A 117,532-nucleotide genomic window follows, 5' to 3' on the forward strand; every position below is an offset into this window, starting at 1 on the left:
GCCCTCAAAATAAACCATAATAAGCAATGATCAGTTTCAATGTATATTTTTGTGCGTAAGCTACACATTAGACCTCTAGACCTCCTTGAATGCAGGAAGTTGTCTTGCCAGCCCGTTGATCTCCGTTAATCTGATAAAGCTTCGTTCAGTAAGTAAATCAAGCCACTAGACCAGTAGGTCAGCAAAGATAACGCCAGGAATTAGGTTATGGCCAGCCTCAGCATACCAATACTGATAAAAATATTTCGAAAGGATTTTAATTCTTCTCTGGTACTAATTATTGGTTGCTCATGCAGAAGAAGAAACAAGATTCATTTTGTAATCTTTAGCTAACACGCCCTGCGTCTGAAATCGCATACTGTGACAGTACTTACTGAATTTGAATAAGTACCTACCTATCGACCATTAAAACAGTACATTTTATATAGTATGAGTAGTATGAATACATTTCGGACATATTGCAGCCGCCATGTTTTATGGTCAGGAGACCCGTATGAAAACATAATTCAGCAATGAGAAATTAATTTATTGGCACTTAAATTTAAAATGGACATGCGCTGTAATGATTTCCCACCGTTACTCAGCTCCTGTGGCATCATGGGATAGAGAAGTGTCCATCGGATCCACACTCACGAAACTCGGCGGATACAATATAAATTTTACGTTTTAAAAACATTTCTGTTCATTGAAATCAAATAAAATGATGTAAGTTTAGAGCACTAAAATTAAAATAAAAAAAATAATTAAAAAAAATCGTATTAGCAACATAAAAAATCAACAAATAAATTATAAAATGACAATAGCATACAGCAAAATTGTTAAAAATTAACTTAATAAAATAAAAATTGAATCTGATTTAAAATATTATTAGAACTAAATTAAACTAAAATCCGAACTATAATAACAATATAGTATTGAAAGTAGGCGATTTCGGACGCAGGGACAGTTTCGTAGCAGGCGAGATGCGATGTGATACTATCTACCCAACCCCAACTCAACAACCATTCGTAACATCTTTAATAACAGACCACCCACAATTTCATTTATAATTCTTTTGATACAGATTTCTTTTCAACAAAGAGCTTTTTGTGTTGAACCAACCAACTCTTGAGATGACGCCACTGAAAACTCAAACCATCCTTCTCTATATGAGAAAAGGGGTAAAAACATTCGGAAAGGTGATTGTACTTTACATTTGAATTCACGATTGCATTGCGACCATATAACGTCAATCGGTGATTCCACTATGGCTATTTCAAAGTTTCTTTCCATTTGATATTAGTCCGGTCAGGTTTCGCAACAATGCAATCCCCAGAGAGGTGTAATCCACACATAAACAAACTCATAAACTGTGACCTGGTCCGGCCCAGCGTCCAGACGTGGACGTGTAGCTATATCCATCAGGGGCGGGGTGTATGCGGGTTGGTCGGTCCCGTCATAAGAGCAACAGGCTGCCTCTCTTTAATGGGCCAATTGTGTAACCTGATAAAGGGCAATCCATCTGCAGTCCCCGAGTCAACTCTGACATGGTTTCCAGGGAAACGGCACCCACGGGAGTGGGCGGGAGATCTTGAAGGGGGAAATATTCTTCTACTGCGATGTCTGAAAATAACCGGAGGAGAGGGAGGGGTGGAGAAGGAGATGGAGGAGACGCAGAGAGGAGGAGTGACACATGAACCCGCCACCATCTGAGGGGTTAAGTCTTATCAGACGTGACAAAAGCCTTGCCCGGGACTGAGTAACATTGCCATGGCGAAATGGCACGTGTGACCGCAATCCACACGGAGAGAAAACGAAATAACAAAAACTGTGTACAATAAAAGGCTCATGAAATATCTCTGCACACTACATTGCACCAAAATAACTTGAGACAAAACACATAAGGTGATTACAATACCTTAAAGGAACAGTTCACAAAAAAATTCAATTTTTGTCATTATTTACGAGTGTCATGTCCTAGAACCAGATAGAGATCTCATATGGTGAGAGTTTATCTTAAAGCAATTTAGCTGCAACGTCATGGTCACTATAAACCGCAGATAAAGAATGACCTGAGTAAATATTCACTGAATTAATTTGAGTTTAAATAATAACAAAACCCGATTTTATCAAGTTGTGAGCGTCACTTCCCTCAAATACGCCCAACAGGTGCATTTATTTAATAAGCACCTCTAGCGGCTGCGTGCAAATGATACAAGAGTTCACTTTACGCAGCTATAGTCGAATATCGGGTTAGCAGTGCAAATATCAGGGGTTCGATAAAATATTGTGAAAAATGGTAAGTTCCTATGTTTAAACACACAAAATAAACACATTACAAACCTGAATTTTCATCGTAATTGATGGTCGAACATTATTTTATGACGACATCATGATGAAACCATGAAACCCCCCCGTATATACATAATTCATTAGACTTTTTATTTAAGTACCTTTGTCTCTCTGACAATAAAACAGATATAGTACTGGCAGAAAATTACAAGTACTTTTACCAACAATTACCAGTACTTTTTACGGACATTTCCATTAATGCTTGTATGCAATTTATTGCAGTGTAAAATGTAAAATACAGGTAAAACAACTACAACAATGAATAAGGAATTTCCTGTAATATTAATACAGTACAGTTTATTGTGCCCTATTTTTACAGATTTTTTTAATGGCGTAACTATTATAGCTTTGGTTTTAGATTTATATTAAAGTATTAATATTTTGGACTAGCTTTTGTTTTTTATACACTTAAATCAATCATCATTTTTTGTTAATTTTGCTATATGCTTTTGTCATTTTATAAATTATTTGTTGATTTGTTATGTTGACATACAAGAATAATTAATTCTTATTTTAGTGCTTTAGACTTATTTTTGAGGCAACGTTTACATTTGTCATTTAGTTAAAGTTTTTCCAATAATTTTAGGTCAATATTTTATTTAATTTTAATGAACAGATACGTTTCGTGGATGGTATAGATCAGATGGTAATAATATCTTTTTTATAATATTTTTATTTCTTTATTATAATGTAAATCTTTCCTTTACATTTTCTTTCCCTTTACAGTGTGTATCAATCATGCATGCAGAATCTGTGTCTTGACAGGCATTGTGTATACACATGCAGACAGACACAAGCTGATTTTTTATCAACAAAACTTGAAATAATATCTCAATAGTAAGAAACTAAACATGAGCGCATAAAACCACCTATGTCTGAATATTACTTATAATATTACTTATTATTACTTATATTACTTATTTATAATTTAATTTCAAACATACCGATCAAGTACGAAACATAAAGCATATGATATGCTAAATACAGACATGTGCGAGAATCCATGGTTGTGCTAATTGCTTTACTAAATACTTTAAAACTAGACATTTTTCCATGGAATGATATTCTGAAACACTGTTACAGCATTGTATGCAAAGTATGTACTGCAGAATACACAATGCATTGTTCACATGACATTTACATGTTGATCTGTATTTAGTATCGGTATTTAACAGCTTCGAAAAATGTCATTTTCTGTCTTATGTGTCAGAACACAACACAAGGGGCTGAATGCTGAGGATGGTCGGCACAGACGCAGCGCCGGTGATGGAGAGTGGCCTGTTCACTGCAGTAGTCCTGCTCAGCTGGAGCATAGCAACAGACCTGCCCTCCCTGTAAAAATAGGATGGGTCTCAGCGAGACCGCTCAAACACAGAGGTTACAGCACACACTTCTCTCCATTGATTATGCGCCTCAGCCCTGGAGTGAGCAGCTTACAAGACACATCTCCACATCGCTCTCTCTTTCTCTCTCAACGCACATCGTGTTTCCTAGCATTTCCCCCTTTAGCCCGTGTCTCTATTTGGGCCATTTTCTTTCAACGCCCAGATAAATATTTCACGATGGATTGTCTTCCTTCGCCATTTTTACATTATTCCTCCATTACTTTTTCAATTAAATGTTAATATTGTGCAGGGGACGGAAGAGACTGGGGAAAAAATGACAGAGGAGAAATATCTGCAAAAGGTATAAATCTAAACTACATGTATTCTCTCCGTCTATAATGAAGGTGTAATATGATGTAGAAAAATCCGATCTGTAGTTTCACAGAATCAAGGCTTATGGTCTTCTGAGCATGAGATGTAAAGGAAAGAAATGGAGGGGTGTTCTAATCTTACAGCGACCAATCATAACATGAAATGTAAGACCCTCCCTTCCAAGTGTTACTAAGACACTTTCAAATGATTCAGTGTTTTATGAAAAATGTAAACATAAGATCCCGTCCAAAGCAAAGAAATATCACGAATAACACATTAAAGGGATGGGCTCGGGGAATTTCACTTTTTTAACTTTAGCAAGAAAATCGCTTTATAAGACTGCAAGAAGCCTCTTCCCGGCTTAGTGACATCACAAACTTCCAAAATTTACATGAACCCTGCCCTCTGGAACATGGATAGGGTAATGAAAATATACCATCTGTAATGGGCGGGGCATCTCCAACACACGCTCTAAGCAAAAGACCAATCACAACAAACTGGGTCAGTTTGACCAAACAGGGTTGTGTTTCCCAAAATCAACATCAGCCAGCGATGGTCGCAAGTTCCGTCGTCCCATCATAGCTCCATGATTTAAGCGTTTGCCGAAACAATCGTTCCAACAATCTATCGCGAGCAACATCGCAAAGTAAGAAATACAGGTCTAGAAGAGTTGTTAGAAGCATAGTTCCTTTTTATTGTGACACATAGACTTCCATGCATCATGCCTTTGTGCAAACTAACCAAGCAACATGCAGTGCATTCTAGATCCATCATCCGAAATATACATTTTATTTGACAACTTTTCGTTTGTTAAAGGTAGAGTTTGTAAGAATCTGCTGTCCGTTCAAAATAACTTTTACTGTGATTGATTTGAACACTTAAAACTGCGTAGTGTTATCACACCATCGAATTGGACAATTACAGTATTCATGACTAACAATTTAGTATTAAACCCTACATTACTCGGGTCTAATTCATTATAATGAAATGAAATGGTTTCATCAAATGCAAAGTTTATTAAACTTTATTACTTTTCCTCTTCCACTAACATGATTTCTCGTTCCCGTCTGATTGACGTATCAGCAGTACCATCAGCGGTGTATTTGAAGACAACATATCCCATCATTCCACACTTCTACACAGCGTCATCAAACTATGCGATTGTTGTGGTTTTGATCGCGCGCCCTCTAGCAGCGATTTCTACAAACTGTATCTTAGAAAATACAAGCACTGTTATTTTAAAAGTGCACATATATTTGTGCACTAGGACCCTTGGGAATCCCTGGGCAGACTGACATAGGATGAAACTTATGAATGAATTAAATATTGTGAAATAAAACAATAGATAACAAAAAAGGATAGCAAAAGTTGCAGATAAATGTAATGTATTATTTATTATTTGTAATGTGTTATTTACAGCAAAAATTAGACATTAATGCGATCTGAACGTTTTTAATAGTATATGTCGTAACTCCATCACCTGTTAGGTGTCATCAACTACTGTAGATTGCTGAACTAACTTTGTTCGAAAGATTGAACTCCGACAGTCGTAACTACATCGTTACTTTCCCCAATGATGCAATGATGTTTGCCTATGCATAACACACTGCCAGTATGAGTGTTGACAAGTGGTTACTCGGTTGTTGTCTAAGATAAGAAAAGCTCACTCCAATATGATATTGTATGTTGGTAAACAAAACATATTCAGTAATGTCACGTGTCTTTTATAACAACAGTGTGTCAAAACAAGTCTGATTTTCAGACCACTTATCATATTTTGATCCAAATTTTACTACACACATTGTATGTCTGCAATACAAAAATAATTTAAAAGCTCAAACTTAATTTTATGCCACTTGCTACTTTAATACTTTCATATTAAAATGTCAGAAGAAAATAATCCAAGATGTTTTGGAGAGATATCTGGGTTGAAATGAAACCCTGCAACCCATTAATCACCCGAGTTAGGAAAGCACAAACACTGAGCAATGAAACGTTCCTCTATGCATGTATCATTCCTGATTTTATTGCTCCTGTAATTGCTCCATCATCATTGTGGGTCAAAGGATTGCCCGTGTCTACAACCACTATGCCGTTTTCTCATCCTTCATATTTAGTTTTTTTTACTCTACGCACCTATTGATGGGTTTTATATTTTGGTGATATTTTCTAAAGATTCAGATTCTGGATTAGGCAGGATTATGCAAAGGAGTCCGCACACGCATGCTTATCATACTCATTTCTTTGTCCTCTCAATGATATTCATCCAAATTCCCACAGTGCCATATCTTTGCTCACAGCTGGCAACTGGAACTAAAGGATTATGCAAGCAGCTTCAACAAGCAAATAGATTTCACCCACTTCAGAAGAATCACTAGTTATGCGCTTCACAATCTGTCTGCAAGGCATTTACAAAATACTTTTTTTGTTAAGTTTGCTTTTGCATGTTTTAATAGAGTACTTTACAAAAGTATGTATGTGCTATAGGGGTGCTGTAGTAAAATGGATGCAGTGGTAACACTGTTTTAATAATGCATGGAATAGCTACAATCTCACAGTCACATTATTATTATTAATATTATTACTAACAATAATGACAACAATAACAATAACAATGAGGATGATGATAATATTAATAATAACAATAATAATGATGATAATAATATTCATATGAATACAAATTTTAATATTAATATAAATAATAACAATAACTATGATAATAATAATATTGAATAATCATGTGTGAGATAAAATGACAAAATATTGTATTCCTTTTTTTTACAATTACATTTCAAAAACAAATCTTTTGCACCGTTACGATAATGGAGATGCAGAACAGAAGCGGAAGTGACATTAGCATGCAGGCAGACTGGTTTGCAATAGATTTGACCTAATAACCCGGCAATTATCAGGAATTAGCCCTAATAGCTACCAGCACCGAGCTAAGAAGAGAAGAGGACACTTGGACGCTGACAGTGTGACTTGACAAGAGTTATAATTTTCTGCACTTACCATTTTTATGTTTTTAAGCATTTAAATGCATCAGTGAGTGGTAACTGGTTTTAAATCATTGGAGAAAAAATGACAAAAAGATACCAGAACACATGTGTTGAGTGCTATTAGAATAGAAATTTGAACAACATTATCGAGACTTGAAGGAAATACGGTGGCACTTCACAATGTGGTTGCATTCATTATTATTTAATACATTAACTGACATGAACTAACAATTATAAATCATTTTGTTTGCATGTTTTAATCCGTGTTAATGATATGTCCAAACAATTAGTCATGTGAGTTCATAGTGCATTAACTAATGTTTTGAGTGATTTTAATAATTAAATAACTTATATGACTTAATGCTCCTATAGTTAATGCATTAACTTATTGTTAACAAACATTCATTTATTTTAAAGTATTACCTGTGTTTAATGAAGCACCATTTATCTATTGTGTATCTTTGTTAATGTTAAAACTATATTTCTGATCCAACACACAGAGTGTTTGTCCTTAACAGAACACATCTATGTTATTTTTGGGACGACATGTTTTGTTTCAGAATGTTGTGTTGATGTCCATAATGATGTAAACACACATGATGATAGTGATTTTTATACTTTGTAGATTTTCTCTTCATGTTCTTACATTGTAAAACCAGTTATTAGATGTAAATAACCAAAGTAATTTAACTGTTAACTGTTGCATTTATTGACCACAAAAGGACACACAATGTGTCAAATAGCATAATAATTGACATATTATTTTTGAGAATGTAGGATTTGTTCATTGTGCATAAATTAATGTTGACAGTTATTGCATGTCCATCAGATTTCATAACTCTACTGTATGGCCGTTCTGCTTAATAAAAAACAACATAAAATGACATTTTCTTGAAATCTTAAAGAAGACAATCAGGTTAACGTAGAAATCAGCCTTCCCAAGGTAAAGTCCTTGTAGGATAGCTTTAGCTAAAAATGATTTATATTGAATCAACAGCCATCTATAAAACCCGTGGGGATGCTTTTATGTCCCCGATGAATAAATATTAATTAGTGATTCAGAAAAAGGAGGTGCAGAGGCAGAATCATCACGAGACATCTCCATATGGGACACGCTCATCATCCAGAGAACTGTTTATTTCAGATGCTGGTTTACTCCCGAGCAGTCGACATGCTACAGTTTCATTAAATTACTCCTGAAGGAAAACAGACAGATCTCGTCCTCCCCACTACTCATTAATAAAATCATTTTGATGAAGATTTTTTGCTAACACTTTACATTAAGCTACCCTTTATAAAGCATTTATAAATGTGTTCATTAATAATTAATAAGTCATTTACAAATGCATTATGAAGCAGTTATAACTATAAAGAGGGATTCTAACGAAATACCTGCAAAATAGCCAGACATTTTCAACTCGCATGTTATAAATGCTTATTAAATAGATTTATTCAATATTTATTTGACTCGAAAACAGATTCATTATTTTCTTTATGTTGTTTGCAATATAGGCTGTCAGACGGGACACTTTGGGGTGTTGTGTTGTTTTCTTGTACTTGCTCACTATTTGGCAGGTATTTCGATAGAATCCCGCTTATTATTCATGCAGTTGTAATGCATTTATAAATGAGTTAACAATCATTAATGAACACATTTATAAATGATTCATAAAGGGCACCTTAATGTAAATTGTTACTCATCTTTTATATCAGGAAAAGCTTATTTGACTTATTTTGTATATGCAAACTAATTTACATCTAATCAATGTTTACACCTAAACTCACATCAATGTTTTTAAGTAACAGACAAGATAAAATCTAGTATAAACGTATAAAATCAGTATTTGGTGTGAATACATAAATATTATCATGGACATCAAGACAACATACAAGTAAATTATTGATGTGAAAAAATTGACGTCTTATACCATTATTCAACAGATTTACATTGAATCACAAACAATTACATCAAAGCGAAAACAGGAGAATCGTAATGGGCACCGATAAAGCGTGAAATATCGAAAGTCTCACCATTAATACTCAGTACGTGGCTTGTTTAATGTACAATATGTGTGATTTTGATGCGCCGTGAGAGTGTGAGATACTGAATGTTGACTCTAGCTTTGAGAAACAGACAACAATTACATTTGCCCTGGGAGGATGGTGAAACCTGACCATGTTGCCATGGCAACACAAGTACAGCAGAAAGTAACAGGAAAATCGATTCCACATTTTTTCTCTCTCCGTCTTCCGTTTCGCAGACGCAGGAGTGTTCCCCCTCGCTCTCGAGCATGCGGGGTACGATAACCGATCATTTAAATACGACGTAAACATATCAAATTCCCAACAGCATCTACAGAGCCTTTTACCGCTAATGCAGTGACTGGATCTCTCTTTCTCTCGCTGAAAAACAGAAAGCACAGCTGGATTCGGGCGATAAGCTTCAGAAGGCATGTGATTGGCTGGCATGACACCCATGACGTTGAAAGGGAGGCAAAGCATAAGGAGTCAAAGGTCACTCTGCCATCTCATGATGTGATATTTTGTCCCGAAAAAAAGTTATTTTATATTTGTAGTAATACAGCATATTGTACTAGTTACGATACTTTTATGCCAATATTGTATTATAGGTTATTAGTACAATATTAAATAGGGGTTTGTGTGGCAGATTATCTATTTTTTTGGCAGCTTGTTGTTGTTTTCTATAAAAATGTTATTTAATATGACTGAATGAATATTAATCGCACCCACGTTTAAAAGACCCAGGAGCACCATATTAGTACCATTTTAGTAAGAGATTTGGTAAACATGTAACACCATACTGTGTACTAAACTACTACGGTATTAGAGAGCTTTACTTCTGTAATATCAAAGGACAAAGTCTTTCGGCTTGATGGTTACCATGGTAATTAAGAAAGAGGATGAAAGGATCACAGAAAACAGATTGTACTTTGCATTAAAACTTTATATACGTATGAAGAGTTTGGTTTCAAAATGAGATAACTTATTTAAAAAAATCATAAATCATGTTTATTATTATGTTATCATGTTTTATAGTGTTAGTTATTATAGTGGCATTTTATTGTTAGTTAACTGTATTTATTGTGTTATTATGGCTTAAGTCAAAACAAACCATTACATTTACATTTACATTTAGGCATTTGGCAGACGCTTTTATCCAAAGCGACTTACATTGCTTTATCCTATACATTTTACATAGGTGTTTGCAATCCCCTGGGATCAAACCCACAACCTTGCGTTGTTCTCTTACCACTGAGCTACAGGAAAGCTGCAGTTCCCAACTGCAGTTCGATTGATATTAATTGGAAAAAAAAATCTCTTTATATATACAGTATATATACATAATTATGCGCGTGTGTGCGTGAATTTACATCAACTATAATAATGTACACTCTTCACATAGAGAGATAATCAAAAGAGCGAACACATGAACATTATTGGCTGGACAAAGATTTCTGCTAGTATTTCTACTTTACTATAACATACTAAAATTGACTTTAGTAAATTTACTCATTAAGAATTTTTGGCAAGTGTCAATGTGTCTGCTGTTTTAAATGGAGAAATAACATATAACTCTACATAACACAACAGACACTCTGTACACCTTAAATTTGACAATGAAGAAGGTGTAAATGTTCCTTTGATTGGCTCTGACAAAGCTTTGATCTCCACGATACAAAAATAAATCATAAACAAACTACCACCACATCCGCGAGATATGGCAGCGACATTCAGCACAAACAACTCCTTTGTCCGTGATCGCTTTGTTCTTCCGAGTGGCTTTTTGAACGCCGTGCTTTCTGAACGTCTGTTCAAAGATGCGATTGAAGCATCACTCTATCTCTCAGAGCCACTAAACGCACCTTTACATCTGAACATATGGAAGACCTCAAACACAGCCCAAAACACCTGCCGCCGGCCTCCTCTCGCCGCGGGGGAGACAGACCCCGTTCGAGGGCACCTGGGGTAGAAACCTGGCCAAATCTACAGGCGTTTATAAACTGAAATTAATTGGTTGTTCCGCCCGTAATTAGCTCGCGCCACACTTATTACTAATCTGCCATTTGGAGCGCTGCCATTTTATGCCCTGGCCGCGGTCCAGTGTGTCAGCGTGCCGTAATCCATAAGCTCGGGGAAGGCCCCGTTCTGGGGAGCCGAGCCAAACGGCTGCATAGCATCAGATGCTAACAAAGCCATCAGCGCTTATTAAAGATTAAGTCTCGCTCGGTCCCCGGCGGCCTAGGCAGACCATTCGGTAATCATACTCATCCTAAACAGCCTAATCGCTACCATATTGCACTTATTTATCGCTAACCGCGCTGTAAGAGGGTTTAATGCTCCGTGATCTCATTCATATGCTCAGGTTTTAGTGTGTGACAAGTATGCTTTCGTAGATTTGGATAGACACTAAAACATACAATATCATCATCATATACACACTTTAAACACAACCTTCTAGTTTCTACAATTTCTTCCAAAGTTCTTCTCACTAGATGATGCACAAACATATAAGTTCAGATGCACTTTTTTTATTGCTGTAAAATTTGTAAACTGTAAATCCCTTTTGAATCTAGACACATTTGCACGGCTTTATTCAAATCAATGAATGGGAAGAGACGATTTTAATGGCAGATGTATTGTTTTAAATAATGTACAGATGGGACTTGTTACAGTTTAGTCGTTCACTGCTTTGAAACGTTGTGTATTGTGAAAAGGGATGTACAACTAAGCTTGTCATTAAATTGCCTTTAATTGTCTTTAAATATATGTGATAAAAGATGTTGAATTGTTCTTGTTTCTTATTAAATAAACCAACTCATGCATCCCATTAACCTCCCAGTTAACCTCAATGGATTCGTAAATATTTCAATAAAAAAAATATTTTGTTTTATGACGCTGTTGTGCACTTCAGGGTCTATCCAAACACACACACATGCAAATATATAATATAAAAAAATAAAGAAATGCAGAAGAACTGCCATTGGGTCAACAGTGCAAAATTGATGGGCTCGAAAATATATGTCGCTTTGGACAAACATGTCTGCCGAATGCATGAATGCAGAAGTATATTAGGCTGGTCAGGATGAGTTAAAGTGGTGTGTGCATTATCCTACACCAATATTACCAATATACACAATACCAACAACATATCTGGTCACTTTGGGTCTTTTTTGATAGTATATTTTTTCCAGTTACTTTGATTTTACTGTAAAAGTTGATCTGGCAGTTTATACAAAACTGTCTGTTACTGCAGCAAAACATGAAGCTTCAAAATCTCATGCAAATTGTTATTTTTTAACTTTCAGGATTTTACAATGAATTCATTTCTGACGTAAAGCACGTTTACATCCGTTTACACTTTTGGGTGAGAAAAATGCTACAAATATTTTACTTGTCGTCGCCTCTGCTTGATGAGAGAAAATAAATAAACACATGACGTGCTTCACCTTTCATCTCTCTTTCTAGCTTAGATTCTCTTGACATCACTCGTTGTTCTGCGTATGTGGGAGATGAAAGGAGAGTGACGTCCACTGTTCACGTAAACATCCAGCCACCCGACCATTTTCATATCCACCACACCCTTAAAGGAGACATCAGAAAACCAATACCCCTCTCTCTCTCTCTCTCTCTCTCTCTCTCTCTCTCTCTCTGTATTCCCTAAACGTTCACCAGCACTCATGCTGCAAATGCACAAATGCATCCTTCAGCTTATGCTCCCATAATTCTCAGTGGCAGCCGTGTGATTAATGTACATAGCTATTGATTTTTCTGGTCCTTTTCCCCCTCTACACTATATCCTTTTTTCCTTCTCTCTCTTTCTCTCTATCTGTTTGTGTGATGAAAGCAGGTGTCTGTAATGGCATATGCTGTAGCACATCACTTTTAAAGCATGATACCACAGTCCACATCATAATGATGATGAATAAATAAAAAAAAGAATGACACCACATATTAGAATACAGATTTTTCCTTTGTGTACTTTTGATAAAACTTGGTCTTGAATCTAGTCTGCCAGCAGTTATGGGTGTGATGCTGTAGAGATGGTGATTATGTTTTACCAAAACTTACTATATAAACTGTATATATACATATACATACACATGTACAAACATATACTGTATACTGTACATACACTGCAAGCATTATTTATCAAATATTTTAAACAAAACAGTTCATAATTTGTGTTCATATGTTTGTTTAATATTAATCATGTAGATGTTTTATTTAAAATAGCGAAACAATTAAAGTGTGTATTTTTTAGGGCTGTCAAACGATTCATCGTGATTAATCGCATCCAGAATAAAGGTTTTTGTTTACATTATATATATATCGGTGTACTATGCATATTAATTTTGTACTTAGAAAAATGAAACATACACATACTTGTCTATATGTTTAGGAAATATTTAAATGTATTCATTTATGTTTACCAACAATTGAAATTCTAAATAAAAGTTTATCGATTGTCATATTTTATATTTTTCTTAAATATATATATTTATGTGTATGTGTTCACAAATACAAAATTAATATGCACACCACACTGACATATATTATGTAAACACAAACTTTTATTCACGATTAATCTTTTGACAGTCCTAGTATTTTTCAACCTCACTAGATATGTCACGAAAAAATATTTCATATGGTTAAAAAATAGCCTTTTTCTGACATGCACATCTTCTTGATATATAATATTGTATGGCATAAACCTTAACAGGTTGAATAAACTCAAAGAATCGGAGTTCATCTGTTGCATTAACTAATTAAGACTTTCATTCATAACATTGGTGTAATGAAGTTTATATTTGAGTGCGTTCAGCATGCAGTACCTAGATTTTACATCAAATGTTAGTACTTCTTTCCCTTTATGATTTTAACTAAACATGTTTTTATGCTCTAAACATCCGGCAATGAAACATGGTGTTTTTGACTTTGGCCGAATAACCAAAACAGAAACACCTTTGTGCCTTTTTTATATACCAAACCAACATTGTTGAGGTTAGATTTCCAGCCGCAGAGCACATAAAATACAGTGAAAATGTAAATCTAACCAGACGAAAAAAAACGTCTCTTTCTCTCAACAGGTAGTGGTTCAGCTTTTGTTGAAATCATTAACTTTGTATTGGCACCTACTGTATAATTGCTCCTATATGACACTTTGGATAAAAGCAATAAATGACTTAATGTAAATGTAAATGTTTATTGCAAGCGTCAAGATTTTTACACACTACAATTATGAAATAAAATTGGCAAAAATAATTGTGTTGCATTAAACAAGATCCCCAAAACACCCAATGCATTATTAATGTCATGTTTGGCATTGTGTGCTCCGAATCCCTCTAAAGCTCTCTATTATTTTTTGATGTTTTCGATGCCTGTTTATCTTAAGATCATTTTTATGGTATAAGCAAAGCATAAAAGTAATCAAACGTAATTGGAAAGAAACATTATTTTTGCATTTCCCCTATGCTAGTTTATTTCTACGCAGCAATGACACGCTTAATCTATGACAAAGCATGTAGGTTCACTGTTCATTCGTCCAACATATCTACAATTATAAATCACAGGCATTTTATCAAGCTGTGAGGTTATAAAATAAATGGGACTTGTTATCCAGCGAGGAATGGCGTGAGGAGGATTAAAGCAGGACGTTCCTTTCATTCAGGAGAGAGAAGAGACATTCACACCGCACACTGCATAGAACATGCTGTACACACAAAGAGAAAAGACAGAGCGAGAGAGAGAGAGAGAGAGAGAGAGAGAGACTACATTTATCTCTCTCCTCTAGCTTCAGCCTGGGAGCTTGACACTTCACCATCACCAACTTAATCTGCAGGTTTGGGAGAGAAGAAAGGTGTGTGGGTTTGTTCTTATGAGAATGCATCTGTAGGCTCGCAGCAGGTCCAGTCTCACTCACTCAAACATGGCGCTGGCTTTTCAACATGTCTGACCGCCCCTCGGCTCTTGATATTGTCTATATGGTCTACGGCTCAATGCAACAATATTACGCATTTTATTTTGGACCACACGTTTCAATCTCTGACGTTGATATAATAGGGATGTATCATGATCAAAATCTCGCTCTATGGTAATACCTAGGCATCCTCTTTTCTTTATTCTCTAATCATAACTCGTTGCTCAGAGGTATGAGTTATAGTATGAGATGGGTCAAATGACCTAAAATCCCTTTTATAAAATAAAATGCCGAAGGTCACATCTATAATTTTTTCTTACATTCTCTATGTTAGGCCCGGTTGACCTTTCGTTTCAAACTGTCATGTGACCACCATAATATTGACATATCGATAATATTGTTACATCCATATAACTATGTTCATATGAATATAGTTAAGCAAGCATCACTCTTGCTATTTATGGAGTTTAGGGCTTGACCTTTAAACAAACGTTATTAAAGTTATTAAAAATAATACATCAGATTCAAATATCCATGTGAAATCTCTCTTCAAATTTGTAAAGCATTCGTTTTATTTTTAGTGCATGATTTTTCATAGTCAGATAAGTGCCATTTTCAGGATTGTCACATCCATAACGCTACATATTCCTCATAAATGGACACATGAAAATTAATATAAAGTAATTATTTTATCTTCTATAAAGAGACATCCCTTCTTCATTCATTGGGTATTATTGCTTCAGGATTGGTCATTTTATTTTACAGAAATCCTACAAAGTTTATCGTCTCCCAAAAAACACGTCCTTTTTTGTCACACGTTTATTTCCCTTTTTTAAAATATATATTTTTTTCAAGACTGACATTTTTTGATGTTTAGACTATCAACAAGGGTTCAGTAAACTATAAAAAGATGGTTCAATATAATCGTAACATTTTAATTCTTTGAGAGTCACGCTGGAATTGCTCAGATGTAAAAAAACTATTGCACTCTTTTAACTATGCAAACAGTTCCTGACCAATAAAATCTCAAACGTTTGAACGTTTTTCATTTGGTATATTGCTGTGGCCAAAATGATCATCAGCCATCCCGAAAGATCCACTTACAGCGCTGATGCATTTTTAAATGTAAACCTTCAATATTTACAGCAAAGTCCCATTAGAATCGCACCATTAAATAAGTAATGTGCATGTGGTTGAGATTCTCCCTCTAACTGTGCTGGGAGGGAAAGTGAATTGAGCTTAATGGTTTGACAAATGTCAGTGAATGTCAGCCATAAGAGAGACACTTTTCCAGCTATGAAGCAAAATGTAATGAGAGAAGCCACAGGCAAAGCACGGTGAAAAATGACACAGCGACCGAAGTTTAACACAAAAGCAACAAGCGGGTTACTGAGCTCTCGCTTTCTGATCAACCTATTCAAATAGCCAGATTGAAACAAAGGGTAATACCTTATTTTACAGTGCCCTCCTTACACATATTACATGCATTTACTATAGTATTTAGTGTCAATTTAGCATATTTCATGTGATTAACCCCAAACCACACCCACAGTAAGTACATGTTGTTAAATATTATTACTCAGTACTTCGATTTATACATACACTGTAACACAAGACACTCAAAATAAAGTGTAACCAAAAGCTGTAAAGGGATGTTCACATTATAAGGATAAAAAAGTTTTTAAATATTGTAAAAAAAAGGTTATAAAATTGTTCGATAAACGATAAAGGTAAAGAGAACAATTTTCTTGGAATAACTTTCAGAAAAAAAATTCGGCTGATGAACAATAAAACATATTGTCAAACAGTTTCTGGCGGATAACACACGACTATTGGTGATCGCAACTCAGGTTTCATGTCTGAATTAAAACCTGTAGTGGTCGGAAAGCGGAATGTAGATGAGCAGGTCATCTACATTCATTTTAGTCTTTGGGAACACTGCAGCGCGCAGACTTAAAGGGGTCATAGGACACGGGTTAAACGAATATTATCGTTTGTTTTACATGTAATGTAATGTGTATATACGATTTGAAGTAAAAAAACGTCGTATTTTCCACATGTCGTGCATGTTTGTATCTCCTATTTGCAGATTTTTTTACAAAGCTCATGGCCCTGAAAAGCGAGGTGTGCTTAGTGATTGGTCGAATACTGCAAACGTGTGACGGAAATGTAACACCTCTTACCATATTTGACACATTAGGATCCTAAGCAATTGTACTGAGAGGTACACTTTCATTTTTGCAATTTCACATGTCTAATACATGCATGGGCAACTAATGACCCACCAAAGAAAAACACATATTCACGTCATATGACCCCTTTAAAATAAACATAACCTTATATTTATCATATAAATGGTGTGGACACAAATATAGTTACAGTTAGTTATTGTTACAGTTATCATTATAATGTGATGTATTCATCGTCATATACACCAGAACACGCGTATTATTGAATTAAATAGACAATTTTGATTTCATGTCTGTAGCATCCACATGCCTGATCGTATCTAAAACTAGATCAAATGGGTGAGCAAACAGACAAAAGGCCCGTTCATTGACCAGGAGACAAAAGAAAAGCGTCCTTTTCCCTTTCCAGCATCAATATTCAGCAGCCAAGCCACTGAAATGCACACAAGGTGCATTAGGACCTGTTCCGTGCCCGGAACGTTCAAAGAAGACACGCTCACAAACACACACACACGTGGCCCTTTCACCTGCGTTGCCTTTCATCTCTTTATTAGAGCTGTCAATTGTATATCAAAAGGCAGGAGGGGACGGATGCGCGGCCATGCATTTGAAAGCGCACGCAGAAAGGTCCGTTTTAAAATGCATGACAGGTTAATGGTAAGTTAGAGTATCATTAGTCCCCGTTCATTCACATTTAAAACAGGCCCTCGCTTCAAATGACTAGGGAGCAGTTTTTATTTTGAGAGGTAATTCATATTGTAATTATATTTTCAATCACAGTTCATTAATTAAGACGAGTCCCGCTCTGTAATCATGCATTTCATCTTCTCTGTGATTTGCGGGACAATCTCTAGCGTCAGGGAGAATTATAGGGTCGCGTGTCCACTTTCAACACGGATTTGGACGAGGGACAAAAGATCCATATGTCAGTAATTCCTGATCTGCCATTTTTACAGAAACGATTGCTAAGGGGTTTTGATCCTAACAGTTGTCATGACGAAGAACATCAATTTTATAGTCTTACGTGCAACTGGCCGTCTCAAACAAATATTTAGCCTAATGTTAGTGATTTTAAAGTCAAAACGACTTGTACTTTTTGGTTGACTCCAAAAGGTACAAGCAGTTTTACTGAAATATTAAAAAGATTTATTAATGATACAATGATTATCATATGAAGGTCACTTTGGAAACAGGACAAATAAAGGTTCAGAATTCTTAGAAAGTTCAATTCCAGTGACACTTTGTGTGCATTTGTGGTCAAGTTAAACAGGGTTTCACTGAAATATAACGGTATGATTTCAACATATATACAGTAAATGCAACATTTTCACCACAGAATTATTAATAATTTGAGATGTGGCGATTCTCCATTCGTTCGGAGATAAACAAGTGCGAAAGTCCTGTTGTGATGCATGTACGCCGTAGGATAATGTCAAATTAAATAAACTTGTGAGTGTGAAAGGGCCGTAAGTGCTCATAATTGAAGAAACATCCAATTACACATCTGCAGCCCAAAATCAGGGAAATGGCGTGAAAAAGGCTGCTGGGACCAATGACTCAGATGGCTCAAAAGACGTTAAGCACATTTGGAGTGGTGGAGGCTTATGGTTTTAGTGAACAGTAAAATGCTTTGGTAAAACTCTTATTTAACTCTTATAATGTCACATATTTGAAATAGAAACAAGACATTTACAGTAATAAGAAAATATCGGGCAAGAACTGACTGGTGAAAATTTGGTATCTGATCGTTGTCTTAAGCCCATTGCACATAGAATCTGAAATTTGCATTCGAAATTTCTGCACGTTAAATAATAAATACGACCTCACGTTGTGTCAAACATATTGACACACTGGCTCCGATATGTTCATTGGTAAAAAAAAATGATTTCCTGCGTTTTCCGCATCCGTGGCAAGGATTTTGAAAGGTGTTTTGACAATTCTGAGAAACGGTACAAACGCATGCCAAATACGAAAAAACGCATACGAACATTTCAGACTATATGTGCAAAGACCTTTACAGTAATATGTATTTTGTCCCTGTAACAAATCTAAATATACAAAAAGACAACATTTACTTTGAAACAGAATATGTAGACTTTGTTTTTCTATGTTTACTTGTATATGGCAAAAACCTCCTTCAATTTTGTTCGTTTTGAGCTTATACCAAGAAAAATCTATTTGTCAATTTTCTACAAAATTTTACTGATATCAAATCCATTCAGTTCAAATGTATTTCTATAGATCACAATTTTGCATTGCAATTACACAAAATGCTTGGTATTATTTCAATTTTTCATATTAAATCACATTGAATTTAAGACTTCATTACATTCTTTGTCTAAAACAATGCCAAAATTTGGGTACCGTATAAGTGAACAGTATTTTCCTGCCGCGGTTTCCAAAATGGAGAAAGTTCTTACATTTTGAAGGATAGTTTTGTGTAGAAACATCTAATAATAAAGATTTAAAGATTACATGTTGACTGACAACATAACAACATATATCAACTTAGACCAGATGAGCAACAAAGAGAGAAATTACCGAAAGCCACAGCAAAGCCATCCAAACATTTCGATTTTGCAATAAGATCTCATTTTTTGGATGGTTTGAAACACATGTTAAGGTTGACCAACCATCATAACCTTCACAAAATGATTAGGGCTCTTGAAGGTCATTTTTTCTTCATTGACCATAGAAACATACAACAAAAACTCACCAAAACCTGGTGCAAAAAAAGAGAATAAGACGTAAACTGCACAGAAATCTCATTGTATATTTCATAAAGCCCACAGCAAGTCTTCAGTTTGAGCCAGTAAGCATTCAGGCGTGCTTTTGAGGTCCTTCGTCATTAAATATGTAGGGAGGGATGAGCGTAAGATAGGTCTAATGCTTCTGACATTTCGCACACGGTCCGATATTGGCATGTGCCGTGACCACATCAAAATGTATCTGTCGAAATAAGACTATTCAGACGCTAATTCTTACATAAAGGAGGAGACATAGACACAAGTATGAAGAACATCATGCATAGTACCCCATATCTCACAGCTAGCCAATTATGACTGGACGGTTACCATAGAGATGTCGTCAGAGGAAATAACTGGTGATGTACATTGATTGGTGAGAGAATGGATTTTTCAAAGCTCAGTAAAAGCATCAGAGCAAGGTGTGGCCGTCTGTCATGGTCAGATTCTTTGCTGATGCAAGGTGTACCGTATACACTACAAGACTTTTGCTCAGATTTTGCCCAGATTTTCAGTCTGGACTTGTTGTAGAAAGTATTGTGCCAGTTTGCAGATTTTGAGAGTAAGTGTGATTCTATCTGAAACTATCAGAAAGTCTGCAAGTGTGAGATGTCTTGTTCAGATTTTAAAAGTCTTGTAGTTTATTTCAGCCATTATGGCTCTCCGTCACTGTGTGAATTTATTTGTGCTAACTTTACATTAGAAGCAGGACACTTTTTGTCTACCTGAAGCAGAAGCCACGCATTAACTTGAGATAGAAACGAATCTGGCAGAGTATGTCTGCCTTTAAAGAGATTATACAAAATATTAAGAGAAGCACCCATTTGGAGGCAGTGCCAGACTTAGTGACAAAGTTCAATGCAAAGTTCAATGTAAGTTTATTAAATTATTAGGCATCCCTTACTTCCAGCCATTTTCTTTTGAAAATCTTTACCCAAGCACACCAAAAGCTTGTGGTTTCCATGCACACTTTACTGGAGTAACCGTCCATCACATCCAGATAGTGAACTTTTCTGCCAACTTGCACAAAGTATCGTCAACATTTGTTAGACATCTGAGCCCTACCTGAGACAAGTGAGACTGTGTCTTTTTCCCATGATACAACACTGACGTAGTCCTCTACTGAGGCCGGGATAATGCACTTGAAGACCGCCGTATTCCCTCGCATGACTCTCTGATCAGCCACGCGAACTGTGTACGGCTCCCGGAATACTGCAGCACAGAGGAAACCGAGTTAGAATGGCTTTACATTATCGTAAAAAAATCACAGTAATATTTATCGATATTTTGGGCTTTGAGCGCAGCCCTTAAAAAAAGACAATTCTGTCATCATTTACTCACATTCGAGTTGTTCTAAATCTGTATATATTCCTTTGTTCTGATGAACATAGAGAGATATTTGGAAGAATGTTTATAACCGGAGTTTCCACCATTGACTCACATAGTAGGAAAATTACTTTATCAGGTTTTTTTTGTTCCACCTACTATGTGAATCAATGGGGGGGAAATCTGTCTGGTTACAAGCATTCTTCCAAATATCTTTCTCTGTGTTCATCAGAACAAAACAATTGATACAGATTTGGAACAACTGGAAGGTGAGTAAATAATTTCGATCCCTTTAATGTTCAATGTAAGTTACATCACTATTTCTGTTATTTACATTTAACTAAACCTCTGGGCCATTTACTGGTTGAAGTTGATGACTGCTATGTAAAATAAAATGCTAGTCCACGTTGGCCCAGAAAAAAACTGACCCAAATTCCAGCATTGTCTTTTCCACACCTGAGTGACCTGAGCGAAAATTCATTAATATTTCAGTGTTTTTCATCTGTCTATCATAGAGCTGTCACCTCAGCACATCTCTGCGAACACTTTTAAGAACTGTGCTGTAGGTCATTTACTGTAAAACAACTGCGGCACACAGATTGTATAGTTCTTAAAGGAACGGTTCACCTGAGAATAAGTTATCTTAAATAATATCCTGGCTCTTCCAAGCTTTGTAAAGCAACCAAAAAAAAAAATTAATAAAAAAATTAATAAATGTCTTGTGATGTGAAACAATTAGTTTGCGAAAAAACGAAACAATTCATATTAATAGTTTACACTACATATTCATGTAAACTGAGACCCTGGCAAAGTGGCACCTCAAACCTCAATGGTTCATGTGTGTTTTATGACTAGTCCTAATCTGCGACAGATTTGAGCCCCCAAAGCTAGGTACATCGTAAATTGTGTGTTCATCAATAGTTGCATGTTTTGCATGAGACGACTGACCGGCCTTAATGTGGAGATCTTGACTCCTGATCTTTCCTGAAGGGTTTTCAGCTGTGCAGTAGTATGTATTGTCATTGATTAGGTTACTAAAGCTGGACGGCAGAAAGCCGTAGATCTGCAGCGTGCCGTTGGGGTGCACATGGCGGATGCCTGGGACATCGTAGATCTCCTCCCCAGTGGCGAGGTACCAGCGCAGCGTGGCGGGGGGCACAGCCGCGGCAGGACACGGCACCAGTGCCCCTGTGGTGCTGGAGAACACTACCTCTTGCAAAGATGCATTGACAAAATATAAGCTGGAACGTATATCTTCACCGAAAACTGTAAAGGAGAACATAGAACAAGAGTTAGTTAGTAAACATCTTAATAGTTTATTTTAGTCATTTTCAAGGTTGGTCACAGGATTTGGCAGTCACACCTCTCCTCTATAATATTTAAAAACAAATCCTATCTATGTGAATCATTAAACTCGCTGAATAAGACCACGTCCGAGCTATCTATGGAGTCTCCTTATATGGGTGAAACTGTTAGTGATGCTAATTAACAAGAGCTTTGCTCAACTTCATACAGTGCCCCTCAGACCGATCTGCAAGAAAGAAAAAGTCAAGTGCCGACTGTTCTGTATACTTTTGATGCTCGTGTGGTTGCATGACGTCAATGATCACTCTCAGCGGCGCCGTATGAAGTCCAACAAGCCCGAAGGTGCATGTCGTTTCAGCAAGCGTTGGACAATGAAGCATCCTCTCGAAAAGAGGGGTGCAGTGACCCATTATCATTTAAAGAGACATGTGAAACGGGTCGCTGTGAACAGAGCTGTCTTTGACAAGGGTTTTACACAACCATTGAGGAATTTTTATCAAAGTTTGTCACTGAGATTTCATGAAGACCCTAAAGAATCATAAACTGGGTTATTTTCAACCCATCGTTCGGTCCAAAAAGGACGAACCCAACCGCTGGGTACAATTGACCCAAATAATGTTGATATTTGACCCAACAATGGATTTAAAAAACTGCGTTTGGGTTGAAACAACCCAGCAAAGGTTAATTTTTAACCGATTATGAACCTGATAATGCTTTTTTAGTCATTTTCAAACTTGACAGCTGGCTTGCTTACTTTCTTTTGGTTTAAACGAAAAATGACCAAAAATACAACTTGTATTTGAAAAAGACGATCCTACAAAGTTTATTTGAATTTTATTCTCCACACTTGATCTTTTCCTGGTTAATTTTCAGACATGTGTATCTCAATAAGGTGCTATGCATTTGATCTGCTTGATGACTAATGGCAGACGATGAGGTTTGTTTGGGACAACAATATTTGTACAGTTCTGTTAAGTTAGTGGATACAAACCTACTTATGTTTATTGTATTAAGAGTGTTTAAAGAGGTTTAGTTATCACATACGAGATTTCCTAATCCCCTCCACATGACATGCCCCCTTCTGTCTCGTACCATACCTCTTAACCAAAGTATTGTTTCATTTTAGTATTACGGTCAATAGTGCAACTACAACAGCGAGGGTCTCCCAAAAACGAAAAAAAAAAAAACTTTTCTTTTTATGTAAACAGATATTTGAATCTTCCATCCCTGTTTAAGGGTATGATATCTCAAACTATTAGGCGCAGAACAACTGAACTATACAATTAAATGATAAATTTATGGTGAATTCAAATACAGACACGTAGTGGTCAACAATCTTAAGAATAATCTTAATTCCTTTGTTCATTTAACGACTCACAGGTGTCGTGCCCATGCAATGATGACACTCGTCTTATCTCTTTGCCATAGAGTCTAACTGAGCTCCGATCTCCGTTTGGCAGTAAATGGCTCACCAGTGACAGCTGGCAGCGTCTCCCCTCGGGACGAAACATTTTAGCACTTCATAAATTTCTAACAAGGTTTCAAATCGCAGCACTTTCAACCTTTTCTGAGGTTCAGTGGCTTTTACTTACAAAGCAGAAGATGCTCAAAGAAGAAACGGCATGTTCATAAACACATGTGCGCCCACATGCTCAGATATATCACTGCTGTAACTGGCACGCTCGATAAACAAACACAGACGAACAAACAAACAAAACCCACGAACAACCGCTCCTAATGGTGATAATCTTTACTGTGGCGATCTGAGGCATATGGTATCATTCATCAAGTGGCACGCTGAAGCAGCCATCTGTTAAAATATCTTGTTTTGCCAGCGAGAGGCTTGGCGAAGCGTTCGGTCTGATATTAAAGAGCGTGCAAACATTCTGCCGTTTAAGCAAGAAGGATTTTCTCGCTCGCTCTGTTGTAAAGCGAAAGCAATCATTGTCAATTTTCATTTCAAGTGGAATGACGGAGTATTTCTGCTAACTAACGCATGTGATTCAACATTAATCAGCTGGCACTTTATGAATTCATGGGGGTATGCCGGTTTAAAGACAAACATTCGGGCCTCGGGCGCTAGCATAAGGATCCGGTGATCTAGGGTCCATTTAAATTACATGCGAGTCCATGAAAAATGAATCGATTCTAATTAAGACGATCATTTTCCAAAGAGAACGCTGCGTGTTATCCAGAAAGCTGGGATTCACCTTCAAAACGAACATTCGGCCATTTAATCCCCCTCTTGTCATTTCAAAACTGTATGACTTTCTTTCATCCGAAGAACACAAAAGAAAATATTTTGAAGAATGTTGTCAAGAGCCCTCCATTCGCTCGCATTGGTTACAATAGAAGTTAATGGGGTGGCGTGCTGTTTCAAAATATCTTAATTTGCAGATTCTCAGAAGAAATAAAGTCATACAGGTTTGTAATGACATGAGGGCGTACTGTAAATGACTGTAAATGATTCTGTAAATGACGACAGAATTTTCATTTTGAAGGTAAACTACTTCTTTAAAAGCAAAAAAACTGCAATCTGAAACATTTGCCTCTCTATCACCATCTCTGTTTAAAACATGATATGTACTGGTCTTTACGAGGGTCTAAGTCTCATAAACATTTTCCACAAAATCAAACCTGACGAATAAAACCATTACGAATCAGGGTGAGGTCAATTGTGTACTTCACCAAAAATTGATTTGAGGTTTTTTTTAAACAAACAGATCGAAAACAAACCTATGCACATTTCAAACAATACCTTTCTTGAGTTGACACCAATAAATTTGAAATATAATTTTGTATTACAAAACTCTCAGTCTCAGCTAAAAGTGTTGCCCTTTTTAAGGTTTAGTCTATTTGATTGCCAGGACCAAATAAAAATTTAACGGCGAAAGCTACGTTAATTTTTTCTATGGAAAGGTTACATGTCATCATTTACAATCCAACGGCCCTTTGATACTCAACAACCCAGAGGAAAAATTCCCAATTGTCATCATTTTTCAGCAGATGAACCGCAAAGACTTAAAAGTGACACTGTTCAATAATGTACTGTGTACATTCATAATTAACTCAGCTTTTTCACTCTCTTTGCGTAAAGCGAAGAAAAACCACCCTCTATTCAATATTAAACTGCTCTCTCTCTCATCTGAAGATCAAAATGTCACATTCATCTGGTCTTTCTTTTCTTTGGAATTGGAAAGGAAGAAAGTGTGATTGGGATGGCATTTGACTCTAATGCACTGGCCTTGCTTTGCCTGTAGGTCTTTAATGCCGTGTCACCTGAGGCGTGGATTCCACCTGACAGCTGACAAGAGCGCCCAACACCAAGCCAAGGTGACCTTAGAAGGGCGTTCAAAAGAAACAAAAACACTCATGCAGCTGGCATGAAAAACATAACTACACTCACGAACATACTCGAACGGTCAAGACAAAATATAACTTTAATGTGATTGGACGTGAATTTCCAACCTGATCTCACTGGAAACTGAACTATTTCACCAAGTGACGATTTTGTATGAATTCATACGATGTGAGAAAAGCTAAACATAACTTCACTGCGGCGAAAGCAGATCATCCAAACACGGATGTATGAATAAACAATTCATACAAATCAGCCACTTCGTAAAATAGTTGGGAATTGGCATTAGATTGCGATGAAATTATGTATAATGTTACCCCAGATTGCACAGGTATATTTGGGCAGTTCCACCCTTGTTGACATTTTGCGTTATGGATGTGACATATAAACGCCCAGAGAATGTACTTGTTGCCGATAACCTGAACCGTATTTTTATATTTAACTAAACCCTTCAGGATAGAGTCTAATTATCAGAAAAACATCCGTAAACGCACAAGTTTTCGTATTTTAAAAAGGGAAATACACATGCGTAATGAATGTGACAAAAAAGGACTTTCTGTGTATTAAAACGCACAAACCTGAAGCAATAATACCCAACAAGCGGAGAAGGGATGCCTCTTTAGAGAACATAAAACATTTTATTTTATTTACATTTTTATGTGTCCGTTCATGAGGAACATGTACAGTTATGGATGTGACCATCCTGAAAATTGCACATTTTTTCATTTAGGAGACGCTTTTATCCAAAACAAGTAAACAAGCTATTGGAACAACATAAGGACAACGAAAAGCTTAAGTGCAGTAAAAAAAAATTAAGGATAGAAAGAGTTGAAAAGAGAGAGAAGTCCGAAGTAATCGGTCAGGTGCTGTGTTTTCAGCTGATTCTTGGAAAATCCTGCACCAAACAAAAGGTTTCATATTGCAGAGAAACCCAATCATTATATCAGTACTGTACAAATCTTTGAAGAAAAAAAACTATTCCAACTTTTCATATTAACCTACGGTGAGAAATTGCCTGAGTGTCCAAAAATTGTTGATTTTTTTATGATAGGGCAAATATGTTGGGAAAATATTTTTGACAGGTTTTGTGTGTTTCATCAGTACACAATGGCATTCTTTACCTCTGGTGAGCATGTTGATGTGAGGAAGAAAGCAGAATTGGTCTAAAGGAATCTATGAGTTTGGCCATAGTGACAGCATGCTAAAGAGCCTTTGAGAGCGGCAGGAGATTAACTGCACGCCACTGGCAAAGACTGCCAATCAGAATCTAGTGGTCTAAGTGAATATCTACATTTAGTTAAAGGCCAAGATTTGCTAAATGTGTCAAAACAATTTACTGTAAAATTGACTAAAAGTATACTTTACATGGACAAATTTACAGGGCTTAAGAATACAACTACAATTTCGTCTCCATCTTGTAGTAATATTTCTCCATCTTGTAGTAATATTTTAAGCTCTTTACTTAATATCATTAGGATATTAAGTAAAGAGCATGTTGCATGAAGATATTTTATAAATTTCCTACCGTAAATGTATAAAAACTTCCTTTTTTTGAGTGGATGGCCTTCTGCAGTGCCTCAGATTAACAACTTCACAGGACATTTTCTCAATATTTAGATTTTGTTGCACCCTCAGATTCCAGCTTCGTAAACAGTTGTTGTTCCACCACATGGTGTCCTATCCTAACAAACCATATATCAATAGAAAGCTTATTTCTTCAGCTTTCAGATGATGTAAAAATCTCAATATCTAAAAATTGAGCCTTAAGACTGTTTTGAAAGCTCCCTGATACCAATTTGTGTGATCATTCCTCATATATACGCTGTATAACTTTGCCGTAATTTACTGTAGATTTAATGTTGAATTTTGTTTTAAGTATAAAAAAACCTAGTCTATATATTTTTCTTTCATAAAACAAGACTTAATATCTTGGGTCACTTTTCTTGTTTTGTAGATGCATCGTAATTTGAGAAGTTTTCAATATAGAAAAATGCTTAGGAATAATGTCAATTTTTGCAGTGTTGCTGTGCCAATGCCAGTCTCTTCTTGCTCATTTTGAATCTCAAAAGTGTTTTAATTTTTATTAAAGTCATTGAAAACAGAACTAATTGGAAAGTATATTAAGCAGTAATTAAATTCTACAGTATGTTCCTGGCAAACCTGCTTCAAAAACTACAGCAATTTTTTACAGTGTATCTACTGTATTTGACTATTCATGTGTTTATATATCATTGGTTTTTTGATAATAAGCTCAATGGGGTCATTTCTTGCATGTCAACTGGTAAAGCACATGCGTTAGCATCACAAAAGGTTGTGGGTTCGGTTCCGGGAAAACACATATGAATATAAATGTAGTTTAATGAAATTGCGATTGATTTTCTTATACAGTATTTTCATTTTGGTAGTTTAAAGTAAATTTACACACGCAGTGCGTGAGTCACTTTGGGGAAATCTAGTGATGGCATACTTGATAAACGGGTTAAAAACAGTCTGAAAACACAGCGTGTCAGATGTTTTCTTCAGTTAATGCCTTTGATTTTAATTGCTCGTGTCACTTAATCAGCGAGGGTCAGATTAAGGCTATTAGCAGGCATTATGTTACCAGCCAACGTACACGTAACTCACTTTATTAACTCATCAAAGCCCTTTATTTCCATTAGGGGGTTGCTATGTTTATTTTAAGCCCTGGATATGATACAGAGACAGACTCGTGTTAACTTATTAGCATTATACAGTAATAAAGGAAAAACAATGATGCATTTCATTAAAGACATACTGTATGCTGAACAATAGTAGCTTTAGAATGACCAGTCAATCACACACAAGAGCGTTTATCATGCTGAACAGTGTAATCGGGCATCTCAAACAGCTTTCAGGACCACTGATGCATTTTATCTGTGTAAAGGTGCAATCAATGCTGAGCAGCCCAAAGCATGTACACAAATTCATCTGTTCCCACATCATTTAAACATGAAAAATAAGGTTTTCTTTATTTTAACTTGCCTTTAATGTCTTAAGAAAATAATGTGCAAAAGACACCAAGAATCGTTCCAATAACCAGAGGTGCGTTTTGTGATGCTCCAGTCGTGGGTTTGAATCCCAGGAAACACTGATTATACTTAGATTTTTAATGTGACGCTTGAATATACTTGAAGTTTGAATAAAAGCATCTACACATTCCTCGCTGAGACCGGTGAAAGTGTAATTTATGGAGGACCAATTGACAGAAATGAAATATAATATGCTAACTATGTCTTCATAGGTGAATAAAGACCTTACATAATGAAGCGTTATGTTTTTATTACCTAAGAATGAGCTCTTTCTATCTTTATACACCCTTTATATTACCCAAACGTGCACTTAGCACGAAAGCAGATCGTATTGATTTACGATACATTTTGGCAATGAATGAATCAGGTTTAGATTGTTTTCTTGCTTTGGCCACCATCTTAGATTTATACACTTAGCTTGCGTCAGTGATAGGGCAAAAATAAAACATTCATTCGTGAAGAATACAGTACATTAGAAGAAAGCCTTTGTCTCCGAGACATTTTAACGAGCATCATCAGACAGTTTCTGACCAAACCTCAAGTATACGGTCCAGAAGCGCTTCATGTTTGATCCCCTACAACCGCTTGCCATGTCTGGTGGTATAGGGGCAGTGCCCTCTCAGTGCTGAACAGGATCATGGGATATCTGCTCCACAATGACAGGCTCTGTCACGGGCCCGGGGTAATTAAAGCTGCACTCAGCCCGCGGGGCACTGACGGGACGGGACGCGACAAGGTGCCAAAGGCGGCGACTGGGGACGGAGGACAAGGTAGTGGCGAGCGGGACAGGGTTTTTGCCACTGCGAGTATGCACTTCTCTCTTACAACCCCCAAAGGCTTTAGCACTCGCAGCACTTGCCAAATGACTGTCTCCCAATTTGCTTTCATGAATATTAAGCAGGACATGACAGACGAGAAAAAGCCCGCCGTCTGCTCGCCTGTGATATGTGCAGACAGATTGGCTCTCTGATGTCGGGGAAGGGTAAAGCGCGCGGAGTGCGGCCCTGCGGTGAGCCTCTGATTCCCGTTGTCATGTTTTAAATGGGCGAACGTGAGCGGCTCATTAAGAAGCGACTTGGCAGCGGGCTGAGATCGCGGAACAGGAGTGCTGTTGACTTTAATGTCTGAATTTGCCTAGCTGATGGCACGAACAAGGCTGTTAGTCAGGCAATTTCAATCTAAGCACTGTTTAGAAAAGCCTGCGAAATCTATTAAGGCAAGTCGCTTTGCAAAAGTAAAGCAAGATGATATTTATCAAGGCTACTGTCAGCTCAGATTTACAATCCGCACAGCACGTGGACTGACATCTTTTAATTTCAGGAATAATGACCATTTATGAAATTAATTGAAGCTCTTATTCTTATTCACTCTTTGCAAACAGATGACAGGCGGTCTTTAAGTTTTTCAGTTTTAATAATCTTGATAATATGAGCTGAGTATCAAAAGCTTCAATTATTTTTAGATTGAAGCCCAATTAGCTATGCCACGTCACATTAGTTTAGGTTACAAGAACTCTCAACCTTGATGGCGCAGCTACGGACCGACAGTCTGTTGTCTTATGCATATTACGTGCAGAATTTTAAAGCAAAAATGTGCTGAAATAAGAAGCAATTTCCATGAAGCGGATTTTACAAGGAGATCCGTTTTCAGATTTATTCTGTTAAAGGTAGGGTAGGCAATTTTAGAGAGGCGGGGCACATTGCTTTTATAAAACAGTTAAACCACATGCATAGCAAGGCCAAGAAACTCACAGTGATACTGAAGTCATGTAATGCAGTCAGCAGTTACAAATCAGGTATTTTATTATGGCTTAGAAAGTCGCTTAACCAGAATCAGAATCATGAACGTTTTCAAAAAAGGTTTTTAGGTGGTGATACCATACTAGTACTAATACCATAGTACAGAATGAATAACCAGAGAATTTCCAAGGTACCATGAAATCAAAAGTTCATCAGTGCACATGAATAGTTATGTGGTAAACAAATAAATAGTGCAAGTTAACCCCCATAACAATTTTTTTTTTATCCTTTCATTTATGAATGAATATACTATTCATTCATAAATGAAAGGATAAAATCGTTTCTACGCCCTTTATATTTCTAATCCGATGTTCAGTTTTACTTTGGTGCGAGAAACTTTGGTAGTACTTTATTGATTTAGATAAACGAAGAATCAACATCCTTAACACTTTCCTTGTTTGCGATTAGACACCACTGCATATGGAGAAAGTCTTTTTATATAGAAATACAACTTCATCTTTAATGTTAGTTGCATCCATGTTAAGATGACATTACCTACATTTGTTTGCCAGGTTTAAGTGCATATTTAATCTTGGCGTTCTCTAAATAAGCGTCTGTTTGTGGACAGATGGGTAGGGGACACAAAAGCACCTCAGTTTGAAGTCAAGACACCTCTGTTACATACAGAGAAGCCTCTATCTGAGAGCTCAAAGCAAAGACTATGAGGCCGGTGTCGAGATAGGCCATCCTGCCTTGACGGTTTATAATGATGCACAGCATCTTAACAAACAAGCATCCTGTCTTCATTAGAGCCAATGAGAGCCTCAACAAGAACCCTCATTGTGGCCAGCGCAACTCCGGATAGCTGCCTCTTTCCCCTCCTTGGCATGTAAAACTGTTCTGGGTTCAGTAAAAGACTTCCTCTGTGTTGTCTTCATCATGGTGCAGGTGTCTATTTCAATGGCATCTGCACACATCCGTCTATTTGAGCTTGCAGGCTGATGCCCAGCTCGGTTGGCCAAACATCGTGGTCCGCAACTCGATACACCTGTTCATTACTGGGGCTCGTATGAAACAATATCTTAGTATCTATATGACACAGATCGATGTTGAAATTGACTTCATTACATGTGTTATACCGATGAATGTACAATGGCATCTTTGTCAACGAATTAGCATCAGTTGCAATAGATTCAAAGACAGTTAGACAGAAAAAGGTGTCCAATTGCCTTCAATTCATCAATCATTTTTGTGTGCTATTTTGGGGTGAGGGTCCTTGGGCTACGTCGACGCTAATCAGACTACGCAGTGGTTTCTCTTCGTCCCAACTATCGTTGTCAAACGTTTTCCAAATGTAAGCACTTACGTTCCTTTACTGCGCAAGAGTAAATGAAAGACGCTCTGATATGCGTCATTCATTTAGACATTTATACATATATATAAAGTATATAAAACATTATGGCTCCTTTGAAGAAACACTACTTTAAGTATATAGAAACTGAACCCTAACTTTGAAAATGAAGTGGAGTCAGCTGTGATACGACATCATCCACTATCCTGCATTGGGCTATATGGGTAGACTGAATCACGTGCAGTAACATAGATGTTGTACGCATCTAATTTCACAGTCCAGACTATAACGTAAAAATGGTGATTTCAAATTTGGAGAGCGTTTTCAACTTGTTCTTGTTGACAAAAAAGGTTGTCTCAACGTGGATGGAAGATGGAAGCGTGTTCAAATGTTCCTTATTTAACAACGATTCAGAAAATAGTTTAAAAGTCTATGTAGGCCTATAAAATAAATCATATATGGCTGCTTGACACTAAAACTAAATTGTGTGTTTAGCTCTAACATCTTGGAATATACAGTATATATATATATCTGTTTGGTTGGCCGTTTTCTATCAAACTGGCATCGAACAATGTCTATAGTGAAACATAGTGATGACCCTAAAGTCACACGGGCTAAGTGAAATCATAATAAAACATACAAATGAGATTGTAGGAATTGACACGAATGAGCCACTGTGAAAGAGGTACGAATTCCTATCAGATTGCAATGATATATTTTTGTAAATTAAAAAAATATTGCATTTGTTAGATTGAAAGTCGTGCTGGATGACATGATAAAATGTGTGCTGAGTGACACGAAAGAAAGGCGAAATTGGTGTCTATGAACACGAATCAATAGGTTACATTACTTGACATTGTCACAAATTAACCTAAGACTGTTTTGTTACCAAAAATGCTGATAAAACTGTGGAGAATATTAGACGCAAGTATTTATTAATGACGTATATATTAATATAATTAACACCCTGTTTAGTATGTTAACCAGCATTTTTAACAAGATTTTGTAATTCTATACTGAAATAATGTCTTTCAAAAGCATCTTTGTCAAAGCTAGCCAAAGGGTGACCATACGTGCCAAATTGCGATTCCCAAAAGCCTCGTTAGGTTAGGCAACTATAATCGCAAATTCCGTCATTCCAGCATAGTTCAACGATTCAAGCGTTTCCACAAATAATCGTTCCAACGATCAATTGCAAGCAGCATCGCAAAGTTGCGTGGTTGGAACTAAAGGTCTAGAAGCATAGTTCCTTTTTATTGTGACATGTAGACTTACAAGCTTCATGCCTTTGCTTTGAGGAAACTAAGCAAGCACATGGAGTGCATTCTATATCCATCATTCGAAATATATACAAATTTAATTTTACATTTTTTACTTTGTTAAGAAAAAATAGTGCTCTAGGACCCTGGGGAATCCCTGGGCAGAGTGACGTAGGAGGAAACTTAAAAATAAATGAAATAACATGAAATAAAACAACAGATAACAAAAACAGGATAATGATGTATGCTATTTACAGCAAGAAATTTAAATTAATTCGATCTGAACGTATTTATTAGTAGACGTCACCTGTGTGCCGTCATCAACTAGATTGCTGAACCAACTTGGTTCAAACGACTGATCTCAGACAGAGTTAATACAGTTTCGGGAAAAAGTCGTAACTACATCGTTCATTTCCCCAATGATGCATCATACTGTAGTGGTTGTTTAGCGATTTATTTAGTTGTTCGGGAAACTTACCCCTGGCCAGGATTTAGAGGCTGCCTTTGTCCACCGCATACGTAGTTAAAAAGACATTATAAAATTAACATAACAATGACGTATAATCATTGTAGTTTCATACGTACCTTGACATAACTGATTCTTTTCTGAATCAATACCTGAAATAATAAACCTTGAGGTATTCTGTGGACAAACGTGGCCTACGGATGACGCATGGCACGTATGGTCACCCTACCATAGCACTGCAGCAGTCCATGAGTATACTGTAGATTGTGCAGAACCCCCCCGACCATATACAAACATACACACCCTTTATCTTTCTATTTAATAAATAAAGTTAAAAAAGGTATAACTTGAATTTTAGTTTCTAAATGCAAAACGTATATCAACGCCTGAATCGTTTTAAAGCAACAACAAAAAAACAACAAGTGTATTGATAGTACATGGACTGTTTTTGTACTAAATCCACATTTATTATCCGTCTGATGTATTTCACACTGCTGTAATGTCTTCTGAAAGATGATGCTTCCACATCCCCCCTCCCTCCTTGCATACTGCATACTCTTTCCATTTGAAGTTGACACGTTTTTGTCTCTCGGTGTAGCAAGGTGACAGGAGACCGCCGCTCCACACAACCAGCCAGTCAGCCGAGCGAGCAGACACAAATATATTCAGAGCATTTAGTAGCCTGGATTAATCGAATTATAATTTAATCATCTGATCAAACAGCAATTAGCATAATCACTTGTGGGGAACAGCTGATAGAGAGAGAGAGAGAGAGAGAGAGAGAGAGCAACAGATAATAAACCTCAGGCAACTGCCGCTCTAATGAGACATTTAACTGCTAAAACACACATCAAAAAGCAACATCTTCATGTTTGCTGGAGTCGAGACAGCTGTTATGAGCTGAAGGACAGCAATGCGCTTTATATGCACCCATTTGAAGAGAAAATCTTGCTTTCAGTTCCTCGAATGATTTAAAGCAAATGATTAAAAGAAAAACAAAACATTTATGGATTACAAGAAAAATAACCACACCTCAATATTACAGTTGCCACGATCGTGGTGGTATAGTAAATTAGTATGAGCCACAGAATAAAACCATTACAATCAACATATGGCGGGTCAACCATCTGTCAAAAGCAATTAAGTGATTAACGTGTCAATGATACTACAGTTTTCATTATCTGCGGAGGATGCACCATATGAATGGTATTAAAATGAATCAATGATAATGATTAACCCTTTATGACACGGGGCAGCCAAATATACCAGGCACCTCAGTCTTACGTATTTCGGTCTATGCTATGATCAAAAATATATCTCAACATTGAGATATAGGATATATCCTCTTAGGATAAATTAGATATCGCTCAGCCAGCCTGTACTTCTGCCTCGGTCTCATTTAAAAACAAAGCAATTTCGTGGACATACACATAGACGGGTGTTTAAAGTGTGACGCATGGCATTTTCCAGAAGGTATTGATGACAGATCCGTCTGGATGAAAGATATCACATTATCATCCATTCATGCATATGCAGCCTCCAGGTATAAAGAAACGAACCACATCATCTAAAACATTTGTTTATTTATTTAATGATGTACGTATTGTTCTTTACTATTTTATTATTAAATAAGTTATATACTAAGTTATATATTTTAGAAGGTAAATAACTGAAAACGGGTAGTTGCCTAATAAATCATACATGTGTATTTAGAAAACAAATTGTTAATATTACATTGCATTATTAATATTTATCTTTATCATAGAAAACAACATTAGAGAGATTTAACTTCGTTGTTAGTTTCTTTTCTAAATTTATGCTGTCACATCATAAAACAGATTTGGATATTAGTCTGTCAACGACCTTAATATATTTACAGTTAAGCTTAACGATTTTATTCCATGTTTAAAATAAAACGTTTATTCAATATTCATTGCACCGTTAAATATCCGTTTTGAATATTAAAATTATGATTAACTGTAGACGCAAGAGAAAAAAATCTGAGTTGATAGCTAGACACATTTTCTTTCAAGGTAATGATGAATATGAGGAAACTGCATTTTACTACTACCTTTAATTGTGTTTAATAAAAATAAATATTGAATTGTTTACAAACCCTCTAATTCTCATAAATGTTGATGTGTATTCAACAAAATTAAATCTTGAACTGCCTCCAGCTAAAACATAATAAATCATGTGAAGGACACACAGTTAAAGCAATTCATATCTACTGAATGAAATGCAGAAAATCGTGTTGCCCTCAAAATGACCTCTAAACAGGTTTTCTCCCATAACACAACTTTCACAATTTCTTCTGACGATAACAAACCAAACATCTCATTTTTCAGAAAAGATATCTTTATTCCATTCCGTGATGGAGCCGTTATCGATTTTATTTTGCCGGATTCTGCTTAAAGTTTAGTATTTATTCTGCATTATGTAATATCATCCGAAGGCAACCAGAAATCGGTTGCAAACATTAAAGTCAGTGGGTGGTTTGAGTCATTCGAAGTCTCATCTTCACGACAGTCGGTAGTTATGCCATAGACATAAAGCATCATTTTTTTTTACATTACATGCATGAATTGCTTCAGAAATGGCTAAATAACAGAACAACAGTTTAGGAGGAAAAATAAAAATAAAGTGTGCATTGCAATGGTTGGATTTGAATTTTGGCGGGTGGGGGTGGTGTACACTTACTCAACGTCTTTAAATAGGTAATAGAGGATTGGAGGGCACAGGTCTACCAAGACTATCTAACAAACTTGAACAGATGGGCCCCTAATCAGCACACTGCTTTAATTGCCCCCAATAGATTAACTCCCAGCAAACACGCGCTTCTCACGGCCAAGTGGAGTCAAACCATTTCTCCAGTTCCTCCTTTAGACTTCTCAACCCATTCTAGGGATGAAGTCCTTATTGCGGATCATATTGTTTTGATTACCTCATATCATTCTTTTAGGACATCAGTTCCTGTGTAATCTCCAGTAACAACATCACATGTTTTTATACAGGATTAAAACGGCTGAGATTATAATCCGTCGTGCCAGCATGGACGACAAGTGGCAGATTAGGACCTTGTGACAGTTTGAATTTAAATCAGGGTGCAAAACTGCTTTTCTATGCCGGTTTTATTTCCACGGTACAAATGATAATTGTCTTTGGTGCGGTGTTTTTTGATATCTGTATTCAGGCAAAAAGTTGAACCAGCAGAATTAAGAAAACATAACTGCTTGAATATTATGGACAGACACGAGTAAAAATAGACAAGATGCCAAAAGAGTGCATGCTCTTCTCGATACCTATTTAATCTACACTTTTGTTATATGTCAGGGGTCATGCAATCACCCAACGGCCTTATTTGATGAAACGCGCAACTATGGCTCTCATAATAGAGGTTTCCATAGTGACAGGCCAAGCAGCATGTGATGAACCTTGTAGAGCTTGAATTTTCCAGAATGCTCTCTGAAAAGAGAATAGAAACCATTTATAAAGGGAGCTTGTTTTCCTCACGCCGTAAACCGAAATCTTACCAATGCTTGCTGATATTCCGTACCAAATAACGAACAGGCCAACATCTGATTTACAAAGCACTCTTTTTTTCTTAAAAATACTTTTCTTGATTTTGTAAAGACGCATGCAAGGTACGAAAAAAAGGCAAGGGCACGGAGACGTAAATCTTGTGAGCGTCTCATTTGACTATCTGCTCAGCTGGGCCACTGATGGTGACTGATGAGTTCTCGCTGTTCTCTTATGAGTTTCAGCTGAGGCAGGGGTGGCGCAATTTCAATTCAAAGTTATTACAAAATACATCTCAATATTTTCTTTATTTAATATCAGCCCCAGGTGAGAAATACCTCGGAGAGCTCAAAGTGTGCCGCTCAGACAACAGAAGCAGGGGCACATTTATCTCCCTCCTCTGAAGAGGAGGATTATTTTCTGTTGTTTTCCGAGGGCGAGCTTTCGCAACAACCTTGCTGCCTCAAAATGACTGCCATTCAAAGCATCACATTGAGGACTCGTGCCAGCGTTTGCTCGAAAGCCTTTCTTATTTCTCTTTCGAGTACGGGTCTGTGCTTCTTCTTTGGCGTCGTGCCGTAACCTTCCTTCAATGTTATCTGCCTGTCTGCAATATTTCGTCGAGATCAGTCAATTTTCCTGCCTGCCTTCAATCTGTTTTTCTCAATCCTCCATGGCTCCCTCCTTACGTACACACCCTTCCATGTTTTCACCTACTGACCATCTCTCTAGCACGGCTGAATCACACCTTTATACTCTTGTGAAAAGATGTACGTTAAATAAGGGTGGAAAAGCTTATATGCTCAAGCTTGATACACAATCGGCCTAAAATTTTACATAAAAATGGATTTAAATTTCTCGCTGCACACACATGCATCCACGCAGGCGCAGTCCCTTCAGCACACACACACACACGGCTATTAAGGCGTTCTGTAGTATTTTTCTGCCTTGCATATGTCTTATGGACACCTTTTTAACTGTTTTTAATTTTTACACACCATTAATTGGTGCATACAACATGTGCAGTGTACAATACATTTATTTCCTGCAAGCTATTTAAAAACACCCAAGTAAGCCATATTTGTATTAAAAATATAAAAAAAATTCATGTATGAAAATGATTCCATAAGAAAATAATTAAATTATGTAAAATAAATGACTATTTCTTTTTTTCTCTGCTATCCACCGACTGCATGGGCTCAAGTGCACAACAGGGGCATCTTAGGAAAATGACTGAACGAAATAACTTCATTTGATGTGCAGAGCTGAATTGTTTTTATTTCATAATTGCACCGGTGCCTGAAACATATTGTAATGATTTCAAACCATATTAAATCAATAAAACACTATCTTTCTGTTTTTAATTGACTAAACTAAGCGTTGCATTTTTCAATTAAACAAATTATTGCTGCCCACAATTAAATTGCATTGACATGTAGCATGACAAAAAAGGCAGGGCGGAATACAGGCTGGTCTAACTAATAGAAAATGCGTCAGTCATTGTGGATATCCGAAATGAAAAAAAATTGAAATGAAAACTACGAATTGGAAAATTAAAACAGAGAAAGCATTGACGAGATGCGTCTGATACAGTCGTGTTGATGAAGCAGAGGTCACATTCATTAACATCTCCCCATGCGTAAAACAAACGACCAGAAACCTGTGCAATACCTGCTGGCGGCCCTCGTATGCGCACAGATCATTAAATAAAGCTTTCACAGTACACGGTGATTAGTTGACATCATCAATGTCATAATGTGACTAATAAGGCGTTTTAATAAATGATTAAAAAGAGAGAAAGTCTCACAGCATAGGTGGCCACCCATGACACCATTAAAAATTAATTTGCATACAGCTCTACTCACAGGACACCTTCCACCCCCCCCCCAAATATCGTGCTGAGGGTAAATGAAGTTTGAAAAGAGTGCGAAAAGAAAATTAAGACTTACCATTCAGGATGCTCTGGAGAAAGAGAAATGCCAATATCCACATGCCCCGCTCCGTTCAATCCCCAAGCTAGATTTTCCTCTTTTCACTCCGCACACTTTGCTCACTGCTTTTTCCTGATCCCCGACTCGGAATGCCAACGGTTAGGTTAAAACAAAAAGCAGTCCAGCCGTCCTGTGCCAATGACTTGCGAGTATCTCCACCGTGCGTATTATTCGTGCGCTTTTGCGCCCGGTCGTTGCGCATGAAAAATGTGCGGCCGTTCTGGTGTGATTGTCCTGGTTAAAGCTCGGATGCTATCCGGATGCCGCTGTGCTTCAGGGGGGATGCTGGGTGCAGGTGCGATGCTGAGTCAGGAGCGTCTTTCATCAGAGCAGGTGGTGGTGCGGAGGAAAAAGAAAACTTTCGAAACCAAAAACAATGGTGCCGCACGAACGTCTCACTTGAACCAAGGGGAACCAAGTATTTTCAAAAAAAGGGAGGAAAAGGAACTAAACAGGGAAGAGTAAATCATAGATGTTTTATTAGAAGTGGGGACGGAAAGAAAGTCCGGAGAAGCTGAAGCGGCAGGAATTAAGGTGAGATCCCACAGTCAGACCATCTTCTTGAGCACCTCTCGCCGTCCAGCAGGCTGCAAGCGGGCGCATCTTCCTCCTGCGTGGCGCTTTAATCGCATTGGTTCGTGTGCTGCTAACCCTCTCTGCCTTAGAGCATTAGAGAATAACCCTCTCTCTCTCTCTCTCTCTCTCTCTCTCTCTTTCTCTCCCCTGCCTCCAAAGCCCGACTCACTGCTCACTGCCTTAAAGGAGCCGATGCGCTCCTCTGATGCCTGATGAGTAAGGACACACCTATTAGGTGCGCACTTACTAAAACAATTTTACCTTCCAAACCTTGCATTTTACAACATTAATGTGGACTTTAAAGACAATTTATGGTGTTTTGTGGCTTGTATATCTATATTAGTTTAGAACTTTAATGCTATATTAAATTATTATAAATGCTATATTGAAAATTCCAAGACACTTTTAGACACATTTGTATTTTGATTATTTTCTAACATTATAATTAAATTATAATCCACAATCATAAATATATATCAGTCTTTCGATGGACCGATAGATATTTGCCATTACTAACCCTTAACATACCCAAAACGGGCTTATATGTTATGCAAGCTATAATGTTATTGTAGAATTCAATAAATATGTAAATACATTTTTAAATAAATTGACTCTAAAAATGTTCAATCTTAAATACAAGTCTAATCAAATAAGCATGAAATACATCATGTGTTCAAAACATTTTGTGATGTCCCTTCCTTTAAATGTATGCCAAAATGTTTAAAAGGCTGAATTGCAATTTGGTGCATGTACAACGTATTTTGTATTTGTGCTGGAGTATACTTGTTTCCCAGTGAAATGATAAAAAATCTTGTGCGGCCCGACCCTTATGGATAGTCTCCTTTGAATACAGCATCATTTGTGCCCTAAATCAACATTTTACCTTTATATGAATAATACACCGGTGATGACACAAATCCAAGAGGATTGTTATTGTCAGAAAACAATTCTCGTGTACATCTGATGTGTAAGGTCTAAAAATGTTAAGACACAGTCCTGCAGCATGCTTCTTTTATGGAAACCTACAGTTTGACAAAAATCTGGATGAATTTTCTCAAAAGTTTTGTGTCTTTAATGGCATACGGTCACATTAATGACAACTGAGATACCACAGTTTGACATGGCTTTTTAGCTGGGATCAAATTTGTGTGTTGTGACAAGCAACAATTATAAAGGCTATTTACAAATCATACAATGTGTCTCCGGATCTATAAAGCCCAACAAATATACTTCGTTTATACAACAACTTTGATTTTCTTTAAAGATATCAAGTGGTGTAAAGAGTAAAACTATGGTATGATGAAACACTTTCAAGGTGTTCATATATTTTACAGATTACAGTTTCAGTGCAGCTTCAAAGGGCTATAAACGATACCAGACCATGAATAAGGGTCTTATCTACTGAAACCATCGGTCATTTCCCTCCCCCCAAAATGATATGCTTTATAAACACAAATGCTCGCCTTGCTCTGTTCTGCGATGCATGTTCATGACTTCACGTAATACGTAATTACGTTGAAAACTTGCACGTTTAACTTGTTAACACTGACTCAGTACTTCCGCCTGCGTCAAGCGTGACCTTTTCAACATTATTACGTATTATGTGAAGTCATTAACGTGCATCGCTGAACAGAGCAAGGCAAGCTTTTCTGTTTATAGAGCATATACATTTTTGTTTATTTTTTAAATGACCAATCGTTTCACTAGATAAGACCTTTTTTCATCGTCTGGTATGGTGTAAAGCCCTTTGAAGCTGCACTGAAACTGTCATTTTGACCTTCAACCATTTGGAGTCCATTGAAGTCCACTATATGGAGAAAAATCCTGGAATGTTTTCAGAAAAAGCTTCATTTCGTTCGACTAAAGAAACAAATACATAAAGCTTGTCACTGACAAGCTAACAGGCAGACTGAGATCACCCTGTACACACTGTGGGATCATCAGACTGCTGTGTATTTCGAGAATTGAAGCAGGCTAAGCACTGAACCCTGAGGTACTTCGTGCTTAGCTCAGCCGTCGCCTGCAAGACACCCCAAAAACATGAACATTTTGACATAATAACCTTAAAATGGAATAGCAGAAAAGTAACAAGACACATTTTTGCTTCTGTACAGTTTAGTATAGTAGAAGTGAAAATAAAAAATAACTTACATTGGCGTGTATATAGTATCCAAATGGCATAATGTTTCCAGGGTTCATTATAATTGTGATAAAGACACTGTCAATGACATTGATAGCACACACTATCAAGGAACTATGCTTCTAAACCACAGGCATCAAGCTGTAGTTCCAACCCTCCAAGATTCCAGATGTTCAATGTAATGATGGTTTTGGGAAACTAATCATTAACCGATGCTGGTAACAATGCCTTTGGCAAAGCACTTTATTATATTTTCCCCCAGCGGTGAGAATTGTCTCAGAAAAATAGTATCAGTGATAAATTTCAATCCGGATTTAGGCCACATTACAGCAGTGATACAGCACTTCTTAAATAATCCAATGGAGGCTGCATCTCTCTTTTAGTGTTATTGGATTTTAGTGCTGCTTTTGACATCATAAATCATGGCATTCTAGTCTGAGGTTTCAAGTTTATTCCATTTATAAAGCATATTTAAGCAATGGCCTTACCAAAGTGCTGTACAGAAATATAAAATAATAAAAAAGATAGAAACATCACAAAGCATAAATTGGCAAATATTTTAAAACCATCAGAAGTTTTTAGGCGATATTTAAAAGCATTTAATGACACAGCCAGTCTAATCTGAGCCGGCAGGCTGTTTGAGAGCAGTTACGGCAAAATATCTGTCCCTTTTGTTTTAAGAAGGGGTCTCTGTTCTCCTGGTCTCAGTGTTTGAGATTCATAAAGAACAAAACATATGGGTGGTTCAGAATCATGGAGGGAGAGGAGCAGGGCAAGAGGACACAGGAAAAAAAACAGTGACCCGCGGATCTGGACGAGCTGGTGACCATGGAGGAGCTGAGGCAGATCATAGTCGATTGAGCAGGCATGGCCCAGAGTCGTGCTAGTGTAAGAGGAAACCAGAGGATTCATCCTTGTATCGTAGGGATAGAGGCACAGAAAACACAGGGAGCTTCAACTTCCAGAGGGAGCTGAGGAAACCCTGTCCACGTCTGGGACCAACAGGGTTGGGACATCCATGGTCGGGACTGCTGGGACAGGCACCTCTGGAATCACTGGGATGGGCATTTCTTGGACAGGCACTTCTGGGATGACTGGGCACACCGGACCCCAATGTGTGAATCTCTTTCCCCTTCTCGATCATGTGGAAGGGTGAATTGGGAATGTTTACTGTTTGGGAGAGAACGGCCAAACTGTAAGAACGGCCCTTTAGCCCACCTTGGAGAAAGCGGTCATTCTGCCTGCCGCCACGTGAAAAATATATAAGTGTTTAGACACTTGTGTTTATTCTTGTTGACAGTTAATTTATACTCGTAATGAATAAACGGTTTGAATATAATTGATAGAAAGTTAGGTTTTATTTGAAATATTTTCAACAATTTTATAAAATACAATACATAATAGTAGATAAATGTAGAAGTATTGTCCGGTGACTAACATCTGTGATACTGTATATTGTATGTCTTGTGTATGTCGCTCACTCATTTTCATTCACTTCTTAGGAGAAACTATTACACCTGTAATAGTAATACAGTAGTCGTAGTCAATCGGGTTTATTCGCTGTAGGCCACTTTCACACATATCACAATATTTCACATGTTTTATATAGGTGATGGCGTAATGACATGTACTGACACGTTCATATCGAATTAATGTCAAATTCTTGCTGTAAATAACATTCATTGCATTAAACGGCGACTTTTGTTATCGTTTTTTTTTTACTTCACGATATTTCATTCATTCGTTAGTTTTCCTCTTACGTCACATCGCCCAGGGATTCCCCAGGGTCCTAGGCTCATACGCATTTACGCTTTTTAAAAAACATCGCTTGTATTTTCTTAACAAACTAAAAGATGTCAAATTAAATTTGTATATATTTCGATTGATGGATAAAGAAAGCACTGCATGTTGCTTAGCTTGCTCAAAGGCATGATGCATGTAAGTCTACATGTCACAATAGAAAGAATGCTTCTAACCACAGCTCTAGACCTGTAGTTCCAACAATGCGACTTTGAGATGCTGCTTGCGATGAAACACCTGAATCTTTGAACTATGCTGGAATGACAGAACTTATGACTATAGTTGCCTATCCATGGTTTTTGGAAACGCACCCCTGTTCAGTTCACACACACAAGTTCAGAGACAGTCAGTCAGTCATTCCTGGAGAGAGCGACCCCTTTGTTTTGATAACTCCACTGAGGCCCAGTGTTCCCTTACAACCAAACACACACCGGGCTATCAGTGGCCAAATGTCAGCCGGCTGACTCCCAGACGCCCGCAGTGGATCGGGTTCCTCTTTAACTACACTACCCATTAGCCAAGAATAGATCCGCCAAGAGGATCGGCATATGATCTTGTTTGTTACCTTAAACAATAGAGCCGATAAAGACACGAGGTGCGTGTGGCAGACCTAATGTAACAACATGTAAAGTGAAGATCTACATGTACCATCACTAATGCACCATTGCCAGAAACAATCAAGATGTATTGTACACAACACCTATAAATGTTAAGCTTAGAGATCAAAAATGAAGTTGTTATTCACTAATAACCTTGCCCTCTGGTGAAGATTCTAAAGAACACAACTAACTATAAGAAATAACACCAGTTTTGGGGGGAGGAGAAACATTTGGTTAGGCTGTGCAGAGTTTGTGGTTATAGGACAGAGATGACCTTTGAGTCAGATTGTCTGGGGCTGACAGGACATTTTTGAGTAAAAGTCAGCTCAGAGTCTCTCAAGATAAGATCACCTAATTGAGAAAGGTCTCTTAAACACTCCGTCCTTTCATTATAGAGATATTTTATTAGAATAATTAAAATTACTTTTTTCAGGCAAAGGTGTAGTGTGCAACCAGGGGCGCCAAACGGAACCGTAAAATGTAGCCCATGCAGGACTATTATAATACATAATATGTATTGATATATTCAGCTTTTATTTAAATATTTGATATTAAAAGTTGTCTATTTTCATTTAAAGTGTCACGAAACCTCCCATTTCAGCTACAACGCTGTGAGAAGAAGAGCCATTAAAAACCGGCAAAGGTTCTGGCTTGGAGACAAGAGCTCGGATCCCAAGGCGCTGTCATGAATAATTAGGAGAAATGTCTTCTCATTGGTCAGAAACACAGTTTAATGAATAATAATGAGACACTGATGCGTCATTGATGTACTATAGTACAGCGCAACGTCACATCCTTTGACGTTGGCCAGATTTTAAACCCGGAAGGCACAAAATGCGCAAAAAAGCTAGAAATTAACTAGTTTTCTCTACTGTAAAAACTTACAGTGGCTAACATAGTTTTCTATGATGTGCAACACAACCAACTTTGTTTACATCTAAATAAATGTTGTTTAGGTTTTCGTGGCTCTTTAGAAGGCTTGGCGAAACAAATGTGCACAACCCAGGAGAATGACTGCAAAATAATATTTCCACAAGAGAGGCTCAACTAATATTAGTAACAAATATAAAATAATATGATCAAATTGTAGTCAATGTTTTCAGCATATTTAAATAAAATCCATATTTTCTTATATACTTTTGCTTGCCCTTTTTGCCAAAAAAAAATACATTAAAAATAAATAAATATCAGATTGAGGAATCATATTTATCACTTCTGGCCACCACCGAAAATGATTTACTCCCTACAAATCTCACTGCCATAAGATGTTAGAATGATTCTCCATTTTTTAATATACAATGTCAGAAAATGGTAAAACAAATGTACCAAATCTCTTAATTGGGCAGTACCCTTTCAAAAAGTATACTTTTGCACCTAAAGAGTGTGTATTACTGTGGTACCTCAGTGGTACAGTATATATTGGTACAAAATAAAAGCATATCTGTACTTAAAGGGTAGTACATATTAGGATCTTTTTAAGGGATACTGTCCCAGCGTGGGTGCTTACTGGCCCACGAGCCCTCAAAAGTGCCCACACATTCTGTAATATGAAACAAGCAAAAGTATTTTCACATTGAAAATGAGACAATGTTCTTTAAAGGCATAGTTTACCCTCTTAAACACAAAAGTGGTCTTGTGTCCAAACAAGGGAAGTCAATGGGGGCCAATGTTGTTTGGCTACCAACGTTCTTAAAAATATCACCTTTGTGTTCTGCAGAAGAAGTGATGAAGGTGGGTAAAAGAAAATCTCATTCTTTGGTGAGCTATCCCTTTAAATAAGAACGCCACCAAGCTCTAAAATTACTATACAACCAAAATGACAAAATGTCATACGCGCCATAGAAATAGTCCATATGACTAATATGTTTATTTAAAGAGCGAAGTGTGTTCATTTTATTTTCTCCCACCCCAGAATCCTTTAAAGTGTAGGAGTGGGCTCATGGTGGGCACTCGGGCTAGTAAACTACCCAGCAACCAACCAGTACACGCACAAAACCATATAGCATAAAATGTAAAAATGACATCATGGTAATAAGTTTTGCATGCGTGTCACTTTCTGAGTGAAAAAAAGTGACATTTATTGATAAAGAGTTGAACGTGTCAATAAAGGAGTCGATTCAATTCCACTAATTAAGAATTGAATTACTTGTATCTACTCCAATAGTTTTGTATTAATGCATCTTACGTTATTCTTGTATATAAATCGTAGAAGCCGGACAATTTTCATAAAGTCTGCTCTTCCCACCCTTGCTTTTCAGGTTCTTTCCTGATGTGACCCACCATACTAAAAAGACACCGAACCCCCCTCCACACAACACACACACACACATCTCACGCTGACCATGCAGCGCTGCTTTATGACATGATAGCCCCACCCTTTCACTGCAACCGCTGCTCGTCTGCCATTGGCTGGCCGTAAGGCATGGAGTAGAATATATGTGGCCAACCTTGAAGTACTAAACTAGGGCACTGAGAGGGCTAGAATGAGGGTAGGAGAGAGAGGAAAATGGTGAGGGAGTGGTAAGAAGGCAGGGTGGGGCGACAAGACCAGAATAGTGCCGGGTGCGTTTCCTTTTTAGCGCAGAGCACATTTTAGCAACGTTGGAGGGTGAAAATGATTTGGAAACGTACAGTTCTACTTTTATGTAAAGTGATACCTTAAAGGATTTCATTTTGGAAATGTGCAAAAAACAAATCCAGTCATCTAATGGACAAGCAGCATTCAGTGATGTAAAGTATACATTACTAAGATGCTTTTGTGTACGTCTCTCTCCACTTATCTTGTGTCCAGACAGACCGTCTGGGAATTAGTGGAACCAAACCATCAAAAAATGCGTTCAAAACCAATTTTACTTGATATTGTTTATAATACACATGGCTGTGGTTACCTGTGCTCTCACGGCTGTGCTCATATTCCAAAAACAAATGACGTGCGATTCGATTTAAATTGATTTCTTTAGCAATTAAAAAAATGCAGACGGAAACCATAAAGAAAATAGTAAAGAATGAAGGAAAACACGAATTGCACAGCCATCATTTCGCATTACGATACTGAAGCGAGCGATAGCGCACGGTCATCTTTTAGTCCGTTTGTGTTGACAATTAAAATGTGCATCATTCTCCGTATGAACTGTGAAAAAGAAAGAGTCTAATAACGGCGGCGAATTTGACTGCTCAGCTTCACAACTCAATCCAATAGCGGGTTGCTGTGTTGCCTAGTAACGATGGCACACAACTGACCTTATCTTGTGCGGTCATAAAAATGTATGAAGTCCCCCCTATTTTCCTTCCTCGGTTCTCTATTCCCCGCTCTCCATGCACAATCACTCGTACGCAGCCAAGGGCAAAGCACACTATGCATTTTCTTATTCCCTACTACAGCATTGCTATGGCATGCGTGCGCGCTTTGCCTGGGAGCTTCCTTGTTTCATTACAGCGTTGTTATCTGAACCAGAACACTGTCTCACAACGCACACTGGGTAGGAGGGAAGCAGATCACATGGTTTAAATTTAACACACACACACACATGTATCTATACGGGAGAGAAAGCCAAATGTCTAAAAGGGAGACGGCTTGTATAGAAGAGGCTGCACCTTTATTGGATTGGCCTTGACAGTGATAATTTCAGCAGAATCCATTCTGCCTCCGAGGGGGTTGGGGGGAGGGGGTTTCAGACACCAGCGTTCAATAACACCCGACACTTTTTCCCATCATCCACCACACTGAGGCTACAATGCAATTCTCCTGCGTGTCTTGCTGCACTGTGCCAATTTCTCTGCAACATGATCGTCTCGGAAGACCAAATATATTTACAACTCTGAAAGTGAGGACGGTGGTGTTAGGGCACATCGACGGATATTTATCGGTGTTTCTACAGACAGCCGTCACTGTTGGCTGGAATGTGTTATGTATGTCGAATGAAGATTTGAACAAACTCTTGGTTTTAAACCTCTGTGCGTTACTTGGCACGTAACTTGCAAATGCGCGTCAGGCTTATATTTTAGAAACTGTGGTTGTGCGAATAAATAAGCGAAAAACGAATGAAATGTATATATGATGAAACCATATAAAATTACTTTTGGATGATAACAGTTAAAGCAATAAGTTTAAAGATAACAATAAGCAATAAGTTTAAAGTTTATTCTGAGCAAACGTGCTGAAGTTTTACATTGGGATTGGTTGTCAATATTTAATCGTATATCAGCTGAAAAGTGAATACGACAATACTGTAGAATAGCGACTTGAATATGTTCATCAAAGGTAAATAAAGAGCATGAGGAGCATGAATAAGAAAATTATTGTCTTGGAAAAAAGGGAGTCGACTCTGAATCACGCAAACAAGTCGGCCCTAGTCCGATTTCTCGAACCGCCGCGGATTTACGTCACTACATATAGTCCCCGCCTACATCTGCACACAAAAACTTCACTCTTCCCCCCCAAACGCTGAAGCTTGTGAGCCTCATTTGCTGTAGACCAATCACAGAAGACTAGACCATCTGACCAATAGCATCAGACTAGAATGCGGAAAGGAGGGGATTCGACAGATGAATTGCGGAAAGAATAATTTGAGAGTAAGTCAAGAAGAATAACTGCCTATTCTTATAAAATAATAGTGTTTTTACACCTTCTTTGTACATCAACTTGTGGTTGGACACTCCATAAACCAAAGTGGGGCCTTAAAAATCATTAGTTATGTACTCTTTAAGTAACTTGAACAACGTTCTTTTGTAGAAGCCATTTACTCAATTTAGGTACTCAAGTTTTTGTCCAAAACGTGTCAAAAAGTTAGCTCAACTTGCAAAATTGTGTCATCTTAACCAACAAAAAAGTTCCCAGCAGGCACTGTAGCATATTCAGTGTTGACGCTGAAATTTTCTTAAATTTAGAACTATTTTAAAACTTTATACAGTCAATGTTATCATTTGGTTTCTAGATGAAAATGGGCTACAACTAAGCCATGAATACATCTCAGAATAAGAATATCATACAACAAAAGGATATTTTGACTTGGGTCAGTAAGTAACCCAAGAACTACCAGTACCAACCAATAAGAACACCCTAGCAAACACATAACAAAAACACCTAAGCATTCACAATGCACTAGCATCCACACCCGCACCATCCTAGAATCAAGCTCATCCATTGCATCCTTTTTCAGAAAATGTTAAAACCCCATATTTCTAGTGCCATAAATGTTGTGAAAGATCTAAATATCCACATTATTGCCATCTGGAACTGCAAAACAACACCAACATCTTTTTTTTCTTTAAAGGCATTGCACATTAATCCAACATTAAACGAATATCATCTAGGACTTACATCCCACTAAATGCCAAAGTGGCCACTTCTTTTTTCTGAATATCATCTAGGACTTACATCCCACTAAATGCCAAAGTGGCCACTTCTTTTTTCTGATCAAATCCATTCATCCATTTTCTGAACATGCACATTCTCTGCAGGGTCACGGAACGGCTGCAGCATATTTCTGCATCATAGGCCACAGGATACACCCATACGTCTATCAAATGCCATTATTCACATATGACGGTTTCAATTAAACCAGAATCAGACATGGGTCTGAACAGTATTCATTTCGAAACCGACCAATATGGATACAACTTTCTGCCCTGACATGTAAACCAGATACTTAATATGGTCAATGCTTGTAAAACTGATGAGCGCTGGCAGCTGGTGTCATATAGCACATGGATCCATTATGAGGGTGAGGACAGGGCTAAATGTTAACAACGGCATGCTAAGGAGTCATGGCAGCAAACTCATTTGGACAAAGTGGATGGGTGCACTAAGAGTCAGGAAGGAAAGGATTGCATTGTGACAACGTTTATTGGCTTAAAGGACCACAAGAACACACCCAGTCGATCTAAAAAAGGGATAATGAAACAATTGATATGTTGTTTGCAAAAATCATGAATACACGGTCAACGGAGAATGATGCCTTTTGCCTTAAAATAATGGAGTAGTTACTGTGTGGGGCAAAATTACTGATTTAAATCACATTAAACTGATTTAAATATGGACTAAATGTACACAACTGGAAATGGGACAGACATGAGAACATCACATCAAATAACATTTGCTTTACACAGTGACACAAAAACGTTGGCCACATTCACCAGTGGTGTGAACATAGTAACGTCATCTCTATGCGGTTTAAACTTTTAATGGCTGCCCCAGCCTACGCCAACATTTCTCCTCGATGTCCTCTACTTCCTCTCAAATGAGCCTGCGATAAACACACCTCGCAGTCATATCACAGAAGGTGTTTGTGATGCCGAGCGCAGGATGGCTACGGCCCCGGGGGGCACCGGAAGGCAGCGAGGGTGGCAGCAAGACTTCACCGTTCGACCTCCCGCTGTCCTGGGAACATCTGCGGCGCAGTGTGGCGTACGAGCGTCTGTCGGGGCGCAGATGGCGGGCGAGGGTGATACCTCAGAGATGGCAAGCAGGCGATGCCCCTTAAGAGAGCAAGCTGGCGGGTACAGGGACGGTGAGCTTAACCCTGTCAGCTGAGCGGGTCATCAGCCGGAGTACGTAATGTTCAGCGATGCACGTCGTAGTACGGACGTTTAATGCACAGCGACGGACTCAAAGCTGAGCTGAACACTATGGGACGTATATAGACTGATTGGTTGTGGGTTTTGGTATTTAATCCCGGGTCCAATTTGATACATTCTTAAAATTAAACGTTAAAATGTAACAATTTACGCCGCGTTCGAGTGGAAGCCGGACGTGGCATTCCAGTTGAAATGTCCTACCTCCGAGCTTAATACGTTCCAGTCAATCACCCGTCATGGCACATTAAAGAGAGCCAAGATGATATTTATTACTTGAATTTATTAATAAAACGTAGCGAGGATTTCAGATTATTTCGTGCTGTGAAATACTTCAACATTTGTTTTTAGGTTTCACTGAGAGCATCTTGGGCGGTCGGGGTCGATCTATTTGCCCTGAATTTAGAGGTCGGGTGTCTGACGTTTCAGATGTTTATTTTGGGGATTGAGGTGTGAAATATCTGGAATCCGAGATATCTCGTGTGCAGCATAAATCCCTGTTTGGAAGAAAACAGTCTCAAACAGTCCACAGGTCTAAAAATGTTTGTGAGACAAACGTAAACAAATGAAGCAATCGTTGGCATCCAGTATTTTAATTGTATTTTATACAAATTTAGTCCCAGATTTCTTACTCATACAATAGTTTTGATAGTTCTCGAACATCAACTGGATGTTTTCCTCTGTTGCTCAAGGACTCTGCTTAACTAGTCTAAGAGTACCTTGACAAAAGACACATTTTTCAAACATGCTCTTCACAAAAATGCCGTCTGATACACATTAGGGCGGTTTTCCGGACAGGGATTATCTTAAACCAGGACTAGGCCTTAGTTAAATCAGGATAAAATGTTTTTAAAGACATACTTAACAAAGAAACATTGCCGGTGTGCATCTTGAGACAAAATAATTACATCGATATATTTGAAGGTATGCCGGTGCAAATTGTTTTTGATCAAGACACCGACTACATTTAAATTAGTCTGAGACTAGTCTTAAACCCTGTTTGGGAATCCGCCCCATTGGGTTTACAGAAAAACATAAACCAAACCATAAACATTCAGTTCGGGGCATTAAATTGACTTATTTATACATATATGTCAAAAAGGGCTAAAACAAAGGAAAGTCAAGAAGGAGAAATAAATAGTGCCGACTGGCGCCTCATACAGTACCTGCCAGACCTGGATCCCCAGAATAACATCACCTGGACATAAAACTCAAAGGATACAGGGTGGACAAGACTTGTGGAAAATAATATTTGGAGAAAAAAGAAATACCCTGTGGTCAGGTGATTACAACACACACCTCCCACTTTAATCCCAGATTGTCCAGCTTCACTTCCCTGTCTGTAATTACACAATATCCACTATCACCACCGTACAAGATACCGACAGATGCACGGTGTTTTAAGACAAGAATTATGGACTTAAAGATGCGTGAGTAATTCGGCCTGTGAGGGGTGTGGAGATTATGGCATTGAGGTCCAGGCCTTGGGTCGGTAGTCACATTATATACAACAGTGGTTTCTGGATTCACATGACACGACCACGGACTGTTTACATCAAGACACTGTGATTACTTATCATCAGATCACAAACTGTTACAGGTTGCAATGGGGTCCTACTTAAATGTGTTGTAATTGTATTTGCTTTAATATTCCTTGGAGATTGTGTCTATTGTGTATTGTGTTTAATTTCCTCACGCCTGATTGTGGTGTATGAAAAACAATCTCTGATGTGTTTGAACACGATGGGTTAACAACAGCAGTGGTTCTGTCTAAAGTGGGTGTTGTCTTAAAGTCAAAGGAGAACAGGGTGTTCAGCTCTTACTCGTCCGCCGTCTTGCCTCTCAAGTTTTCTTCCAATCGGGTTTGGGGGGAGATTAGGAAGCAATGTTCCAGCAAAGGCGATTTGGATGGTAAACTGTGAGGCTGTTCACTCAGATAATCTCCCTCATTTAATGCACCGCTTAGGAGGGATCTGATGGACTCCAGTGGTGAACTGCGCCCTCTTCTGACTATCTCTGGTACTGCAAAACCGTACTGTAAAGAGGTGGCTTTTCTTCTTGAATGACCTTGTGGGTTTTAACATTTTATTAGAGAATGAAATTCAAACAGACATAATTCTGCACATCCAGCCATGTTTGCTTATATTAAACTCTATTTGCATATATCAAATCCATAATGCTGGAGTTGCCCAAGACACAATAATAATGTTAATATGTATATTGTTAATTTAACTCCAATTAACCGTATTTCATATATTTTTAAGTGATACATTTAAGGTATTTCTCTGTGTACAAAACGAATTACAGTTTTGTATACTTTAAATTCTACGGTTAATAAATGTTTTGTGAAATACAGCATTATACAATATTTTACTGTTAAATTTATGGACATTTGTTAAAGTGCATTTTGAACTTTTATTTCTTCCACTTTATACTATTTTAAACTTCTAGACTAGGCTTTCTCGAGCCAACATCAAGTTTGTTCACAAACTTTTACATAATCTACTTTCTGTTGGCTTTTCACAATTTTTGCAAAGCAGCTTCACACACAGTGAAGTAGATGAAAGAGAAATCAATACTTTTTACTTTTACTTGTGAGGATTTGACTTGTAATTTGACTTTAATTTCATCAAAGTAATACTTGTATTTGAGTATAATATTTTGGCACTTTTCCACCTCTGTATATTATCTATTTTTATACCCTAAAATGGACACAAAAAGTTTTTGGACATGTATAACTTTGGAGCGCAGAGGGCGCTATTGTCCGGTCTTGACCGATCACAAAAAAAATCGCTTTATGATTAAACACGATTACAATTAACAGGTTAATCGGGTAATCGTAAAAGAAACTTACTTTCTTAATAATAAAAAAATCTTAAAAATAAAAGCAAGTAAAAGTAAAATAATTTACAATTTGAGATTTTGAGTTATGGTTTTGAATAAGGGCTTTGCAATTAATCGAAAATTAATCGTAATCGTCAAATATGTCCTTCATTGATTACAAAAACAAAATAACCAAGGTAAAATGTGTATTGTACAGCAGTTAACTTAGCAAGAATCGTATAACTGCGCGCACAGCTTTCCTTTATAGTGGTTCACCTGTGCTATTTCTTTACACAGATTTTCATTTGAATTCGCATTTTAAACCAATCCTATGCTGTATGAAAAGTCAGGGATCGTGTTAAATAATCCGAATCTCAATATTTTCTCAGAATCATGCAGCCGTCGTTTGAATCCCATGTAACACACAAAGGCCTACAGACAAAAAATCTGACGTCACTTTGAACGCACTGATGCTTTCGACTAAATGCATGAATGCGCTTAACAGAAGAATGCAAAACTGGAAAGATTGAAACAAAGTGAGCTCCCTACCTAGACAACATCCCGGGTGTCATAGGCTCTTGTTGTCACCTCGTCCATCTGTTCCCCACAACTGATCAATTTCAGTCTCGCCCCTCTCCGCGCGCCTCCGGCTCTCACTCACTCAGCGCCGGGATGTTTGAATAAACTCGTCACATCCGCGTTAAACTTCTTTCAGGAAGTTATCCATCCCGCACAACACACATACTTCATATTTCATGCTGGAGACCTCGTTCGCATACAGAACCCTGTTGTGAAGAGCGTCCATAACTAATTCCCATAATGGATCTCATCTGGAGTTATCCATGGCGCACTTCGGCACTGTGACGCTTGTTTAATAAAACAACGGGAAGTTTGGCGACATGCGGCTCTTTGGGATTCTGCTGCTGTCTCTGTGTTTCTGGACGTCGCAGTCAGTGTTTAAAATACCTCTGAAGATATTTGCGGGGAAGTTTAACGCGTCCGTGCAGTTGGACCTCAGGCCTTTGACGCAGAATGAAGACGCAGCTGACAGAGGACTCTCTCTGGCGTCCGATCCCGCCGGGACTGTCAACTTTCTGGACATGATCAACAATTTAAAGGGAGACTCCGGTAGGGGATATTATATGGAGATGGTCATAGGAACTCCTGGGCAGACGGTATGTCATTTCCTTAGCGTCAAAACTTTGGAGAGCTTTCATTTTACACGCGCAATGTTCTTAGGAATGGTTAAAAGTAGAAAAGGCAACGGAGTTATGAAAGTGTGTTAAAGTTTAACATTTCCTTTTTTTCTTTAACAAAATTCTGGTCTCAGGTTTTTTTTCTCATAATTGATCATTGTAGGACTTTGGACATTTAAGATGCATTTACAAATGAATAGAACAACGAGCTTTTGAGTGTGTTTTATTTTTATAAGACACGCTTTTACATTTACATTTAGTCATTTAGCAGACGCTTTTATCCGAAGTGACTTACAAAGCGTTTAGGGCGCTATAATACAATAAGTGCCAATACAACTTTCAACACGTCGGTCAGCATTTATATTTAACTTTTGTTTATTTCCTAATGTGCGTTGTTTCAAAGTAGCTTTATAATTTTATTATGATAAATATATAAAAAATATTTTAAAAAATGTTTAAATAAATAAGTCGCCAGATTTCAAGCAAAATGTGTTCACAATCGTATTTAAAATAAAATGTTCGGTTTAGATTGTAGAATTATTAGGGGCGGTTTCGTGGACAGGGATTAGAGGAGTCCAAGACTAAAATAAGAGCAGTCCAAACTGAATAAAACTTAGACGTATACTGTCTAACTTAAAACACATACCTTTGTGTTGTCTCAAAATGTACACAAGTAAGGTTTTTTAGTAAGGCATGTTTGTTCAAACTACTTAAAAATTCCTCATCAAACTAAGGCCTAGTCCTGGCTTTACCTAATCCCTGTCTGGGAAACCACCCCAGAAGTTTAACGGTTGTTAAACATTAGTGAATTATTCCCGGATGTCCTTAAACTGACTTTGTATACCGATTAAAAGCCCCCAACAAACCAAACATGACTTAGAAAAGTTCAGTTAGTTCTGAGAAATAAACGTATACTTTCCTGCAGATGTCACTTTGTTTGATATTTTGTGATTATATTTAACGTGTTTTCATGAGGTTCGCCCTTTTCATTCTTTGTCAAACTCCACTGATTTTAGATCAGCTACCGCTGCGCTTCACAGTCATCACCCTGCACAACAAAAGATGGCTTAGGCTGATCTCAGAGCAGTGTTCCAGGCTTTAAACGCATATCAGTTCAGACAGCATGTGATGTGAAAGGCTCTATGAAAATGCCTCGGGCAGAGGACGGAGACCAAAGAGCTCTTGATCTCTTTGCTGAATATGTAAGAGGCAGCTCACATGGGTTCACATGACATCGGGGCTCTTGATGAGAGCAGCTGACTCAGATTAAGGCCTAAAGGGTCGATTTGTTCTACCAGCGTTAAAACTCAGAAGGACATGCTTAGGGTGATGGATAAATATTATATGTGTTCTCCAACACCCGCCATCTGTTAGATGTGTAGATATGTACATTTTTAGAATTGAACATGAAATGCGTGATCAAGGTTTGTGTTAGTAAGATAGCTGTTGTCAGAAACTCAAGTTCTTTCTGTATTCTCTTACTTTTTATATTCCATGCCTTTTGAGAACATTGGCTTTGCTGGTCAACAGAAACATTCTGCTGTCAAATATTTGCTTAAATGAAGACATGTTCACCTGAAAATATTGAAAATTCTCACATTATTTACTCACCTGCGCATCATCCCGGATGTATGACTTCCTTTCTTCAGCTGAAATCTTCAGAGGTTTACAAAGAAAGCTGTTATTGTTGTAAGCTTATGTAGTGAGATTGAAATCGGAACAGATAAATTGAGTGCGTATTGTGACATATCTTGTTGGTTCTCTTTTGTAAAATGACAACTACATTTTTCTTCAGTGATGACATGACCATTTTTGGTCTCACTAAAGACCATTTACTGGAAGGTCCTTGATAAGAACCATTTGTTTTTTATAATTCTTTGGATTTAAAGCATTCTTCATCTAACCATTTTGCCAAAAATGGCTCTACCATGGCATCATAAAGCATTTTTTAAATTTAAAGGGACAGTTCACCCAAAAATTAAAATTCTGTCACCCTTAAGTTGTTCCAAACCTGCGCATTTCTTGTTTGTTTGGTTGAACACAAAGAAAGATTTCTGGGACATCGTTGACTACTGGGGTGGGAATTCTTATGCTCCGTTTCCTCAGCGAATGACAGTTAAATCGCGATATATATCACCCAGCCCTATTGATTACCTCAGTATAAAGAAGTATTGTATTTGTTCTGAACACAAACAAAAATATTTTGAAGATTAAGGAAAGCAAACAGTTCTGAGGCACCTTTGATAACCATTTCACTGGTGCCTCAGAACTCTCGCTGACATTCTTCCAACTTTATTGACCTAGTGGAGTCATTTGGACGTCTTAATGATGGATGGATCTGCGTATGATGTTTCTATTTATTGACGCTTATTTGATCTTTCTTACAATTACTCTCTTACATTCTGTAGACGTTTCAATCGTCCTTTACTGTCATATATTATTCTTCACACAGGAAATTCTTCTCTCTTGTTCATCTCAAATAATATTTCATTTTGATTTGTATTTATTTGGTAAGTGGTGGGAATATTTCCTGTCGTCCACGGCTTGGGTCCATACATCCCATTGCTCAATAAATGAATTGCTCTCCTCACTATGAATACAAAATAATTTGAACCAGTAATAGCAGGTACTTCTGAAAATCTCTCTTAAGATATAATTGTTGTTGTGGTGTATGAAATGCAACAGAATATCATTTGGTTCTATCGTCTCATTGTAAATAAATGACTAAGGAAAGCGGCGTCAGGCCATCATCCTCTGTGAATATGTAATTAAGGGGACTCATGTTAATTGAGGCGCACTTTCTAAATGAGCCACTAAATGTGAAATCTGTCGCGTGTGCGGAGGCGTCGGACTGGAGTGGCTCACATCTGCTAATTGGTACAAACAGGTAGCAGATGCGTTCCCGGTGACTGAGCGTCTGCCAATTAGCTAAGCCACCTCGATGGACCGATTAGAGCCCGCTTCAGCGCGAGAGGAGTCATGGGAGTGAGGAGAGGAGGGGTATGAAGAGCCGAGCACCAGGAAGGAAGATTCTTGGAAAGAAAGAGAAGATGTGTGCCAGAGTCCTGTTGTGGATTGGCGATGTAGTCGCCGGTAACATGGCTGTGTTTTTAATTTGACAGAACATTGCCAAAGTGAGCTGTAAACTTTATGTACGCTCCACATTTTTTTTTAAACACACCGGACCCGCATATTGCCTGAAAGATTGGTGAGGTTTTTTTTAACCTAATGGCAATCTGAAATCTACAGAGGTGTGTAATGTCTCCAAAAAATCATAGTATGGCTGAGTTACTAGGTTCATTTGGTTATATTTCATATATCTAGTTGTATAGCATTTCTCTGATTGGTACATTGGCTAGTGTGAACATTGAACAGGTGTTCGCTGTTTCCAGAACATTACTCCATAAGCATTTTCTTTCATTGAAGCCTACAAGGAATGCGGAAATCCGCCCAATAATATAAAAGCATGATCAAGTTCTGCTTTTCCCTGCTTTTTGAAAAGTCTCCAGTGGTAGACACAATAAAGCCTTTGGCATACTTATTTTTTAAAGTGTTTGCGTAACTTTAAAAAAGTTAAAGGGACAGTTCACTCGAAAATGGAAACATTTATGTAATATAAAACCCAAATGCATTATGATCCTTTATGAAAGAAAGGTTGTATTTCAGTCTGGTAGTATTTGTATAAAAATATCAGATGACCACCATGTGTATACTTTCATTACTGATTAACATGAAAAGACAGTGATAATTTAAGCAATTGTACGTAATTTGCACTCGAAACGTTTTAAAATGCACATATGTAGATAAAGATTGTTTTTAGGGGGGGACAAATTTCATTTTTGGACCTCGAATACGCGGGTATTAACGCATGGCCGATGCGACATATTGCAATACATCTCCGGACCTACAGAGGTCAGGTTTTCTTCAACTAACTTGAATCGCTGCTCCAAGAACACTGGTGGTTAAACTAATTACTGCAAAAAAGGGAATGCGACCTTTGTATGCAAGGTTACAAAATTCGGCGGTGCGTGTACTATTCTGACGAGGAAATATGCGTGACGCCCACTGTACGCTGTACCTTGCATATGTCCCGGAACAAGACTTCAGCCTTAAGCCTCTTGAATTACTTCCATGGCAATGCTAAATACCCAATGACAGTATCCACATGTTCAGTATGCCATACTTCTTTTTTCTGTTTCAAACAAAACTATACCAAATATTCTATGTACATTTTTGCAAACAGTAGGAGACCCAAGTGACCTACGAAACTTCAAAACCAGCAGTAGACTGAGAACTAACTGGGATGGGTACTCTACCCATAACGCACTGCTCCATATTTAACGCATTTTTTGTGAACACAATACATGCTATCAACTTCAGAAATAGCTTTTCCCGTCCTATTTTATCCGATCCTTATTTATTTTAAGTGAATATTTTTAATGACATGTGGATAGCAATCCTTGAATTAAACACATAGAGACATTTATTATTGTAAAATGTATTAGTCAGTATTGCATTGCAAACATGTCTTTCTGGTTTTCTCTTCCTCCTAAATTCGAATCATTACTTAGGAACATTTGAAGATTTGCCGTAATGTTTAATTTAAACAGAGCATTAAATGCGTTTGTGGGTTTAACTGAGTTTAAATGAAGCTGTTAGGATGAATGCGTCGGAGCAGATCTGTGTGTATATTATGATGCTGTTAACTATGAGGAATGCTCATAATGGCCTCTTTGGCAACTGGGTGAGATGGCACGGCTCTGTTATCTCATTAGTTCAGCCTCGTTGAACCAGCACTCCGACAACATTATTCCAACCGCTGCGGTCGGCTCACGCACGCCTGCCATTCAGAAACATATGTGTGGAGAGAGCTCCGCTGGGCCTGGGATATAGGTGTGGGATATAGATGTTTGGCATTCAGGAATTAATTAAATCAAATGAATAAACTATAGAATTCTCTTACTGCACATGTATTCATTCCAAAACTGTGTGATTATTTACACATGGCGCAACAGTAAAGGAAACACGTAACACTCATTTGCAGTGTTGTGATTTCAAGCTTTCGATTGGGTATGATAATCAGTGTTGGGTAAGTAACTCTGAAAAAGTAACTAGTTACTAGTTACATATTCAATAGTGTCATTAGATTACAGTACAAATGACTCTCTCCAAAATGTATTTAATTACGTATTACTAATTACTTTCTATATCCTACATCAACCTTGATTAATATCGATAGACATGAAACGGCTTATTTAAATCATTCAAATAAATATTAAATAACTACATAAATTGTTCTTATTAACCGAGCAAAGTATACAAATGTGAGAATGATGCATCTTGTTCAAAAATCGAATATGACTCTTGCTTCTGTGTAAGACAAAGTGGTTTTGTGCCCATACAACCCACTCTTAAAAATAAAGGTCACGGCGATGCCTTAGATAGAAGAACCATTCAGTCACCATCATTTTCTGTCTTTTTATAATCTGAAGAAACATTTTTCAACACAAAGAACCTTTTTGGAAACAGAAAGTTTTTTCAGAAGTTAAAGTTTCTCAATGAAACCAAAAAGTTCTTCTATGCCATCAAAGAACCTTGTGGACCAACATTCTTCAAAGTATCTGTTTTCTGCATAGTAAACAAAGTCAGGATCAGATTGACATCAAGATATTCAAATGAGTCATGGCTTTACAATGTTGTCTGCACGAGGCATCTTTGAAATATTTGTCTTTAAAAGTTGAATTAATACAACAAAATAAAAAATGACCATGTATTTACTTTTATACATGTGGCAAAGAGACTTCAACCTATAAATTGTTCAAATATACCCATATAAAGACTTTCTATCTACTAAAGAAACGTCGACTTTTAATCATCTTCATATGAATTTATCCTAAAACCCAAACACTTTCAGACAAAATTCGGCCAGTTAATATTTTCAAAATAAAAGTTGCTCCGATCAATGCATTTTCCAAAAATCTCCTTTAACTGCTCATGTATCTCTCACATACTTCAGTTATAGTTAATATGAATACATTAATATTATTAATTATTATCAAAAAGGTAATAATGATTCATTGATGTTTTTTTTGTCTTCAAAGCTCAACGTCCTTGTCGATACTGGAAGCAGCAACTTCGCTGTAGCTGCAGCAGCACATCCCTACATAACACACTACTTCAACAGAGCGCTGTAAGATCACGCTATTGAGTAATATGATGTTTATAAGTGATGAACCAATGTCACCGTTTCATGTTTTCTTCAGTTCCAATACATATAAAAGCGCTGAGAGGACCGTTGCGGTTAAATACACGCAGGGAGAATGGGAAGGTGAACTTGGAAGTGACCACATCACTATTCCTCAAGGACCCAGTGGCACCATCATCATCAACATAGCTGCCATCCTCGTCTCAGAAGGCTTCTTCCTGCCTGAGATCAACTGGCAGGGAATTTTGGGCCTTGCGTATCCTCTTCTGGCTCGAGTAAGTAACGTGAAGCGTTTCAGTTTGAAAGTGTGTTTTTATAGAGGAAGGTGTAACTGTTTGACTTGGGTGCGGCTCATGTCCTCAAACATCAGTATTGGCGTTTCGTCTTTGACTCATTCTTTTACAGATAAGGATCCTTGAAATGATGGGTGTTTGTTTTTGGCAAATGATGAATTTGTTTTTGATAGTGGGCTGTACCAGAGTATCAGAATAATTGTGTCAGATGCTTTTTCAATCCGTTTAATTACTTTATTAACATAAAATAAGAAGAACATCAACACAGGGAGAATTTTAACACGTTTGAGCACATTTCAGACACTCCTACCACAATAAAGGCTGTTGCAAGGTTTGTTTGTAAGGTCTACATTGTTTAACAACAAAACATCACAAAGAGATCACAAAAAAGATTGTTTGAACTCATATTTATATTAGATGGCGTTTATATTTGTCTTCTCTCAGCCCGATCCCTCAGTAGAGCCCTTCTTCAACTCTGTTGTGCGGCAGACGGGCATTCCAGATGTCTTCTCTCTCCAGATGTGTGGAGCAGGAGTCTCTGCCAGCACTACAGCTGACCCAGCGGGCGGCAGCCTGGTAGGTATTCAACCTGTAGTCTTGCATTGATCTTCAATATACACCCGCTTGCTCCAGTCTGCTGCATCCCTCGGTATATTCAAAAACACTTTAAACTTTCTATTCGATTCTCATTGTTACTCTCTTATTTCTCTCTTTCCATAAATAATGATGAATCTTTATAACTCTGTATGCACCGTAGAACTTCTCATATTATAATGTGACCCTTGACAACAAAACCGGTCTTAAAGTCCCCGTGACATTGGAGGACAAAATCTTTGTTGCTGTTGCACATACCCGGAGCTGTACGATACATCTTACTTTTATCGAAACAGGAATAAATAGGATCAAGCGTCCAACTATGCGCGAATAAGGCGATTTATTCACTCAAGTCGTGTTTGGTGGGAACGCTCTATAAGAGTTGAAGGGGAGGAGTTAACGTATGCTCCGCCCAAACCGTCGAACAAATGTCATTAAAGATGGATAGTCATTTCAGGACTGAAGTGCAGTTTCAGATTTAACTGAAGATTATGAGGCCACACGTATTTTAGAAAGAGAATGACCCACATTGATAAACTGTTTACAATAAACGCTTCAATATTTCATGAAAAATGGTCATTATAATTTTTTTTCACTGGGACTTTAAGGATAAATGTTTTGAAATTGAGATTTTTACATTATCTGAAAGCTGAATAAATAGCTTTCTATTGCTGTTATTTCTTTATTTTGCTGAGATACAACTATTTAAAACTCTGAGGGTGCAAAAAATCTGAATATTGAGAAAAGCGTCTTTGAAGTTGACAATCAGAGGCTTTGAAGTTGTAGCAGGCCGTTGCTAAGAAGAAACAGGTTTGTTTTAACGCTCTCTAATGGATTACCACTAGATGTGGTTGTGGAGAGAAGATCAACCCTAAATCTGAAATTCTAAGCTTTATGAAGATACCAAACTTAAGTAGTTAACTCCCAAAGAGCAGGCAACAGCGAGTGAAGTTTGTAGGCAGGTTTCCGGCCATTTTTGTTAGCGAAGTTTTCAATATTGACAAAAGGAAATTTACAAAATATCTTCATGGAACATGACCTTTACTTAATATCCTTATGATTTTCGGCACAAAAGATTTTGTCCCATACTAATATTCCCATGCTACTTAAAGGGATAGTTCACCCAAAAATGAAAATTCTGTGATCATTTACTCACCTTCGAGTTGCTCCAAATCTGTATTCTGATGAACACAGAGAAAGATATTTGAAAGAATGCTTATAAACCAGACAGATTTGAAAAATTATAAAGTAATTTTTCCTACTATGGGAGTCAATGGAGAGCAAAACCTGTCTGGTATAAGCATTCTTCCAAATATCTTTCTCTGTTTTTATCAGAACAAAGAAATGTATACACATTTGGAACAATTCCATGGTGAGTTGGAATGATGTCAGAATTTTCATTTTTGGGTGAAGTATCCCTTTAAGAGTGGTTTTGTGGTCGAGTGTCACTTTTGTCCTTTGAAAAGCTCTGACTACTAAGCCAGAAATGTTTCCAGCAATTATACTCAACTACTTGTACTTCAAAACATTATACATATTATAGACAAAACGGTTATAACAAAAGCAATGAAGGTTTATGAATCTGTATGATATAAAGTGTATACATCCCAAAAATAATTGATGCATGCTAATGCAAGGGACGAGTGGCAAACTGCCTCATCTGAGCCTGTGATGGAATCACCCTGACCAGGTGCGAACGGAACGAATAAAAGCAGAAAAACAAATGTCATCAATGAGAGTCATCGCTAAAGTAGTCTGTATCAGACAGACTTCCCGCTCTGATAAGACAGATCAGTTAAAAGCTCTCAAGGACGGATGAGATTATTCATCTCATCTACTCAAGAAACACAATAGCACGGAGTGAGACTCCTTCTTGCACCTCCGACACCTCCTATAGGATGGCGGGTCTTGTTAGTGAGAAGCTCATTAAGCTAAAGAGAGCTCCCTACTGCTGGTGCATTCTGTTAGTAATACATGACTGCTGGACGAGGGGACGACCCTGTGTCCCGCTGAGAGGAGCAGATGGACAGCACGTTGTCCAAAACTGAACAACATCCAAAGCCTTTAGAAATATTTGACTTACCTCTTAATTGGATGCTGTTGGCAAAAATCACAGCATCAGTTCTTAAGCGTTTCACTTTTTGGCTTTGTTTGTTGAAAAACAAAGGTGTTCGGGAGGTTGGATAGCAAATTTTAGGGAAGCACCGGGCATATCTGGTGCAGCGTTAGTTGTGTAAATCTATTTCCCAACAAATCTATTGTTATCCAATCTCTACATCACAGTTTGAAACCCAGGATGTTACTTGACTTTCTACTTTTTTAGTGTTTTCATAGCAGGGCTTTATTAATATTATAAAAACAACTTTATACGCTGTTTGGAGAGAAACATCCCAGGATTTAAAGGGGTCATATGGCGCGAATACTGTACATGTGTTTGTTGGGTCATAAGTATCCCATGGATGGATGAGACACGTAAAATTGCAAAAATTAAAGTGTCGGAACAAAAGATGCATTCTATCTAAAAGCAAATGCTCACCAGGACCTGCCAGAAACGCCTCGTGTAACCACACCCCCACAAATCTACGTCAGTTGGTGATATGATTTGACCAAGACCACCCAAATGTTTACGCAAGTAGGGTGGGCGTACCTGTCAGTACAATTGCTTAGGAACCTCATGTTCAGAATATGGTAAGAGGCGTTACATTTCCATCACACACTTGCAGTATTCGACCAATCACTACGCACTGGTTATCTGGCCAATCATAGCACACCTCACTTTTCAGAGAGGGGGAAAGAGGAGATACAAACTTGCACGGTGTGTCGAAAATACAGCGTTTTTTAACCTTAAATCTTGTATACACATTGCATTACATCAAAAACAAAAGATTATATTCGTTTTAGCCGCATATGAGACCTTTAAAAAAAATCTGGGTTTAAAATTGTGCTTTAGGATGCTTTTGCATTTCCGTTGATTGGTTTACAATTGTCTAGTGTCTCTTTGCTATTTCACTTATGTACATACTGCCGGAAATATCTTTAGACAACAAATGACTCTCCAGCATAAACTTAATTTCAACTAACTTTCGGATCCAGATGATTCTCTGATCCAGCTGACTTAAGAATGTTGTTTTGTGCTGTGTTGCAGATCATGGGAGGGGTGGAGCCAACCTTATACCGGGGTTCTGTTTGGTACACCCCGATCCTAGAAGAGTGGTATTACCAAGTGGAAGTGTTGAAGCTTGAAGTTGGAGACCAAAATTTAAATCTAGACTGCAAAGAGGTACGCAAACTAAATCTAAACATTTCCTAATATGAACTCTAGGCTACTGTACATGTACTGCAAAATAAAGCCAATTCCGATCTAGCACATCCTTTGCAGATAGAGATAAAAGAAGGACAGTGGTTGTTTGTAAGTTCTTTTAAATCTTGTGCTTGGAGTGGCTTCAAGGATGTGCTGGATGTGTACCTCTGAAGGGTGCCATTATCTCCGCCATAATGATGTTTATGAAAGCGTTTAAGGTGAAGCAGCCATCGCTATTAGATGGAGGCCTTGACCGATTGTCTTTCATGTTTTTTTAGTACAACTCGGATAAAGCCATAGTGGATAGTGGGACGACACTACTTCGACTGCCTGGAAATGTGTTTAATGCCGTGGTGGAGGCCATTATGGAAACATCATTGGTATGACCTTCACATCACAACATTATCTGTGTGGAAGTAAAACGTTCACATACAATTTGCATGGATAGTATTCTCACAGGAGCAAAAATGGTTGTTTCTGTAGAGAGAATCATCCCCACACACAGGACCTTGAAAAAACATCAAAATATATGCTTTGATTTGTGGTGTTGTTATTGTCACGTTTATTGATAGTAAACAATACAAATAAAAATGACGGGCATAAGAGGGGGGACAGCTCTGACACAATCCAGTCATGCTTGTTTCGATCTCTGTGCTCTTTTCTAGATTCAAGGCTTCTCGGCTGGATTCTTTGGTGGCACCAAGTTGGCATGTTGGGTGAGAGGAGAATCACCATGGAGGTTTTTTCCTAAAATCTCAATCTACCTCAGAGCAACAAACGCCAGCGAGTCTTTTCGCATCACCATTCTCCCACAGGTAAGCATCAGCCAGCAGAGCGTAAATATTATACAATAATATAATATACGTAAATATAACATTTAAGCATTAAGAGTCTAAAAGAAAGGTCACCCCTAAAATTTAGCTGTATGAAAAAATATAAAATTATTATATTGTTTTAACTATCAAAAATATGGGACATCAATTTAAATATGTTCCTCAAATGATTGATTTTTTTTCCTGAAGCTGTACGTGCAGCCTGTCACAGATATTGATGGTACGTTGGACTGTTTTCGTTTTGGAATCTCCCCTTCGGCCAACGGATTAGTCATTGGAGCTACAGTGATGGAGGGCTTCTATGTCATCTTTGACCGTGTCAAAAAGAGGGTGGGCTTCGCTGTTAGCACCTGTGCAGGTAGGTGGATTTAAGGATTAATATTTTGGGGATTCTCACGAAATCTTGGTTTCAATGTCAAACATTATTTTCTTAAAGCAACACTATAGAACTTTTGCTCATGGCCCCCTTGTGGTTGATAAGCACAGTTGTCTGTTAACAATAATATCGCTGTATTAGCCTCCTGCTTGCTCTAACACACAAATAATTTTAGAGACATTATTTTAAGATTGAAAAACAACAAAGTGAAAAATACTCATATCAAAATTATCCTTTTCATAAATTAAAGACTAATTATAACATGTTTCTCATATTCTCATTACCATAACCATTTAAAACTGTCGATCCCATAGCATGTTAAAAAATCTGCATCGGTTATGAACATGAAAAAAAGTTGTGCACACAGGATGACAAGAGAATATTAAGCTTTAAACTAGTACAATATAAAGTAATGTTAACCTGGAAGATGTGTTTCTTCACATAAAATAAAAATTGATGGAAATATCTTTGTGTGTGTGTTTTAAAAATGTTACGGAGGATGAGAATATCAGTCCTAGACACTTCACTTTTCCACAATTTTTTCATTTTATTATAGATGAGTATTCTGTCAAAAAAAATGTTTCATGTTCATTTTGTGTTACCAATTCCCGTTTTATAACCAAATTCTTTACCGCCTTGATGTTCCAGTGGTTTCGTGAGAATGACCCGTTTAATGTCACCATGAATTCAGAATGGACACTTTTTTAATGTTATAGCTTTTAATAATGTTTTTAAGTGCGTGTCTTGGCATGAGTGTAAGACTACATTGACTGTCCATTGGCTGGGCTTCCAATTTCCAACGATCCGATCCATTCCTGAAGGACAAAATCAATGCTCCCCAACTTTTGATCTAATTCCAGAAGCCATTACAGTTGATATATGTCGCAATACAGAAGAATCAGTTAAACCGTATTTGTAGTACTGTGTTTGCGTGAAAAAGTCTCCGCAACTGAAACCGTTGTTTTGCATTCACATTGAATTCTTGCATTGAATTCCCATGTATGTCAGTAAAAGTATGTCTTGCTAGTATTTTACTCCAAATATAGCCAATGACTTTTCTCTTTGAGTGACTCGAAAGTAGTAAATGATGGTTCAAGCTTGTTGACCACACAATAAAAACGACCCAACCACTGTTCTTTGGTTGAAACGATCCAACCAAATGCTGAAACGACCCAACCAACCCTCTTTTTACAATATGGATATACAGTACATCATGAATATGTAAAAAAAAAGAAAACCGCGTTGACCAAACTGTTTATTGGGTACTTTAAGTACAAAAGCCATGCAATTCATTCTCTCAGCAGCCTACTTCAGCATTGTGACGCAAGTGAAACCAAATATTGAACATGAATTGATTCTATCTAGAAAAGTGGGGTGTTTAATTCAGAAATGGAGTAGGAGGGGATGGGTTAACAGATTTCTTCCCTTAACCATCAAATTTCATCAGTGAAGCATTAACCAGTATGCAGAAGTAGCTTTCTTAGATTTTGCTTTAAGTCTACCAAGTTGATTTGGGTGTTGAAGGGTGACTTGTTCGCTGCATTATTAGTTACATCGGGTCAACAAAATAAACATGGATAATTTTAAATTCATGAATTTTATCAAATTCGAAAGGTTAACCCATCTTGCCCACCAAACACCAATTAAACACGACAATGTATTTGAACATTCAATATGCTTTATTTGTGTCGACCCCCTCATTCCATCAGAAAACAGTGATGAACCAATGGCGGAGATCGCCGGGCCTTTCCTAGCTGAGGGTGTGGCGTCAGACTGTACGGCCGGCGTGTCTCTCAGAGAGCCTTTGATGTGGGTGATCGTGTACGCTCTGATGGCCGTATGTGCCCTGGTGCTGATCATACTCCTCATTCTGCTAATACTACCCTGTCGACGCCACAGAGACGGCGAGATCACGGATGAGTCTTCACTGGTGCGCCATCGCATCAAATGACGTCAGGGCTCCGAAGAGACCTCAGAACAAGTCACAGGGGTGAATATATTGCCCTGAACCCTGGATGAGATCTCTAGATCACATGCGCCTGTTTAGCGGGATATGCTGGGATTTGGACATCTGTGGACACGTTTTCTGTACGATTAAAACTTTTTTGACGTTTTCGGACGAGAAGAAAATTGTAGAAGGTTGAACAAATCAGGTTTATACTTTTGACGTTTTTAGTTTGATGTATATTTGTCGAGAAAGTTAGGGTGCATTCTGATCTGTTTCGTTAAATTATTCTGCTCCTCTTAATAGTCTCAAATATGAGTCTGTTAATAAAACTACTGAAACTCGACTGAAGGTTTGGTCTCTCTGGTGCAATGGCCCCAAAAAGTATTTAGTCACTTTAAGGAGTAGTTCACTCCAAAGTTTTCCCCCATTAACTTCCCCGAGTCATTTTTATTCCTACAATGGAAAGTCAAACATATCTAACATATTTCAGTGGGGCAGATATATAATCAAAGTTCATTGCATGCATCATTTTACATTTCTTTCTGTGATTAAATTGACAGATCAATATTTAATAGAGAACACAAGTATAAGCATTTAGTAAGTATTTTATTTTGAATCATTCGATTTGTTGTTGGATATTTGTAAAGGGGGCAATGCCCCCCAGACCCGGCCCTGCTGGAAACTGACTTCGCCCTCTTATATTTATGTATTTTGCCAGAAGTCACCTCATGTAAGAGGTCAGCCACACGCCACTGAACAACCGCTATAGTTTATCATATTAACGTTGGACATGTTTAGTGCCCGTTTTCATAGACAAGGCTTAAGGCTAGTCCCAGACTAAAAAGAGTGACCTGTCTAAACTGAATGTAACGCCCAGAAATATCTTAAAATATATCAGTGCATTGCTTTGTCTCAAGATGCTCACCTGTAATGTATTCTTCTACAGCGTTTTTAGAAAAGCGACATAAATATCTTAATTCAACCGAGGGATAGTCCTGGCTTAAGCTAAGCCTTGTCTGTGGAAACCGGGCCTACGACTTAATATTGAACAATTGTGTATCAATTGTTTTATCAAACTTAATTTGGTGAACTGTTTCGTTTGAGAAGTGTGCCTTAAAATAAATGCCAGTTGGTTTGATATGTTGTTTGTGTATTATGATACACACTTGTCCTAATACCGCCAAAGTTCAATTTGAAAATTATTTAAATTAATGCATTTATTTTATTCTGTCCATTTACATACAAATGATAATATTAATAAAAGCGTATTAAAGCATCTCGGTGACATCCATCTTGCTTTAACATTAGTTGCTTGAACTTTTTTCACATTATTAAAAGAAACTAATACAGAGCCATTACATTGTTTATTGTCACATACTGTATGCTTTATCCTGTTTGTATAACACTTTTGAAAATAAAAAAAGGCTTTACAAACAACCGATTTCACAAACAATCAAAAGCTTACAAGAAATTTTAAAGATATTTTGTTTTTAAACTGATTATTGACAGATAATAAAGAATTGAGAATGATAACATGTATGTGAACGCCATTTTATTGTGGTCTCTTATATCTCATCATGACAAATCTTGTTCTCCTCCTGAATGTGCTCATCTAGTTTTTTGCCTTCACATGATGTCCATTTATCACCGGATGGTGCTGTTACAGCATCTAACAAAAGGGCCAAGGTCATCTGCCAACACCTAAGCAGTGTCCAAACTTTTAGTGTAATGGATGTTTTTTGTTATCCATTGTAAGAGTCTGAAGCTACCGAGGATAATATTTGACGAATGTGAGAATTTTCATTTTTAGGGGTGAATTATTATTTTAAACCAAGCTGTAGAAAAATGGATGCCTGTCTTAGCAGCACTGTTGGATGTGTCACTAGTTGATAAATAATTAGTTACTTTTCCCCTTGAAAAAGTAAAGCAAGGGACTACTTTTCTTTTCCCTGTAATTTAATTACAGTTACTTCTGATGTGATTGAACTAAATACTTTGTAATATATTCAATAGTGGAATTAACATCAAAATTCTAAGTCTAACTTTAAAATACACTCTTTAATGTATCCTTTAATGTAACACTTTGCCTAGTAAATAAAAATACTTTTATATTTAGTTTTATACTATTTAATTGAATGAATTAAAGAGTGAATCCTTGAATCACTGAACTAATCAAGGTTGATGTAGGATATAGAAAGTTATTAGTAATCAAATACTTTTTGGAGAGAGTCATTTGTACAGTAATGTAATTACACTATTGATTATGTCATTTGTAACTAGTAATTCATTATTTTTTCAGAGTCATATACCCAACAATGCTTAGCAAGAACCAATGATCATAAATGTAAATACGACCTTTGCTTTAATTCAGACAAAGAACGACCCAATTATACAGTCATGAAAAAGAAAGCCCCAACGTTTAAGTAACTTGTTTTGAGGTAAGACTGTTTCAGTATAAGGCCACGTTTACACGATGAAACACTGAAAAGTTTCACATACACATGATATGACAGCGTAATCAAAACTGACGTTCCTGGCACTTACACATGCACAGTTATAAGGCAAAAGTGCTTTTTAATACCGTTGGTCGACGTATATGTGTATAGGGGACTTTGCTGGGGAAACGTCATTACATAGTCGAGCAGCGAGAGCCGGGAAGCCGCCATATTGATGTGGTTATGCAACAGTTTGCGTTTTCAGTCCCCCTAAATGCCGTTTCCATCTAAATGAAAGAGAAATACACTTTTTTTTTGTTTTCAGTTGAAAACGGTCTCATTAAACGGCCCCAAGACTACACTCAGACTCAGAGTTATGTAAGAGCCTCCCGGCGGCTGTTTCTAGTGGCTTTGCCTCATGAATCCTGTAATGAACCAAAGCATCTCTAACCATCCACCGCTCAACTCCAGTTCTCCCACTGACTCCATCAAACTCCTCATACCTTCATTAACTGCACCGACACATTGACTCATGAAGCAGACATGGTACAGTATGGAAATATAAGACTCGTGGGGTACAGTAGTTGAAGCAGAGATGTACTGAAGCTCAGACATAACATTAACTATATATACTGGCCTACAAATATAGACCTCTTTGGATGATGTAATAAACACTGGTCCAGAATAACTTTGTTTCCCTACACAAACTCTTCAACAAAATACAACCGACAGAATATTTATTACCGATTTAAACAAACAAATATCTTTAAGATTTAAAAACATAATAAATAAAAACTTAAACCAGTGTTTACATCTTGCGAAGTGGTCTATAGGTGAATTTTGGTGAGCAGAGATGTACAACTTTAGATTTCACTCTATTAGTAATTGTTTAGATGTTACATTACTTAAATTAACCGATTCTGCAGAAGTAATGTTGATTGTTATTTTACGTTATTACACAGCTCATTTGAATGCTTGCTTCTGATTGGCCAGGCGCAATATTCCAAGGGTTGTTATTTTCAAATAACAACTGCTCAAAACTAATAACACCCTGTAACCCAGATGCTGCAAAACATTTTGAGAGGGGCAGTTTAATATTACACAAAAATGAATTATAAATATGTCTTTTCAAAACTTATATGATATTATATTTATATATGATTGCACCAATTTGCCTGTTCGTTATGGTTATGATATACTTTAAAACCAAAACAAACAGCTATTCCTCACGGAAAAATATATTTCAAATTCAAAAAATAATTCTCATTTGGCAAGTAGCCGTGTTATTATTGGGATAATGTACAGGCAGCCGGTTGATATCGCGAAATAAGCCCCTTCAGAGTGATACCAGACCCTCCACCTCGCGTCGTGTCCAGATAACACTGTCAAGGCTTATTTATTACAACCGACTGCCTGTAAATGATCCCTTACATAACAAACATTTTGACAAAATTTGGTACTACCTCAAAACTGAAACAATAGGCAAAATGATGTATAAACAAACAGTTTATTTAGTATATTAATAATTGCATCCAGTAAGATATAAAAGAAAACCTATGAGTGATGTCTGCACGCACACTACATGAATATCTCCAGAACAAACAATGGTTATTATTGCAATCGTTTTTACCCACGTGCTAAACAAAATTTTGATTCAATACATACAAATAAAAGTAGTGGTGAAAGAAAATTAGTTTCCCTTTTAAAAAAGTTAATGATTTTATTTAATTACAGAACTGTCAGTCAAGAATCTGTCAGTCAAGCATAAATGTATTGAAATGTTTTTTAAATCATACATACTGTCGGCTAATAGTGCAAGTATTTTCAAAGATGGACATTCAGAGTAGATAAAGCTTGAACGTTACAGAGACCACGAGGGGACATGAGGGAGATTCATTGACATTCATTCACTTTAGATTGTTATTTAGTCTGTACCGGAACATGAAGATCTGTCGCGTATATCAGACCCAGGCCTGCCAGCCGGAGAAAAGTCGACTGAGATTTTTAGGGTCCATGGCCTGCTGGATGAGGAGGTTGACCTGCCCTCCCACACTGAGCACTGTTCCCTCCTCAACACCCTTCAGCTTCTCCTGCAGTCTGAGCAACACTCGCTCCGCCACTTTATTAAAGCTCTGACTGTCACTGCTGAAACACAAAACACATTAAATGTGAAATAAACAAATGATACTGAAGACTCTTGCCCCGCCCCCTGCTCCTTATGATTGGCCAATGGTTTTAAAACTCTGGCGCTGAGTAACTGCCAAAAATAAATGTTGGATGCATGTCATTGCAACAGTTAAATTTTAGACATTTTAAGACCATTTTAATGCAAACTTTTATCAAATTTAAAGGGGTCATGTGGCGCAAACACGTGTTTTTCTGTGTCTTTGGTGTGTTATAAGTTGCCCATGCATGTATTAGACATGTAAAATTGCAAAAATTTAATTTAAGTGTCGGAACAAAAGATGCATTCTATCTAAAAGCCAGTCCTCACCCAGACCTGCCTGAAAAGCCTTGTGTAACCACAACCCCACAAATCTATGTCAGTTGGTGGTAAGATCGGAGTAAGACCACCCAAATATATACGCAATTTAGGTGGGCATACCTGTTAGTACAATTGAAGAGGAACCTGGTGTTCCAAATAGGGTACATGGCGTTACATTTCCGTCACACACTTGTATTATTCGACCAATCACTACGCACTGGTTAACTGGCCAATCATAACACAACTCGCTTTTCAGAGCCATGAGCTTTGTAAAAAAAAACTTTAAGACCAAGCGACCGACATACACACATTTCAGTTTTTCTGCATTTACCATTTCACCGTTTTAATGAAAAGGATCATTTTTGTTTTCTACTTTGATCTACTGACAGCATTTCTACCAAATTCTAAATGGAACTGGTCAAAAATAATTTTATAGGCCTTATATTAGGAACATTTTATTTAAGACTTTTTAAGGATCCGCGGCCACCCTGTTAAAACATGGCAGACCTGGCCTTGCGGTGGGCGTCGAGTTCGTCTCCGCCCGGCGTGGGGTTAAGCGTGGCATTAAGCTCGGCCTGCTCGTCGTGTTGCTGCAGGTAAAAGGCCTTCAGAGGGTTCATGGTCCAATCGAACAGAGGGTCGTACAGCAACACCTGCACAAACCATCCAGGTTAAGAAAGAGCACTCATTTACTCATGACTGACGGATACGAGATGTGCTTCTGTTCACCTCCACAATGGTTAACAGGGCCTCCTGAGAACTCCTCATAACTTCCATAGTTTTCTCACAACATCTAAATATACATAAGAACAAAAATAACAGTTCAGTACTTTAGAAACCTAAATATGTGTCGTAATAAATGTCACAAAAATGCATGCAGTGTCTCACGTATAGGGAAGATTTACAGGAGACACCACACAGGGTTTCAGGAGATATTACAACAACAATCACAAAATGTTTTCTTATAAAATGTTATAGCTCACATATTATTAATAATACTTTATTTATTATTATATTAATGATTATAATTTATTACTGTTATATTTTATTATATTATAGTTTAATAGAGTTTAATAGTCTAATCAAGGCTCACCTCCTGAACACCCCCTCCACCCCAGCGATGCCCATTCCATCAACGATATCTCGAGAAAGTCTGAACGGCACCGTCTCAGGGGTTGGCAAGATTTTACCCTGCTCGAATGCAACCCCTGCGTGAAAAGGTGTTGCAGGTTGACATAAAATGAAAAGATCAAACATTTTAATAAGCAAGGATTTCCTTGTGTGCATACCCAGGTCTATGTGGACCAGTTCTGCGGTCTCTTCATCAATAAGAATGTTCTGAATGTGTCGATCGCCCAAGCCAACGATGTAACCGACTGTCAGGGGGAAAAAAAATAATGCAACATCATTTATTAAATTCCACAGATCAGGTGTGTCTAAACCCAGTGGACGATGGTATCGTGCGAGTATGGGGTACCAATCGAGGATGTGGCCACACTGCGCGTATACGCTAGTCGTCTCTCCAGCCACACTGCAGGGTCCAGGAAGCGCTCCATGCAAAAGTATCGAAACACTGGCCGGAAATTCTGGCACACCTCTGTAAACGCCTGATGTTTGCCATCAAACTCCATCCTCTGGGCATCCTACATGTAACAGAGAGCAAAATGATTTCATTGGATTTTTTTAAAAGGGTTAGACAATTACATGTATAGAAATCCCTACCATCATTTTCTTGCGACAGGCCATGTTAGTCCAGTCCTGTGGGCGGAAACGTTTGTGCGCCCCCTTCAGTGGGTCAACCAGGAACTCTCCAATGGGCACGGTTCCAGAACACCACTCCAAAACACCGCTGCGCTGGGAAAACGGCACCACCTGCTCGCACACACGGCACAGTGTCGCACAATTCTTAAACTGCTGTTGTAATCTTACGAACGTTCATTGTGTATGAGGAGTGTTCGTACTTTGTAGCGGCGGATGTTGAGTTTTCTCTTGCGTGTTTCTGCGTTGCGCTGTAGGAGCGTGGAGCACATATGAAAGACCTGCTGCATTACCGCGTCCTGCCTCAGATCATCCTGACCCTGTGACCCCGACACAACCACACAATCGGGCTTTAAACTTGACTTACACTTGTAAGGAACACGTATATCACAGTAATCTTGGGTTCCAGAAGATTCAATACATACAGTACCCATCGAATATTTTTGAACACTCAAGTTTTTTTTCTTCTTTATATTTAAAAACTTCTGATCTGATCGGTTTAGGTCTTCATAATGTTATCAGAAATTCATTATAATCGGAAACTATAAAGTATGTACTGTAGACACCGAACCTTTGAATGATTATGGTTTGTGGCAAATAACCTGACCTTGACTAGCTGTTTCCTGGTCAGGCCGTCTGAGCCGACACAGTCGATTATCTTCGGTAGGTTGACGCCTCCAGCCAGGTGAAAGTAAGGTTTGAATGACCTGACAGACACAAGGTCTTCATATCTGCCTGATGGATCCACCTAGATAATACAAGTTAATGATATTAAAATGAAAGGTCTGTCATCATTTACTCACCAATCTCATAGGACTCTCTTTGTTCTTGGGAAACAGGGGCAGGATTCATAAAACATCCTTAAGATGAAAATCTAACATATGTTTTCTTAAAGTCCCAGTGATATTAAAAATTACAATGTTTATTTTTTCATGAAATATTGCAGCGTTTATTGTAAAAAGCTTATCAATGTGGTTCATTCTCTTTTTAAAATTTGTGTGGCCTCATAATCTTCGGATAATATCTGAAAATCTGAAAAGACTATCCATCTTAAATGACGTATGTTAGACGGCATGGGCGGAGCATCCCTTAACTCCTCCCCTTCAACTGTCAGTCTGCTGCCAGTTTTGTTTTAAAACGTAACGGCTGTTTTTATATGTCCAATCAAAGCGCTGAGAAAGACGAAAGCCACGCCCACTATTTTTCTCATTCCAAATTCCATTCCATTTCACTCGGAAATGCGCCACAATATGGACGTTAAAGCGACCTCCGCTTCAAGGGTATTATATAATTCAAGAAAAAAGTAAGGAATGTTTTGTTTTCCCTAGTTTTTCTTAAGATTGATTTAAGGAAAAAAAGAAAAATTAACAACATTTCTCAAAACAAAAGCTGTCGTGAATCTTAAAAAATTAAGAAAGCCTAATGGTTGTCTCAAAATGTGATATGTACATGTTTTGGGTTGTTTCACACGTGACAAAAACTGTTTTGAATCACGAATCCTAATTTTGATGTTAATTTGCCATTGAGGAATTTTTATATTGATATAATAATGATAAGCTCTAGCCCCCTTACTTAAGCTTTCTTTATTAATAACGAGTGCCTTTTACATTTATTCTGGGACAAAGCGACTTGAAAAACAGAGGGCCACAAAAACCTTAAACAATAATAAACATTCTGTTGTTTAAGCATTTTAGCAGTAAACATGTCATCTTGCATTGTTCACACGTGACCTTTAATAATCAAAAAGTACCATAATAATTCATTATTAGAACTATTGTAACTACAAGTAACTATTGAAATAATGCGTCTCGATATTGTACAAAATGTTTTGTACGTTTGTTCCAAATATTACTATCGCAATTAAATTGGCTGTTGGAAGATTATTTATTAATTTTCTGATATTTTAGCATGTGTAAAAAACTAAGGATGCCAATCTGCCACTCTTTCGATAAAGGCTGCAGTTATGATGGTTCTAGTTTTAGCGCCCCCTGTTAGAGGTTTTTGACAAGGTCTGCCGCAAACAATGTCCACATTGTGGCGGAATTTCTTTAACCTTGGACTTTGAATTCAAAAGATCTTGGCTTATTATTAAAAAAGGGCCAATCGAGAAATTAAATTGGCGTAAATCTGCTGAGCAGTGGGACCGATTTAAATTATTTTGAAGTATAAATGATGCATGTCACGTTTTGAGCAAATCAAAGAAAAATTCTAAATGGCAGACATTTTCAGCTCGCAAACACCTGAAATAAGAGAAAGCGATCAGATCAAGAATAACTACTCTTTTATATAGATCTTTAATTTCAGATATTACAGAATAGTTATCATAGATCGAAATGTTTCGTTAGTTTGACACTACTATACTGCTGTATAATTATAAACGACTTCTGTGACATCTTTGCTTGAATTGAATGCTAGTTGCATATTTTGTATTTTGTTTTCACACTTTTATACGAAATAGATTTTTATGAGACATCTCTGACCATAAAACGTTTTCATCTTTTTACCTTGATCTCCATGGTGGGAATGATGACATCATCAAGGTCTTTGATTTGCATGATTGGTTGTTCAGGCGGGATCGGTATGGCTTCTATGCAAACAAGATAACCCATCTTATTACCAGAGCATGTACATTACATTCAAAACATTGTATATATTAACATAGTACAACTTAATTACATTTCATCTTTATTCGACACTGATAAGAAATGTAACAAGCAGGAATGCACCGATACCATTTTTTAAAGACCGAGTATGAATACCGATATATTTTCTGGTACTCGGCGATACCGATACCTATAACCGATGCCTTGTTAATGTACAATTATGTTAATAAACCAGTATCTTACTGTTACATTTTCTTTTTTTTTTTTTCTTTTTTTTTTTTATGTCTACTTAAATTAAGTACTCTATTTGATTATGATACGTAGCACAATTTTACTCATACATTTACTTCAGTTTACTAAAGTTAAGTTAGCTGTTAGCTGTTCTTGTTAGGCTATAATACATTTGCCAAATTCCGTCCCCGTTCATAGGGCTCTATTTATGTCACGCGAGGTATTGGTCTTTGGTATCGGTGGATCATTACGAGTATGAGTACATGAGCTTGGTATCGGGCCTAGTAACGAGCAAGTTACAAGACTCGAAACCGACAGGAAACAACACACAAAATAAACGCTTGACTGGAGGGATGTACTTACTCTTCTCAGTTTTATGGCGACTTGCGTCCATGTACGCCAAAGTGATGTATGCACTGCAGAGTGTCTCAATGCCTTTGATCATCTTGGCTTTCTTTTTACGAACCATGTCAATGATCTTTCGAGCTACCTCTGCGCGCTCCTACAACACAATGTATTAAACAATATCATAAACCCCAAGTCTCAAGTGTTCGTGTACACTCTTGTCAGTATCCACGTAGATCAATGGTAAATAAATAATGTTTTGGCTGAATGTAGATATACATACCAAGTCCAAAGGCGAAGGCTGGCGTGCACTGCTCTTGGATATACGACTGCGAGAGAAACTCTCATCTTTGTTGGCGTTGACCAGGGCCAAGATGATGAAGAGAGTGTGGTGCGGGTGGTCCAGGGATGACTGACAGATCAGCTGAATACAGACCATGGACTTATTTAAGCTGCGATTCCACACTTGTGTAGTTCAAATGAAAAGCTCGAGGTTACCTCATTCAGAACAGTATGGAAACCAACGTCCTGTGAACTGGACACTTTTGTGCCCATTCGAGCAGCTAACTGGTACATCAGGGGCAGGAACTTATAGGACGAAATTTTCTTTACCCCAGTCTAACACCAACACAAACGAAACATCACTTACAACCACCAACAATAAGACATCTGCAACTCGTGCGAAAATTAGATTTGCAGTCTTACCCTCATCATGTCGTTGACTGTTTTGACATCGGCATTCTCCAGCCAGAGGGACGCCAGTCTAAAGACCCAGGTGTCATGTTCTTCTCCGAGCTCCAGGCACTGGATGTAGTTCTCCACAGCCTTGAGGAGGAAGCGGTTACGGTCAGTCTGGAGGTTGGCCATCGCCTTGACGTCCAGCTCGAGTTCCCTCTGAACTTTCACCGTGTACCTGCGCATGAATAAAATTGTGCTTGCACAGGAGGAAGCTTGTTTGTAGCCCTTATGGTGAGATACTTTCCCTGTCACTCCAATAGTAGTCACTACAGAGTAAAGTTCTGCTGACCTGTTGTTGATGACCTTCCTCTCCCGCATGAGATCCACTTCCTCCTTGGCCTTCTCCAGAAGCGCCTGTTTATTCTCAAACTCAGAGGACTTCATGTAATTCTCGATGCTCTGGTACTGTGCGTCAGAAAACCGTGCTAGCGAGAAGAAAGCCTGGGTTTTCTGGCTCTGGAGTTTAGTGTCGGATCCGGCACAATAGTCCTCGATCACCTCCACAGCCTGTCCGGCATCAATCACTCATTTAATGACATTCAATACACAGTATATAAAACACTTGTGTGGCGGTACCACGTTAACAATGATAAGACAATAACTGCACTTAAAGTCCCAGTGAAATGAAAAATTATGATTCCTATTTTTCCATTGAATATTGCAGCGTTTATTGTCAAGAGTTTTCAATGTGGATGATTCTCTTTTAAAGGTTTGTGTGCCCTCAACACCTGAAAATGCCCGCTAGCGCGACTATCCATCTCAAATGACGTAGCCATTTGTTGACTCCTCACCATCAACTGTCAGTCTGTTTCCAGTTCCATTTCAACACGCAACTGTTGGTTTTATACAACCAATCAAATCATGGTGAAAAATCAAGCCACGCACACTGTTTTTTCTGATTTCAATTTCCATTTAACACGGAAATGCACCAGAATGCGGAAGGAAGAACAATCGCATCTACCGGTTCACGGGGACTTTAACTGTAGAGAATGATTATGATGCCATTCAAAAAAGTATTACCCTGTTAAAATTCCATGCGCAAAAACATTTTTTTATCAGTAATATTATCCCAGTGTCCAATCTCAAAATAACAAATAACCTTATCCGTAATCATTTATTACTTTCCAGAAATCACTTCATTTCCCATTATGCCTTGTACAAAATATGACAGCTTTACCCTCTCCAGATATTTCTCCAGTATAACAGCAGGACTCTCCAAACAGGATTCGGCCAGCCAGTTCCCACACAGTCTCAAGCCTTCAGAAAACACCGGCACCAGAGCAGGATTCACAGACACCTGCTCACATAAACACATTTGTATTCGACACATACACAGAAATATACGAAATAGACGCAATATATACGGTCTTCTCGCCCACTTACTAAATCATCCAGTTTGTGGATCATCTGTTTGAGCAGCCCCAGAGCTAGCCCCTGTTCTCTCTTCACCCAGAACACCTGAGCCTCCTCCAGCTGCCACGCCCACGAGACCATGCCCCCAGCGCTGGCCACGCCTTTCTGCTTCATGTGAAAAACTGCTCGCTCTGCCAGCTACATGAACAAAAACACACAAAGCTGGAGTCACATTCTTTAAGGATAACCATGTGATAATAATAAGAAGCGGTCTCCCCAAAACGACTAACTGGCCGACACCAGTATTTGCCACTTGCTAACTTATTTTACCATTCTTCATTACATTATATTAATGTTTCGATGTAATTCTACAACATTACAATTACTTAGCATTATACAACTCAGGTTCCTTATATTGGCCTTGTTGATGGTACAGCCAATTTGCTTATGCATTTGTAAAATCCCCCCATAGAGGGCGCACATTCAAAAAAAAAAAAAAATGGCGTAGCGTGATGACGCTGTCAAGATGCGTGGAATGATGGGATCTGTTGTCTTCAACTCCACCGCTGATGCCGATCAATCAGACGGGAATGAGAAATCATGTTCATCATGATCCTACGTCAGTAAAGGCGCTAACAAAGGGTAACACGGATATCACGCCATTGACGCTTTTACAATTGCACATTTCTAACTATTCACAAGCATTTGGAAACATTAGCGATATTTTAAGTACTCAAGGGAAAAAAATATCTTAACACTTGCCTAGTGGTTTTTGGATATTTTACTTTACCATCTGCGCCTTTAAATGAGCTTTCCTGTAGCTCAGTGGTAAGAGCATAATGGTATCAAGGTCATGGGTTCAATCCCAGCACATATTGAAACCAATTGCACATATTGAACATATTGCACATATTAGATTGCACATATTGAAACCAAATGTATAGTACAATACAATATAAGTCGCTTTGGATAAAATCATCTGCCACACGCATACATGTAAATGTTTAAATGAAACATAAATGGCAATTTTAGCAAATTCAAAATACACAAGAATGAAGAGCACCTGTGTGTTGCCTGCCGCACGAGCGAGTTTGCACAGCTCCATCAGGTGTGAGGAATAGGCCGATATCAGGTAGCTCTTCCTGTCAGGATCTGTCGCTGAGGAAATCAGGCTTTCCTGTATTGAAGAGCGCAGGGCTAAAACGGGCTCAACCAGACTGAAATCACTATCAGTCAAGAGATCTGAGTGTTGCTGCCATTTCCCGTAGACCTCATTCAGAGCGGAGTCAGTTATAGGCCTGTCAAGAGCAAAGAAATCAATTACCACGTGTTTTCAACTTCATTTCTGTACTGACACACAAACATTTAAATTACATGCAGAATCTATGAATACATAGAAGCAAAAACAGTGATAGGATCTGGCGACCTTGCGAAAAGATCCTGGACACTCTGGAGTTCGGCGATTCTCTGCAGGTTACAAAGTGCAGGGTAAAGTGAAGAAGCAGCCTCCAGACTGCCACGACACAACTCCTCCACCTCATGACCTCTGACAAAACACACGCGCACACAAGTCAGATTAAGGTCAGTCCGCACCAAGAACGATAACTATAGAGATAATACAGTTTACTTTTACATTATTTTGTTTATAGTGAGCTTTTACAATGTTGCGTTATTTCAAAGCACCTTCACAGATAGATAAGCAAAACGAAACGAAAAAGAGACAAAGGTAAAATTAGGGATGAACCGATGCATTGGCAATTAGGGCCCAATGATTTCAGTGATGCGGAAAACACAGATGGAAAGTAGTAAACACTACAGAAAGTAGCACTGAACAGCTAAAAAAATTCAAATTGTGCTATGAATAGCGTTAATAATAATTCAGCCGCTGATTAAATATGCAATCTGCTTGTTCTGCAGGTGAATGAGTGGTGTGGTTTTGTGTACTTTTTAGCATCTTGTGGACGAGAACACAAAAACTGAATCAGCGCTGCGCTAACAGAGTTTACCTAGGTGCATTATACCATTTCATTTGAGAGAAGCTGCTGTCAAACTTTGCAACAAGCCGTCAAAATGAAAGTCTGTCGTCAAAATAAAAGTCCAGGTAACCACTTGACAAAACTGCTACTAAAAATTTCCAAAACTACAAATTAAATGCAAGTAAAAAAGATGTAAGAGAATGGTTCATATTAACATAGCTGTACACCGCAAGAAAAAAAGAAAACACAGAATCCAGAAATTTAGGGAAAAAAATAAAATTGATTTTCCTAGGTCCCTAGTTTATTAGTTAACTGCATGGAGGCAATGAGTTAGATGTTTGTACGTACAATGTTTTTCTTTGGGCAAAATAGTTATTGTAAATAGCAACAGGACAGACTTTATTTAAATGTATTAAAGAAATGTTACATTTTAAGTCAAATTTAAGTTAATGTTTTTAATAAAATAAATATTGGAAAGCAAAAATAACCTTTGAAGATTGTCATGTTGTCTTATTGTATTTTTACCTTAACTTATCATATTTATACATTTACGCACACTTACACTTGTGTCTCTCTGTTTAATGTTAAATGGATCTAATTTATGTTCAGGAAAATTACTTGAATGCAGAAAAATTAGCTAACATTGTATAAAACTGTATACAAATGACCAATATCGGTATCGGAATTGGCTGATAGTTGTTTGTTAAAATCAGTATCGGCCCAGAAAATCCTATCAGTGCATCCATAAATAAAATACATTTCAGTACTAAGCAATGTAAATGGAGTTTAAAGAATTTTAAACTAATCTAATATATCAGCAGTCTACCGGTGAGCACAGCTGCACATAGTAGCTCTGAGTAAAAGTTACTGAGTATCTAAGATGACAGCTATATTTGCACCCGACCACTGTCCAATGTAGTTATTTTCTTTCATTTAGAGTGTTTTGTCATCTTTGGTGTGGACAGGGTTTATACAGGAAGATGTGTTCTGGTTACCTGGCATAGTTGAGTGTTTGCTCAAACAGGGAGAATTCTTTATCCCTCAGAGCCTGAAGAGAGCTGAATAGAGACTCATTGATTCCAGGCTTCAGCTTCTCAGTTCTACACAAACGAAAATATAAATAACGAGTCATTTATAAATACCATGATCCTTAAACGTCCTCTTTTCCCAATAAAAACTGTGAAATATACCTGTAAATTCTCACTATAAAGTTGGAAGATTAGATTCTCACAGAATCATAATTTCAACACAATACAGGTCAGCACTTACACAAACACATTATCATAAGGGGGCATAACAACAATATATTGAGGTATCGCATATCGAAATACAAAACCATCAAGTATTGTAGAGCTAGGGCTGTCAAGATTATGAAATTTGCCTGACGATTAATTATCTAATAAATCATTGCGATTATGACGATTAATTGTTTGTTTTAGAGCTTTGACCTTTAATTCTCATACACTTTGATTCAGCTTTGAAACGACCATGTTTTTCTAAATATAAGACAGTTTTTTTCAAGGAAATGCATCAGAAAAAAATGGTTCATCATATATTTAAGGTTTAGGCTTTTAGTGTCGATAATACTACCGCTAAATACTTGCAAATTAAGTAAATTGATCAGGAGTGGATTGAAGCCACCATTAAAATTCTATCAGTCATTGAAAAGCTTCTAGTCTGTTTTTTTCTCACTTGCAAAACAACAATAACATGTTACTTCTATGTTGATGAAACCTTGGTAGGCTTTTTTTCACACTGAGATTATCTTAAATAATATAAAAATGAACTGCGGGTTATTTTTATGGTATATGCTTTAGTTTTTCTTTATGATTGAGTTGTGGTGGTAGATTTTACAAGTATTACTATGCTTTAGTTACAATATACACACTGAAATATGAAATAAGCAGGCACTACAGCTCCCCCTAGTGTCTTCTATAGAGATGTGCAATGAGATGATCCTTTAATAATCGTGACAGCCATACATAGAGCTATTAAAATATGTATATGGCAATATATTATTCAATGACAATTTAAGTTAAAATTCAGTTTTATTTTTCTGAAAATAAGATAGATCTAATCAGTTTTTATGAGTTTACATAAAAACGGTTGAATTAAACTTTGAATGTCATCGATTCTTTAACAAATGTAACTAAAATAGTTTATCTTTTGGAAAAAGATCTGTCATTTGAGTGTCAGTTTAATATATATATATATTTTTTTTTAACAAATATCATGATGCAACTGTTGATCGTAAACCCAGCATCTTTACACCCCTAATTATGGTGACCTCTTTATTGGACTATGGTCCAAAAACTCTTATTATGGCCACATCTCTTAAAACTACAGAAGGAGGCAAACACAACCCCCCACGCACCTTTCAGGCAGATCACAGTCCCACTGTGTATTTCTCCACGCAGCCTGAAAACGCAGCTCTCTCAGTTCAGGACTGGACTCCACCCCCTCTCTCTCCAGCCCGTGCAGATATGTGCTCAGAATACTAGACAAACCAAAGTTCTGCAGAGCCTGTGAAAACACAAACTCAATACCGCTCACCTGATCCGAGTTTAGTCTGTAAGCATCCAGACCAGAGGTCATGCGTACCTCCACTATGCCGATCTGTCGTGTGACCTCTGGGAGGTTGGAGTGAAGGTCATATGAAACCAAAGCTTTTTCCCACATGGCCTCATGCTCATACGTTCGAATCCTGGAGACCACCAAACAAATACCAAATTTAGAAATGTTTTAACTAAATGAAAACAATGCAACGCTTGCTATATATATATACATAGATATATATTTTTGTCATTTAGCAGACACTTTTATCCAAAGCGTATATATAGTTATACACAATAAGGAATCATATAAATGTAAATACAATATAAAAAAAAAATTGGGCATTTCCAAATATGGTGACAAACCTGTCCCTACACTGTTTAGCATGTAAAAAGCTTGGAAATACAAAAATCCACCCTATTTAGCCATAAATACGCAACTATGAACTATTAAGAGTTTTTTTTTAAATCTGTATAGTTTTGCACATTTTCTTTCTAAATTAGTTTACATTTTATTTGTACTTGAAAAAACATATGTCCCCCTTCCTTTGTTCAACACCTTTCTATGTTTAAAAATGTCATTTTTATTTATTTTTAATTAAGTTTAGTAATTACAGATTATTATTTCATTATAACAAGTACAGGGTCTAATAAATGCATACAAATCCAAACCAAAATAAAACTCAATGCAAATAAGAATGAAATAAAGAACGATTTAAAGAAAGAAAGAAATAAAGAAGATTTAAGGTGTCCATCATTGTAACATTGAGTGTTAACATGCACAAAATAAAAGGATATCTATAAAAAAGCAGCTTAAAAAAAAACATGTTTTTCACTTGTTTTCATGCATAGTAAAAAACCAGCTACGCAGAAAACCGCTTTTACACGGAAGTTTGAGAATTGCCGGGTTTCTCACGTGCAGTGACCTCATCGTAGATAGTCTGTTAAGTTATTAAAAATACAGCGGGTGAACGGTCAGAAGCTGTATTTTTACATCTCTTCTCATGTCCGCAGTACCTTCATACGCATCAATAGTTCTTCATTTTGACGTTTCTACATCAACTGTATGATTTCAGAGCAGGCGTTTATACGTCATTTTACTATTACTTCAGTTTGGGACTTTCACTACTTTGTTTCAGACATGCATACATAAACAAAACTAAAAGAAAACGGAGTAATGTGCAAAAACCACTGCTGCCAAACGGAATAATACATTTTTTTGAGTGAATAACAAAAAAAGTGTCACCTAGTCAGAGGACTGACTAACTTGCCCTCTCCACACCCGTATAGACTGTCAGGTTCTCCAATGCACCTATACACTTCAATGAGAAGATCCTGAGACAAATCAAAACAGATCATGAGTATGTAATGGGTTCAAAAGAATAATTTCAGAGGATGTGCGACAGCCCAAAACCTGCAACAATAGGATGTTTGCAGATGACAACTGTGAGAAGTGCCGATGGAGGGCAGCAAGTGATTTTCTCCATAGGAATTATAACAAACACAAAATCCTTATTTTTGCTTCGTTGTTTTTGTTTAAATCGATCAAACCATGAAAGTTGTTTTTATTGTGTAGCAAAAGTTGGCGTTCTTTTGAAGAGGGAAAATGCCAGTATTCACAAAGAGAGATAAAAGTGGTTTGTAAACCGAAATCTATGGTTGGGATGAGCCGAGACGGATGACTTTCTTAAACACTCAAGACCAGGTGAGCTCAAATTTACTGCTCTAGAATCTTGTCATGAACTCTAGCTTCAAAGATCGAGTCCTGATTAAACGGATAAAGTTCACGTTAAGCGTTTCTCCCCATAGAAGTCCATTATGCTGTGTTCACTAAAACGCCAAACGACCACGTTCACAGTAAAAGTTCATTATTTTTGTGTGAGTAACGCGATCTGACAAATATTTTCAAGCTTCGCAGAAGACGAGACTGATGTGCGTTAGCGCCGTCGCCGGATTCTCATCATACGCATCTTTGCGTTGACTTTGCATGTAATTTACTCGCGCAAAATGCTTAATTTGTGTTTGGTGTGAACCCAGCATCATAATTAAATACCTTAAAGTGCCAAAACAACAACCACTTAAAAACTAATTAATTGTAATAAACACTAAAAGAGCAAGCACTTATTCAAGGGATAAGAATATTCGTTAAGCTTGTTACTCATTAAAGTTCATTATAAAGAAACCACAAAACGTGGCTCAAGGCAGCGACAAACTGAGAACAGAACTTTTCGGTTATCATGTTTATGTTTGATATCATGTGATTGTCTTTCTGTGGTTGTTGTTTTGGTACGTTAAGCTGTTTCCTTATAATGGACTTCTATGGTGAATAAACGCATGTTTCACTTTATCCATACTTTTAACGGAAGCTAGAGTTTATTACAAGTAAGGTATGACAGAAATTTGGGTTTACCTGGTCCTTGAACATAAGTACTTTGAGCTTCTGATAGTGAATTCCTATCGAGAATATAACTTGCTGCTCTCGTCATAAAAACCATGTGATTGCAAACAACCTATACGGCCGTGACTATATTTACAACATGGCACTGCCTCACAGTGCCTTAATACAATTATAAAATAATTAGTATATAATAATAATTTTACAACATAAATCGATTCTTTGATGCCAGTTCAGATCTTTAGCTCCTATTCCAGTTCAATGTAAATCAGGTCACGGCTCTGCATTACAGTGAATTAACAACAGCTACTGATAAATCAATAATCACGGTTCTTATTAATATGATATCACACACCTGTAGACTGATGCCAGAGTCTTCTAAACTCTTTTCATTAACTGTGCCAATGGACAGAGTCTGGCTGGCCTCATCAAATGTGATCCTCCTCGACGCTCGAGACTGTGACCTGTAAATAAATAATGGGAGACTCCACTAGTTTTCTAATAATGACAACAGCACAATCCATTCAAGAATCTACACAGCAAATACAAACACTGGGAGAAATGGTATTTATTAAAGGTCCAGTGTGTTGTTTTGGGAGGATCCGTTCACAGAAATGCAATATAATTGACACAGTGTCTTTAGAGGTGAATAAAGCGTTTTGTTTTTATTACCTTAGAATGAGCTATTTCTATCTTCTATATGCATAAAGACGATCAATTCTCAACTTTGTCGAGTCTCTAGACACGCCCAAGCTAGATGTCGCTAGGCTACCAATGGAATGAATGACATCGCCTCGCTTTGTCACTGGCGTTTTGAACAGGGCGTTATTGACAATGTGAAGATGACGTCACGGCCTATGATTCATGTTGCGGTGGCGCCGCCATCTTGGAAGGATCATACTCCACTGCTATAATTGTTTTGATATGTACAGTAACTTGTTTCGTATGATATACGGAGAAATCGAGAGTGAAAGAACCATGGGCTTTTCCACTGGTAATGCTATTGCAGTTTTTAACGCAGTAAGACCGACCTCCTGTTGTTTTTTTCCAAATCAAACAAGAAAAACAAAACACTGCATTGAATGCGCTACCAGCAATCCTTCAAAGATGGCGCAACATTCAACGTGGGGTGACGTGGATTAACAAGCTCTATAGATGCCGTTAAATTTCATACACTGGACCTTTAAATTAAACTTGAATTATACAGAAACTAAAGAGATGTTACAGAGAAATCAATATTTTATCATTTTAAATATTAAGTTCAATAAATTTGACAGAGTTTTTTTCTTGCGATACCTTCGGCTCTGCTCCATGTTGGATCTGATCTTGTCCACATAGATCTCAGAGTACAGGAGAGCCGTGAAATGGGCAGAACACAACTGAGCAGCTCCGGCCACCTCCAGATAATTCAGATCCAGCCAGAAGTTTGAATCGCACACTGTCCCGTATTCATTACTGTCAAAACACAAGATGTCAGAGTTTAAAACGCCTGCTTTTTCTAGTTTGAAGAGCTGTAAACATGTCTTGAATCATTTTTTTTTATAATTTTCACTCAAATTTGATGGCTCCCAGTATGAATATGAAAGAATATGGACAAACAATATACCAACTGAAAGAACAGAGTCTCTGCTTTTAAACAAAAACTGTTTCTTTCTATCTTTGATTAGCTATTCAATTCATGCACTTTGCCCTTTCAGCTTCAGAACGATAAATAAAAAAACGGATCAAATATTTACTGTTTCTAGCCTCTAGAGATGCTGTCTTTCAGAAAATGTTTTTCAGCGAAGAAACAGATACCCAAAAAATTCTGTGTTTGGCAGGTAAAGAGTTAATAAATCAAACCTAGAAACTGAATATCACAACTGCATTTATAATGATAATCATAAAATCACGATGCTTTGGCCACAGAGAAGGAAGGTCAAGTAAATTCCTCCGACCTTCCATGTGCCACTGGTCGAGCCTGTTGTCTGAGGTAGTCTATGACTGTCAGCATGCTTCGGAGAGACGGCTTATCTACTGCGGCCTGGTTCCCAAAATCTGTATTCCCTGTTAAAACTAGAAACATGCGCTCTTGTTAAATACAGAAACCTTTCCAAAAATCACACAAATTCTTGTTGTGAACTGGCCTTAACAAATGTGATTTTGTACCCGAGTCTGATAGCATGGGGGTGGTGGGACGGCTGGTGGGTGTTGAGGGTCTGCAGCACTGACTAAAGAAGCTCTGGATATGTGTGGATAAGAGCTGTCTCCAGGACCCATCCGCATCTCCCAGAAGAATATCGTGAATGAAGAGCGGCAACATCCTCTGGCAAAAATCGGTTTTCACCTGCAGAGCACACGAGCGTGCGATTCGTCGAAACATTATTTCTATTAAGATTGACAAATTAAAGATATCTTTACCCACCCTTACTTCAAACCTGTATAAATCACTTTGTTCTGATGAATGCTGAGAAAGATATTTGGATAAAATGACACTTCTGGGACATCATGTACTACCATGGTAGGAAAAACTGAATTGTTCTTATAGGTCCCCCAGAACTGCTTGCTTTACTATTTCTTCCAAAGTGTCTCATTTTGTGTCCAACAGAACCAAAAATATACAGTATTTATTTCTACTATGGTAGTGGACGATGTCCCAGAACTGAGACGTGCTGACCTTCTTCCAAATATCTTTCTTTGTGTTCAACAGAACAAAGAGTTTTATTCCGGCTCCTGAAGGTGAGTAGACGATGAAAGAATTTAAATTTCTGGCTGAACTTTTCGTCTAATGTACCTCACAGAGAGGTCTGGTGAGAAGCAGAGCCTCATCCTGGACTCCTCCGCTGTCTAACAAGGCCGTACACAGATTCTTCAACCAGTCCTTGTGTCCACCGGGCTGCACAGACCACAGGTCAGGACTGTCCAGTCTCTCTCTGGACTCTGAGGTCACCTCCACGGTCAGGGTGGGCTCCTGTGGCAAAGACCGCTCACTTTCACAACTCGTTATATTTTGCAGTGTATGTTTATATTGTTTTTAATTTATGCATTTATTCATTCAACTTGTCCACTAAGATGATTTCATGTACACATCGAGTACAGCATGTACAGTAGGTGTGAAACACTTGCCCGTCTCTTGGCAGAGCGGAAGGGGTTTAGGTACGCCAGCATCGGGTTCCTTTTACTGCTCTTCAATTGACCGAATTCAAGAGCAGACTCGGTGGCCAAGATGTTCTTTAGACACACACCAGCCGCCTGACGCACCGCAATACTGAAATAAAGGAGAAACACGTCATAGAATGTCACTGTTTTGGTTCGTTTTAAAGGCTAGACAGGAAGTACGGGTTATAGGCAAACCCCAAAATGTTCGCTTTTTAGGACCTAACCAGAATATTCAGCAGGAAAATGAAATCGTAGGATTTGATTCGATCAATATTGAATTAACGGGGACCAAATGCTTCTAGTATTGTTCCAGCGAGCTACATCGATGTCGTCAGGTTTTATTTACTTTTTATTCCGTTTTCTGTTTTTTGAAGTGATATAATACTTTATATAATAATATTATATGAAGAGTTTGTTTCCAAATATATATATAAATGAAGAGATTGGTTCCAAAATTAGAGAAGTAAGAAAAATCTTAGAAAAAAATCTGTTTATTTTTATTGTGCATTCCAATTAATATCAATCAAACTGCAGTTGGTTTTTTTTATTTAAGCCATAATAACAAAAAAATACAGCTAACTAACACAATTAAACACAATAAAAACATTATAACAATAAAAAACATGATCTTTGATTTTTTCTTAAATGGTTTTATCGCATTTTGGAATCAAACTCTTCATATATATATATATATATATATATATATATATATATATATATATATATATTAATTTATATAATATTATATTTAAAGAGTTTATTTTCGAAATGAGATAACTCAGTTCTTAAACAGGTTCAAAAATCATTTTATTATTATGTTATGTTTTTACTGTTTTTATTTAGTGAGTTAGCTGTATTTTTTAGTAATGCAACTTCAGTTGGTTTGTTTTGATTTAATCCATAATAACTACAAAAATACAACACAATAAAAACATGATAACATAATAGGACACGTAATATTTTTAAAACAGAGTTATCTCATTTTGGAATCAAACTCTAAATATAATATTATTCCACGTCAAAAAAACAAAACTGATCACCAGAACAAGTTTTGAACCTTATCTCAAGAATCAAAGAATGAGATATTTGTCGTGCCTGTGATGTGTGAGTGCGTTGTCCATGCAGTTCAGAATGATGAAGATCCACTGAATAGCAACTTCGGGAAACAAACGAGCGGCCTTAGCATACAGCTGATCCTTCCCATGATGCAATGCTATTGTTGACAAGTCGACAGGTCCAAGTTCCCCTAAGCACCGACCGACAGCCTCTGAATACAATCCCACAAGTAGCGTCTTAATGAAAAACATTTATTTTGGATAAAACTTTACAATAGTGAGAAGGACTTACCCAGGATGTCTCTTCCGCCGGGGTGGTTGGCTGCGATTTTGCAGAGCTGGAGAAGGTTCAAAACCAGCTTAAGCAGAACACAGCCCGATGGGTCAACTACACCAACAAATCATATGTGAACATCGACCGACCTCTTATAGGATTTCAGATTTTTATAATATTACATATGAATTCAATCGGCTGGTGTTACATCACAAAGACGAAAGACAAAATGCAGCAATAAAATATGCATATCATATAATATATTAAAATAAACAGAAAAGTGTTAAACTGTCATATTTAAGGTCATTTGAATGCTGTTTAACGCTTCGCTAAAATATAAAAAAATGTAGAGTTATGTATCTGTTGTCATGTGATTTCACATGATAGTTTGTTAAGGCACCAAATAAATTATGTTTAGGAAGTCTGGGGATATTATGTTACAGAAATGAATAATTTGGTACATAAAATTTTCACTTTTGTATTGGTTTTTAATCATCGAACACAGACATACGACTGTTAAAGCAATGCTTGTCCCGCCCCTTCTGTGCTGTGATTAGACGGCACCATTGACAACACATTTTTCAATTCTCTGGGACCAGAAATGTGAAATAACGTTTTTTTTTTCTGAACCGTCTTATCAAATGTAAGTAGCTTGTGCTTGTGGGAAAACTGAATTTATGCTGACCGTGACATTCTCTCAGAAGCTGAACTATCTGCTGTTTGTGGCTGTGAAGCTGCCTTTTCAAATCTTTCAATCCCTCCAGACGCGTCAACGGCAGCGAATCGCATGACGTCACAGAGAGAAAATGCTCTATTTCCTGAAGAGGATGAAAACAAAAGCAAGAAAACGTCAAAGTTATTTCTAAGATATGAATTCAGATTACCGAGATGTGAATGTGTTCTTTCGAGAACGACAACTTTCTATCCCTTAAAGGAGCAGTTCACCTTCGAAATGAAAATACTGTCTGCGTTTACTTACCCTCTTGTCATTTTAAACCTGTACGAGTTTATTTCTTCCGCAGAATGCAAAAGAAGATATTTTGACGTTTACAATACAAATGAATGGGGGGGCCAACATTTTTCTAAATATCTTCTTTTGTGTTGTTTGGGTTCATTGTAAAGGTGAACTACTCCTTTAAGAAATCGTGTTGCTTTGTGAATGAAAAAGCCTGTTACTCTTAACTGACAGACATTTGGAGCAGATCAAAACCTGAAAATAACATTTCCATTAAGTTCCTTCATATTATTAAGTAGTTTTTGCATTTCTCCAGGACCCTGTCTTATTGAAGAACCATGTTTACAATTTGTGTATCGTAAAGCTGCTTTGCAAGAATGCACGCAGTGAAAAGCGCTATGGAAAGTAAACTAAATTCAAATGAATTGCATTATTGTTTGTGAGAATGACGCATTATAAGAGATATTGCTGATTGCGGCAGCATTAGTGAATCAGGACAGATATTGACCTGTCTGAGGGTGAATGTTCCCGAGTTGTACTTGAGAGCATGTTGGGCGGCTCTGAGCTCTCTGAAGGCCGGGCGGTCGGGGAAAGGCTCCAGAAGGGGTATGGCTTTCTTCAACATCCGGTTCTCTGGGTTCTCCATCACTAAAAATCTCAGCAGACGAAGGACCTGAAAGCATCCAAACGTACAGCCTTGTTGTTGCTTAGCAACATAGCAAGTGTTACATTCAACATTATTTTGTTGGTGATCAATTTAATTTGGATTTATTTTAAATGCCCATTCACATCAATAACAATAACTATAAAATAACTCAAATGGTCACTTTATTGGTCCGCACCAACAAACGATAAAGTTATGTTTATTATAACTCAGCTTTCCTGTAGCTAAGTGGTAAGAGCATGGCGCCAACAACGGCAAGGTCGTGTGTTTGATCCCAGGGATTGCACATACTTGGAAAAAAAATGTAAGTCGCTTTTGATAAAAGCGTCTGCAAAATGCATAAATGTGAATGTAATTATGACCATGTGCACTTCAGTACACTTTAAATGTGTGCGCCCATTAAATCGAATGTTTTTAAATGATCTGCTGTCACTGATTTATTCTTCATTAAAAAAATCAATACACATACAGCAACACAAATTATATCATTCCTTCTTGTACCTGCTGGGATATGGCTGACTGTTGGGTGACCTGTGCTGTGAGAGTACCCACAATGACCTGCAGGTGGCTCTCCAGAGCATCGTCACAGTATTCCACAGCCGTCTGACAGACCAGAGACAGCAGGTCACAACACAGAGAGAGACTACGTGTGGACACCTCATTCAGCTGAAATGATCTGCGAGAGACAACAAGACAGGTCCCGGTGAAAAGTAAAAATTTGAATTCTTATTTTTTCATGAAACATTGAAGCGTTTATAGTGAATAGCTTATCTTTGTGAGTCATTTCCTTTTTAAAATTCATGTTCCCCTCATAATCTTCAATTAAAATCTGAAAATGACAATCCATCTTAAATTGCATAAATTAGACGGCTTGGGCGGAGTATCTGTTAACTCCTCCCCTTCTACAGTCAGTCTTCCGTCGGCTTCCTTTCACATCCACATCCAATCAATTTTCAGTGAAAAACGCAAGCCACACCCACTAATTCTCTCCTTTGAAATTCCTTTTCACTCGGAAATGTGTCAGGACACGGAAGAAAAAACGACCGCTTCATGGGGACTTTAATGTCAGTGTTACGTTCCATCAAATAAAAATAATAATTCATTACTTATTCACAATCTTGTCATTCATGATCTTTACATGACCCTTTCTTTTGTGGAACACAAAAGAAGATATTTTGAGAAATGTGTTCATACAATGACAGTCAATGGTGTTGTTTAGTGACCGACATTCTTCAAAATATCTTTTTTTGAAATGACATGTTTTTCGGTCGATCTATCCCTTCATCCATAAACAGATTTACATTTACAAATGACTTTCTAGCTAAATGACTATGGACTAAAAAAGCATATTTTTATGCTTGTTAAAAGCTTGTCGCCGTGTACGTGTACATGCAAGCAAACCTGCTGTTAATGTGGTGAATGAGTGTATAGATGATATCTCGCAGCACAAAGGCCCAAGCTCCGCCCAGTCCATCCTTCACCTCTCTGAGCAACAGGCCGACAAACAGATGGTACATCATGAGGATTCGGTGTCTCTCGTAAGCGTTGGTGGTCTCAGCTGCTTTCTGACAAATGGCTACGAGGATCTTCTGAATGGACATCTAGGACATTTACAAAAACAATCACAGGCAGGCGTTCAAAATATGTCCGGCGGGCAAATTTTCCTTCATGACAGTTTGATTCAGAGACTCACTGGTGTCTTGGACAGTATGGTGACCAGAGACTTGTTCCCGGCACTGTGACACTTGCTCAGGTAATCCAGCGTGGCTCTGATCACATATGAGCTGAAGAATGGAGGGTTTGGTGCTGGATCTAACTCTCTGAAACAAATACAAAAATACAGCAAATTTGTCTTATGAAGTCGTACATCTCTTATGTTTTCACTTGGAATGGCATAATGAATGTTTTAAATGTTAAATAAACGTTTGAATTGCCATAAAATGTTATAAAACAAAAGAAAAACTAAAAAAGACGAATTTTAATACATTAACAACATTAGTTGACATTTTTCATTTTCTTATTATTAAATAATAAACAAATTAGAGTTTATTAATGAAGTACAATCTTTGACTTATTTTTAACCATAGCAACATATTTGTTTGTGTCAATCATGTGAAACAACAACCTCAAAAACTGTTAAAAGTAACGGCTGCAAAAATGTTACTTTTATATTAATGCAAATACAAATTAAAAATTAAATTTTCATTTTGTTTGTTGGTACAGTGATATTGTACATTATTTTGTAATAAATTAGTTCAAGTAAAATGATTTGAATATAATAAAGATCACACAATCGTGCCAGTAAAGTACCTTTCAATTCAAATACAGGGGAGACAATTGAAATCTTATATTTTATTTTGTGTTTTTTTCATTTTCTTAAAATGTGATCATGTTGTGTTAGTGATTTGTAAGGTGATACGACAAGATACAAAGTACCCAGTAAACTTCTGTAAGTCTCCTTTATCTGCTGTTGGCCCTCCTGCCGTCTCATGCAGCGTCATCAACAGCTCCACCACGATGTCAGGCAGGTTATTGCAAATCAAACTGTCAATTTGCTACAGAACAAAGAAAATACAAAGAAATCACTGCAAGAATAAAGATTTCTCTGTTGGGTTATAGACAAGAAAGATATTTGGAAGAAGGTAAGCAACTGAGATTTCTGGGGCACCATTGACTACCATAGTAGGAAAAGTTTTTGTTGTTGTTGTTCTGTTGAAAGCAAAATAAGATATTATGAAGAATTTGGGAAAGCAATATTGTGTAATGTTGCTGTGTGTTGCAACCACATTGTAAACAAATAATGTGAACGAATAACAAAGTTTTTGAAAGAGTTGACTCTGAATCACAGGAACGAGTCATCTGTCATTCTAATTTCAGTTTCGGGTCAGATTTGCGTCACTCGGTGTAATGCCCGCCTACGTTCCATTTGCGACACTGTTCACGGTAGACCAATCAGATCAGAGTGTGCTGACAGGAAGGTGGGGATTATGGGGAATGATGAATCACCGAACAATCATTTGAGAGTCAGTCAAGAAATGAGGTACTAATAACTCCCTATAATTAAAACTTTAATGTGTTTTTACACCATGTATAACGTACGTAAACTTGTTGTTGGACACTCCATTAACCACTCCATTAAAAATCACTAAATATTTACCATTGAACAGTAGTAAATGCATTAGCTAACCATTTAGTTTTTCAGCATCTATTAATCCCTATTGTTAGTTCATGTCAAAACAGTTATTCATGCTAGTTCAAGGTTCATTAACTAAAGTTAACAGCGACAGTGTTTGATTTTAACAATGTCTTCGTAAATGCTGAAATTAACCGGAACTAACATTAATAAATGCTGTATTAGGATTGTTCATTGTAGGGCTGTCAAACAATTAATCGTGATTAATCGCATCCAGAATAAAAGTTTGTGTTTACATAATATTTGTCTGTGTACTGTGAATATTAATGTTGTGTTCATGAACACACACAAATAAATGCATATATTTACGAAAAATATAAAATATGACAAGTTAATAAACTTTTATTTAGAATTTCAATTATTGGTAAATATAAATTAATACATTTAAATATTTCCTAAATTTGTTCTGTGTTTTTAATGAATATGCACAGTACAAAGATATATATTATGTAAACACATATTATCGATTATTAATCGATAATATTAATTATTATCGATGCGATTAATCGCGATTAATCATTTGACAGCCCATTGTTAGCTAATGTTAGCTAACGCATTGAGTAATTGTTAACAAATAGCACCTTATTGTAAAGCGTTAAGAAAAAAGGAACCGGCGTTATCTATATCCTCACCTGTTTTCCCAGGCAGTTGCTGTCTTTCAGTAAATCATACACCCTGTGGGCTTTCTCTCTCTGTTGGGCCACCTGAGCTTCTTGCCCGGCGAGGGCGAAATGTGGCAGTATGTTCACCATGATCTTGGGGAAGCAGTTGGCCAGCAGTTGCTTCCAGTCCTGACGAAGATGATCGCCGATAGACCTCACCTCCTCAAAGTCGTTCAGAAAGACCAGGTGTGGGATCAGCACATTGTAGGACGACCTGAAAGCGATGAGAAATAAATGACATGAGCTTCATACGAAACTTCCTCTTCTATTTCAAAACGATGTTGGTTTTGGCGAGATGCGCCCATAGGTGAATCAGAATCACAGATAAAACTCTTAAACTCAATACCTGTAAAACTCTTCCAGATCTCTGTAGCCCATCAGTGTGTGGGGGAAGGACTCTAGCGTGTAGCGCGAGTCGGCTTGCGTCTGGTTAAGCCACTCAGCCACTAGGTAATACAGGTGTGAATGAATCAAACTTTCAGGGTCCTTATACCCAAGCGCTCGAGAAACTCCCCTCAGCACCTGCAAACGAGAAAGCGTTTCAATTCACGTTGAATCCCGTCTAAGCGGCAACATCTGACGCCGAGTTCTCAGCTCTACCTTTGTGATGAGCTGTTGGTCGACGGCGTTCTCTTTGTAGGACTGCAAAAGAGCGAAAAGGGCTTGCTTCTCGCACACGGGGCTGCAGGACATCACCAGCGAGAGGCTCTTTAACAAGGTCGCTCGTCGATTAAACGTCTCGTCGGACTCGTCTTCAGGAGAACAGTTTTGCTGCAGCGCATGACGAATTTGCAAGATTTATGCAAATTTGTGGGATACTGTAACCCGTTTTTTTCGAGTGGTTCACATTTGAAATGAAAATTCAGTCATAGTTTAGTTCACGCACCCCCTCATCATTTCAAACCATTTGACTTTCTTCCGCACAACGAAAAATATATTTTGAAGAACGTTATTAACAGCTAGGGATGCACCGATACTACTTTTTCCTTTCCGATCCGATTTCGATATCTGAATTCTGCATATCGGCCGATTCCGATTCTGATCCGATACTAGCACTGTTTTTCATGATCAAAGTAGACTTGCATATTTTAACTTTTATTGCCAGAGGTGGATAGTTAAGCATGTTTACTTTCAAGTACATTTTAATATATCTGTACTTTATCAGAGTACTTTGGACAAAAAATGCTTTCCCACAGTATGAAGCACATCATACTTATTCCACTACAGTCCATAAATAAATGTTTGTTTTTTTACTTTATATCCATGAGTCAATTAAAATCTACCATTTTCCTTTACTTAAGTATTTTTACTTAAAAGTATGATTTTTTTTAAATGTAATTAAGTGCTGTATTAAACTTAAAAATATATACAAAACAAAAATGTGGTCTCATAAAGCACAGATACTTACAAAATGTTTAACAAATAAATCTCTGTTTATTACACAAAACTATCACAGTATAAAATTCTCCAAACTCGCTCATGCACATCCTGGACACAAAATGATGCGCTTAATACATTCGCTTCTACGTTATTTAAAGTCATGCGCATTGAACGCAGAATGATGCGCTTAATGCACCCGCTTCACTCACGCGCATCCCGGATTGAGATGATCCTGTTGTCGCGGGGATCTTTGCTTCCCAAGTTCAAAACAGTTATAACACAAAGAGAAGAGATATGTTATGTCTTTAAATCATAGAACATTGAATCCATCCTAAAGTTAAAAGTTATGTATGAATGACGCATAACATAGACCGCTTCCAGTGCTTGAATCTAATAACGTTACACTCAGCGAGTACCGTCTCCGGCAAAATGCATTTTAAACAAAACCAAAGTCTATTATCTAGTGATTATGAAGTATATTGAAAACATTGGAACGAGAAAGATCCTGACTGTTCCCGGACACGCGCATGCTGGATTGAGATTGACAGATGACCGCACCAGCGGAGGTCAGAGTTTTTTAATTATGCTATATTGGTTTATTCCTCGCATAAAGCTATCGAAATACATGACATCGAAAACAGTGCATGACAACGTTTATGGTAATTTCCTGATAGTTAGTCCTTTATGAAGCTTTAGAGTAACATCCACGGGTATCGCAACGGATCGGACTGAAGAGAACCCGTCAGTCCGATACCCGATCCAGCAAAAAAGACCCGGATCGGCCTCAATTCCGATCCAGAGTATCGGATCGGTGCATCCCTATTAACAGCCCCCCATTCGCTTGCGTTGGTTACAATAGAAGCGAATGGGGTGCCGTGCTGTTCTGTTGCCAACTTTCTTCAAAATATCTTATTTTGTGTTCTTTGGAAGAAAGAAAGTCATATAGGTTTGAAATGACGAGAGGGCGTGAAAACGCTGACAGAATTTTCATTTTGAAGGTAAACGACTCCTTTAAAGGTTGAATTCAACATCACTGTTATATAGTACAGACTTCAAATCTTGTAAATAACGATTTTTATAAATGATGTTTATGTTCATGGTGAGTTAGACTTTAGTTTTTAAATGTACAGCTATATTTACATTTACCTGGCCCCTTATTCGCTCCTGAGCCTTAAGGTAAATGTTCTCAAACGCCATCTGCTGACTCTTCAGAGGTAGCATTGTCTTCTCTCCACCATCCCCTCTTTTTATGAGAAACAGTCTAGAATTTAAAAGGGATGGATCGTTAGGTTCATTTGAAATTAATTTTTTGGAGAGAGAGAGAGGGGTTTCAGTGGATAACCCACCGCTCCACAGACAGCGCTGCCAGCATGCACACGTGATGATGGGGATCTGCCAAAAGAACCACAGATGCCGGTAGATTCTCCTCCTTCACGGTTAGAACCGCCCACTTACAGCACGGGTCCGCCTAACCAACAAATCAACAATGATACAAAACAAACACAAACCCAAACAGCGACAAAACTTTACAATATACTGTACATAAACATACCAAATCAAGGTCTTTACGGTTTTACTCTTAGTTTTGCACAAATTTGCACCGTGATTTTATTTCTCAGTTTATGTCGTTACAAGCTGGCTTTGGCAATTGCTCTAAAACTAGTCATTTTACCTTCATCTTGAATAATTCTTACCTCTAACAAAGCCACTAAACACTGGCCCAGCGCTGCCTTCACAGCTGCAGTGCATTTGCCAGATTTACCCAAGAAACTACAAAGAGGAAAACATGTCAAATGTGTCAAAACATGTGTGAAATTAGAGAAAGAAACAAATTCAAAGCTAAATTGAAATATGACATGGCGATAACTCCCATTTCTATTGGTTCCTTTGGACGAAATCTATTACAATTAGTCACAAGACACGTGAGAACCAATGAGATTTGAAGTTATGGACATGTCACCATATTTAAATTTAAATAAAGTTTCTTCCCGTTTCAATTTCAATCAGAAATATGAATGTTAACTATGAAATATGAACATATCGTTTGACGTTTATGGAATCATTTGGATTGCTGTTATAATGTATGTTTGTGCGTTTTGGAGCTTCCACATTTTGAGTCCCAAGTAACATAAATGACAGCACTTAATTTTTATTTATATGGTTTCTAGGTATGTAACAATTGAACGTGAGCCGGTTGAAAACCGATTATAACGTGTGACGATTCAAATCGGTTGAGTTATGAATTGAATCGCAACACATTTTTTGAACAGCAGGGGCCGCCATGTTCACTGCAAACCTAAACGTGGATATGATGATATTTCTTAAATAAAGAGACTTTTTCTGTTATTAATTTGATTTGAAATTTTAGTTTAGTTTTATTATTTAAATGAAACAACTTTACTATACAAAGAAACGTGAAGCATTTAAGAAATAATACAACGGAAGTTGTTAATTTCTAATTTGTTTCAACTCATTTTGTACAAATAAACCATGAGTAAATGTTGAATAAATGGCATCATGAGATCAGAATCATCAATCGCATCGTGAGCTGAGTGTATCGTTACATCAGTAATGCTTTAGATTCTCAGCTTAATGAATGAAATACACGCTCACGTTAACAGCAGAGCCCACAACTGTTTCAAATAACTTTTTCCTTTTCCTTTGAGTAACCAAACATTACTGTAAAAAATAAACACATTTAAACGTGCAACAGTGAAAGGTGAAGGTGTGCTCCTCACCAGAAACCTGACATAACCTTCAGCAGAGCTCCACGCACATGTGCCATCTCATCTTCCTGCTCGCTCTCAGGAGCCGTGCGGCCCACACAACTGATGGCTGGGATTAAAGCGCACAAGATGGCAGCACACACTTCCTGGTCTTGTCGGTAGAGAGAACAAACATCACTGCGAGAGAAATCAAAAAGCATTACAAAAATCTAAAAAAACTTAGATCTGCAACTCTTAGGGTGTGTTCACATATGTCATCTTTGGTTCGATTAAAACAAACTCCGGTGCAATTGCTCTGTTAGTGCGGTTTATTTGTGTAAGTGTGAACACTGCCACCCGAACCCAGGTGCGCACCAAAAAAGCGGTCTGAGACCGCTTAAAAGATGGGTCTCGGTCCAGTTTCAAACGAACGTAATATAGGAAGTGATAACAGTAGATGAGCCGAAAGTGGTTTGGTAATAAAAAAGGAGTGTTTATGCACATGTAACGGAGGAATTCCTGCCGCCGTTTTGACTGCTTTAAACACTACATGTGGTCTTAGCCAGTAACCGGCTTGCAAAAAAATACCCTCATATGCGGAGCCGTACACATGTGTTACCAAGCACACAGCATTGTTATGGATGTCCGGTAAGGACGATTTCAAAACATAAATCATAAAAGATATCCAGTCGCGACTTTACACGTAAGCTGTATCATTAGGTTCGCTGTTAAAATGCCAGTCTGAACGCCAAGCAAACCAGGACTGAATTTTTTATTTTCAAAAGATCCGAATTACAAATATGAACGCACCCTAAGCATTAAGCGAAGAACTTGAGTAAAGTTTTCCTACGCCAGAGGTCTGAGAAGAGCATCCCATTCTTCAGGAGCCAAAGATGCCACCTCGGCTGGAAGTTTCTTCAGCAAAGTGAGATACTACACAACAAAGCAAAGACTTGGATACATGACAGCAAAGATTATTCCAATAAGGTATATTACACACATTCCTCCTTCCCACTAAACAAGTATCGAATTCGTCACATCTCAAAATCTTAAAGGAGTAGTTCCCCTTTGAAATGAAAAGTCTGACATTGTTTACTCACCATCCCGTCATTTTAATCCTGTTTGACTTTCTTTCTTCCACGGAACACAAAAGAAGATATTTTGCTGAATCCCCCCATTCGCTTGCATTGGTAGCAATAGAAGTGAATGGGGGGCTGTGCTGTTCTCTTACCGACATTTTTCAAAATATCTTCTTTTGTGTTCTGCGGAAGAAGAGAGTCAAACAGGTTTGAAATGACAAGGGGTGTGACAGAATTTTCATTTTGAAGGTGAACTTCTCCTTTAAGCCAGCACATTGACAAAGCATCTTATACATGTGAATATAATCACCATGTTGAGGTGTAACGGCTGAGAGAAGTCTGTGAGGTCCAGCAGTTTCAGCAGCTTGCGTTGTGTGTCTACAGGTTTAAAAGAGAACCTGCCGTTGAGCTCCGAGGACGCACACAGTGACAAGAATCCAAGCACAGACAGGAAGGCTAAGTCCTGTTTAGCTAAATGCTGCTCGGATAAAGCGCTCTTTGCCCCTGTGATCAAACACAAAAACATTCAATTAATCGACAAAGAGAGTACACACTCAGTGATATCGCGATGGTTTTTCAAGGCATTACCTGTGCTGAACTTTGAATCCCCAGCTTCTTCATTATGCTGGTTCGGTCTGGAGGTGTTGTGGTGTGGTCCATCTCCGTCTTCAAACAGGTCAATTTCCTCCCGATTGTCGATTTGGGTCCTGCTAACATCCATGTCTTCATCCATTGGCTCATTCTCCATGACCGCGTCTTTTTTACCCGAGTTACTCAGCTATGGATGTGAAAGTTTGCATCGGTTGACTGGTTCAGGGGTAGATAATCGACAGGTAGCATGGTATTCATTTGGTTCTATGTAAAAACGAGTACAATTGAAGTCTTACCAACTGCTTCGATAGATCACCCAGATCATTCAACAACCTTGCAGGCAGCGTCTTCATAAATAAATTGCGGGAGATGCTGTAAACGTTGTCCTCCTAGGAAAGAACAGCGAATAAGAAATACATTTTATTTTTCAGTATTTTACTATTCGTACTTAAAGGGATACTCTCCAAAAACATGAAAATTCTGTCATCGTTTATTCACCCTCGTCAAAAGCTGTACACCGCAAAAAATGACATTCTTACTAAGCATTTTTTGTCTTGTTTTTTGTGAAAATATTCTTAAAGCAATCAACCCATAACTTGACAAGAAAAGTGACCAGAGATATTTAGTTTTATGACAAATAATATAAGAATTAAGTAAGTTTGGTAAAAACAAGTTAAAAAATCTGTCCACGAGGAAAAATCCTGTTGGCAGATTTTTTGCTCGTTTTTACCACAAATTTACTTAATTATTATACTATTATTCTTAAAACAAGTCCAAATTTCTTAGGACACTTTTTTTGTCAAGTAATTGTGTTTTGCTTTGAGAATGTTTAGATATTTGTACTACATAACAAGACAGAGACACTTAAGCCCATTGCACATTAAATCCGAAATTTGCGCACGTCAAAAAATAAATACGACCTCATGTTGTGTCCATGACATTTACACACTGTCTCCGATATGTTCGTCTGTCAGAAAAAATAATTAGGGCCGGGTTTAGTTTTCTTCTTTATTCGCATCTGTCAAGCATTTTGAGTGGCCTTTTTAACAATTTAGAGACACCGTACAAACGAGAGCCAAAAACGAAAAAATATAAATTTTCTGACTGTATGTGCGAAGATGTAATTTTGTACATTGTATGACTTTCTTCCACAGAACACAAAAGAAGATATATTGAAGAAAGTCAGCAACTAATTGACTTAAAAACCAATGCAAGTGAATGGTGGCTGTTCGGTTGCCAATGTTCTTAAAAATATCTTCTTTTGTTTTCTGCGGTCATACAGCTTTGAAATGACAAGAGGGTGAGTAAACAATGGCAGAATTTTCCTTTTTGGGTGAACTATCACTTTAAGGAGAAAAGTTACGAGGTGAAATACTTGATTTAAAATATCATCTTACCTTTTCTCTTTTGCTGAGACTATGTGAGCACAGCTGCATGACAGTTTGAATTGTTGCGATGGTGTCATTCTCTGCAAGTTTGCTCTTCGCTGTCGATACGTAATGGCTAAATTCTTGAACCAGTGCCTGCAAAGAAACAAAATATGTCAACGTTACTCCCTATTTTAAATAGTGAAAAGAAACAACACTTCAAAGCACACGAATCTGACCTTGGCTTTGAGGAAGAGTGGAGAGTGACAGGCCTGTTCTTCCGTGAGAAGCCCAATACACACGTATGCCGAGAGAACTCCGGTCAGCAGAAACACACAGCGTAACACACACTCATGAGGAGCGTTCACACCCTGTGCAGTTTCAGTAAGATACACATTTATGGAGAATGCTTATAACCAAACAGATGTTGCTCCCCATTGACTCCCATAGTAGGAAAAATTACTTTATATAAATTTTGTTCTGTTGAACACAAAAGAAGATATTTTGAAGAATGAAGGACAGCAAACAGTTCTGGGGCACTTTTGACTAGCATTGTATTTTTTCCTACTGTGGGAGTCAACGGGGGGCGAGATCTGTTTGCTTATAAGCATTCTTCCAAATATCTTTCTCTGTGTTCATCAGAACAAATAAATGTATACAGATTTGGAACAACTCGAAGGTGAGTATATGATGAATGAATTTTCATTTTTGGGGAGAAGTAAACCTTTAAAACAGTTCTTAAAATTTTTCTCAAGATTAATAAGAATCCCAAATCTCGACACAAAGACATTTTGGCCATGCTATCGTAAACAACATTTAACACATCACATGCTAATATATAAATACGGTTTCATCTTAACAACATAAACAAACGTTACTGCACATGCGCACTTTTGTGACCCTAGCTGAACTTCCGGTACACATTCACAAACAATCGAGCGCCTGTAGATTATTAATGATAACAATCAAAAGAAACCGAGAAGAAGCGTTACTTGGCTAAACTTGTCTCTCCAATATTTAGAATTTAGACTGCGATACCAAGCTCTACCACTAGATGTCAATGTACCTCACGCTTTCTTTATATGCGACCAAACTAAAGGACCAACTCAACAAATTGTTTATTTAATAAAATGAACATACAACAAAGTTCAACAAATAATTGATTTACTACAATTATTATACAGTAAAATAATGATTCAAATGAATATTAACATTCATTTTCTGTAGCTCAGTGGTAAGAGCATTGCATTGAAAACGCAAGGTTGTGGGTTCGATCACAGGGGATTGCACATACCTATGTATAAATGTATAGGATAATGTAAGTCGCTTTGGATAAAAGCGTCTGCCAAATGCATAAATGTAATGTAAATGCAAATTAGATTAAATATAAATAGTTATATTATTAGACACTTGCCAAACCCAAACCGAAAAAACCAGGCGCGCTTAAAGAAACGATCTATAGGTAAATAAGAACGCGAGGTGCTTGTTACACAAATAAAGTTTATTGTGTGAGTATCATTTCACTCTAACGAAAAAAATTAAGATGTTTGAGAACTTATTTGAGAACTTTTTAAGAAATGTTTCTGCGGCCGTTTCTGTTGGAGAATGGCACTTTTGTACGAACTTCCTGTAATTTATCTTAAGAACGATCTTATATTTTGCCTTACGAACATTTGGGGGTCATTTCTCAGCCAAACTTGATGTGTGAATTATTCAAGAATAATAAGATAAATTAATTCCCATGTAATTCAATTAATTACATCAAAAGTTTGAAACGCTTGACAGCCATCATTCTTTCATAACACATACAACTATGCATATGCATTAAGTCTAGTTAATGTCTGATGTTAGTGACCCTAATCGTTTAATATTAATATACCATGACGCTATACTCACATCAGGAGAGTAGCAGTTAAAGAGTTGCTCAGTCACAGACAGAAGACTCGTCTCCAGTTTGGTCCTGAGAGTTTGAATAACAGTGAACTGTGGCTTGTCTAAACAAACACTTTCTCCCCGAGCTTTTACTGTAGAGCAGGAAGGCATGTCATCAAAACTGAACTGCAGATACAGACTCTCCACCTCCCCTAAACTTTCTTTCTCCTCTGTGTGGACACTAGAAGCAGAGAAGCTGTATAGAAATTGAAACAAAGATCTTATATTTATTTTACTTGTTCACGTAAAGTAAGGAAAGCAGTAAATCAGATTGTGGGCCACTGATATAGTTAATATTTAACACATTTACAATAAGGTGACCAGACGTCCCTGTTCCCGGGGACAAAAAGCATATATGTGTTTCATCAAAGATATTAATATTAACAAAGACGCGTCACTACCATTGACATGAATGGGGAGGAATGCAACGCTCAATATGGCCGCCCTAGCGAAGCTTTGCACATCTATAGTATCTAGGGCAACATTGTTTTTTAAGCGCAGTTTGATCACAGGAAACAAACGTTATTGGACGGTTTGCGCCTTTTTCAAATGTTGTTTTTAAATATCTCGTTTAATTGGGATTTTAGTCTGAGATTCTAGAAATATCAGTATTCCCAATTCACAACTTGTTTGAATAGTGGTACGAGTGGCACGACTTCCCTAAACGTACTTTGGTATCATGCAGTACTCACCTCTCAGACAACAGACTGCCCATCAGAAACATCACACCTGCCCTGCTGTCTTTAAGTGTCAAAGACACCAAAATCCTAGGAATGAGGTGCAGTGGGAAATCCCTAAAAGCACCAAAAACAACATTAACATTCACAGTAATAAAAAGAAATAAAAAAACACTTACCCTTTCTCTCAACAAGTATTGGTGTGGCTTTTGTTGAAAACCAGTAACTTTGTACTGGCACCTACTGGATTATTGCTCCAGTATGACATATCGCTTATTGCGGCCTAAACCATTTTGAATGATGTTAAAGGAGTAGTTCACTGGCTAACAGTCATTTGAGCTTTGACAAGAGTTAAAGGTTTCCTCAGATGAGCACCCTCAAAAAGTTGGCATGATTTATTAGGGTCTGCATGAAATGTCTGGAACATATTTTGCTTAAAAACACTCTATGTTTGTGTAAACAAAACCCTTCTTGCCTCATCAAAAACAGCTCTGCTCACAGCAACCCGTTTTGGTGCATGTTTCTTTAAATGATAATGAGTTACAGCAAACCCCAACCCCCTTCTGTCCTGCGTGTCAACACACGCATAGTACTGGCATGGCAATGGCTTAGCTAAATTATATCTCCTGAATTCCTCTGGGGTTAGTTTCGTCTTAAACGTCTCTGTAGACTAAAAATTCCGTCACAGCAAACAGTGCTCACGTTGTGCGTGTTTGTTTGCCTAAAATCCACGGATTGCGCACCTGCAGATCTCAGCAGAAAAACGTGGATTTAAGAGCTTGTCATTGACAAGTTATAACGTTATACACACAACGTGAAAGCATAACCTAGTAAGCTGTGAATTATTTTTCAGCCTACAAATGATTTGAGATGTTCAAAAGAAACTAACCTGCAGTGTTCGCCGCTGTTCATTAGCAAAACAATCATCTTGCCGCAGCTAAACATATTAACTTGCATAATGTATTAACAATCATACAGCTAAACTCCAAGTTTAACACTGGCTTCGAATGTTCTATTTAGCGTGTGACTGACTCCCTTCGCTATCATATGCTAATGTTATCCTCCTATATATATGGTACCTTTACGTCAATTCAGACTGTTGATAAATATTACTCACTTACTCACGATCACTTTTGAGGAACAAATTTGAAGCTAATCCTCCTTGTACTGTCCCAGGTTGAAAAAGCACTCCGGCTTGAAGTCATTCGTGCAAACAAGCAGGTTTTACTTATGGTTTCTGAGGGATTTCCACTAAAAATAAAATAGATCCAGCCCTTTCTCTTCCTAGGATTGGATTCTGTGCAGCGACTATATCGCATGTTGTCATTGAACTTTAGCCATGGCGTCACGTACAGCGCTGTCGATTGTGAAAACCACAATGGCGGAGCGCGGTGGGCTGAACGGTGTAGATTAAGGGGCGTTAACATTATTAATTTAAAATCCGCTTTGAACATAACAACCAGAGCGAAACCTGAACGGCTCGATTTCACATGGTTGCAGGGAAAGGCACATCAAAACCAACTTACTGGGTTCTTATTTTTCACGTTTTCTGGGTTGCTAGATGCACCGGGGACCCGATTATAGCACAGAAAAAGTGTGGTTTTCATATGATGTCATCTTTAAGGCAACTGCACATTGCGACAGAAATTTTTGCACGTTTTTGACAATTCAGAGATACCGTGCAAACGACCGCCAAATAAAAAATGTCGGACTGTATGTGCAAAGACCTTTCAGTTCTGCCTAACCTTTGACCTTGCGCATGATGTAATTCATGTCTTAAAGAATGAATGCATCTCGCAGAAAGCAAGGGCTCGCACTACATAGAACTGTTTACAACAGAGGAGAACCAACATGGTACAAAGTATGTGACTGTTACAAAGAGTACATGAGGATAAGTCACCAACTAAATTCTTTTCTTTTTTTGGTGAACTATTCCTTTAGGATGCACTTTATTACTGCTATGATGTTCTAGGTGCTTCTTGGCATGTTGATGTTTTGTTCATAAGGTGTTCTGGGTGGTTCCCCCAAAAAAACGCACGCCCCAAGATACAGTATATCATCCATAGATATGACTTTTTAATGACAAAAGTCCATTTTATCGCCCAATTAATTGACCGTTTGTTTAAAAAGGAAGTAGCAAACACACATGTCAATGGTTAAACCAATAGTTGAAAACTTAAAACGGAGCCCTAGGAGTCAGAATGTGTGACTCACATGAGCGTGAATATAAAGACGTCTGACCTGGTGATAATCAGGTGAGGTTTACAGTTGTCCTCCGTCTCCTCACTCTGTTCATTCATGAGCAGCCAGCTGATGATGGAGTCTCTGAGGGTGGGCATCTCTCCACCCGTCTCCATGTGAAGGCCACCAGTGAAGTCACTGCTGTGAACGCTGTTAGGAACGGAGTGCTTCAACAGAGCCTGCGTAAGGCAGAGGGTACTAGTGCTGAGGAGAACAACAACAAGAAACATCAGCTACAGTTTACAAACATAAACTTTGAATATTTCAAGTTAAATACAAATAAAAGATACGTTTCTTAGTTTAATGCCACTAGAATTATCAAACAATTTTTCGAAATACTTGACCCTTCCATTTGTCGGCTAAAGTTTTAAAGTAAATAAAGACATTGTAGAAATATGAAATATTTTTTTAAATGAATATATTATTAATTTAAAAACTGCACAATAAAGGAGAAATCTGCATCTTGTGCAAAAGTTGTAATGTTAAAAAGGAAAGATTATTATTTTGTAACTTTCAGTTACATTTTGTTTTCTTACTTTTTTTAGCTAATTTTGTCACATTGTTCAGTTCTGTATACAGTACATTTTAATATTGATCTTCACTTTCAAGAGGTGCAGATAGGAGAAAGAATTTAATACCTAAATTTATGACATATATAAAAAATACTACATCTTACAATTTTTGCATTTATTTCTAAAGCACCTCTTAATTAAATGTAAATATTAAATTATATAGAGAGAAAATTACTGAACAATGTGACCAAAGTAAAAGTAAAAAAATCTGTGCTTTCTATCATTTAAATATTAAATTTATTTAGTTCCTGTTTTTTTATTTGGCATCTAACATTAAAATAATTTCTTAATCCTACATTTTTACGGGACATCTAACCTTTATAATAATTTTATTGTAATGTAGTTCCTGTATTTTTTTAAATTCCAAAATATTAAATATATGCAATTTCATATTTTAGTTCATATGTTGTTTATTTGTTATCTAAAATTTATTTTATTTTAATATAATCAAGATGTAAGTTTATGCATGTAGCAACTACTTCAATTCGTGTTTGGTAACGCATGACAGCAGCATTTAATCTTATTAAAAAGTAAAAATAGCATACATTAATGCTTAAAAACTATATTAAAATAATTCAATAAAAAATCTTTAATGGTCAATTCTATAAACACACTTAACTTTAACTATTAACGGTAAGAAAAAAAAACTCACAGAGAAGGTTTGCAAACAGCCCCAGAGAAGACTTTCCAGAACTCTCTATCGACCGGCACCAGGGATTCTTGCACCATGGTATGCAACAGTTCCAGACACAGAGTCCCGGTCTGAGCTGAACCGATTCCTCTCAGAGCCAGTGCCCAAACTTTGGCCCACAGACGGCTGACTTCAGCTGAGTGACATGAGGCATGGCAGAGCGCCACCTCCCTCAGACAGCGCAGGACATATGGTCCTCTCTCTCCCCGTCGCTGCTGTTCACCCTGGAGCTGGCACAGTAACCCCAGCAGAGGCACCAGCTCATCGGCCGGCAAGATGGAGGGATACTTTGATATCAGGGCGGCCGTGACCTGTAACCTGTCGGTGGACCGACAGATGAGATTGTGTGCTGATATTGTACTACTTCGAGGCACAGCCTCCAATCTTTGACACTTTTCAAGATAAAAAAAAAAACCTACCAGGGTATCGTATCGAAGTCGCTAAGGTTGGGCTGCAGTTTCGACCGAATCACCTCCCAGTTTGTCAACGGCTGCTCAATTCGCCTGCGCTTGCAGTTCTGGGGACTGTCTCGCTGAGTATCCCGATACAGAGATGATGTCACTTCCTGAACATGAGTGCCTTGACTAAACAACTACAGACGACACACATTTATTATTACGGATTCAATTATCAACAAATAATAATCATTTTCAAACATGAAATAAAAAACGTTTTATAGCGCTTAGTGATGTGTTAAAGGGATAGTTCAGCCAAAAATTTAACTTCTTTCACTCGCTTGCCATTCCAGGTGTGTGTGTGTGTGTTTGTGTGTGTTCTCTTTCTTCCGTTTGTTTACATGGATACGCACATTGGGCCTCATTCATGAAAAATGTAAATTTGTACGAAAAAAATGTACACCAGCTCCATACCATGTGTAAATAGTCTGTAAAACCGCACGTAACGTTCAGTATTATTTAAACTGATAAACATTAACTGATGACACTGTATTTTGATGCACTATGAATCATAATTATATTTCACGAATTCTTCTGCCCTGTCTTTTTTCATGTTTTACTTTGGGTAAAACACAGAGCAGAGATTTGTGATTAAACATCAACATAAATCACCTGGTGGCAAACATCGGCCGTCAGCTCAATGAGGTTTTCTTTGACGGCTATGTGACGAGAGCCTGTGGCATACTTTCCTCTGCTTCCTATCTGACCGATCTCACTGATGAGGGCTTCATAAAGGGTGTAGAGCTGACCCTGCCATCTGACCCAGTCCTTCGCATGAGCACCTGTGCCAACGAAGCATCTTGGTTAAATCTTTATAGAAAGATGCAACGGGCAATGAGAATATCACTTTGTGGAAAATACTGTATATTTTTTACGGCTGGGCGATATATCGTGGAATTCTTATGCTCAGTTTTCTCGATGAATTACAGTTAAATGCTGCCCACACCAATAGGGCGGTGAGGTTGACGTCCGATCCAGCGGACAATGAGGCGTCTAGTTAACATATACATGTCTATGGGTCATATTCTATCACTGTTCTTCAAACCTTTTCAGGTATTTTCATGATAATAAAGTATATTTATAATGAATATGATTGATGAGCGTTGCTTTGTCAAATCCACGTTATAAACAACTCAATCTGATCAAAGAGACGTTGTTCATTGAAGAGCTTTGCATAAAAGTTGAACCAGTTTCAGAATGGATTTACACATGTATAATAAGTGTGAATGGTGAGATATATAGCCCAGCCCAAATTATCATCATTACTGTCAAAGCTAAAACATGCATTTTTGTTTGACTTTCTTTGTGCAAAATGAGACGTTTTAATGCAGTGGACCATGATTTTTCCGTTTTCATTACAACTGCTTAACAGTCCTGCACAATCCTCAAATATTTTTCACAGTGCTTTATCCTAAATGTTCGCTCAAACATCTATCTTCCCAAAGCCTTAACAATGTATGAAGGGTCAAGTAGCCTACATTGAAAACTCAGGCAGCTTTTAATTTTTCTCATTTACATGTTTCTTTAATGAGTCTTCCAAAATGAGATGTGTTGTAAACTGCTTTTGTTTCAGTACCTGTCTCGGGAGTCTTGGCTCCTTTGGGATGATGAACGCAGATCTGAAGGTAGAAAAACTTCACTAACTCTTCCTTGAGCACTGAAATGGGTCTCATCTGCGTGTAAACATACAGCATAGACGGCAGAACGTCTTCACCCAGAGCGCACACTCTTTTCCTGCTGGACAGAACCACTGAACGCAGAAACACGTTGGCAGCCGTTACCAGATTCTCCAGAACCATCAGCTGCTTTTCGGCCCTGAGGAGGAACATGACAAAACAAGTTGGATATATGTTACAAACAAATAACGTGAGACCTGTAAATGACAAAAAACAAGTGACGGACCTGGTGTTGCTTAGAGCCTTTCGGAAAAACTTAAAGAGACCGTGGGACAACCCCTCAGCCTGAAGACAACAGCCCTGAACCACGGTGAAGATTATCCGACTCACTTGGACTCTGTTTATATACTTGGAGCTTTTATTGAAAAGCCCACAATACAGATCCAACAGACCTGCACCACAAATATATAAAAAAAACGAAAGGTGGCGTTCAGTAGTATCTTTATTTTCTGACAGTATGTGCATTTCGTGGGATTGAATCCCATCATCTAGCCATCGAGGTACTTACTGTGCCACTGTTGCTGGTTCATCTCACACCAGTATTTTCTAACCGATAAGATGTTCTTCAAGAGAATAGAGCTGTAGTCTTCACCATACGCCGCACAGCTGAACGGACCCTGTAGGACCTCCACCACGTGGGACATCAATTCACCACACTTTAACTTTGGACCACCTGAGGATTAGATGAGACTTTTCAAACCTTTTCCAACAAGTCGGTGAACTAGGTTTCCTGCCTGGCCAAGCTTGTTAGGGTGGTCTGGTTTGAGGATTTTTAAAATCAGTTTTAAATTCCAGCTAGCTGGCTCACTAGGCTCGTTAAAGACATTTTTCATAAGAAAAAAACATATTTAATGCTAAGTGTGAGTGTTATTCTTATTAAAACTTGATAGCAACTGAGTACTAGTTAAAGCTCAGACATTACGTTGATTGGCACATTTGATGAAAAACTTCATCAGGCTGCTGATTTCCTGCATTTTTTTCTGCCGGTTGGCCTGCGTGGAGGCAGAAACATTGGCTTTCCCCGATTGCAAGAGCTCTGTCTCTTTCTGAAGAAACCTCTGCAGGAATCTATTAAACAAGTAGAATTATTATTGTAAGACATTAACAGCAGAACACGTTTACTGTGGATGTTGAAAGGAGGGAATATAACAGACCGGAAAACTGCATCCCAGGTGAGTTGTTTAGAGCCCTTGGGTGCTCTGCATCCAGACAAACGATCAAGTTCCTCGAGCGTCCCCGGCGCACGGATGAGTCTCCTGAACCGATCCACCTCTTTCTGTTGGACAAAAGAAGAGACAAAACTGATGATGCATTTTAAAAAAAGTCAATGATATTTAGTCAGTGCCATAAATAAGTCTGGCTTACATGTTAATTTAAGTATTAATTATCAATTTCAAAACAACATATTAAAACAAACAAAGAGTTTGGTTCCAAAATGAGGTAACTCTGTTTTTAAAATGTTTCAGAAATCATGCTCTTTATTATGTTATCAAGTTTTTTTGTGTGTTTTATTGAGTTACTCGGTTGTATTTCGGAGTTATTGTGGCTTAAATCAAACAAACTAACTGCAGTTTGATTAATATTAATTGGAATGCAAAATATGAAAAATGATTTATTTTTCTTTTAAACAGAGTTATTGAGTTATTTTGGAACCAAACTCTTCAAATATTTACAGAAATGTAAACAAATTGTTAATACATATAAGTGCTGGTATTTATCTGAATGTATTGACTGTAATGTCAACAATATGTGTATAATTTAAATGTTTATTTCAAGCTTCAAAAATATCTTTGAACCCCAGATTCTTAATACACTCTTTGTCTACACATCATATCAATTTAGTTTAAGCTACACATGGCATTTAAAACGATTATAAATATAATCTTGTTTCTTATGCTGTATGTATTACACTTTGAGTAATTTACAGTAAAAATAAAATGCACTTTATAACAACACTTACATCATTAATATGAAATTCCACTTGCAAATTAAAATTAAAAGTTCAAAGCAAGTTTTCACATTTCAAATTTAGAAAACTACTGACGCATGTGTCACATTTATCAGTGTTGTGTGCTTGTTTACTTCTATCAGATCTGGTTAAAGATGAAATGTCACACACACCTTTCTCTCTGTAGCTTTATCATTGTCTAGTCCTCGACAGCACACTAACAGCTCGTGCAGCACCAGACTCATTGTCATTCAGAGGAGACAATTCATCAGGTGTGTATTGACAACAACATGTACAGTGATCTGTTTGACAAGTGCTGCAAAACAAACATAATCCGGCGTCAAAACTAATAATCCTACCAAACACAGAGAATAGATGTCATGTAAAATGTATGTTTAAAAAAGTTTTTTAGCTTACAGTCATATATTTATCATCCTCTTGTTTTACTTTCATACATACTCGTAGCAGCTCCTCAGTGCCCATGTGACAGACCCGCCTTCTACTTTTCTGGCTTCCACTTCTGCTGCTTGAGAGCCGCATGAAGTTCTCATTACTGCCAACTAACGGACGGACGGAGAAGCTACAAAGCTCAAACAAGACTACATCAACGAAGTCTCCGCACTCGGCGGGCAAAATTTCCAACGCCTCCCGCCAGCTTTTTCACTCATTGATTGATCGAGTCATATCCGCTTGAATTGGGGTTGGAAAAGACAAATATCACTAAAACCGCCGACATAGATCACGTCAAAAGAACACATTTTGATTCGTATTGCATGTCGAACTAGCATGTAATCAGTCTCAGGATATTCTTTTTTTGACATCAACAATTCAATTGTTAATAGTAAAAAAAAAAAATCTGGAATGGAATATCTAGCTGCAATTGCTATTTTTGATATCAGTAGTTACATTTTCACTTGTAAAAATGTGAAATCACATCATCACTATCTGAAATGTATTCTTGATGACAAAAATTGAACGAAAAAGTAATTAGGAGCAAAGATAAAGTGTTTTGATTGTGGAGGGGATCTGCATATCGTAAGTTTTTTTACTTGAACCTAAGTGTTGTATTTGTGTTGTTGACACTAGTCAAACATTCAAAGAAACATAATGAGTCATTATGGCTGTATTAGGTTTGTTCAAGAACCTAAAAGACAAAACATGACATTCCAGCATAAATAGAAAACAAATTTAAGAACTTAACCAGATTTCGTTCTATGAGGTCTCCCAGGTCCAGGCCGCCCAGGTCCAGGTCTTCCATGTCCTGGCCAACCGGGTCCGGGCCGCCCAGATTTTCCATGTCAAGGTCTTCCTGGTCTTCCAGGACCGGGCCGCCCTGGCCTTCCATATCAGGGCCTTCCGGGTCTTCCATGTCAGGGCCTTCCGGGTCCGGGCCGCCCTGGCCTTCAAAGTCAGGGCCTTCCATGTCAGGGCCTTCCGGATCCGGGCCGCCTTGGCCTTACATGTCAGGGCCTTCCGGGTCAGGGCCGACATGGCCTTCCATGTCAGGGCCTTCCGGGTCCGGGCAGCCCTGACCTTCCAAGTCAGGGCCTTCCGGGTCCATGCTGACCTGGCCTTCCATAGCAGCGTCATCCATGTCCGGGATGTCCATGTCCAGGTCGCCCGGGACTTCCATGTCCGGGCCGTCCAGGTCTACCAGTCCAGGCCACCCAGGCCTTCCATGTCTGGGCCATCCAGGTCCAGGCCACCTGGGCCTTCCATGTCCGGTGTCTCATTACGTTGTGCAAGGTATGAAAATAACGTGAAGCGTTTATTGATAGATATTATATTTTATTCTTGTTTTAATGATTTACAATGCGGTTTTATTGCATTTTTTTGCATTATTTCCAGTTTGTCAAAACAAAGTTGCTTTTCAATACGTACATTAAATAGATTTAATCACATGTCATGTCTTTTTCTATTCTAACAGTCCAGAATAGGAATCTTAGTTTTCAAAAAAATATTAATGTGAACTTCACATATACAGTTAAAGTCATCTAATCTTCTATTAAACACATGAAACTGTTAAAGGGATGGGTCACCCTAGATTGTTGTGGCTGATATGATGCTCTTTGAATTCTTTTTTTGCCATTTTGTTTGGTATGAGGTTGTTTCATGTTCTTGTCCGCCCGGTGAGCCAGTAATTTGGCCCAATGGTACGGCCTTGAGGGCTGACTAGTTTATGGTTTGCAACTTATACTGAGGGCGTCCAATAAATCTGGATTTTTTTTTAACCTTGAATCTAAGTGTTTTTGTGTTGTCACTAGTCAAACATTCAAAGAAACAAAATGAGTCATTCAAGCTTTATTAGGTTTGTTCAAGAACCTGAAAGACTAAACATGACATTCCAGCATAAATAGAAAAATTTAAGAAGTTAACCAGATTTCGTTCTATGAGGCCTTCCAGGTCCGGGCCGCCCGGGCTTGCCGTGTCTTCCTGGTCTTCCAGGTCCGGGCCGCCCGGGCTTGCCGTGTCTTCCTGGTCTTCCAGGTCCGGGCCGCCCGGGCTTGCCGTGTCTTCCTGGTCTTCCAGGTCCGGGCCGCCCGGGCTTGCCGTGTCTTCCTGGTCTTCCAGGTCCGGGCCGCCCGGGCTTGCCGTGTCTTCCCGGTCTTCCAGGTCCGGGCCGCCCGGGCTTGCCGTGTCTTCCCGGTCTTCCAGGTCCGGGCCGCCCGGGCTTGCCGTGTCTTCCCGGTCTTCCAGGTCCGGGCCGCCCGGGCTTGCCGTGTCTTCCCGGTCTTCCAGGTCCGGGCCGCCCGGGCTTGCCGTGTCTTCCCGGTCTTCCAGGTCCGGGCCGCCCGGGCTTGCCGTGTCTTCCCGGTCTTCCAGGTCCGGGCCGCCCGGGCTTGCCGTGTCTTCCCGGTCTTCCAGGTCCGGGCCGCCCGGGCTTGC

The 117,532-nt window shown here is 37.8% G+C and overlaps 3 protein-coding genes across 5 annotated transcripts in view; 1 reads left to right on the top strand and 2 right to left on the bottom strand.

Moving 5' to 3' along the window:
* The window catches only part of dscamb (Down syndrome cell adhesion molecule b), a 109,208-nt gene extending 69,312 nt beyond the window's left edge, over window positions 1–39,896 (bottom strand). The window contains exons 1-3 of the mRNA XM_056756345.1: window positions 39,222–39,896; window positions 22,174–22,491; window positions 20,965–21,111 (exon numbers count right to left, since the gene is read on the bottom strand). Coding sequence (XP_056612323.1) covers window positions 20,965–21,111; window positions 22,174–22,491; window positions 39,222–39,264 — 508 coding nt within the window. The 5' untranslated portion in view covers window positions 39,265–39,896. The remainder of the gene's footprint in view (window positions 1–20,964; window positions 21,112–22,173; window positions 22,492–39,221) is intronic.
* A 14,603-nt stretch (window positions 39,897–54,499) lies between these two features.
* Window positions 54,500–70,053, top strand: bace2 (beta-secretase 2). The gene is made up of 9 exons (XM_056756347.1): window positions 54,500–54,949; window positions 61,072–61,160; window positions 61,234–61,450; window positions 61,913–62,044; window positions 65,208–65,342; window positions 65,642–65,743; window positions 66,029–66,178; window positions 66,386–66,554; window positions 68,282–70,053. Exons 1-9 carry the CDS (start codon window positions 54,674–54,676, stop codon window positions 68,521–68,523), a joined length of 1,512 nt encoding a protein of 503 aa, XP_056612325.1. The 5' UTR covers window positions 54,500–54,673; the 3' UTR covers window positions 68,524–70,053.
* A 2,390-nt stretch (window positions 70,054–72,443) lies between these two features.
* atm (ATM serine/threonine kinase) lies at window positions 72,444–115,228 on the bottom strand. Of its 3 annotated transcripts, XM_056756725.1 has the most exons (63): window positions 115,064–115,167; window positions 114,820–114,962; window positions 113,853–113,974; window positions 113,621–113,766; window positions 113,207–113,371; window positions 112,925–113,090; window positions 112,599–112,837; window positions 111,635–111,804; window positions 110,987–111,159; window positions 110,529–110,885; window positions 109,305–109,508; window positions 107,079–107,180; window positions 106,351–106,582; window positions 104,694–104,825; window positions 104,485–104,610; window positions 103,384–103,476; window positions 103,085–103,274; window positions 102,807–103,000; window positions 102,268–102,350; window positions 101,451–101,615; window positions 100,407–100,482; window positions 100,059–100,180; window positions 99,859–99,973; window positions 97,933–98,103; window positions 97,679–97,854; window positions 97,303–97,546; window positions 95,914–96,032; window positions 95,171–95,297; window positions 94,879–95,078; window positions 93,979–94,153; window positions 93,322–93,486; window positions 92,544–92,676; window positions 91,877–91,972; window positions 91,625–91,796; window positions 90,497–90,638; window positions 90,165–90,341; window positions 89,540–89,717; window positions 89,329–89,446; window positions 88,688–88,846; window positions 87,747–87,855; window positions 86,243–86,331; window positions 85,046–85,148; window positions 84,819–84,967; window positions 83,440–83,544; window positions 81,895–82,014; window positions 81,532–81,766; window positions 80,499–80,666; window positions 80,293–80,412; window positions 79,405–79,622; window positions 79,083–79,290; window positions 78,876–78,995; window positions 78,661–78,801; window positions 78,396–78,534; window positions 77,703–77,785; window positions 75,806–75,946; window positions 75,402–75,518; window positions 75,163–75,312; window positions 74,918–75,083; window positions 74,730–74,816; window positions 74,534–74,648; window positions 74,170–74,233; window positions 73,948–74,093; window positions 72,444–73,100 (listed from the first exon to the last, which is right to left on the bottom strand). In XM_056756725.1, the coding sequence occupies exons 2-63, from the start codon at window positions 114,895–114,897 to the stop codon at window positions 72,917–72,919; spliced, it is 9,279 nt and encodes a 3,092-aa protein (XP_056612703.1). In that variant the 5' UTR covers window positions 114,898–114,962; window positions 115,064–115,167; the 3' UTR covers window positions 72,444–72,916. The 3 variants fall into 3 exon arrangements, with proteins under 3 accessions (XP_056612703.1, XP_056612702.1, XP_056612701.1); XM_056756724.1 differs by having other exon boundaries at window positions 84,819–85,148; window positions 115,106–115,228; XM_056756723.1 differs by having other exon boundaries at window positions 84,819–85,148.
* Window positions 115,229–117,532: the final 2,304 nt, after the last annotated feature.

The sequence above is a fragment of the Triplophysa dalaica genome, chromosome 9, assembly GCF_015846415.1.
Source record: "Triplophysa dalaica isolate WHDGS20190420 chromosome 9, ASM1584641v1, whole genome shotgun sequence".
Classification (NCBI taxonomy): domain Eukaryota; kingdom Metazoa; phylum Chordata; class Actinopteri; order Cypriniformes; family Nemacheilidae; genus Triplophysa; species Triplophysa dalaica.

Excerpts from the sequence above, each read along its gene's own strand:
- atm (XM_056756724.1), bottom strand. The coding sequence starts at position 114,897 with ATGACAATGAGTCTGGTGCTGCACGAGCTGTTAGTGTGCTGTCGAGGA. Across the intron at positions 107,181-109,304 it reads CCTCACCTGATTATCACCAG|GGATTTCCCACTGCACCTCA; the intron begins GTCAGACGTCTT and ends TGGTGCTTTTAG. Across the intron at positions 74,817-74,917 it reads TGTGGCCACATCCTCGATTG|TCGGTTACATCGTTGGCTTG; the intron begins GTACCCCATACT and ends TCCCCCTGACAG.
- bace2 (XM_056756347.1), top strand. The coding sequence starts at position 54,674 with ATGCGGCTCTTTGGGATTCTGCTGCTGTCTCTGTGTTTCTGGACGTCG. Across the intron at positions 62,045-65,207 it reads ACCCAGCGGGCGGCAGCCTG|ATCATGGGAGGGGTGGAGCC; the intron begins GTAGGTATTCAA and ends GCTGTGTTGCAG. Across the intron at positions 65,343-65,641 it reads TAAATCTAGACTGCAAAGAG|TACAACTCGGATAAAGCCAT; the intron begins GTACGCAAACTA and ends ATGTTTTTTTAG.